General features: G+C 42.0%; 2 protein-coding genes and 1 pseudogene across 2 annotated transcripts; all 3 read left to right on the forward strand.

Annotated features, from left to right (window-relative positions):
• Window positions 1-3633: 3633 nt before the first annotated feature.
• LOC119736620 lies at window positions 3634-48567 on the forward strand (annotated as a pseudogene).
• Window positions 48568-70693: 22126 nt separating this feature from the next.
• Window positions 70694-73751, forward strand: LOC119736621 (angiopoietin-1 receptor-like). The gene is made up of 4 exons (XM_038210634.1): window positions 70694-71274; window positions 72683-72952; window positions 73277-73411; window positions 73735-73751. Exons 1-4 carry the CDS (start codon window positions 70974-70976, stop codon window positions 73749-73751), a joined length of 723 nt encoding a protein of 240 aa, XP_038066562.1. The 5' UTR covers window positions 70694-70973.
• A 9295-nt stretch (window positions 73752-83046) lies between these two features.
• On the forward strand, window positions 83047-113953 carry LOC119737970 (receptor-type tyrosine-protein phosphatase alpha-like). The gene is made up of 22 exons (XM_038212650.1): window positions 83047-83169; window positions 84220-84489; window positions 86479-86754; window positions 89597-90010; window positions 90623-90752; window positions 91455-91519; window positions 94894-95192; window positions 95925-96015; window positions 96347-96423; window positions 96751-96787; window positions 97217-97314; window positions 98139-98264; window positions 98865-99022; window positions 100219-100354; window positions 101154-101285; window positions 101717-101816; window positions 108077-108156; window positions 108833-108967; window positions 110484-110612; window positions 112336-112484; window positions 112997-113132; window positions 113752-113953. Exons 2-22 carry the CDS (start codon window positions 84399-84401, stop codon window positions 113932-113934), a joined length of 3042 nt encoding a protein of 1013 aa, XP_038068578.1. The 5' UTR covers window positions 83047-83169; window positions 84220-84398; the 3' UTR covers window positions 113935-113953.
• The last annotated feature ends 1806 nt before the right edge of the window (window positions 113954-115759 follow it).

The following is a 115759-nucleotide window of genomic DNA, read 5'->3' on the forward strand; positions in this document are numbered from 1 at the left end:
GACTATACGCTTAGTTTGTTAACGTTATATTTTCTGAAAATTGCGCTGTTTAGATGGACTAAGCCTGCGAATGCTTTACAAATTGAACTGTTATCCTTGTAAATGAATCTTAAGACTTTGAAATTGATTTTTAAAAGTATAGTGAACGAATTATTAGTTAGCTGCACGATTCTCACGATCGAGGGTCCTGGAAACCTCACTTTACAGTTACAACAAAATTAATGAGTATCGTCGGAAGTCGATGTCTTGTTGATGAACATGAAAGAATGATTTTTTTCAGTGACTAGAAAATTCAAGCCTTTACATTTCGTCACCGACACCACGAACTGACACCCTCTGCATCACATGTGTACAAAAAAAAATAAAAAATCAAATTTTCTTTTTTTGCACATATTAGCAGTTTGTATCATGAAGTTTAACATGACGAGGTTAAAATTGCTGAAATCATCTAAAATAAGCGAATTTTGCTAATGAATTTTCAAGAAATTGGTCAATTCTGGTATTTTTGGTTACCACGAAGTGACACTGCACAGGGTGTCAGTTCGTGAAAACCAAAATGTACGTGTTTTCGGAGAGTGCGCGCATGCAATAGCGTTAGTGAGTGTCAGTTCGTGAAAACCAAAATTGACGCGTTTTGGGAGAGTGCGCGCACGCATGCGCAGTGTGTGCGCGCACTCTCCCAAAACGGGTCAATTTTGGTTTTCACGAACTGACACTCTCTAACGCTATTGAATGCGCGCACTCTCCGAAAACACGTACATTTTGGTTTTCACGAACTGACACCCATCTTAATCATTTAATTGCTAATAAACTAAGCAGATTTTTACAATATAACGTTTATAATTGAGTAGTGAAAGCATTTTTACGTTGAGTGATACTAAAACCTCTAAGAGAAATGGAATATTTTACTGAGTAAATTCGTGTCAAACCTTTAAAAGCGTTTTTCTCCGATTTGTATTTCTGCAACGCTGACCACCGGGTGTCAGTTCGTGGTGTCGTTGACGATTTGTTTCAATTTTTTTCATTTAAGGTAAACTTTGGTTCATCTTTGGTAGTGCTCCGTTACTGAGTATTGTGAGGCTTTTTTTTAGCCAAGCTGCACGCTCACATCAATAATGTCATAGCACTGCGCAAGGGAAGATACCCTTTTCGCTCATATTCCTCTGTTGCACACGATTGTCAACAATACACGAAAACTATCTTTACTGAAATAAAGGCAATTTCAGTTCGGTAAATAAGTCAATACCGGCTGATAATCTTGTCATAAATTGTGTTCAGTAAAATCTTGAACCTTCGAGACATATGCCATTGGGGGCGCTGTTTATGATACAAATTGATGTACATGTATCAAACAGTGCATTTAAAGCTTTTATGCTGTTCGTTCTTTGTTTTTTAGTGCTATATTTGGGCTGTTGGACAGTTGTAAAATTACCTTAAAATTTTTGTTTATTACAACTAAGATGGGAGGGGGTGATCCAATGGGACCTCGGACCAATGGGACTTCGGACCAATGGGGACTTCGGACCAATGGGACTTCGGACCAATGGGGACTTCGGACCAATGGGGACTTCGGACCAATGGGACTTCGGACCAATGGGGACTTCGGACCAATGGGGACTTCGGACCAATGGGACTTCGGACCAATGGGACTTCGGACCAATGGGACTTCGGACCAATGGGACTTCGGACCAATGGGACTTCGGACCAATGGGACTTCGGACCAATGGGGACTTCGGACCAATGGGACGTCCGACCAATGGGACATCCGAACAATTGGACGTTATACCAATGGAGAGCAATGGGACGTCGGACCAATGGTACTTCGGACTATAGAGACGTCCCCGATCCCGGGTGGTCCATTCCCTGGTCAAATAGTGGGGGGATAAATCCTCCCCATCCCCTAGCCCCGGGCTTTACGCTTTTGTCAGTGCGGTGTTCTGTCAAAACTCTTCTGTGCAGTTTCAAGAATTTGTGTGCATTTAAATATTGGATAAATCTATATCTTTCCAATAAAATCATAAAATGTCGTAATTTTAAAATAAAATGCCAAGAATTATTCACAAAGGCTTCAACAAAGTAACTTCCTTTTAGTTGTTTAAATTTTAAACTGCACTTTCCTTTTTAAAATTACCTTAAGATGCCAAATAGTCTGTGAAATTTACAAAGGCCTATTGAAAACACTTAGGATCTCAACTTCTAAGTTAAAAAAGTAAAAAAAAAAAACACCCGTAATTATTGAAAAAGAAAAGAAATATATACTTCCTATTTTGTGGTCTATTTCCATTACAAGATTAGCCTAAAAACATCCTGTTTAATCTTTAATGGTTCCTATTCCTCGTGAGCCTTTTAATAGGTTTGCAGCTAGAGTAAAAAAACAATCCAATGACACCGAAGTCTTAGGGTCTGTTGCAGTATGGGGATTAACTTGCAATTGCAGTGATATTACTGAGCGAATGTGCGTTCAGATCATTAATAATTTTTTAATTCGCATGTAATATTATACGCCAAATCCAGTGGACGCCTTATATTCCCTAAAGCAAGTAGTTACAAGTTTGTGATCTAAATTAACGTTGAAGTAAAATACAAAGAGTAGAAATTTAAAGTTGGTATATAGGCCTAGGTACTCTTTCAAACTTTCGATTTTCTTTTCCGAAAGAAATTAAAGGAATATAATGCCCTGTATACAAATAAATTTGCTTGTTTGTTTTTGCAGGCCTGTGTACAGTTTTATTAATCAGAAATTGCGCACACTATTCAGAACGAATTAAAGGAGCGTCCCGCTCTTAATTCTAAAGTTGAAATTAATTAATTGATTGCTTGTCACAGGCTGATTTTTGTTCGTGCGATGTCATTGGAAAGCTCATAAGTAATGTAATGCTAGAAAATTATCAATTCAAGGTTCCTAACCAAAAAGCACATATACACAAACTTTAACAATTTTGTTTTTACTCGTTCGTTTTTTTTTTCTTTTCAAGATCGTTTTAAAATCAAAGGACCAACTTTGGCTAAATGGTAGGGGCCTATTCGTCGGTGGAAGATTTAAATGCGTGCCTAGAATGACTAAGGTCAATTTGTTTTTAATTTGTGTTTAAGTTTTTGCCAAAGTGAAATGTGGTCTGCTAAAGCAAAGCCATTTTGATCTCTTCATAGTGTCAACTGGGGTAGAAAATACCTTTAGAAGCAAAGCTGAAATCATTTTGACTTGTTTTTCTTTATTGGGGTTGCGTCAGATTCTTTATAACAATGATAGTGCAGCAAAAAAAATATGGGGGACACATAAAAGTGTTTTGCGTTGACTACCCCGGTCCCGAATAAGCACCAAACGGCTGGCCTCCAAGTGAATGGCCTCGCAACTTCGCAAGGGAAAGTAAGCCATGTACGAATCGCATAATTCATGGCTACGGCTTCGTTTCTTGTAGTGTTTACCGTATTTTGAGAATCCGAAGCCGCAGACGAAAAATACAAGTTTCATTGAATACGGCTAAAGTTATGATCAGTCTTGCACCTGTCTCGTTTCCGCATAGTGTGTGACGACAATGTTTCGTGCACCAGTCCTGAATGACGGTCACGCATCAGTGACCACGACTAGCAAGTTGACGTGTTGAACATTTCGACTGCAAAATTTGCAGTTGTTCCTTTCTAATGTTTTGGAAATTGTAAGGGTTTTCTGTTCAAATTGTTGGATGTGAGTTACAGCCAGGTTCCGTTTCACGAAACTGTATCGCTGTTGGGTGACACAATCGCCTTATCTTCTTCCAAACCTCTCGGAAACAAGTTGCGGTCTTGCGGAAGTTGTCAACCGGTGCTTGTGGACGTGGGCGCAATGGCGCAGTCGGCGGGTCCATCGGGGAATTTCATGCCCGCTAACTTCCGGGTTCGAGGACATCTTGCCATGGAGCATTTTACTCGCTCGCTTCTGATTATCCTGTCCGTGGTATTCGGTGTAACAGGCAAGTTTAATAAGGCATCATTTACAATACGAAAAGTCTCAGTATTGTATTGAGGAAAGATTCCCATCTTGCCATCACTTGTCACCCACCCTGTGCACAAACCGTATCGAGACTAGCTGGAGTTACCGCAGCCCTATATTTTATCGTTGGGTTGTCATAGGACAACCCAACGATAAAATATAGGGCTGAGCATGGAGGAGTAACTCCAGCTAGGTCACTATTAAAGGGAAAAATTAGTGATGGCCAGATATGGGAATCTTTTCGATCTGGATTGTGCTCAAGACACTGTTGTCGTGTTGTACAAAATTGGAAATGTTTTTCAATCCCAGATTCATGTCTTTTTAACATTTTTGCAATGTCTGACCTTCACTGAGATAATGAGGAAAAAATGTGGCGTCGGGATGCAACATTTTCCCCCAAAACATCCTAATTCAGTAACTGCCAAATTACATTTGTATCAAGATTTATCCATAGATTGTTACAGGAGAATTTCCTTAGAAAATATTGCGTCATGGTGTAATTAATTAAAGTCATATGGTCGTATCACGACTAGGAGCCTGAACGTTCAAGCTAATACCTCTTATATGCAAAATGCTGTGTTTGTTCAAAAACATATCTCAAAAGTCACCGAAATTAATTTTCTTGTAATGATGTGACATTAATTTTTCTATTTTCTATAAGGAATTGTATATTTAGCCGGCCAGTTTAGGGTTCTTTCAGTAAACAATATTTTGCCTGTTAGATTGTACAGCGCATTATAAAAGGTATTTAATTACCTCCACTGTTGTGCAGCACCCGATGGCCTAGTGGATAAGGGCATACCGGTTATCTGTACATGTAGTTCGTGAGTGAGAGATCCCTGGTTCAAATCCCTACTGGTGATATTTACACACCAAAAATCATTTCAAAAAATTAAGAATATTGTTATTTCTTATTTTATATTGACTCCAACATTTAATTACAGAGTACATGTATCACATTTTCTTTTTGTGATTTGTGACTCTGGAGGAGTTTTTATTTAATTAAAGAAAAATAAAGTCCGAAATTGTGAAAAGGTATTCCCCAATGGCACGTTATTGTTCATGCAACAAGTCATACCTACATGTAGATGAGTTAGGACGTGTTGACAAAATATCGTCTCAAGCTAAAATTTTGCATGATGATCTCATTCGTTTAAAGTTCTTTTATCTTAAATCGGGCAAATTAAACATGTTTCTTAATATGTTACAATATATCTTCCTAAAATCACTTAATCTTTTTATTTGATAAAACGAAAACATTTAGCGAGCCACCCAAACCTATTTCTGCGTTTTTCTCAAAGCAACTCAAAACTGAGATGCAACCTATTTACACTGACACGACGATGTCAAGTTTTGTGTTTAAAAGTTTATTTAGGATCCCTCTATTTTTCTGGTTTCACTCAGTTTTGCTTTACTTCTTGCAAGGCATTTTTTAATTTCAAAATTTTTATTTGCAATCTCAAGCTGTCATTTTCGTTGAGATTGGCACTGTGTAAAGTACTGTTTTTACATCATTTTGAGTTTTAACAGAATTTAAGGGAAAAATGTGACAAAATAATACCAGGTTTGGCAGTGGACGATGTGCAACGAATAACATTCCATGGTTGTCGGACCGCTGTTTTAGCTGTCCATTCAAGTACATGTATAACCCCAATAGAGCAAAAGTTCCATATACCTGGCCACCATACTTTCACTGCCAAACATTTCACCTCAGTGACCTCAGCTTGTTCATTGAAGACAGATCCCTTAAACTTGCTTTAGTAAGGAAAACTAAATTCGTCTGAGAAAAAGTTGTTATACATGTACATGTAAGGCCATATGTTCGGACTTCCAATTGTATAGGCAGCCAAACTCGGGAAGCCGGGAAGTGTAGCGGTGTGCACATGCGATTGTGGCTGGATACGGATAGTTCATGTGTAACATAGTTGCATTGGCATTTCAGGACATTTTTCTGCAAGTGGCTCAAACTATAAAATATAATGAAGGAACATGAAGCATATGACTGAGTTTAATAGTTCTCTTCATGACTGACATGACTACAAACAATGCAGTTTTACTGTTAGTAATAACCATTTTGGACACATCGCAAGTTATTGCATCATGGCGTGTTAACTGCATTATGTGGTATTTTTACTCCATAAGAAATGTGTACACTTCGATTCAGTTTAATACAAAAGGCCAAATAAAACAAAATACTGCTGCTTCTGATTGCGTGGCATTTAAAGATACATTGTAGGGTAGGTAGGTGGAAAAAAATGTTTGGGGGGGGGCAATTTTTTTGTGTACGATCATATGGAGGTGTCTGTGTGTAGTCAAGGGTATAAGGTATTAATTGATGATTTTCAGGGTTTTCCCCTCATTTTTCCTCCAAAAAAATAGGGTAGAGGCTGTCAAATATATTAAATAGGGTAACCGGAAGCAGGTCTATAATTTGTTTTGGCCCAATTCTCTGTTTTAAACTTTGCAAATTTAATGATATAGTGCACCAATTGACAAACACCTTTTACTTTATATATATATACATTGGGTATATTCATCCAGCAAAATTAGATTTTCATATTAATATTCAGTGTGTACTGTATGTGTTACAACTAAAGTAAAAGAAAATTACAAGACACCAGGCGCGGATCGGGGGGGGGGGGGGTGGTTCAAGGAGAAAACCCAAAACCAGCTCTGTCAAAAGTAATTTTGATGCCCCGCGGCGAAGCCGAAAGGGCATACTGTTTCTGCCTTGTCCTTCCGTGGGTGGGTGGGTGGGTGGGTGGGTGGGTGTGTGTGTCCGGACAAATCTTGTCAGTGCGATAACTTGAGAAATACTTTACATATGAACTTCAAATTTGGTTTGTGGATTGTTCTTGGTAATCCTAAGAAGCCTTTTGCATTTGGGGCCGAAAGGTCAAGCGTCAAGGTCACAGTGACTAAAATAAAAGAAATTTTGTCAGCGCGATAACTTGAGAAATACTTTACATATGAACTTCAAATTTGGTTTGTGTATTGTTCTTGGTAATCCTAAGAAGCCTATTGCATTTGGGGCCGAAAGGTCAAGGGTCAAGGTCACAGTAGCTGAAACAATAGAAATTTTGTCAGCGCGATAACTTGAGAAATACTTAATAAGAACTTCAAATTTGGTTTGTGGATTGTCCTTGGCAATCCTAAGAAGCCTTTTGCATTTGGGGCCGAAAGGTCAAGGGTCAAGGTCACAGTGGCAAAAATAAAAGAAATTTTGTCAGCACGATAACTTGAGATATACTTTACATATGAACTTCAAATTTGGTTTGTGGATTGTCCTTGGCAATCCTAAGAAGCCTATCGCATTGGGGGTCGAAAGGTCAAGGGTCAAGGTCACAGTGGCTAAAACAATAGAAATCTTGTATTTACATGTATTCTGAGATCATAGGGATTAGGGATTAATTCATATAAAACCTACAGAAGACACTAATGCTGTCAATGAACGTTCCATGTGACCAAGGTACATGTAAGTTGATGTTAGAGTGGTGTTATGTCATGGAAACAGTCACGGTTGCGGGGCATTTGTGTTTGTAAACACACCTGACTTGTTTTTAATAGAAATTCATTAAAAATAATGCAAACATCCCACCCCCCTGCTCTGACACGCAAACAAATTATAGGGGGCCTACTGGTAATAATGTCTGCTTGTGCAAAAAAAAAAAATGGTTAGAGCCAGCTTCCGGAAGCAGAACTTTAATTTTTTTTGTGCATAATCTCTGTTTTAAACTTTGCAAATTTAATTCAAATAGTGCACCAATGAACAAACACTTTTTACTTTATACATTGGGTATATTCATCCAGCAAAATCAGATAAATTTCCATATTAATATTATTTTTATTTGACCAGGACATGTCATACAAACAATATTACCAAAAAACAAGTACATGAACATAAAGAAAAGCGAAGCAAAACAAGTAAATAAGCAAATAAGTAAATAATTGTTTTATCCACACAGTAACACTAACAACAATAGACCTATGAAAACATGCATTCTGAGCCATGCTCTTACTTGGGTCAATATTGGTCAAGTGACCCATTGGTTTGTTAAAAGTATACCAGTGAAAGTGGAAGGAAATTTTGACCATTTGTGACCATTTAAACAGCAGGAGGGTTAAAGTTTCAAAGGCAGATATTCAAATGAATGCACGCAGAAGGTGACTGTTCAGTGTGTGTACTGTATGTGTAACAACTAAAGTAAAAGAAAACTACAAGACACCAGGCGCGGATCCGGGGAGGGGGGGTCAAGAAAAAAACCCAAACCAGCTCTGTCAAAAGGTTTTTCTTTATAGAAATTCGTTAAAAAATAATGCAAACACCCCCCCCCCCCCATCCTGCTCTGACACCGAAACAAATTATACTGGCAATAATGTCTGCTTGTACAAATAATAATGGTTAGAGCCAGCTTGGTTAAGGGGTAATTGTACATTATTCCGGTAGTGTTAATAATCGTCAGATTTGAACAGCGCTCCCATTGAAATTATGGTACAAGCCCCCCCCCCCCCCCTTATTGCTTTTACATTTGAGAATTATTTGCTGATGAACCCCCCAGCTGCAAAAAAATCCTGCATCCCCCTGGACACTAAATATCTTTTGTGTTTTTGGCTTTGTACCTTCAGCAGGTGACACAGTTCACCTGACAATGGTCACGCCCATACCGTATGGGGCAGGGTCACAGCCCTCAGGAAGCATCAGCTGTTTCCGTAGCAGTCCTGATAATGACGTCACATTGAGCTTTGGCAGACCATTCCAGATAGGTGTGGGAGGATCTTCCATACAAACATCTACCGCCCTCCCAACTGGCAGTAGTCAATCAATGGATGGACAAAATTTAGTCACACAGGATCTGACCACCAGTAATGATGCCACTGGGTTGTTTTATTGTGAAGGTTCCAATAGAAGCTTAACAACGAGGGTATACAGCATCATCCACAGTGTGAATAGTAAGTAAATTCGTGGACATCACAGTGCTAAGATGAAGCAAGAACCAAATGATGTCTGTGAAATATCGAATTAGTCGATATTTTTAAATGGTCCATGACATATACAGGGTGAGTCAAAAAAAAGGCAAAAACCAAATATCGGGACCATTGTTTTAGCGAAGTTCTGCATGTAGCACTTTCAAAATCCAGGATATGAAAGCCCAGTTCATAACCTTTTTCTTAGTACAAAAATCATTCAGATCACTCAGAAATGTACTTTTTAAGTTACGTAATTTTTTTAACACAACCACTGTTTTAAAGTTTTGTCCACAGTGTGTTCTTTCAGCAAAACAAAAACAAATCACATTGTTTTCATTTTGCTGAAAGAAAGCACACATTTTCTTGTGATCCTAGGACAGAACTTTAAAACGCTGGTTGTGTTTAAAATTCCGTAACTTGAAAAGTACGTAAGTGATTTGAATGATTCTTGTACTAAAGAAAGCTTATGAATTGGGCTTTTATATCCTAGATTTTGAAAGTGCTACAAAATGTACATGCAGAACTTCACTAAAATAATAGTCCCGACATTTGGATTTCGCTTTTGTTACTCGCCCTGTATTGTACTTTGGAACATATTTTGCGTATCTTTCTACTCCTCTTAAACTACGTGTCATCCCTTTTTGGTAACTCTTAGTGAAAAGTACACTTCTTTAAACATTAAATAAAAAACCTTGCTTTTCCTGAAAACTGAGGACGCTGTTGCTGTGATGTCATTTTAGGAACATACTGTTTAGTTTAGGGGGTTTCTGTTAAAATTGGAACCCAAAATTGCTCATTGTAAACATTTTGGAGAAAACTTTGCTTTGAGACAATGAATCACCAAAAAACAATTTAGGACAGCAAAATATCAAAAATGTTGGTAAAGTTTTGTGCTAAAACAGCTGTAACATGGAGGTTTTTGCGTGAAATGACCAAAAAGGCACCAAAAGCCAAGCACCGTCGATATTAGAATTTTCAATAATCGATATATCAGAAATCCAATATTGAGTATATTCGATATATATATCGATTATCCCATGAACGAGTTCAGTAAAAAAAAATATTAAAGATATAAAAAAAAATTAGGAAATGTCGCACCTGTTTTTAATTTTTGTAGCCCCCCTCGGTACTTTAATATCGTACGGGGATGATAGAGTGACTCCTTGTTTGCAGGGGACATATTAAGTCGTGAACCCCAAACATGACGGGTGGCGTCTGCCAGAGGTAACTGTCCGACCCTTAACTTGCATTAGGAATTGAGTATGACTTTTGGGGTGGATTTGTTGACTCAATGAATACAGTGCACTCTCTAGTCACAGTGTTGAAGAAAGAAATTCACTTTCTGATACTGTCGAGATATTAATCCTCAAAATCAGAAGGTACGATATTTCGATATAATGATTAAAAAAATGATATCGGCGATATCAATATCAAAATGATATTGAATAATTAAGTAATATCAATATATCGATGGTGTTTACAAAATGCCCTTAAAAATGACAAAATGAAAATTGAAAATATGGTTACATGGGACACAAAGATGCATTTACAAGGACTGCTTAAAAAAAATTACATTACATGGACCCTCTAATATATGCATCGTAGATGTCTGTCAATTTTATAGACAGTTCGTACATTGCATATTTTATCACTTTTGTGAAATTGCTCAGAAAAAATACAATACAACAAAGGCCCAGGGCTTTTATGACTTTCAACAAAATTAAAACAGTTTTGTTCTCTTTAAAGGGAATGTACAACATTTGCTTTTGCTCTAATTTTCAGAAATAAATGGATTTGCAAAAAATAAATGTTACAGCAAATATTGTTAAACTGACTTGTTTCACGTTTTAGGCTTGTAGATGCTGGAAAAATCAAGACAACCAATCATTTACTTGTAGTCTTTTTTCCTGACCCCACTTAAGATGAAATGGAGCAATTTGTGGACTTTGGAGAATTGTAAGGTCAGAGAATCAGTCTCGCAGGCTTGTATACATGTATGATCTCTTCACAGGTGTGTAATCAATTGCAAAGAAAGTGCGGAATGATTAAATATGAAAAATTAGGAGCAGTTTTGAAAATAAGCCAGATTTCTCCAACGCTGGTCGGCCGACCAGCGTTGGAAAAATACCATTTTTCTTGCAAATGTCAGCACACCAGGAGTCACAATTTTACAGGATGCTTTAGACTGTCATTCCCTAATAATCCAGTAAGGTATTTCGTGATAATTTGATCATTTCGTTTTTTGATGTTTGCAAATGTTGTATCGTCCCTTTAAAATATGAAACATGTATTTACTTTTTTAAGAAATCAACATGTGCTTTGTGTAAAGAAGCTTAAAAAAAAGGAACAAATTGCTGGGTAGAACATACAGACCCTTTAAAAAACAATTACTGTCATATATTTTGTTTTAATTCCCTTTTCATATTGCTGTCAATATTGCAGGAAAGTTTGAGCCACATAATGGACTGGTGACAAAGACTATCGATGCAGAAGAAGGTGTCACTCTCGTGATTAACTCTTACAATTCTGGTCATACTCCTCTGTGGCGTAGAATTAGCGATGGAACTTCGACAGATTTAGATCAATACAATGGATTGTACAATGTCACGGTTCCTTCCTCCATGGTCAGTGATGGAGATTTGTTTGCCACAATACAGAGTTCGCTGTCAGTTGGTGATAATCACTTTAGTGTGATTAGAGTCATAGTCAGAGGTAAGCAAAAAAAAAGCATTGCAAGTATCCATGGACATGATCATTTGTAGGAATTTGCACGAGGGTGATGTAAATTACAGTAGATTTGCACTTCACCGATAATTTTTGTCAACACTTTGTACTTGGTAATGTCCAAGGGCTTGCAGAAAAAATTTCACAAACTTACTCGGGTGGGAATTGATCCCACAACCTCCTGGTAAGACATCTGCTGTAGTAAACAAGAGTTCGTGGGTTCAAGTCCACCCTAGTTATAATGCTTATTTTTGGACAATTCTGTGTATAAAGTGTTTATCAAAATATACGGCCCAATCTTGATTGAACAAGATTATCCATAGAAAAAATGCCCCGAGAAGAAACCTTTGTTTATCGAAACCTTTTTACCTTAATGAACATCTTATTTTTGTAAGTTTAAGTATGGATAATATTGGATATGATACGGGATGTGGAACATAGCATTTGAAATGTTTCTCTTGTGCCTAGCTGTAGAATTGAGGTCAATTATAGAATTGTATGTAACAATGGTAGTGGTATCATACATATATACATGTGTTTACTGCTCTAGACAAAGTTGACATGATGAGGGAATGAAAGACAAGTGTTGGCCGCTTTTCTGTGATCAATGCAGTGGTGAAAATGGTATGAGTACCACTGGCATACAATTTTCACAAATGTACAGTTAAAGTTCTTTGTGTGTGGGTGGCAGCTTGTGTGGGATATTTCTAACCTTCAAATTGATGTCAAATCTTTGTTTGACCTGACTGATATGCAAGATGTTACAGGACTTCATAGTGCCAACTACCATACTGGTACATTGAATTTTAGCGTGGCATGATATACATGCAGTGTTCTAGCCAGGCATCAAATAGCGCTAGCACCCGCTACGCTTTCGGAAATAAGCGCTACGCTTAAATCGCGCCGCTACGCTACCACTACGCTATCCGGTTCGTTAGTGTGACGTCACCTCCAGCACTTTCTGCACGATTGGAACCGGAAGTTAACGCAGCCCGAGCGTTTGCAGCCAATGGGCGCTAGTAATCAGGGGTGTGCGCGTGTGTATGACGATTCTACTAACGAACCGGATAAATTTTGGTTGCGAAAAAAAAATATCTGCCGTTTGTTCGTATACAAGCGCAGCGACTTTGAGCATTGCGCACTTGCCGTACGACACAGCGAAAAATAAACAACGATCCCACCGCACGTACCCCGTACGATACCCCTACCGTGATGCTGCGCAACACGCATTCGCTATGATAGCAATAAGCACATGCTGTTTTGTGCTGCGTAGATACAGCGCTCCGTACGGACGTACGTGGACCACACCATTTTGCGCTATCGGGTGTGCTTTCCTAAGGTCAATATTTACAAGCATTTCAACTGTTTTAAAATTATAAATAATACTTTTTATCAAGTTCGAAACATATAACTGTTTGAAAATAAGTCCTTCAACGTCGGAACATAATTTTCGTAAAGGATTTATTCGAGAAACGATGTCCAAAGAAAGGTTAAGCACCCCTACGATATCAATGGATCCGTCCCCAAAGATGGCCGCACGTGAAGAATTCTTCTCGAAGAATGTCGCTGTCGAAAATTTGGATTTTTGACTACACTACTCGTTGCTGATAATAACAGTTCAATAAGTTTGGTAGTAAAAACGGATCTGTTTGTTCTTAGGACAAAACCAATCAGCAAGTATTGCAACAAAACAAGTTTTTTTAGCGCTCCACGAATGCGTAGCTTTCTCAAATGCTGAGGGAAATTTGGTCGCGTAGTTCGCCGGCGTAGCCGGTGTGGGCTGGCCCGCGCCGCGCCCGCACGCCGGGCCGGCCGGGGCCGGCCGCGGCCGGGATAGGAAGCAATTCCCGGTGATTATTTCTCATTGTCATTATCTACAATTATATTTTTTTACATAACAAGGATTTCTCCTTCACATTGTGTTGTAGCATATTGAAATTGCAATCGCCGACGACTTTTTATGTCTGAGACCTCCATGGTTTTACAATTTCTCTCCCTGCCGATCGGATGGTTTTATTTACAAATTTAAAATCGGAACTACTGCTACTACGGCAGCGCTACACAACACAAGGCTTCTTGAAATATGAAATGTTCATGCGATTTGTTCTCACACTTAATATTGACAAAGTAAATCCCAATTTTTTATAAAACATTGAGGAACTACTAATATTGGTTAAACATCAGAAAGCATCGATCTTGGAACAACTTGTACATTGTAAACGTAATCTAAAATTTGAAAACAGAAGAAACTTTACACAAGCAAGAGTATTAATCATTGAAACAATAAAACAAAATTTCTTATAATTTTAAACACTTCTGCTAAAAAAAAATCAGGGGAAAGTGGCAGGGAATCGCCTCAGATTGCACCACAGACCATCTAGAGTCCAAATTTTCCGGGCCCCTTAAGCGGGCCCCGGACCCCACGCCGTAAGGGCTTCGCGCTCCGCGCTCGCATTAGTCGCCGAACCAAATTACCCCTATGCTATAATTTCACCCTGGCTAGAACACTGTATACATGTATTGTGGATTGGCCAAAATATGACATGTCAGCTACATTTAATATTTCACAATGAATATATCATCTATCACACTCTGATAAACTTTACAATAAAATATACTTGTTTTCAGAAATATGATTGTAATAGTATTGAGCATAGCTACAGAATTAAAACATTTTATGAGAATAGTTGCCTTTTCCATTACAATTTTGTTTTCCAGGTTGTGTTGCAGACAAATGGGGTACTACTGGCTGTGCAGGCGTATGTGATCCATGCTACAATGGAGGAGTGTGTGATGATGAGACAGGAGATTGCATCTGCCCACCAGGATTCAGTGGACCAAACTGCCTCACAGGTAAGCTCATTGCCTGGTCTGTCTGTCTGTCGGGTGGGCTGTCGGTCTGAGTGTGTGACATGTGCTACAATGGAGGAGTGTGTGATGATGAGACAGGAGATTGCATCTGCAAACCAGGATTCAATATTTTAATGACTAGTATACATGTATGTAGTAATAAAGTTGATTTGTAGCTTGTGATGGTGTTAAGCACAGTTATATAGGACAACTTGGTCATCGCTGTTTTAGGTAATTACAATTAAATGGTGATTTTTCAGAGTTATTGTTAAGTTATCACAGGGAATTGTTGGTCATTAAAACTTGAGCTGTTGGAATGGTCACCCTTTTTTCTTACAATACATGTACTGGATATCAAATAAACCATCACAGTATGAGAAAATACACACTATTGTGTCCATTTAAAGCATGCAGAATTACTTTGAGGCCAAAGTGAAGACATGCAATTTGAGACTTTTCCTAGAATTGTTAAAGGTTTATGGTGTTGCAACAAGTCACTTTATTGTGTGACTTGAGTCAAGCCAATCCATCAGGTTCAAAGATCGAGTCGACTTGTTTTGGGTGTCATTCTTGCTCATTCAGTTCAAGTCACTGACATTGTAACGCCATCTTATTTAAAATCACAAACTGAGACTGGGCTGTTGCGTAGTTTTGGCTTTTTAAAAACAAAATCGTCGTCAAGACTGTGATGATTAATTTTTGCACTGATTGCATATTTGCATTCATGTTGCTACCGGTAGTGTAAACCAGCTTACCATACTTAGTAGGGCAGTGCTGAAGATATGGAATATTCAATCGGTCATCCACTGAATATTTGAATAGCATTTTTCTGTTTTCAATGTTTGGAAACTGTGAGGGGTCTTTAGAAGATGAAATTAGAAGTGCCTGTGATGTCATTTTAATCTTATAAGTTTGCATGTTTCAAATCTTTAGGGTATCAACTAGTCGGCTTTATAAAAAAAAAATATAGCGATAAACACACGATGATCTTAATATTTAGTGGGCTATTTAATTCCTGATCAGTGCAGGCAAGTTTCAACCAGGGCTTGCTCATGCACTTCCCTGCTGCTTGCTGGCAAGTGCAATTTCTAACTGGTGTGCACAGTTAGGCTGACATACATGTATATGTATGTGCACTTTGTATCTAAAACTTGTTTGGTGTGTTCGGATGTTCCAATATTCCATTGAATCCCAACATATATCCAAATTTGAATAATCAAATACTAAAATACTTGTGTTTGATAGCAGTCACTACAATTGTTTTCAACATTTTGAGCGGTGATGAGCTTTTGACTCTTGCAAACAGATACTTGAGTTAAGTTATTTGCTCACAGTGACTCAAGTAAACTCTAGTCTTTAGCTCTAATGACACCAAAATAAGAGCTTGATTCAGACTCGAGTTGAATAATGGAATCCAGTTATTATATCGGATGTACAGTCCATTCTTTTTTCTTGTTTCACTCTGGAGATGAGTTTTATATTAAAATTGCTTTATTTCAAGCAGTACAGATTGGTACATAAAGTTACGATTCACCTTTGTATCAGACATTGATAAAAAAAAAAAAAATTCCTTTTTTGGCAAAACAAAAAGATTGTTTAGTGACATTGATTTGATGTGTATATTTTTTAACTGCCAAACACTTTTCTTTCATTGCAGCATGTGGCAGGCACATATTTGGCTGGAATTGTGAGTTCAACTGTGAGTCAGCTCCAGCCAACATTTGTCAAGGCCAGTTTGGTCTACCAGATCCTTATGGGAACAGCTGCATCTCGGGATATACAGGCACATACTGCAATATGCGTAAGTGTTGCCTGGAAATTGTCATACATGTAGTCATACAATGTAGGCTTTGAAATATGTTCCATGTACTTCTAGTACAACATGCTTAACCCTAACTCCCTGCTGTATTTTATTACATGTTAGGCCAAAAAAAAAATATTCGGTCTCTGGTCAGACCAAAGTTCCGGAATTGACGCGGCCACGCGGCTTCTTTTTTTCTTTCTTTTTTTCAAGCTTGGATTGTACAGACAAGGTGGGTACTATTTTGCTTTTTTGGTGTCCTCATGTACATTGGTGTCCTCCATAATTTGCCTTGGTGCTTTCAATCATTTGCCTTGGTGCAATTTCCCATTCCTTGGTGCTCTTTGGTAACAAAAAATTGAGAAGGTGCGGAAATAGAGGGCACTGTTGGAGCTACCGCGGAACATTTTGAACAAAAAAGATCGACGCGCATGATTAAAATCGACGCGCGCGCTGACCAGAGACCGACTTATTGTTTTTTTTGGCCTTAAGTACTTGACTAAGTCCCCCAAAATCCATCAATTACACTGCTTCCAATGCATGCTTTGCTTTATAGGCCTCGAGGCCCAAGTCCATCATACTCCATCAATATTTAGTCACACCAGGCCTGCAGGACCAAGTCCCCCAAAATCCACCAAAATGGGAGGATGTATGTTGGTGGTTGGGGAGGTTAGGGTTAATGATTCTTTAATTAAAGTTCAGGTTTCCTAGATTAAGTTTCAGTGTAAGAAAAAAAGAAGCTCTTTCGCAAACAATTGACAACACAAACTGGCTCTAAAACAGTAGTTTCAAAAGCAGTTTTAGTTGCCCAATAAAAGGAAAATGAACATTTTTTTTCTTAGATATTATTGTTTAAGGCACATGTGGTTTACAAAGCTGTTTTTAACAAAGATCAACTGTACATTTGACATCACAGCAGGTAAGGAAAAACTGCATTAAAGTTTTTTAGGACAACATCCTTTTTATAATGTGACATTACCGGTAGGTGGAAATCTATGATTAATTATAACTTATAGTCCTACATATATACCGGTAGGTACTTCCAACTTCATTTGTTGGTCTTGAATAATTTTGCAGGTTGTTGTACATGTACCGGTATAGCAAAACCAAAATAAATGGCTTCTTGCCCTAAAAATTTGATTGTGCTATTGAGTTCCTACACAATGGAAAATTTTCGAAGATTTAAGGAGATCAACAGCAAAAATCAATTCATAACTATGGCTGTAGGGCATAGATCTATATTAAACTACTACAGCCCACACTCACTGTTCAAAGTGAAACCCACTGGGCACATCCATACTTGTTTATGCCCAAACCTATGGAAAACATGAAATTAAGTATGGCTTAAGTAGGGTTATTTGCATATACTGTATGCATTTGCATTCTATACTGGTGCATTATCGAAGTTGATACGCCCAAAAATCGAAATGCACAATCAGGAACTGAGCGTTTCATTTTGCTCTGCGCAAATAACACAAACGTGCATCCTGCTCATATAGAACGTGCTTGTGTTTTTCGGTGTGTGTTGAACCTGTACGTTGCATTTACAGTACCAGCCGGTACATTATTCGAAATCCATAACATGTGCTTTTATATATGTTCCACAGACATTCAAAATGCCTGCATTCAGGACGGCATCAATTTGTATCTCCATGGAGAATGAGGAGTTAAGGCTCTAGTAATTTAATATACATGTAGCTCTATCTATGCCTTAGGGTCAGTGTTGTACCGGTAGTTACGTACAATTCCATGAGTGCAAGTGCAATGCAATCTGTTTCCATGGGTCCAAATAAATTTCCATGAGCACTAATTAGTACAAGTACGAGTATCACTTGAGTACAAGTATGAGCATGAGTACTTTCCTTATATGAGCACATTCCAATGTGTACACGTTTTCTCAAGGGCCTTTCCATCGGACCAGGCATTGCAAAAGCAGAAGCCTCTCAAACAATAGAAATTGCTTTCTTTTTTGTAGAACTTTACATGTACATGTACCTCTCATACATGTAAAATTCTACATGGGAACATGTGCTATGAGTATGGGCAAGATATGAATATTTATGGCATCACAAATCTTTTCAATATCCGTAGTTAGTCTGAAGGAATTCATGACAACTGTTTAATACATAAACAGCACAGGACAATTTCTGAGAAAATTAGTTTAGAGCGAATAGGATTTTGAGGTAATTGGCTACCTGAATCATTTCAGTCATCATTAATGTAAAACACATAGTGTTAGTTTATTGTTCGCTTAAGTACATGTATGCCTTAATTGATTGCAGTTTGTCCCTCTGGATCATTTGGTGCTGGATGTACCCAGACCTGCCGCTGTCAGGCAGGCGATGCAGTTTGTGATAGATTCACTGGAGCATGTACACCAAGTGGATGTCAAGCTGGTTGGTCTGGCACAAGCTGCCAAAGTAAGTATGTCAGACAATGTTGCCTTCCTCATATTGCTATCTGGTTTGTTTAGTGTGACGTCACTTCAGTTTAAACCACGCCCACTGCACATTAAGTAGCGCTGGAACAATTGAACTGGAAGTTAACGCAACTCGAGTGTTTATCCAATTGGGCGCTTGTAATCAGTGATGGGTGCGTGTGTATGACGAAGTCACTAACGAACCAGATGAGTAGATGTGCACGGACTTGTCAAATACATCATTTTTCTCTTATCAAGTAGACCTGATTGTGTGATATGTATCTTAGTTTACGAGAAACATAGAACTATGTTTTATTTATTTCTGCTCACTAAGGAATAGAGAATAACGTTTTTAAGCTATACTGCATAATGTATGAATACTTTAGGTTCCTGTATCTTAATTCTGATACAATGTGCAGCAGTTCATAGTCTTGTCACAAACTCTTTCTTACTTTCTACGTACAAATTATTACAGCTGACCTGCTTGAGTACATTAGATATTTGCTCTTTTTCCTTACAATTTATTGCAGCATATATTTCACTTTAGACATAATTACACATGATGTGATAGGGCATGATGCACAGCATAAGCCTGAAAGCAAAATGTACAAGTAGTCAAGTGGCTTAGATCCAGTTTTTGACAACATTGTGATCAACTGGTCCCAAAAATTTAAACTTGTTGGTAAGACTATACTTGACGTTTTTACGTTTGGCAAGACTGTACTTGATGATATCTAGCGAAAGGTAAATGCAGGCAATGGTAGCCATTTTGAATCTTCCATATGACATGATAACTATCAGCTATATGCTTCTGAAAATGTTATTTAAATAAGGATATGTAAATAGAATCCCCCCAAAAAGAATTTTCCAAAAATATAAATAATTAAAATATACCATGAAGTATGGGAATAAATATATTAAGTGGCAGCTATTTATGATTCATACAAATTAGGCACCCTTACCAAAAGTATTTTAGGTGTCACCTCTTCTAAATATCTTCTCTAGGGCTGTAAGCATGGTAAGAATCTATCTGCCAAGTTTGGTGCTTTGGACCAGTTGGTCACGATTCCTACCATAAGCCACCTGACTAATGTGAGGTTGTTGATGCAAAACGATGTCTCTCTGGGACAGCATTGAGAATGTTGAGTAAAATGCACAGCCAAAACATGATAGGGAAAGAAAGGCAGGTGATGTTTATGTCGTAACATTTTCCATTATTTTAAATATTACCCGTGCAGTATCAGGTACATGTCTGCCTGGCTACTTTGGACTGGATTGTTCTGATGATTGTCACTGTGCTACCAACGCTGCCTGCGTGAGAGACAGTGGCTACTGCAGTGGATCGAATGGAGTCTGTGCTGATGAATTCAAGTCAGATATGAATGCAAACAACTGTCAGACGGGTAAATGACTACTTTGTACAGCCATGCAATGTTATAAATATTTTGAATATTGTGGATGAGGATGATCACAGCTTTAAAATGGCTATTTATGTTCGATTTCATATCAGTCACACAACACAGTCATTTTAAGTAGCTTTATAAAAGCTGTTTGGTCTAACTCAAACTTCTGTCACAGGTCAAATAGCATTTTATTACCTCACAAACAATGATGCGAGTTTCTTATACAGTGTATTAACATTTTTATAAATTGGACAATGATTGGCTCAACAATGATCATATCAGTCACCGCAAACTTACAGTTTCAATTAGTGAGCCATTATGCCACCAGCAATTGGTTGTGTAAGTTATTCGAAAATTAGTTGCATTGAGAAACAGACTTATATGTATCGATGATATTAACATTGTAAAAATGCTTCATAACTTATTGTGCAACTCCATTCATGTTTGGTCGTTTCAATTCAGATTAATTCCAACAACCCTAAATGTATTATAAAAATATGCTCCTAGTTATCGCACTATTTTGATGTACATATGAACTCAGTGTACAAGTACCTCCTCAAAAGTCACAAAGGGAAAGTTAGGGGGAAACCATTAGGAGTGAGATTCGAACGCATTGTTGATGGCACCTGACTCAAAGACGTTATCAGTTTGTGAATAGACGCGTGTACTTCATGCGCAAACCAGTACACACATGTGATATGTCCCTCCCAATGGGGCTTTCAAAAGGGGTCTTAAGTGCCATCTACCATTTATAGACAAATCCGGCGGCAGCCATTTTCTGCCTTGGTGTAAGGCTCGCCTTAGTCACGCACAGGTACTACATGTGCACACACACAGTGTCTTATAAATGTTTATTCTCAAAGGGGTATCAAGGTTGTGTAAAATCTGATAAATGTACTCAAAGTTTTGCTTCCTGCATTTAGAACACTCATTAGTATTTACTTCAATTGTATTTGTTATCAAATCACAGTGAAATGTGCTGCATTATGTAGTTCATATTAGCTTATTTAATTGGTTTAGCAGCATTCAAGGGACCATCACAAGTGTTCGTTTTAGTGACTCATCTGACTGGGCAATATGCGATTTCGGACTTGCGCTTGTAAAATTGACAATTTGCAGGAGATCAATCGTTTACACTTTGCATTTAACCAACATGTGGATATCGAGCCCAATATATGTCCTGGTAGGAGTGTGCAATGATAATCAAGAATTCACCAGTGTACATGAATAACAACAAAGTGTGTCTTTTCTTTTAAAAGGTATCATTGAATTCCAAATGTTGACGATGCCCAACCAAGGCCAAGATGTGACATTCAGTTGTGCAGCTACGTCAGGGGACGTTCTTTCGGCAGACTCAATTTCCGTGGTAGCTATAAGCTCATCAATCTCACAAACAGGGACTGTGACTGAAGGCATGGTGCTCAACAACACTTTTATTGCATCTGGACTGAGTATCAACCAAATGGTCATCTGCTATCTTACTCATAACAGTCAAAGTGTATCGACAACTCTGAGGGCATCCTTTTTTGGTAAGCCAGCTGAAAATCAGTTTTTGTTTTTAAATTGTGCCGTACTAAATTCGGTACTGGAAACGTGCCAAGTGCATCATCAGTTGTTCAACTACCGGGTATTAATCCAGTGCTATAGAGAAATCACTTGCACATGCTGTAATCTTTGCCCTGTGTAACAAAGTATTTTGTTAAATGTATGCTTTTGTTTATTAACATTTTAACAGAACATTTAAGTAAGCTGTTAGACTTAGGCCTTAACATGAGGCGATGCATGTAAAGCCTGCTGCACACGAGAGCTACAAATGTACATGTACGTGCTGAGCAAAAAGTCATTTGAGGTCGTTTGCTCAGCTCGTAGTTCACAAAATATCACTCTGTGCTGTCAATTTGTGCTGAGTTTTCTGTCTCATGAGGTCATGAGGAAAATATCTATCCTGCTTGATTTTGCGAGACAAAAAACTCACCGTGTGCAGTCAACCTGAGCTACATGCTGAGCTACAAAATTAACTAGCCATTGGAAGCACATACCCTGGTCACGTGATTCAGCAGCCCCATCAAAATTGTCAACGACTTTGTCAGCGACTAAATTTGAGAGGACAAGCTGGTTGAGCTGTGGCTAGATTGTTGTTGTTTTGTCGGTCGCATGATTTTAAAAATGGGGACAAAATACCTGCAGGCTTTAGAAGAAATTGCAAAACAATATCAAGAAATACCGTGAACACAGTATGCGCTTTCATTGGCTAGTTAATTTTGTAGCTCAGCACGTAGCTCAGGTTGACCGCACACAGTGAGTTTTTCGCCTCGCGAGACGAAAAAAATTAAGCATGATACATGATTGCCTCATGACCTCGCGAGGCAGAAAACTCAGCAAAAATATACCGCACACGGTGATATTTTGTGAGCTATGTGCTGAGCAAACGACTTCGAATGACTTTTTGCTCAGCACGTAGCTCTCGTGTGCGGCGGGCTTAACTCACGTTATAGTATTTGGTTGGGTGAGGGAAGGGTTGGTACTGGCGCCAAAGAAGCCAAATGATGCATGAATTAATCGTACCAAAACTCCACAAGACCCTGAAACATTTACCTATTTGATGGGCCTGATTGCCTGCCATATTAACATTTGTTTAGCTGATAGCTGAAGGTGTATGATTTTGTCACAGATACGTAGCCTTCCATAGGCAATATGATTGTACTTTTTTTAATTTTTTTTTTTACATGCATTGGGTTTATTCTTTTTAAGTGCCAACAAAGGGTAGCTTTATTTGTAGAGTGATGTTTGGGAAGCTACAGGTTCACATCCAACTCCTGTCAAAATCCAAGTGTAGTGATCGAACTACAGTGGAGTATTTGATAAATACTGATGTACATGTTGAAAAAAAGATTGTATTTAAGTTACTGACTTTTCCTTGTGGTTGTGTTACAGGTCCCCCATATCTAAGCCAGGCTCCTGTAGTCGTTGCTGGGCCAGGATCGGTGACTGTCAGCTGGCAGGCATGGGGATCACACAACCTGGACTCTGGAGATGGACCAATCATCAAATACATCATTTACTACTTGCTTTCACCTAGTACATGGTCAATGGCTGGTGAGATACCAGTCACAAGCCAGTCACAGGCTGCATATAGCTTTGTAGTCCAACCGCTGGAACCAAGCACTCAATACCAGTTTAGAGTGGCTGCTGTAAGAGATGGACTAGGAGGTCAAGGGTCTTTCAGTCCCGTATCACAGTCGATTTCTCCTCTAACGACACCCCCTCCAGCTACTGAAGGTCCTACCGTGGTAGAATCAACAACAATCCCAGCACCATCCATCACTACCTTACCTGCAATCACTGCTCCAGTAGAACCAGTAGTTACAGGAAGTTCACGTGAGCACTACAGTGTATACTCTTTTTTCAGAATAATTTGGAACCAGTTTTGTATTTCAACTGTTTTCACTTTGGGACAAACAGAGCATATAATTTTGTATTGGTGTATGGGTGGAATGAAAACTAGATCTGTCATATGGAGTACAGAAGTGTGACGTCATTTAGAACCAGAAAGTGTAGTGCAAATGAACATGTTGGTTCGCGGTCTGAATCACTCGCTAATGTCCTTCACACACATTTTGTGTGCCTGACGTATTCACTTCTGTACTCCATACAGTCTCTGATGTATTAAGGTTGAAATATTGTACTTGGCACATACATTATATGTCAGAGTTGAACATGCATTTTGAACACTACACTGAAAGAAACTGTTTGATCATCAGTTGATTTTTCTTCTTCTGAAAATGTATTAAGGGTTCACATACTGAATTTTGCTCTGGAGCTTATATTTATAGCAAGTATCCATTCCTCTGACATGCGTAAGAAGTATGAGACATGCCTTTTTGGTAAAAATCTTTGCAAGTGCACATTTACAATGTTTCATGCTTTTCTTGGCAACTGAGGGCGCTGTTGCTGTGATGTCACTGGTTGGATAGGGTTTGCTCTTCAAATTGAAAACCCAAAATTCTGCTTATTGTAAACATTTGTGCGTAAAATGATCTGATCTTTCTGTCATATACTCAAACAACAATGAACAACTGAAAGAAGGAAAGTAACCACAGAAACCCTGCTTAACAGCTAAAATTCCAGTGACTTTATGCTGAAGCAGATGTGAAAACTTAATTTTCTGCCTTAAATGACATCACAGTTTTTGTTCATGAATTTTGTTCATAGACATTTTCAAAGCATAAAAACCCCAAAAGGCACTAAAAGTTCTGTAAAATGCCACCATGAAGATTACAAATAACCTAAATGGAACACAAGGGTACCTGGTAAATTTCAAGGATCGCATTAAAACAAATTCTTTTACATGGCCCCTTAAAAACTCCGGGAGCATGGCACCGGCTCAGTAATGGCTCCAAATTCTGTATACTAGATTAGTGTACATACATTTGTCTTTCCTCCATTTTTTCTTTATTAGCTCCCAAAGCGAGTATCACAGTTGCATCAGGTTCCACACCTCCACCTCCACCTACCGGTATGAATGATAACATAGTGACCATTGCCGTGGTTGCTGTGCTAGCCATTCTGGTGATTGTAGTGTTGATTCTGGTCACACTGCTGGTCAGACACTATCGGTGAGTACAATCTGCTCTCCTTGGTCAAACAAAAGCCTACCCCCAAAATGAAAAAGAAAGGTTTTGGATGTCATTTGTGGGGAATTTTCAAAATGAAAACCAGGCCACATGGGAAAACAAAACATATGTCACGTTTATAACACTGGCGGAAGTTGCAGTTTACACCATAAAGCCACGAAGCTCACTATACGTATGTGTATCTTGACGCACCGATGTACATGTAGTAGTATTATCGTATGGATCTTTATAAACAATCTGCACAGCAACTTCTGAGATTTGAATTTTGGGGTTGGGTTTCTTTATTGGGTACCTTTAATAGTACCCCCATTTTTCTTAATTGGGTACGCGGTTGCTTTACTAACCGTAAATGCACACCACTAGATGAGTTGTGACTGATTTGTCATAAAGTTGTGAGGACTAACTCGTATGATGGGGTGGACTACAACACTGGCTGATTATGGAGAGAGAAAGAAGCAAAAATGGAACAGCAGCATGCTTTACTGCTGCACCTGCAACTTTATATAACATCTTCCTTCTGGGTTATTGGTAACTTTTGTGTGACTGTACATGGGCTAGGAGCAATCTGAGTTTCTCCTGCCCTACAAAGAATCATTACTTTTAGTGATCTTGACACTAGAGCATCTCAATAAAGAGGTGCCCCTTTTTATCTTCTGTAATGAAACCAAAACAAGGAGAGCAATTTCACCTACATACTGTACTCTCTAAGCTTTAATTCCTGGCAAAAGTCAGTATTAGTGCAAAGATTTAGAGGGGACACCTTGAAAAAGAGGGAGCATAAAGGTTCTGGACTATTTTTGAATAGTTTTTAATATTGCAATGATTATATTTTCTGTTGTCCATGTGATTGCAGAAGAAGACGGTCTAAAGAAGTTTCCGTAGATGGCTTACAAGGGAAGTTTGGAAGCAGTGATCACCGTGAGTTTTATTATTTGTTGGTTCATTTAAAAATAATAAACTTTATATCCCCGGGTGAAATGTTGTAATTTTTCTTTAGCGAAACACAATACAAAATTTGTTGTCAATGCACTATTACAAGAGGATTTTGAAGGATTCAGGGTGGTTAGGGTTAAATTTCTCATGTATCGGTATATTTTCTCATGTATCGGTAACATTTTTGGCTACATTTAATAGTTTGCATCGAAACTGTCTAAGAGAAAACTGCTAATTTTCAGTCTGGTTCACCATAAATGACAACTAATTATTAGAAACGTTCACATTTCTTTCAAAGGAACAGTGCCACAGACTGTTATATAATTCCCCTTATTCAAAACACAACACCACAGTCTAAAGCAGGAATTAAAACCCCGAAAAATGTCTGGTACATCAAAATCGAGGAAAAATAAAGGAAACTGGATGGCTGTATTGACCCTGAATGCACATGTATTCATCTAAGTTCACTTTCATGGTGTGTTGGTGTGCGTTAACTCTGTTTGAATTCCACCCTTTTGCCAAATTCTTTCTTTTGTTGCATAAATTCCGGCAGACTTCCTCTTTGTGACACACTGAATGGACCATGTGGATGACTAATTCTGGATTGTGACTGTACTCCTACAATTTACAATACAGGTTCTATCTTTGTCAACCAAATATCCAAAGAAATATACCCACCTGCAAGACCCAGAAAGGTTAATTCTATTTTCAGACACTGTAAGCATTCAACAATTGAAAAAAAATGTCAATGTGTTTGTGCATTGATTCACTCACACCTTTTGGTGTTTTTTTTTTTTAAGATATAGTCCATCATTTGTAATTTGTGCATTTTGTTCGTTTGAAGCAACAAAAGTTTTCAAAATCTAATGAAGGATACTGAACAACTAACCTGATGAAGTTTCAGCTCAGCTTCAGCTGTATATTCTGAGAAAAACAGCATTCTAGGATCTCAATTCAAATCAAAAAATGCTGAATCATGTTTTGAATTGGGCCAGAATTCAGCATCCGAGACGCGTTCTCACTGAGCCGATTGCAGCTATACGCGATGTCGCGCACTGATCCGACGAATTATAGCAACCACGCACGTGTGTGCATCGTGCCAATGCTTGCGCGCTCTTCGCTGAATAACAAAGCGAACTACTAATTTAAATTAAGGCGCACCGTTGGAAAGGCCTTCTTTCGTTGAGTACTTCAAAATGATAGCTTGCTAGAAAGAATAATTTCACAGGGAGTTTAGTCCCCTTACTATCTTTCAACCAAGTATGTTTTTCAACAATAATTACGCCAGTTACTTTTCGAATGGCTGCAAATGATGGACTATAGCTTTAAGCCATTGTATAACTTACAAGTATACGTTGAGTGAGTCACATACACTGCATTGCAGTCAATGAGTGCATGTACGCAAATTGCTTGTTCACATTCAGACATGTTTGTTAAAAGTGTCAAAGGTTTTCTGCCAGAGAAGTTTGATTTGAAGTGGGTTGTTAAAAATGTTCATTCTGGTCCTTGGCCAAACTGCAGAACACTCTACAGTCATTGAAAATGCATCCTAAAACATTTCATTACAAGTGATCATTGTGCCACAGAGAAACGCTTCCTTTCTCTGAAAATAGTTCACTTTAATAAAATAGACCACCCAACATTATCAATAACATAAAATTACATAAACACTTAAACTAGCGAACAAGACATGTCAACATTACTTCTTTTTTAAGTCCTATTTCCTGAAAAGAAAATTAACTGAGTAATAGTTTCTTTCCAAATATCTGACTTCTTTGCCAAAAGTCTCAGTTCTGCAAAATATGCACGCACTCTCCATTTGAATATATGTCTAGCAGAGATAATTATGTATAACATCAAATAATCAATGTCTGCTTAATTCCAGTTTAAAAATACCATGTTGATGCAGATATAATGTTTGTTGTGATTGGGATTCACATGTTTTCATTTCCTTGTTATTTGGGCTGATATAGTTCCCTATTGCACAAAAGAACAGGAAACTTGTGTTTTTCAGAGTTTAGTCGTTTCTTGCTCCCTGAAACTCCACAATGTTATTTCAGGTCAAGCTACCTAAATTATATGCACATTGAAAACTCTGTTGAATAATTAAAGATATTGTAAAGCCATATTTTGTATGTCCATATAGACACTACCTCCATGCTTGTATTAACCCTGATCTAATTCCCAACTCCATCAAAATCCAATCCCCCCCCCCCCCCCCTCCATTTAGGGGATTTTGGTAGTCAAGCCATGAGTACCAAGTGGTGGATTTCGACAGATTTGGTCCTGAAGCATTATGTGAAGCAGGTTCAGTGATGGATTTTGGTGGACTTGATAGTGTTTTTTAGTAAACTCAATAGGGAATTAAGGTTCAGGAAAGACTTGTTTATAAGAGGGTTTTAAAGGAATTAGAAGGATGTAGGATGCTCAAACAAAAAGGCTTTGGGGTTAGCATTACATAAAATTGAACCGAAGTTGTACCGGTACTTAGTTATTTTAACAAATTCTGTTATCAGTATCCAGTCTGGAGGCTATAGACAACCCAGTCTCCATCCCCTTGGAGGATGTCAACTCCAATGGCGACGTGTCCCCAGAACCCACCGCCACTACCACCACACCCACCACCACCGATAAGGCACGGCCAAAGTCTGGCACCAGTCTGATCTCCATGCTAGACAGCAGCTCAGCGTTTGCTGGCCTGCCTCTCTACCCTCCCCCTGAGAGGGAACTGAAGAAAGAACCCATCCCGTTGAAGGAGTTCGTGGCATATATGCGCCGGGCCATGCAGGGTCCGCAATTTGGAGAGGAATGGAGTGTAAGTTGGCAGTTTATCTTTGCCACATCCCTAGTAAGATAGACATTTGCCGATCTTGATGTTCTCCCAGATCCTTCAAGATTTTGCATGATCAAGGGAGATAAAACCCAGTAACTACCCCTCAATGGTTACAAAGGAGAAGATGGGGGGGGGGGACCACTGGGAGGGACTTTTGAATGCGTTGCTTATGGCGCCTGATGATCACGTGAAGATGCTACAGTTTGTGTAGTTCAGATAAGAACTAGTCTTGCACACTTCACACAGTGCACGTAAAACCAATATGCAGGTGCGGTGTGTTCGTCCCACTTGTGTTCTCAAAAGAGGCAAATAGTGCCATCCAATGTGTACGTACAGAGTTTGTTGCCTTACATGGGACTTGGTTCCCCTTGAAGTTTTACAAAGAGTGTGCAACAGACGTTTCTTGGGGTACGCCATCTTGAAAATCATAACGAGGCAAATAACACAAGCAATCATGGCGGTGTTAATAGTGCGTGCGGTGAACAAGTGACTCTTGCAAAGTTACAGCAGATTGACAATCTTATAAATGGAAAGTTGGCACAAATTCCCCCGAAACATCAATCTGTATTCTGGGTAGGTCTTGTCTCATTGCATTTTGAAGAAGGATATTAGATAATAAAGCCTAAAACAGTGGCCGAACTGAAGTTTCTGTGGAGTACCCGCCAGTAGTTAACGTAATTTTACCTCAATAAACGTCATGAATCAAAAAGTGAAATTAGAAAGTTGATGGAGGTGCTGCGGCGTTAACTACTGATGAGTACTACATGAAAACTTCAGGTCGGCCACTGTTTTAGGATTTATATATTCTAAGATCCTTCTTCAAAAGGCAATGAGGCATAACCTACCTAGAATATTGATTGATGTTTCGGGGGAATTTGAGCTATCCATCCGTTTATAAGATTGTCAGTCTGCTGTAACTTTACAAGAGTCACTCTTTCACCGCACACACTATTTACACTGCCATGTTTGTTTGTCTCGCTATGATTTTCAAGATGGGATACCCTGAGAATGGTGTATTGGTTCTCTGCAAAGATGTGGGTTTCGATCAAAGGGTTTGAGAATGTTCTTGAGAGAAATAAGATATTGTTATGGAGGTGGGTTTGATCAAAATTAATCAAGCTGTCTTAGTTTGTGACAGTGAGTTATTTCTTTGAAATGTCTTTAATTTGTGCCATTGACTGTCAGTCCTTCCCTGGAATAGAGGCAATATGCTCCTGTGATGTGTCCCAGCTACCAGACAACAAGCTGAAGAACCGCTATCGGAATATTCCAGCATGTAAGATACACTCATAGAAATGTTATATCTTTCCCTTCTTTCCTCAAAATCCTGGTGGCGTGCATGTACCTTCACCGTTGCTTAATTTTATTTCAAAAGGAAATGTTTTGTCATCTTTTTTGACCCTCACATGTATTGTAAATTCAGTAAAAATTCAAGACCCGGCATTGAATATTTCTTTGATGTCTTGAATATTTCAAGTTTATGTTTACATACAATTACTACATAATTTCATGTGTCTGTACTCGGTCTGTAACAGAGCACAACATTTTCATACGCAAATGACTTTAAAGTTTTTGTGGCTTTTCTTTCAACCTCCTTGTTTGATTCAGATGACCATTGTCGTGTGATCCTGGATCATGATGAAGAGGATGAGAACTTGGGATACATCAATGCATGCTACATCAAGGTCAGATTGTACAAAAAAGGTTACGTGATCAAACCGAAAGATAAATTTACTAATGCAATAAAATAGCAGCTTAAACTCACAGTTGCTTTTGAAACGTTTTTTAAAGTTGAACAAAGAAATTGACTGAATATGCAACCTCCGGATTGCCGTTCCAGTGCTACCAAAATGGCAATCTGGAGGTACAGCACCCGATTTCGTGAAACTCATCCTAACTTACGATGCCTCGCAAGGCTGTGAATAATTAAGAAATAGCCTGATTTGAAGGAATGTGTGAATTTGGGTAAAACTGTGAGATTGGTTTTTCTTTCCTTTCCCTCTCACTAACAGGGCTACAAGAATGACAAAGCCTACATAGCTACTCAAGGTATAGCTAATTTGAAATGTAGGAAGAAATAATAACAGGTCTATATTTTTATGATGTCGAATAGGTGTAGAAATACTTTTGCAGACCCCTTCAAAAAAGTGAACATCTCACAAGATCATAATTAAATTTGATCATAAAATGTTAATGTCTGGTGTAGCCTTATAACTCCTTCTTGTATCCTACATATACCTTTTCCTCGAATCTGCTGATTTCCTTGTTTTTTTTACTTCTCATGAATGCCATTGCAAATTGAAAAACACTGTACAAAGTCTTGGGTGGTTTGGAATTTCCTTTGTTTTTTTTTCTAAATTCCCAGTTGCATGCCTGATCCTATGATGGTTCAGGGACACATTTTGTCATTCTAAGTATTCGTCTTCATCAATGCTTGTTATTAATATTCCCAATTCTTTTCAATCCCCCAGGGCCCAATCAGGCCACCTCTCAAGACTTCTGGAAGATGGTCTGGCAGGAGAATGTGCGCATCATTGTCAACGGCACAAACCTTGTGGAGGATGGAAAGGTGAGTTCTTACTGTCATTAGTATTTCAACCAATCATGGGGAATAGTTGGCATTATTACCAAGTGTGCAGGGATTAGTTTGACAAGAGCCTCACTCTACCTCAGTGGCGTAGCCAGGAGTTTTTCAGTGGGGGGGGCTGGAACATTTCATTGGGGGGCGTCATGTAGGGGCGTCAATCTCTTCTCAAAAGTGGGGGGGGGGACATACCTTGATCAGAACTGATGCGAGCGCGAAGCACTCATACGGCGTGGGGGTTTGGGGCCCGCTTAAGGGCCCGCTTAAGGGCCCTGAAAAAATTGGATTGTAGATGTTTTGTGGTGTGATCTGAAGCAATTTCTTACCACTTTCCTCCATGCTTTAACTAATATTTTCTTAGCAAAAGATAATTATTTGAACATCGTTTTTGAGGTTGGAGTCATTGAATCAGCTATCGATATTCTGAGCTATAGGCGTGGGGTTCAGGGCCCGCTTAAGGGCCCCGAAAAATATTGGATTCCCGATGCTCTGTGGTGTGATCTGAGGCAATTTCTGACCACTTTAACCAATAATTATCTAAGCACAAAAGATAATAATTTAAATCTAATTTTCGAAGTTTTCTCAGCTAAAGGCTTAAGAAAATTTGTGAACATTGTTTTCGAGGTTGGAGACATTGAATCAGCTACCAGAATTCTGAGCTATAGGCGTGGGGTTCGGGGCCCGCTTAAGGGCCCCGAAAAAATTTGGATTCTTAATGCTCTGTGGTGCTATCTGAGGCAATTTCTGACCACTTTAACCAATATTTTGTAAGTAAAAGATACATTGTAGTACATAATAGGGCCCTGTAAATAAGACACGAGTTCAAAAATCTGGGGGGGGGGGACATTTGATATTGTGTCCCCCTCCCTTCAAAAAGTGGGAGGGGGGGACACCAGTCCCCCGTCCCCCCAGGATTGACGCCCATGGCGTCATGTAGATCGATGATAATTTTTTAGAAACTCAAAATCTCAGTGTGTGTGGGGGGGGGGGGGGAGGGGGGGTGACTGGGGGGGCCACAAGGTTTCATGGGGGGGCTGTTGCCCCCACCCCCCCCCCCCCCCCCCCCCACCCGTGGCTACGCCACTGATTTCAAGGAATTTTAATTGGTCTATTATTATTATTTAGCTTATATGAATGGAGGGAAAAGTGGCCGATTCGCGTGATATAGCTGACTGAAACTGTGTGACCCACGGACAACCTGTCTATAATACGTGTTCCGCGGTGTGAGCGAGCAGTGCAGTGGATGTTAATACGCATTTTAGATTATCATTATGCGCTATGTCACGCTGGTTGTCAGCTTACTGGTTCGCGGTCGCCGGTCGAAGGGTCGTTTCTCAGTGGTCATCATGTGGATCATTCGGGACTATTTAGATTTAGATCAATGATAATTTTTTTAGAAACTCAAAATCTCAGTGGGGGGGGGGGGGGGGGTGGGGGGCGACAAGGTTTCATGGGGGGCAGTTGCCCCCCCCCATGCCCCCCCCCCCCCCCCCCCGGTGGCTACACCACGTAGGAAAATTACAACTGCATGTTCAACGCCATCAGGTTCGTGTGCACGCAGTGTTCAAAATGTTCAAAACATGCGCGCATGTTGTCACAAATTTCCTTTAAAAAACGGTGCAACCGATGCGAGCCTCAAAATTTGTCTCCCATAATGCTGATGCAGATGACAATCTGTAGGCAGTGACGTCATTTGAGAGAGACCTATTCTACCTGATTTGTTGTACGTTTTGAACAGAAACGTGTACATGTGAATTCTCTCTTTTGTAAAGCCCCGTTTAGGCAGGGCTGCGAACTTTGTACCACCTACGAGCGACCAAAAAATGTCCAGGATGCTCAATGGACACCTAAACCCAGAAAAACCTGTTTCTATGTAACTGCTCCCGCGATCCATGTGCCTCCCTTGAACCACAAAAACTGCAATTTTCGGGCATTTTCATGTCGAGCTACAAGCGACCTGTGCATCCACTGAGCCACTTGCCTGCCTCCCCTGTGCTGATCCCCTGTGCTTACCCTGTGCAACCTACGGCAACCAACACCGAATGGAGGCACAGCGGTCACCACAGTCATCGTTCAATGCATGCTATTGGTCGGCCAAAGGAGGCACAAGGGAGGCAAAAGCATCACCCAGATTGAATTTGCAACAGAACGGATCTATGACGTGGCAACCATTGGCCGACCATTGTGCATCCATTCTGTAACCACGGCAATGCTTGTGCCTCCCTTCTGCCTCATTTGAGCCACCTTTGAGCAACCAACCTCCTCGGCGACCTTTGTGCGACTGTTTTGAACATGTTCAAAAATGTACGGCGACCATGGCGTCCATGGCGATGTCTGAACATCCTGTGTACCATCCTGTTGAACGACCTAGGCATCCATTCGGCCTCCTTTGAGCCTCCAACGGCGACCTGGCCAGTTTTATAGTCGCACCAGGGAGGCCCAAGGTCGCAGCCCTGTGTAAAGGGGGTCTAAGTGACAGTTTTGCTTCAAAACATAATCATTCCAGACACAATTATTCACAGTCTTTTCTCGGACATATAGTAAATAATTATCAAGTAATTTGGAGAGTTTGCAAGATACTTACAAGGGTTCATGTCTGTCTTTAAATAAGAATTTGCTCTGTGCACTAGTATCGGTTGGAAGTTATTGAGCATGTCTCAATTTTTTTGTTTTGAAATTCTTGAACCATTTTTTAAAAAATCTTTTACCTTCAGAATAAATGTGCCAAGTATTGGCCAGACGTTGGGAAGTCAGAAACCCTGGGTGGCATTTTAATCAGTGCAGTTAGTGAGGAGACTAGAGGAGAGTACACAGTCAGAAAAATGACAATTTCCAAGGTGGTAAGTTGTCAAATATCATTTGTTGTCCATCGTTGATGAACTTCATGAGCAATATATTACAAGTCCTCACAAATCTCAAGTCCTTGCAAGTCCATCACAAGATAATCACAAATCAAGTTGCAAGCCATGGGCCTTACGCCCGAGTCGGCCGTATTGAATTGAAAGTGAGGTAAAATCTTACTTTTTGGAACTTTTTGGAGAAATGAAAGCAACTTACTAATTATAATTTCAGTCTGCTTCAATGAATAATTTAAAATGCGTAGTTAAACATTCCCTAATATTTAAGGCCATATTTATTTCTTATGTGTTTATTCATTTATTGTGCCACAACCAATGTACTGTGACTGTACACGCAGTGCATTCAGAGAACTTGTAAGAAAATAAAAGCCTCACCAGCTTACCTGGGTGGTACTCAAACTCATGAAATGCTGTCTATTTGGGCAGACACCTTAAAAGGATAAAGGCTTTGCTGATGAATCGTGTCTGGCAATTGAAATCATTCTGATGCAGAAATGCCATAATACTTTTCAAGGTGTTATTGTTTCATAAGAATTTCTCTTGTTCCTATTTACATCGAAATTAAGGGTGACAAGGAGTCTTCACCCAGGAAGATCACGCAGTTTCACTACACCAACTGGCCTGACAAGGATGTCCCTAAGGATGTGACGCCGGTCTTGAAATTTGTCAAAGAGTTCTCTGAGGCAACACCCAAAGATGCTGGACCTTATCTCATCCACTGCAGGTACACAATGTCTCACTGTATCCTACTCATTTTGCAAAGTTGTAGTCTAAATCTTACAAGCAGTGTGTCAAGCAGCTGTACACCAGTAACTTTTGGTCTGAATTGTGATAGACTTGACTACAATTTGCTGGTCTAAATCCCAGCTCTGCCCCCACCCAAGAAGAGAATGCCATAGCGACTAGGAAAGTATATACAGAGGAGAGCCGCTATTCCGAACATTCAGCTATACCAAACATCATCCTTGGCTCCCTGTTTTCATGTACAAAACGTAACTAACATCATTGTTCCAAAAAGTCAACAGAATAAAAACAAATCTACCCTATTAAACGCTACTTAGGGCATTTTAAATTAATTACTTCCCGGACGTCTTGCAATACAGTCAATGCAGGAAAAAAGCATGATGTGCCTGTAGTTCAGGACGTATCATCATTAAAGGGAATGTACATCATTGGCTTTTGCTGTAATTTTCAGAAATGAACTATTTGAGGGGTTAGTATAATAGATTAAATATTGTTACACTGACATGTTTGAAGTTTAGTTTTTCGGAAATGCTGGAAAAGCCAAGAAAAACAAAACTGTTCAAGTAGTCTGGTTCCCTGACTCCACTAAAGATGAAATGGATCAATTTATAGATGCCGGAAAATTGTAAGGTAAGGGAACCAGTCTAGCTGGCCTGCATCTGTTTATGAACATGTAACCAATAGCATACAAAATTTAAACTGAAAAAATGGTAAATTTGAAGTAGTAGTTGAAAAATAGTTGGGTTTTTCAAACGGTGGTCGGCCGACCACCGTTGGAAATTTATACAAAAGTACCATTTTCAGGCGCGGATCCAGGATTTCTTTCGACGGGGGGCACACCTTTAGAGCATTTGCTCTGAGGACTAATGTAGTGAGCGCGAAGCGCGAAGCGCGAAGCGCGAAGCCCTTATGGCGTGGGGTTTTGGGCCCGCTTAAGGGCCCCGGGAAAATTTTGTATCATAGATGCTCTGTGGTGCATGCTGAGGCGATTCCTGGCCCCTTTCCTCCTGAATTATTTGAGCAAAAGTTGTTAAGCTTATAAAGATGTTTTTTTTTAAATATACTCTTGTTTTTACAAATTTTAAGCTACTGTGTACTTCAAAGTTGCAAACCATGTATTTTCGTCTGCATAATTTCAAGCATTGTATTAAAAAAAGGAATTGTATTGATTAAGAAAACTGTTGCAATGGGCGATGCGCTGGGGCATTTGCTCCAAGGACTAATGCGAACGCGGAGCAGTGTCTTACGGCGTGGGGTTTGGGGCCCACTGAAGGGCCCCGGGAAAATTTTGATTCTATAGATGCTTTGTGGTGCAATCTGAGGCGATTCCTGGCCCAATTTCAGCAAAATGTTGTGAAGATTATTAGAATTTTTTTCCATTATCGCTTCGGTTTGCGGTAACACCATGTATTTTTTAAATTTTTTGTTCATTAGTTTAAAATTTTACTCATGTATTTCTTAATACAAGCCTAGTTAAGTTTTTTCTGTTCTTCACTTGATAACCAAGTATTTTCGACTGCATAATCAGCTTCTTGCATTTTATTTTTGAAAAGGAATTTGATAGGCTGAGTAAACTGTTTTGAGGATGCGTAGGGCTAGGGAGATCTGTCCCGAGGACTAATAATGCGGAGCGCGAATGTCTTTCAGCGTGGGGTCCGGGGCCCGCTTAAGGGCCCCGGGAATTTTTTTGATAATTAGGCCTAGATGCTCTGTGGTGCAATCTGAGGCGATTCCTGGCCCCTCTTTCCCCGAGTTATTTGAGCAAAATGTTTTAAGTTAAATAAGGATTTTTTTCATTGGTTTAATATATACTCTTGCTTTAACAAGCCTTTTAAGTTTCTTTTGTTTTTCACTTGATAACCATTTTCGTCTGCATAATTGTTTTCGTGCATTTTATTTTTGAAAGGGAATTGTATAGACTTAGTTTGTAAACTTTTGCATGATGCTTTCTAATGTTTTGTATCAAGTTCAAATTTTCAGTTTATCAATAAGATAAGATTTTCAATGGAAATTTTTTACGGAAACGGACATGTTTTGGACTCCTTAAAGCGCCGAAGAAATGCTGGCAAAGTGTTCGTACGAAAACCGTACCCTTGACAAATAGTGTGGTACAAAGAGCAGCGTACAACGTGTATGTCGCGCTAAACGTGCGTGTTTTGCGTACCGGTACGCACGCTCATATGAATCGCATTTCATAAACCGATACTATGCAGGGTTACGTATGGAGTACGTACGGTGGTCAGGATCGCGGTTTATTTCGAAGCTTCTCGAGTTCCCTGTGTCATACGGCCAGTACACAATGTTTGCAGGCCGCTGATGTTTAATATCGACACCAGTATTTTTGTTAGAAGGTTGCCCTCCTCCTTCCCTCAATTTCTCTCACCTCCCCATCTTTTCCCCCCTGTTTTATTCATTTTATTTTTTTGTGGACTTAATTTGACGGGGGGCACGTGCCCCCGCGGCCAACTCCTGGATCCGCGCCTGATTTTCTTGAAAATGACTTCACACCAGGTGCCATAATTTTACAGGATGCTTTAGACTGTCGTTAACCAACATCCTAGTAATGTTTTTCGTAAAAACTTGGTAGTTTTATTTGTTGATGTTTGCAAATGTTGTATATTCCCTTTAAGTTTTCTTTATTAACAACTATTTGGTCACATAATGGCTACACAGTCACTAAACCAGTCTGTAATTCTGGAGGCTTGTGCCGCTATATGTTACAGAGTAACTACCATGATGCATTTGTTGTGTCGCCTAAACAAAGTTTTTGAGGACACTAAAACCAGTCCTAAATTCAATAAGACCATATCCCCGTATGACCCTATTTGTATTAAAGTTTAGGTTAGGTATAACTTCTACATGCTTTCATGGATTTTGATGAAACTTACATGTGGTGACCCTCTGGTTGGAAGACCTAATTCTTCATCGGATTATTAAGGTTAAAGGTCATGTAGGGGTCATCAGAGGTCGTTGTTCAAATATGCCTCAAATGAGTCTTTGTCTACAGAATGGGTGGGAGTTCATGACAGTTCATCATCCAGAGGTCATTTGAGGTCATTGTTTTAAAATGCACAACATTTGACTTGTTAGGAACACAGAACATATAGGGATCGACCGCGAAAAAAAAAGCAATACACACATGTACGATCTGCAGATCACCTTGTTTAATAACAGATTTCACAGTTCTTAGACGATTTAGGGGGAGATGTGTTAGTCCAGAGCAAATACGTTTGTTGCAAAGAGTTGGAGTACATTTAAGAACCTTTTTTTCTCTCTGTTGTTTGCAGTGCTGGTGTAGGCAGGACCGGTGTCATCATTGGCATACATGCCTCGCTGCAACGAGCCCAGGCAGAGAAAACTCTTGACGTCTACAACTTTGTGGCTGACATGAGGGATCATCGTGTCAGCATTGTGCAGACACCGGTAGGTACTTCAGGGACAACAGTGGTAGAATTGTTACATACATGACGATAAATGGTAAAAACCCAGTTTTACACACCTTTGGTTCTTGTTACCGTCACCAATGGTGTAGTTTAGTTTATCACAAGTCCAGTCACAAGTAACAGTGAGTGAACATTGAACAAAGGAATGCCTTTGTCATGATTCATTTAATTACTTTATGAGTTGACTTGGGACTGACTTATTATAATTCATTTCTGGTAATGAAACCGAAGATTCCTCAAAAGCACACTAGGCACTGTAGCTCGAGGAGAAGAAACCCGTGGAGAGAAGACGATGAGAAAAGTTACAGTTTTAGAGGTGGGAAGAAAAGCCCAGAAGAATATTCTGGGGAAACCCACGGAATCAGGCAGGGACTGAAAACCCAATCCACATATTGGCCCAGGCGGGAATCAAACCCGGGCCACAGCGGTGGAAGGCAAGGAAGGTACGCTACGCAAACCTGACTCAACTTGAGATTGACTCGACTACAGCTCTGACAATTACAAAATTACTTCATAAAAAAATGTGGAACTATATAGCTATAGATTATACGATATTCAAGATGTACAGGCAGATTTGTCAGTGTGATATCCCTGCTTTTAAAATGGATCAGTTTTTTTATTTGAAAGAGGAAGAAATACTGAATTAGAATCAGATGGTGTGTGTAGCGTAAGCATGATTACTTTCATTCTGAATTTGCTCAGTACTTAATTGTTTCTTTGTGAGCGTCAGGTCTGCCGCAGTCTTGCGTTTAAAGGTAGGGTAGAGGAGTTGTCATTTGCTCAAAATCTAAAGACGGATGCTTAAAACTAACCTGATGACGTTTTAGCTCTGTGAATGCTGTACATTCTGAGAAAACAATATTCTAAGATCTCGGTTTCAATTCAAAAGTTGCAGTGTCATGTTTTGAATTTCCCCCAAAATCAGCGTCTGGGAAACGTTTTCATTCAGCCGATTGCAGCTAAACGATGTAACACACTAAGCTGACAAATGCGAGCAAGCGCGTGGGTGTGTGCATCGTGTCAACGTTTGCGCGCACCCATACACAGATTCGCCGAATTAAAAACAAGCTACTAACGGAAATTTCTAAAATGCGTAACTAGACACATCTTTGGATTTTGCCTTCTTTTATTGTTTTCTTCAAAATGACAGCATACCAGAAGGAATAATTTCACAGGGAGTTCAGTGCCATTACTATCTTTAAACCAAGTATTGGTGGCATGGGTGGCTTGTGCGTAAAGCGCTGGCCTCTCACCAAGGTGACCACGGTTCGAATCCTGGCCGTGGATCACATGTGAGTAGAGTTATGCGTTGGTTCTCTCCTGTGCCACGAGGGTTTTTATCCGGGCCCTCCGGTTTTCCTCCCTCCGGAAAAATCAACACTTTCGATCTCAGGCTGTGCTCCTTGGTCATATATGGGTCGATATGGCAGGCACCCATAGGCGCCTTTACGTGCAAGTGGCCCGACCACGTTGTAGCCGCGTCCTTCGCAATTCAGCATCCTAGCTGCGAGTAAGGATGATAGCCTCCCATATTGTTATTATTATTATTATGCTTTTTGACAATTATTTCATCAGTTACTTTTTGGATAACTGCTAAAGATCTACTCAACCTTTAAGGGCCTGACACAGCTGTCCTTTGGAATGCTTCTGTATGAAGTCCACTACACTTGTTCCGGTCGGTTTAAAAGATGATGTGCTTTCTGGTATTGAATACCCTTCCAACTTTGGCATCCATAAAACTGATCTCTATTTTGCGTTCAGGTCCAGTATACTTTCATCCATCTTGCCTTGTTGGAAGCTCTGTTCTCAGACGACACCGCTGTGCCTGCAGCTTCACTTGGGAAGAGGGTTACCGAGCTTAAGAAGAAGAAGAAGTTGGCTGAAGAATTTGAGGTGATTTAAACAAAGTCTGATTTTGGGGCACAAGCCCTGTGTTACAATAGAATAGACATTTGATTTGAGATTGTACATGCCAACCAGCGTGTGTTTTTTTGGCTGCTTAAATCTGCTTAAATTGTGTTTTGACAACAGTGATACCACCAGTATGCATTGTTTTTGTGACACTGAAATACTTGCTTGATGATTTTAGTTGTCCTTACTATTAGTATTAGGCCAAAAAAAAAAATACTCGGTCTCTGGTCAGACCAAAGTTCCGGAATTGATGCAGCGACGCGGCTTTTTTTTTTTTCAAGCTTGGATTGTACAGACAGGGTGGGGTACTATTTTCCTTTTTTGGGGGGTCCTTTGTACATTTGTGTCCTGCATTTGTGTCCTGCATAATTTGCCTTAGTGCCCTCAATCATTTGCCTTGGTGCAATTTCCCATTCCTTGGTGCCCTTTGGTAAAAAAAAATTGAGGAGGAGCGGCAATAGAGGGCGCTGTTGGAGCTACCGCGGAACATTTTGGGGAAAAAAAGATTGACGCGCATGGTTAAAATCGACGCGCGCGCTGACCAGAGACCGACTATTTTTTTTTGGGCCTTACTGTCCTTACTATTATTTTTTTAAAGTAATAATAAAAAGATTGATTGCTAACTTATGCTGAATTCTTTACCTAAAGATGTATTCCATTGTCCACAGGGTACATTGCATCCATAGAAAAGTTTGTAAATGTACGTATGCGTCAGTGGCATTTTTACTACTACTTTGGAAATAGTTTTTCAACCGGGTGATTGTATGATTTGTTTTCAGCAACTGAACACCATCACCCCGATTCCAAGTCGAGAGAAATGTCGCAAGAGCGTGGCTCACACCAACCAGAGCAAGAACAGATTCCCACACACGCTTACTCGTAAGTCAGTCTCCTCTGCTTAGTGCAAGAAATACGGTGGTTTCCTATAAAAAATACAGGGTTTACAATATCATCAGAGAGTGTGTGTAATCTCCCTATTTACTCAGAATCTGTCACTCGGCATGATAAGCGAATAATTTTAATGCAATTTGCAGTGTTTGTGTTATTTTTCATTTTACATGTACAATCATAATTGGTAAATGTCATGATAGTTTAAAAAGATTTTCTATCGTTGATGCTTTTTCCTTCCATGCAGTTGAAGGCTGTCGGCCTTTTTTGATGACGCCCAGAGAAGATGGGATGGAGTACAACTACATCAATGCCTCATTTGTGGATGTAAGATCATATCAGTCGATTGTTATTGATACGAATTGTAAACAGTGAATTATCCACAAAAACTGCCCTGACAGAGCGGACGTTTGAGAATACACATGCAGAGCGTCCTTTTCTTTCACTATCTTAAAATTCACCTACATGAAAATTGAGTGAGAGCATCGTTGTCTGTTTGAATTAATTTGATAAACGGTCAGAAAAAGACACATTTCCAACCATAATTTCATTTTCTAGTTGCACGTAATTCCAAGGCATTATGAAGAATGTTGTCAAGTTTATATTTGGATTTGCCCTACGACTGGACAATCCCATAGGAAAGACTGAGTTTGCAGTGTTTTTCAAATACGTCGGGGAAGGGCAAAACCCACATATAAAAAACAAAATACCTTAGACAAGTCCACCGAGCCCATTACTTTTGTGACTGGAATTGTGACAAGACTTGTGATTTACTTTTGACCGGACTTGTGATGAGCCGGACTTCAGCACTAATTGGAAAATAATATGTTGCCAAGAGCCGTTAAGCCCGAAGGTGGTGAAGCGCAGAACAATTCCCAAAATTTAAACCCCACAGAAGGGATCTTTCTTTTGTCTGAAATTTCATGAAGTGTCACCACTGCTGACATTTTGCAAGGAATGAGAAAACAAATTCAACTGTGCTGATCTTTATTTATTGATTTTTTGTTCCTAGGGCTTTAAGCAGAGAGATTTTGCCGTGGTAACCCAGGCTCCACTGCCAAACACCGTGTTGGACCTGTTTCGTTTGGTTTACGACTACCAGATCTCCAGCATAATAATGCTCAATGCGCCTGACCCTGATGATACTGTAAGTTGTGAAAGTAACTTTGGAGATATTATGTCTCCAAGGGTTTTCCGGCCTGGTTTTGAGTTTCTAAAAAAATTATCATTGATCTACATGACGCCATGGGCCCTATTATGTACTACAATGTATCTTTTGATTAGAAAATATTGGTTAAAATTGGCAGAAATTGCCTCAGATAGCACCACAGAGCATTCAGAATCCAACATTTTTCGGGGCCCTTAAGCGGGCCCTGAACCCCACGCCTATAGCTCAGAATTCTGATAGCTGATTCAATGACTCCAACCTCGAAAACAATGTTCACAAAATTTTCTTATGCCTTTAGCTGAGAAAACCTCGAAAATTATGTTTAAATTATTATCTTTTGTGCTAAGATAATTATTGGTTAAAGTGGTAAGAAATTGCCTCAGATCACACCACAGAGCATCGAAAATCCAATTTTTTTGGGGGGGCCCTTAAGCGGGCCCCGAACCCCACGCCAATAGCTCAGAATACCCATAGCTGATGTCTCCAACCTCGAAAACGATGTTCAAATAATTATCATTTGCCAAGAAAATATTAGTTAAAGCATGGAGGAAAGTCGTAAGAAATTGCTTCAAATCACACCACAGAACATCTAGAATCCAATTTTTTTCGGGGCCCTTAAGCGGGCCCTGAACCCCACGCCAATAGCTCAGAATACCCATAGCTGATTCAATGTCTCCAACCTCGAAAACGATGTTCAAATAATTATCTTTTGCCAAGAAAATATTAGTTAAAGCATGGAGGAAAGTCGTAAGAAATTGCTTCAAATCACACCACAGAACATCGAGAGTCCAATTTTTTTCGGGGCCCTTAAGCGGGCCCCGAACCCCACGCCGTAAGGGCTTCACGCTTCGCGCTTGCATCAGCTATGATCAAGGTATGACCCCCCCCCCCCACACTTTTGAGAAGCGATTGACGCCCCTGCTTGACGCCCCCCCATGAAATGTTCCAGCCCCCCCACTGAAAAATTCCTGGCTATGCCACTGCATAGGGATGTGCGTGAATCGTTTTCGTTTTGCTGAAAGAACGAACACCTTTTTTTGTGATCCGTGGACACAACTTTAAAATGGTGGTTGTGTTGAAAATGTGTGATTTGAATGATTCTTGTACTAAAAGAAAGCTTATGAATTGGGCTTCGTATCCTAGATTTTCAAAGTGATACATGAAGAACTTCACTAAAACAATAGTCCCGACATTTGGGTCTCGGTCTTTTTTTTACTCACCCTGTATGTGCACATAGTCCATAGAAATACTGATATTTGTATTCTGTTTTGTTTGCAATTGACAGAGTTGTCCGCAGTACTGGCCAGACAAAGGCAGTGAGGAGTACGGTCCGTTCACCGTAACCACCACCAACACAGCGGACCTGGAGGGATACAGGATCAAGCAGATGAAGCTAGAACATCGCCGACAGAAGGTAAGGGAGAGATGGCAGGGATCTGTGAGCTAGACAGCACTAGCATGGTGATGGGTATAGCAATGTAACATTAAGACGTGGGCTGGTAAACTTGAAGCTTCAGTGTGTTTTTTTCTTTTTTTCCGGATATCATTTGAGACCGTAAATCCAGAGTATAAATTGTAAAATGTGAGCCTTGCCACAGGACTACTGCCATAGCTTTTTGCTCAGTTTGAAGGAAATGTGTTGTTGTATGCAGCAAAATTTCAGTATCTTATGCGCATGTTGGTCTTTTTTCTTCATGTCACAATTGGAAAGACATTTTACGTTATAAGGTTGGAAAGGTTTTATAATTTTTTTTTAAAAGGTTGTCATTATTATGTTGAGCTAACTCTTTTTAAATCTACTTAATACCTACCTTTCTGTTTTCTTTCATATTCCTGTCTGTTGTGTTCTTGCAGTGTGGTTTTATGCTTTTTTTGTACCAGTCGTGTTTCCTCTATTACTTTTTCGACCTAAAAATGTAGTTTGCAAAATATCTCGCCTTTGTGGTTTATTCCTTCAAACCTGTGTGTGTATGGTGTCCTACAGAGGGCCTGTCTTGTACTTCTCCTGCCAGCTGCGTGCTGTCTGCTCTCTTTCTTGGGTGAGTTTCTGACTAACATCCTCCAGAAAAAAAATAACAATGGCCTAACCCAAAGCCCAGAACCCCACTTGCTTCCTGCTAGCTATCATGTATACCCAATAGGCTCCCAGAAAAAGTTTAGAAAGCACTGCCTGGCCTACTCTCCAGCCTGTATAAATGGATATGATGCGTACATACACTGGTTTTCTGTTGGGCCAGGTGTTCTTTGTCCTACATTTAACTCATCATGTACAGTCGAACCCTGAAACGAAGAGCACTGTTAGTAACATCGTGCTTATAACAAGCAACATTTTAGGTCGCACTTCTTTGTTTTCGATTACTGTTAATACTAGGTGCCTGTTATAACAAGGTAATTTGTAAAGTCACAGGGACCTTGTTATAAAGGTGTTTGACTGTACTCTGTTGCATTGTACATATAAGGCCCCTTTTTTAAAAATTACTTCGATTACGGAATTGCCGCCAAAATTTTTGATGGAGCACTTTCGAGTCCGAATACAGTGTCCGAATACTGGGCGCACCATTATGAGTGCGCTGTAAAGGGCGCTCTTGTATGTGCGCACATACACGTGTGGAATTTTTTTATTTTTTGTTTTTTTATTTTTCACTCGCCACACGACCCAGGTAAAAAATCTGTAATTTGTACCCATCTCGCAGTTTCTCCAACCCTAAACTCCAAATCCCTTGCCCCCAAATTCTCAGCCCTCTGCTCTCCCTTGCAAGAGCTCCCTCCGCATTCATCCCAGACTTCACAATTTAACAGCACATTTCTATACTGTAACATTTAATAGGTCTTCACCCTCTTATAATAAAATTACAGCATAAAACCTTGGAAAATTTAACATTTTGTGGCATTTCTTTTGAAACATAGAACCCTAAACTTATATAAAATAATGGTTCTTTTTTCGAAATTTCTCAGTCCTTTTTTCCCCAGTTTCTTAGCGGGTTTAAACTGGTATCATCGGGTGAACCATAAAGTGACCTATTGTCTATGGACTTTGTGCGCACAATACGTCACTTCGTGGTGTAACCGACGATATAGTCAACTTTCAATAACTTTAGTCTCATCCACATTTTCTTGTGGGTGTTTTGTGTTTATCACAGAGGTCGCACTCTTTCAAGCACTACCAAGTCACTGACTGGCCGCTGGGTCAGGAGGTTCCTAAATCCCCCAGCGCCTTGCTTCGTCTCATCCAGACTGTGGACAAACACAAGCCGAAGGACAAACGCTCAGCCAGTCTTGTCCACTGCATGTAAGTTGTAGAAATGAATTTCCGCGGACTTTGATTGGGCGTGGGAATAGCAAAGTATGGTGTTCCATATGTGCCATCGGCGTTGCATTTTTGGGGGTCTCATTTTTAAGCTCTGGCAGGGATCATTTTGATGGATTTCATGCAAGACTTCTTGCAACTCGGCCAGAGCTTATTGTGCACTTGCATTTGCACTGAACAACATCTTCCTCGAACAAGGTGCACGCCATTTTGTGTAGTGGTTGGATGGTATCCAGAAGAAGGAAATTTGCCGGAAATAATAATAATAATAATAATAATAATTTGGGAGGCTAATCATCCTTACTCGCAGCTGGTATGCTGAATTGCGAAGGACGCGGCTACAACGTGGTCGGGCTGCTGGCACGTAAAGGCGCCTATGGCTGCTGGCCACATCAACCCATATATGACCACGGAGCACAGCCTGAGATCGAAAGTGTTTGATATTTCCAGAGGGAGGAAAACCGGAGGGCCCAGAGAAAAACCCTCGTGTCAGAGGAAAGAACCAACGCACAACTCTACTCACATGCGATTCGCGGCCAGGATTCGAACCGTGGTCACCTTGGTGAGAGGCGAGCACTTTACGCACAAGCCACCCATGCCACCCTGTGGACGGGTTGTGATTTTTAAGCTCTGGCAGGAGCTTCTTCATGTCACTTGATGGTCTGTCGGTCGGTCGGTCAGATGATCTGTCTGTCCCTACAAGTGACCCAAAATACGGTGGGACACATGCGCCATCGGCGTCACATTTTTCGCCAGCGATTATTGTGCACTCGCACTTGTTCCTGTGCTGGCACCCAGAAAATGGCCGATCAAAAACATGGCATATATTGGTATTTCATCACTTCCTTTTTGTTTTGTATACAGAGATGGCCTGAATCGCAGCGGCGTGTTCTGCGTACTCAAGAACTCCCTGGACAGGCTGCACGAAGAGGACGTGGTGGACATCTTGCAGACTACTAAAGTCCTGCGCTTGAATCGTCCTAACTTACTCAACAGCCTGGTGAGATGAACGTGAATGATGGCAGTCAGGAATATGGGAGTCGCACTGTTTTCAGGTTCACCTGAAAACAAAACATTGATTGACCACCCCTTCAAATGTTGGCTTTTCCTCACTGTACTGCAAAATGGCAATTTCCTAATGTACAGGGTGGTCAGTGGCGTAGCCAGGAATTTTTCAGTGGGGGGGCGCTGGGGGGCTGGAACATTTCATTGGGGGGCGTCAAGTAGGGGCGTCAATCGCTTCTCAAAAGTGGGGGGGGGGACATACCTTGATCATAACTGATGCAAGCGCGAAGCGTGAAGCCCTTACGGCGTGGGGTTCGGGGCCCGCTTAAGGGCCCCGAAAAAAAAAATTGGATTCTAGATGTTCTGTGGTGTGATTTGAAGCAATTTCTTACGACTTTCCTCCATGCTTTAACTAATATTTTCTTGGCAAAAGATTATTATTTGAACATCGTTTTCAAGGTTGGAGACATTGAATCAGCTATCGGTATTCTGAGCTTTTGGCGTGGGGTTCGGGGCCCGCTTTAGGGCCCCGAAAAAAAATTGGATTTTCGATTCTCTGTGGTGTGATCTGAGGCAATTTCTTACCACTTTAACCAATAATTATCTTAGCACAAAAGATAATAATTTAAACATAATTTTCGAGGTTTTCTCAGCTAAAAATTTTGTGAACATTGTTTTCGAGGTTGGAGTCATGAATCAGCTACCAGAATTCTGAGCTATAGGCGTGGGGTTCGGGGCCCGCTTGAGGGCCCCGAAAAATTTTGGATTCTAAATGCTCTGTGGTGCTATCTGAGGCATTTTCTGACCACTTTAACCAATATTTTCTAAGTAAAAGATACATTGTAGTACATAATAGGGCCCATTGCGTCATGTAGATCAATGATAATTTTTTTAGAAACTCAAAATCTCAGTGGGGGGGCGACTGGGGGGGCGACAAGGTTTCATGGGGGGGCGGTCGCCCCCCCTCCCACGCCCCCCCGGTGGCTACGCCACTGAGGGTGGTGCAAAAAGAAGGAAACCCACTTTTGACGGCAATTTTCACTGACTTGTTGAGCGTATCTCAAAAATTCAATTTAATGATATTAAAATATTGATCTTTAAACATAAGTGATGAAAAAATGATTGCAAATGCACATTTTGTCTCTTGAGATATGGTAGTTTAAAAATTTCATGTGCCAAACCTGTTTGTCCCCGGACGGCTTTATTCCATCCGCTTGACTGAGCTCCGGAGCTTGATACAAAACACTCCACTAGACTTACACGTGGACAACAGTGATTTTGGTGACTTGTATTCAAACATAATAACACTGTTCTTGCGATATCTTTAAAAGATTTTTTTCACCATGAAGGTTTGAAGAGCTATACTTCACTACAGTATTAAAAAAACAGTTCATTTTATATCATGACATTGACAGGTCACATATACTACTCTTCATTGAGTAAAAACACCTTCAAATGTCACCAACTCAAGTATGTTCGTCAAAATCTTTTCTTGTCCTCCCACATAGGACATGTACCGGTTCTGCTACGAGGCCATGCTGGCCTATGTGAACAACCCAGAGGAGTTCAAGGCGGAGGCGATTCCGGAACCAGTCTATGAAAACACGCCCAGGGACAACGAGAAGGACAAGCCCAAAGAGAGCATATACCAGAATCTGGAGCCGAAAAGCAGCGAGACCCCTGAAACTTGAAAGGTGCAGAGCCAGCGAGAACGAAAATGGTCTTTTGGTTGTGAGTTGGGACGGATGTTGCAGATTTAGAACAAGTAACATAAATTTCTTAATACAGACCTTTTTTTGTTTACAAATTTTGTGGACTGTTGTTTTGTAATCAACCAGTTTGCATAAATTTACACCCTAGTTGCCAAGAGCTTTTACCAGAAATTGTCAATTAATGACCTATTCATAAATACCTCGGACAGTTTACTCATTCATATTGGTTGAGAGCCCGTCATGTGGGTCGTTTTAAACCACTGTTAAAACACCGGTTGGTTTTAAACACTTTTTTTCCTGCACTGGTGCGTTCTGCACCACATCACGTACTGCGCGTGTGCCAATCTCTGTAAAAGTAGATTTTTAGCGATTTGTGCGAGGCACATAGACACTGCGAGAGGGGATTTCACAAAACATGAGATAGAATTGTTTGACAAAATCATTGAAAAAATTGTGATTTTTTTTTACTTGTTTTGACTTATTGACTGAATATGTGCTTGACTGGTATTTAAAAAAATCATGTTTAAACCCTGCTAGGGTCCTGGTCTCGGATGATGGCCCTTGCCCTCAGCTGGGGCCATTATTCGCTTCCCGGCCCCTAACCGGTTTTAAACGTGCATGTACTTGTTTAATACCGGTCAAACATATATTCATTCCCTTATTAAAAAGGGGGTTAATTCAATTAGCTTTGATGGTGTCTTTCGAGTATTCATTAATTTTCCCCGCACTTTCTGTGAGTAATTTTGTTTTTGCAATGATGGTCAACCATAGTTTCCAAACCACTGGTCGGCGAAAACTATGATTTTGATGCGGCAAAAGAAAGGTGGACAATTGTAGAATTCTTAAGTAAAGTTCTCTCCATTTTTGTGTCGCCTAAACAAAGTTTTGGGGGACACTTGCCAGTCCTAAATTCTGTATGTCCGTATGTTAAAGTTTAGGTTAACGTTTAGGTCAAATTTTGTGAAAAAAAATTGTAACTTTAATATTCGTCCATGGATTTTGATAAAACTTGGATGCAGTGACCCTTGGGTGAGGAGACACAATTCTTCATCGGATTACTGAGGTCAAAGGTCATGTAGGGGTCATTAGAGGTCGGGCTCTTGAATAATTGAACAAGAATACGAACACAAAACATATAAGGATGGACCGCGGAAAAAGGCGACACCAGTTGCGATCTGCGGATCGCTTGTTTTTCAAAAAGGACTAAGGTGCAAAAAGAAGTCTCCCATCTTGACAAACACTTTTTGTAATTATGGCCTTTGGTGCTTATACCGTACATTGCCGCTTGCAATGAAAATTGATAAATGTACTTAGTTTTATAACAGAAATAATATTTACTCAGTGTCATATATTGAAATACTTTTGGAATTTTTGAATTAATATTTAGATAAAGGTGATACATATTTTGAGATGAAAAATATATATTTTTAAGCTTTGTATGCGACATCGAATGCCAAGCATTGTTATTGTATATTTAGTGCTTTAATTGGTTCTTTTAGAGCGTTTTGTAACTTTTGTTATACAGAGCATCAGTGTCAATGCTTGTTGTTATAATTTAAGCAAACTTGGTGCACTAGTGTTGGTTTGTAATACATACACATGGCATATACCTGTCGACCATGTAGAGGCTGAGTTTATCCTAATAGAGTATGCTTAGAATTTAATAAGTAGGATGCTACAATTTGTAAGATAAGATGATTTACATAGTATTCTGGATCATTGTGGGCAGTTTCACGATATGATTTCAGTTAAGGGTATTGACAGTACACCGTTTTGTTGACTTTTATTGTGGCAATTAATGCCTGACATATATTCTTGTAATTATAATTGGAGTAGACAGAGTTTTTCAATTCAATTCAATTCAATATTTTTATTCATCATGTGACACACACATGAATTTTGTTTTCACTTGTACAGTAATAAACATTCTGTTTTGAGGTTATAGTTGTTAACACTCGGTATGAAGTTCATCTGAATCTGAAATTGAAAATATCAAATAGGCAAGGCATTCCTGATCTGTAGATTGCCCCTACGAAAATAACTGCGGTCACTATTTGAGGCTACTCCAAGTTTTAGTTAGTTAGTCTGATGATCAGGCATTCACATGTGCTGAACCACGGTCGAACGTCTGATATATCCTAACATGCAAATTTTATGCGACACCTCGCACCAGCCAATCGGATTTGATTTTAGAAACTGTGATGTCATTTCGGTCAGAATTGTGGACTTGGCTTTTGATTGGTCAATTTGGATGCCATGATTTTGTAATACAGCAACAGGTAATGGAAGACTCGATATAGAAGGCGCCCGCTGAATGGTCAGAATCTCGAGGTCAAGACGTAGTCTTGTTTTGCATAATTAATCGCTGAATCTGCTCGCATATCATAGACCCTTGCTGTGCAAGGGGATATTCCATACACTAATTTTTAGTCTGTTTGGTGATTCAGTGTCCACAATTTTGGCTTAATTGCTACATTTGGTGTGAGATTACTTTCTACTGATCCAGAACATACACAAAATGTACTTACGGTGCCATGACTAGAAAATGTATCCTCTATGAAAAAAAAAATTTTAAAAAAAGAAAAGAAGTTTTTTGTACATAATCAGTTTTATCGACTGAACGATAAAATATTTTACACGCAGCACGAATGGGTTTTATGTTTAAGGATTGATTGGAGATCATGAATAATGCATTAATGAGCGGATTGGTTAGACAGAGGCAAGGTGTGGGCTGTTGTCACGTGGAGAAGACCACTTGATGTTTTGATTGTATTCGTGTCTGAGTGTAGTAGATCGGTGCCCACGTTTTACTTTGAGATCCCTCTAAAAAAAATCCACATTTTGTAGCTTCGGCCAGTTTGTTTCTTAGAGAAACAAAACAGTAAAAAAAAGACCTTAAAATTGAGACGAAAGGCTTTTACAGTTAATGGGCAAACCAGGTGAAAGTCATACAGAATCGTACTGAATGCTTTCCCCCACTTTATAATGAAATAGAAAGGACCTATTCCCAAATAAACTGTGCTGCAATTATTCCCCAAAGTGGTACTTAAACACATTTCGAATAAAAGTTAATGTCTGGCACGTGCATATACCGGTAGGTAACAAAAATAATATTTTCTTTATGAAACTTTACTACACTGTAGACAGTTTCGGACATTAGCTGCTCTACATGACATCAAAAGCCTACAAAGAACCTGCATATGCGAAATTTTCACCTTTATTTTATGCCAAGGACACTCAGTAAAGTGTAATATCTATGTACCAGCGGCATGTACATGTCCAATACGTGACGCGCGCTCACGACAGTGCAATCGGATCAGAAAGTGAATTCCCCTCTTCATGGCTTGTCAACAGAGGGCGCTGTTTTTCTTGCTCAGCCGCCGTATTCCGATCACCGGGCCGGCGAAAATGATCGATTTTCGGAATGAAGGCGATTTTGTGGGATTTTTGTGCTATTTTATTTTCACAGCCAGATAGTTGGTCTAACGATTTATGAAGAAAAAAGTGGAAAATACTTGGCCGTTGGTGGCCGATTGCAAAAATGTGTCAAGTTTTGGTTTTGTAAATATTTTTCTTAAATTAGCGATTTACTCTTTATGTCTACCCTCATTTACTGACCTCTTGCTATAGCTATCGATATAAATTTTATATCAAACGAAAGACTAATAAAGTGGCTTAAGAAAAAATGGGTTACAGAAAACAACAAGTTAAGGCCCTGGACACGACAACTTCTTAAATCTCATGAAGCCAAATTATAATCTGCCATTATTGAATAAAAGAGGCATGGTAATAAAATGGACATTTCGAAGTGAATTACACCTCAAAATAACTTTTTGGTAATTTGAATTATATCTTTAGACATGTCGGGTAAAAACAAAAACTGGAGAAAAAAATTGGGGTGAAATGTCTGGGTCTTAAACAACTGTGCAGGGCCTATTCGTCACCATTAGAACATTTTTGGGGGGGGGGGGTGAATGCGTACTGTGGCGGTGTACACCGATATGCGAATGTGGCATACGGGAGGAACTCATCCCAGTCCCGTTGTCGTCTCTTCGGATCAATCAACACCGAAACGATGTTCACAAGCGTTTTGTTAAAACGCTTGACCAACCCGTCAGACTTCAGATTGTAGGCATGGTACGAGTCTTAGTGATGCCTAAGATCCGCAACACCTCGCCAAAAACCTCCGACTCAAAGTTACTGCCTTGGTCCGAGTGCAGTTCCTGAGGAACCCCAAACCTGCAGATAAACTCGTTAATCAACTTGAGGGCAACTGTAGTGGCAGTGGCATCCGGAAGCGGATAGGCCTCCATCCATTTTGTACAGTAGTCAGCGACTACAAGGATACACCGATTCCCACTATCGCTCTTGGGCAGTGGCTAGAGCAAATCGATTGCCACCCTCTCCATGGGCACACCAACCCTATATTGCTGTAAGGGTGCCTCACCCTTCTTGGCTGGCGATTTTCGCCTAGCACACATGTCACAGCTACGAATAAACGACCTGATATCGGCCGCTACGCCTGGCCAGTAGTACCTCAGCCTCACCTTGGCCTCGGTCTTTCTAACCCCAAGGTGGCCGCTGAGCAGCCCTCCATGCATCTCTGACAAGACTTCTTTCTGATGGTCTACTGGCAGCACCAACCGCCATCGTACCACCTTCCCATCATCAGACTCCCATCTCCGATAGAGAAGTCCATTTCTCACAACCAACTGGTCCCATAATGACCAAAGTGTCTTACTACCTGCTTGGGTGTGGGACACTTCGTGCCAAGCTGGGCGACTGTCACAACTCTCTTTGGCTCTGATGAGCCAACCCATGCAATTGTCGGCCAACTGGGCCTCCCTTAGCACTTCATTTGTCAAAGTCGACTGAGCCTCTATGCCCCTAGCCAGTGCTTCCTCTGGCTTAGCCTGGCTCCCAGAATCCTCATTGACCTCAGTTTTCTCAGCAGAGTCCTCACTTAGGCCACACTGCCTACAGGGCCGTCAAGACAGCCCATCAGCATTACCGTGTTTCTTTCCCGGCCTATGCTGAATCTCTACGTCGTACGCAGAAATAAGCTGGATCCATCGTGCCACCTGACCTTCGGGGTTCTTAAAGTTGAGCAACCACCGAAGTGCGGCAAGTCCTCAACGTCACTTTTCGGCTGTACAATTACTGCAGAAAGTGCTTAAGGTACACGACAACTGCCAACAACTCTCGTCGTGTCACACAATAATTGCGCTCAGCCTTGCTCAGCTTACGGCTAACGTAAGCTAGGACTTTTTCCTCTCCATCTTGTACTTGGGACAAGACCCCACCTATGCCGTCTCCACTGGCATCTGTGTCCAAGAGAAAATCGCCCTCCAGAATTGGATAGGACAATATCGGGGCAGACTGGAGCTTAGCCTTAAGCTCATCAAATGCCACCTGTCACGCCTCGCTCCAAACAAACTCCCTCGCCTTCTCTGTAAGGGCGTGGAGCGGACTCGCAATTTCTGCGAAACCCTGGATGTACTTCCTGTAATAGGATGTGAGGCCCAAGAAACTGCTCACATTCCTTACACATCGACGGACTGGCCAATCGGCAACGGCTTGGACCTTCTTGGGGTCTGTTGCCACCCCGTATGCTGAGACAATATGGCCCAAATAACTCACTGACCGTTGAAATAAATGGCATTTGCTGGGCTTCAACTTGAGCTAACTTGACGCTAAATCTAAGGTACAGAGCCATTTCGCCCCATGAAATGCATCAAATGTCTCATCAATGCGTGGCACTGGGTAAGCGTCCTTGATGGTGACAGCGTTAAGCTTCCGGTAGTCCACACAGAACCGCTTTGTCCCATCCTTCTTACCAACCAGGACAACGTTCGCAGCCCAGGGGCTGTCAGAAGGCTCTATGATGCCTCTCTCCCGGAGGTCAACAACTTGCCTCTAAATCTCCTCCTGGTAACTATATGGGTGACACCTTGGCTGTTCCTTTACCGGCCTTGCATCTCCGGTATTGATGTGGTGTCGAACCACATCAGTCCGGCCAATGTCAAACTCACCCCTCGAAAAGACATCTTGAAATTCTCTAAAACACCCTTGGACCAACCCATCGTGTTCTACGTCAACGTTGGCTTGACACCGTTCGAATAAATCGACTAAGTGCTCGGGTAACTCACGCTCTGCGGCACAAGTAGCCACTTTGCCTATCTGAATTGCACTAGACTCGACCACAGAGATAACTCCTGCGGTTGTCCCCTTTCTAGCTGTCCTGGTCTCACGACCAGGATTGAAAACTCTCAGCGGAACGTACTTAGTCCCTGCTTCTACCAATGATCGCCCTAGCGCTAAGCCTTTCGTGGCTATAACTTGCCTCCTCCCTCAGGAAGAGGTTCAACAATTGCTGGCCCAACCAGCCTGTGACGTTTCTCAGCCTCTACTCCGGGCACGACAGCTTCGTGACCAGACGGTATCTCTGTGGTCTCTGCAACCAACACTCTACCGATGAACGGTTCACCTCCACCATCGGTACATTGGATGTTCTCACCGTTGAGCATCCACCTCTTGCTTAGGAAGTCCAAGTTCCCACCTGTAGTCAACAAAAAATCCATACCTAAGATGCCAGCGCATCTTATCACTGCAAAAACTGCCTTCACCGGGGAAATAGTACGACCAATCTGAATGTCTACCCGTGCCGCTCCCAGCACTTCCAGTGGTTTACTATCAACCTGCTGGACGCTAACCTCATGTGCGAGCAAGGCAGGCCTTTGATCTTTTGGCATCTGGTAGTAGATCCTACTACCAATCAATGTATCAGTCGACCCAGTGTCTACTAAAAATCTGCATTTTGTCTTCCTGACAATTCCTTCCACAAATAAGCCATGCAAATCTCTTGTCGCAGCTTGTCGCCTGCGAACCATTTTCCCCACCAAGCTTGGGGTGCTTTACTGTTGAGGACCCTTCGGAGTCTCCAGCCTGCCCGCGGGTCCTCCGTTTGGCTGGTCTCAGTTTCCCTGCTGGAAATTTGTTTCCTTGGGTGGCTTCTTGCAACTTCTTGCAAAATGGCCTTTCCCACCACAATTGAAACACGTCAACAATTTGGGATCCTTAGGAGGTACCTGCACCGGGGTACTTCCCCTTCTTCCTACATCTGACAATCTGGCCAAGATGGCATCCAACTTTTGGCCCTGTTCACTGAGCTCAGATTGTAACTTTCCAACTTCCGACTCGACTTTACCAAAAGCCTCAGACTGTTCACCCACGGTGACTTCGAGTTTCCCAAATCGGTCATCGGTTGCTGATTCGAGAGCTCTGACTAACTTGACTGGCTTTCCCTCAAGTGCCCTCTGTCTCTCGACCTTCTCGTAATTCTCAGTCTCTAATGCGGCCTGTATGGCCTCGTCCAAGTTCTTTGGACGCGCCCTATGAATCCCTTCACGCACCGTCTGACTCATGACGGCATCGTGGAAATGATTCTTGGCAAGTCGATCTCGTGCATCCTCCTTTAACTCAGGATATGCCTTTACTGTAAGCTCACGCACTGCTTGCCCTAACTCTTGCAAGGACTCCTTCGGCCCTTGCCGACGATGTCCCAATTCGACTAAGTAATTCTCAGCCTGCAAGCCGGAATCAAACCTCCTCTTCAACAACTTCACCATTTCCGCGTAACTATACTCATGTCCACCTGCGGATCCTTCTCCCAGTACTCTGAGAGCATTTCCCTGAAGGCTTGCAGCGAGGAATGTAGCGGCTTCCTCATCATCCCAGTGGTTAGCCTTCTTACAAGACTCAAAATGTCTGTGATACTCTCTCCACAAGACCTTGCCACTATACCTACTACACCGAGAATGATGTTTGGACGGTGCCGCTTCCGTTCCAACTGCTTCTTCAACTCACTCTCATTACATACCCTTGGCTCACTTTTTAATGGCCAAGGGCCAACCGACGGGACAACTTCAACCTTTCCCGATCGGTCACCACTATCGCCTACTCGGGTAGCAAAACTCATTAGTTCTGCCCTCAACTTCTCAGGGGTCAAAACCTCCTGTCCCTCTGCAAAGGGATTATTCCGTGTCGAATCACTTCGACCTGGTCTTATGTTACTCAAACCATCTTCTTTATACGCACCAGGCATCTTAGCCACAGGTGTTTTACCCTCTACCGATAAGTCCAATGCAGGTTTCCTAAAGGGTGTGCTCTCCCTAAAGCTCACCTCTTTCCTGCCCTCATGGACTATCTCGGGCGACATGGCCACACTCGGCATCATCGCCTTTGCCCTGAACGACTCATAGCCAGTTTCGCTTGGGACTCGAAACTCAATTTCTGGGTCAACCCGAAACCAACACTTCTCTAGCTCAGCCTCTTTTGCAGACTTTTCTAGCTGCAACAACTGATGCTCCATCCGCAGGCGACTCAATTCATCTTCGAGTGCCTGTACTTTGCTCTCACCTGGTGAGGCAACCGCACCATGCTGCTGCTCATGGCAACGATATCCGACAACAGACTCTCTTTAACAACACCAAACAATTTTGTAAGCTCTCCAAAGCTTTCGACTTATTGGCGAATTTTACTCAATCAATTCCAATCCCACTTCTGACACCATTTTGTGACGGTTTGCTCCCGAACCCAGTTACTTCCTCGGACCGGAGACTAACGAGCAGCCTCAAGGCAAAGGGATACAAGTTCGTTTTGGTGGAAATATACCGCCTAAGGAATTGATTGGCTAACTCTGCTCAATAAGTCAAATAAACACAACAGGACACCTGATTTCGGACCACAATGATTTAAATATGGTTTATTGAATCAACAATTGTCTTATGAATGATTGATAATTAAATGACCCGATTAAACTTCTTGGACTTGGGGAAACCTTTTATTATTAATTAAACTTGCTGTATGGCTTACTACCTGATGTGCAAGGCTGACTACCTCGCTGTTTGGCTTACTACAAGGCTTACAAACTACAACAGTCGTTAAGTTTATTATAGAGGTTCCGAGGTAACAACTTAAGCTGCAGACGATCAACGTGGCTTACAATAGCTGCTGGGGTCGCTAGTCAGCCACACAGGGAATGCAGCCGTATGAAAGCAAGGTCAGTACATGTTCACCGCTATTCACCGTAAAGGTGTACACCACAGCAGGAACACCGACACCTCTTCCGATACTTGGCACGCTCAACCACCTTGGCTGATGCTACTCCCAACGCACGGCTTACTTATGACATGTTCTCCGCTACAACGGAGAACTAAACGCTAACGGGCTAAGTGCACACAGCTCGCCGGCAACAACCTAGTGATCTCGGCTCCCTAGTAAGCGCTACCCACGGCACAAAGCCGATCCTAGTAAACCACACACACAAACCACAAACTCTACAAAGTTTGTGCTTACCTACGAAAGCCCTGTAGTGCCATCAAGTATATATCTTGTCCAAGTTCGTTTTTATGAGATACATTTTCTCGAAGTTCGTTTTTATGAGATATATTTTGTCAAAGTTCGTTTTTATGAGATACATTTTCTCGAAGTTCGTTTTTATGAGATACATTTTGTCAAAGTTCGTTTTTATGAGATACATTTTGTCGAAGTTCGTTTTTATGAGATACAGTTTCTCGAAGTTCGTTTTTATGAGATATATTTTCTCGAAGTTCGTTTTTATGAGATATATTTTCTCGAAGTTCGTTTTTATGAGATATATTTTCTCGAAGTTCGTTTTTATGAGATACATTTTGTCGAAGTTCGTTTTTATGAGATATATTTTACGGAGTTACGGAGTTTTATGAAGTTACGGAGCCCCTAAAGGGACTTCCAAAATTTTTTTTTTTATCTCGTGCGCACGACATAATTATCTCGTGCGCACGACATATATCTCATGCGCACGAGATAATTATGTCATGCGCACGAGATATATGTCGTGCGCACGAGATATTATGTCGTGCACGAGATAAAAAAAATAATTTTGGATGTTCCTTTAGGGGCTCTGTACCTGACACGCTGCTTTCGTTAAACACAAACTCGTCCGCTGCACGTGCAGCAAGCTCCGTTGATACTTATAATTATCTCGTGCTCACGAGATACGTTGTGCGCACGAGATATATGTCGTGCGCACGTGATAATTATCTCGTGCGCACGAGATATTATGTCGTGCGCACGAGATAAGGAAATAATTTTGGATGTCCCTTTAGGGGCTCCGTAACTTCATAAAACTCCGTAACTCTGTAAAATATATCTCATAAAAATGAACTTCGACAAAATGTATCTCATAAAAACGAACTTCGAGAAAATATATCTCATAAAAACGAACTTCGAGAAAATATATCTCGTAAAAACGAACTTTGACAAAATGTATCTCATAAAAACGAACTTCGAGAAAATGTATCTCATAAAAACGAACTTTGGGAAAAATATATCTCATAAAAACGAACTTGGACAAAATATATACTTGATGGCACTACAGGGTTTTCGTACTTACCTCTTCACCACACGTTTCACCCACACAGACGACTGACTGTTGACCCACGAACTGCCATTAACGCACTGACCGTTTAATTAACCACGTGTGTACGTCTCCACAGCACACAGAACAATGCTGGGCGACGTGCAGCCAATCACATCTCTGCGCGCAGTCACGTACACTAATGCTCCACCCCGTGACATTGCTCACTGGGGGGAAATCCCTAATTGTCCTAGTCTCCTAACCAGCCTACATGTTTAGAACACTTTCGCCACAGTACTCATAATGACTGAAGGACGATTTATTTGTTTAGTCAATTTGTTTAAGGGTTTGCCAAAGTAAAATGTGGCCTGCTTGAGTAATACCATTTCGATCTCATACTGGGGTAGAAAGAAAATACCTTTGGAAGCAAAGCTGAAATCAATTTGACTTGCTTTTCTTAGTTGGGGTTGCGCCAACGCAACAAAAAAATATGGGGGTACATTATAGCGGGTCAATGTAGAAGCACGGTGAATATTATTGTACAAAGAACCATGGAGCTATAAAACACAAACGCACGGTGAATGGCCTCGCAAGGGAAAGTAAGCCGTGTACGAAACGAGTTATTCATGGCTACGGCTTCGCTATTTGTCATTTTTTTGTTATTGTGGGAATCCGTAGCCTTAGACCAAAATACCAGTCTCGCATCTGTCTCGTTCCATAGTGCGAAACGACAAAGTTTCGTGCACCAGTCTGGATTGACGTTCACGCATCGTCGATCAGTGCAGTGACCACAACTGCTAGATAGTTGATGGGCTGAGCATGGAGGAATGGGCTGAGCGCTTCGACTGAAACCGAAATTGTTCCTTTGTAATATTTTGGAAAATGTAAGGGTTTTCTGTTCGATTTGTAAGATGTGAGTTACAACCAGATCCCGTTTTGCGAAACTATCCCGCTGTTGGGCGACAAAATCAAGGTTATCTGCTTCCATACTTCTCGGAAACAAGTTACGGAATTCGGAAGTTATCAACCGGTGCGTGTGGGCGCAATGGTGCAGTCGGCGGGTACATATCGGGGAATTTGATGCCCGCTAACTTCCGGGTTCGCGGACATCTTGCCATGGAGCATTTTACTCGCTCGCTTCTGATTGTCCTTTCAGTGGTATTCGGCGTATCAGGCAAGTTTAACATGGCATTATTTACAAAAGGTCTCAGTATCGTAAAGGTGTAAAGATCTGGATTTTGCTGAAGACATCGTCGTGTCGGTACAAAATTGGAAATGTTTTCTCACTCCCAATGTCTTTTCAACATATCTGCCATGACTGACCTTCATTGAGATGATATATGATGAACAAAAGTGGCGTCAGTATGCAACATTCTTTCCCCAAAACATCCTAATTCAGTAACTGCCAAATAAAAAAAAAATCAGCATTTTGGGTATCTTGAGTAACTCCAGCTCTCAAGAGTTGGAATTACTCAAGCTACATTTTTGGTAGGCCTAGGCCTACTTGATTTTCCCAAAGATTGCCGCCCAGGAGAATTTTCTTTGAAAAGCATTGCGTCAGTATGACATTATTTAAAGTCATATTGTCGTATCGTGATTACGAGCCTGAACATTCAAGCTAAAACGTCTTATTTGCAAAATGCCGTGTTTGTGCAAAAACGTATGTAACCTATGTAACTTGGAGTCACTAGATAGCAGAAGAGTAGGACATTGCTTAAAATTTGCTAAAGCACTCGGTACTAATTCAAGAACAACACTCTTACTTATCCCTACGAGTAAGAGGCTAGCAAGTCACGGTAGGAACCTACATGTAAGGAATTAGTAACCACATAACTCAACTCCCTATTAGAACCAAGCGCAAAGTCCCATCCCTTACTTCATTAACATTTTAAATGCCGGCTCTGTGTGATTTTGTTGTGGGTAATGTTTTTTTAGGGGGGGGGGCTGCATGTTGTACCTCCTTTCTTGAATAGTTCTGTCTCTCTGGTTATGTGGTGTTTGTTTACGTATACTTTTAATGTATTGTCCACCTAGTATTTTACTCTCTTTTTTGTATTAAGCAAGTTTTAATTTTTTTTTTAGAATTAATTGTTTATAATGTAATTGTCTTTTGGAATTTGGCCCCCGGCCCACGATCTGAGACAAATAAAAGAAATGAAAATGAAAAATGAAAATATCTCAAAAGTCATCGAAATTCATATTCTTGAAGTGATGTGACATCAATGATGTTTATATTGATCACAATTAGAAAATATGACGAAATCATTGTTATGAAAAGTATGAGGATGAAAAGGAAGTACATGTATTGCACTATGCACCGCTCAAATTCTGAGTGACCAGTCACTGTACACCGGCGCACATAGAGACAACCACACACAGTACTTACAGTTTCAACGAAACACCACACACAACGAAACTCACTAAACACTTCAATGTACATCGTACATATTGTAGCGCGACAGACCGCTGCCACCATTTAGCGAAATAACCCGAGTCCGTTTGGCTGAAATATACCGCCGACTTCCAAGGTAGTAGCTCACAAATCAGATGTGGGAAGGGATAATTAAATAATAGACAAGGACAAAGGAATTATATTGGACACTGACAACTGGGTTTCATGTGCTGTAATAAAAGATATAAGATTTATTCAATACTCAATGGGCCTGTAATAAAGGGGGTGTGTATATGTGAATTAATGTGCCTCTTATTTGCTATGTGGGAGCCTCAAACCTGTGGGGGCTTATTGCGCACCGCGCCTCCCAGGCCGGTTGCAGCCGCTTGTAACGAGCGCCTCTAATGCACCCAACTCTCCTCTGGCCACGACTGCTCATGCAGCCTCCAGTGAATCCTAGTGAGATCCAGTCAGCCTCCTGTAGCTCTGTGTGATCCCGGTCCCAGTGAAGGACCAGCGGTACCCAGATCGTGAGTCAGCCTCCCGATCCTGTCCCGATGGACATGCGTAGCCCAGATCCTGATAAGCCTCCTGTAGCTCCTGTGAATCCCGGTTAGATCCAGTCAGCCTCCAGTATAGTAGCTCGCTGTGATCTCGATCCCAGTGAGGGACCAGCGGTACCCAGATCGTGAGTCAGCCTCCCGATCCTGTCCCGATGGACATGCGTAGCCCAGATATGTGAGTCAGCCTCCCGATCCCGATCCTGTCCCGATGGACATGCGTAGCCCAGATCCTGATAAGCCTCCTGTAGCTCCTGTGAATCCCGGTTAGATCCAGTCAGCCTCCAGTATAGTAGCTCGCTGTGATCTCGATCCCAGTGAGGGACCAGCGGTACCCAGATCGTGAGTCAGCCTCCCGATCCTGTCCCGATGGACATGCGTAGCCCAGATCCTGAGTAAGCCTCCTGTAGCTCCCCCTCGCGCCGTGCACGACTGGAGTCCCGCTTCCGCAGTTCAGCTAACCATGCAGCTATACTCACCAAGTCAACTTGCCCGGCGAGTCCCACCAGAGAGAGAGAGAGAGAGAGCGCATGCGATACACTCGGCTTTTATAGCCGCGCCGCGGACGTAGTAGCAAGTCCTACATTGTGGACGTGGAAGAACCACGACTGTGCGGCGCGCCTTGCGCGCGGCGATAGCGCCCTCTTTTGACGCCTTTATACAGCGCAGAGCTGATTTCGCTACACAGCTTCCTTCTTTGCTTAGCCATCCCGGCTATATCAGCTAAACTTAAATTCAATACAAGAAATCAGATATGCAGGCCTCACACTTGGCCCAATTTAATAAAAATTACCGTTACATATGGCGCCTCTTTAGTAGCCCCTCATAAGGGGTGCCTACCATTTAGTAGACCTGCCTCTGTCGCCTCATAATTAAGAGCAACAGCACGTTTTAATAATTCACTTAACTTTACAATAACATAGGCAGGTCTTGTGCCTAAGTGTAAATTTAACTTTATTAAACTCTTATAAACTTTATAAACACCTTATTGCAAAACGCTTCAAAACTTTTATGAATGTGAACAAACTCTAATTGAAACTTTCGTCAACACTTTAAACTTGCTCGAACAATATCGAAACTTTTGGCTAACAATTAGGGCAAGCACGCAGGGCCTACACGACGAGGTCGTACACCCGTTCCTCCTTCTTCTCGCACAGTAGTACGCCCTTTTCGTAAGTAGTGGTGGTTTCTTTAATCTGCCTGATCTTGCCCTCCAGCAGCTTTCCTAGGGGTTGCATGACGGTGTAATGGCTGGTCCTTGGCCTGAGCCTTCAGTGGCGCCTCCTCATCGTCGTCGTCGCTGGAAATTGTCAAGTCTTCCTCCAGTTGGTCGAGACTAGCCTTGGAAAGTTGGGGCCTCTTTTCTTGTGGGATTAGGCTGCAAGAAGCAGCCGGCGACAGGCACGCATCGTCCTCTGGGCCAGGGCGATGCGCGATGCTGAGGTCCATTGGTGCGTTGTCCTCCTGTACCCAGCCTGTGGGTCTCTTCGGGGCTTTTGGGCTATCCTGAGGCGGTTCCCAGCCGGCCATCTCATTTTCTAGGAGTTGTTTCGCCTCCAGCCACGATGTGGCATATCCTCCAGGCTGCGCCTAACTTCAACTTTCCTGCAAGCGGCCTCCTGAGTCAGCCTCTTCCGGGGAGGCAGACTGTCGCCTCTCCTGCGACTACTTCCTTCACCAACCTCCTAGGTCAATCGCACTTCCACCCATCGGCGGGGCTCCTCAGCTGTTGGCCTCTTCCGCTCAGGTACCGTTTCATCCTGGCTGCTGGTTGCCGCTCGTTCCCCTGCTCCCTAGCTGTTCTCTCCTCCTCCGTCTCCAAGGCAATCCCATCCACCTCGTCGAATCTTTCCCCAAGTGGTTCGCCGAGGTAGGGCTTGAGGCGGTCAGCATGCACCACCTGTTTCTTCCCCCTTGGCGATCGTTGTATTCTGAACGTTACATCGGACAACTGGTCAAGGATCAGAAAGGGTCCCTCCCAATGGGACATGAGTTTAGGAGTGACTTCTTTCTTTTTAGCAGGGTTGAACATGTATACAAACTTCCCCGCCTGATAGGCAGCCTCCTCGGTGCCCCTATCGTAAGTCCGCTTCTGGTGGCGGGCGCTTTTGCCCAGCCGTCCCCTCGCTTTGTCATGAGCGACTTGCATTCTCCCTCTCAAATCTTCCGCATAGTCTGTGGTTGTCCCCTCATCTGCTGGCCTGGTAAAGTAGTCCCCCACTACCAATATCCTTTTGTTTCCCCCTTCGGTTTTGGGCAGTGGACCAATGAGGTCTAGGGCCACGCGCTCAATTGGGCCTCCCAACCGGTACTGTTGAAGTGGTGCCCGCCTCTTCTTTTTAGGAGGCGACTTGCGCCTCGCGCAAGGACTACACTTCCGGCACACGGCCCTCACATCCACGGCCATACGCCACCAATAATACCACGTTTTAGCCTTTGTGAGCGTGCGAGCGACTCCAAAGTGGCTGCTCGTTTCACCTCCGTGCAGCTTCTCCAAGAGAGAGTTCCTGTACGTTTCCGGTAAAACCACGTGCCAATGGGTTCGTTTCCCATCATTAGACTCCCACTGACGGTACAGCACGGTTTGCCGAACCTCCAGTTGTTCCCATAGAGTCCAGTATGCCTCCGTCGCTGTGCTAAGCGATGAAACCTCCTTGAACTCGGGACGAGTTCCAGCTTCTTTTGCTCGCAAGATGATTCCAATGGATGGATCTTCGTCTTGGGCTCGGTGCATATCCTCCAGTGTAATGTCGGGGGAGATTGTCACCATTCTTGATTCCTTCTTCTCGTCATCACTCCCCATTATTTGGTCCGCAATCAGCTCGTCAACGTCTGTCCGTCCGCACTGGCCGCAAGGCCTGCAGGAGAGCGCGTCAGCATTCCCATGCTTTCGGCCAGGTCGATGTTCAATGACGTAGCCGTATTCCCCTATCGCCTCAAGCCATCTCGCTATTTGGCCTTCTGGGTTTTTGAAGTTGGTGAGCCATCGGAGCGAGGCGTGGTCAGTTCGAACAGTTATTCCCCTCCCATACAGGTACTGCCGGAAGTGCTTTAAGTAAGCCACAACGGCCAGCAGCTCCCGCTGGGTAGCGCAGTAGTTCCGCTCCGGCTTAGAGAGCGTCCTACTTGCATACGCAATAACTCTTTCCTCCCCTTGTTGAATCTGAGAAAGGACTGCTCCGAGGCCTTCTCCACTCGCGTCAGTGTCCAACACGAACTCGCCATCCGGCTGTGGGTATGCCAGAATTGGAGCCTCTTGTAGCCGAATCTGGAGTTCGTGAAAAGCGGAATCGCATTCTTCATCCCAATTGAATTCCTTCGCTTTCTCCGTGAGGCGATGGAGTGGCCGAGCGATTTCGGCGAAGCCTCTTATAAACCTCCTGTAATACGTGGCGAGCCCCAGGAAGCTCCTTACTCCCTTCACGTCCGTCGGCGTTGGCCACGTTTGGACCGTCTTGATCTTATCGGCATCAGTGGACACTCCATTTTCCGATACCACATGTCCAAGGTACTTCACTGCCTTTTGGAACAGGAAGCATTGCCCTGGCTTCAGCTTTAGCCCCGCAGAGCGTAATCGCTGGAACACCTCCCGCAAGCGGCATATCTCCTCCGTCACACTCCTCCCGTACACAATCACATCATCCAAATACACCAACAGTGTGTCCCATTGAAGTCCTGTTACCACACGCTCCATAAGCCTCTCGAAGGTCGCAGGGGCGTTGCACAGGCCCAAGGGCATCACCTTCCAGCTGTACAACCCCCCACGAACCATGAGAGAACCAACGAGATTTCAGAACATCACGAGGTAGGTCGCAGTCAAGCAGTCTGGCGAGCTATTGACAAGATCACCGGCAGGAAAACACGACCGAACACCATTGTTTCTGCAGAGTCCGTAGATGATCGGTTAATGAAGATAGCTAGCTACTTTCACAGGCTCCTGAACACACAGCCTCTTGACCTGGATCTACCACCGCTCGGTCCTCTACCGTTGGCACCTGACATAAATGTCGGTGCTATTACAATCGAAGAACTCCACAAGGCCGCCCAACAAACTCCTCCAGGAAAGGCTGCAGGTCCCGATGAGCTGCCATCCGATATTGTTGGCATTTTGCCGCTGCTGGAGTGTGTGCTGCCCATCATGAACGACGTGCTTGCTGGCAACGATCCTCCTCCGGAATGGCGCCAGTCCATCATTGTCGCGATCCCCAAAAAAGGCAATAGTATGAAACTTAACAACCTGCGTGGACTGAGCCTTTTGTCAGTTCATGCAAAACTCTTCAATCGTGTGCTACTGATCCGCCTTCACGAGCGGCTAGAAACGCTCATTCTACCACTGCAGGCTGGTTTCCGACCTAATCGTAACACCGTGGAACAAATCGCATGCCTCCGAATAGCAATTGATGCGTGTCGCTCCAGAAAGCGGAGTCTAGTGGTAACCTTTGTTGACTTCTGCAAGGCTTTTGACTGTGTCGATCGCGGGGCACTCAGAGATATTCTGGCATTCTATGGGATACCCACATCTTTCATCAATGCAATAATGTCACTCTACACCAACACAGCCGCATGTGTACGCACATCTTCGGGATGCACTGACGAATTCAAAACAACATCTGGTGTACTTCAAGGTGATACTTTGGCACCATATCTTTTCATCATCGTCATGGATTACATCCTGCGCACATCACTTACCCTTGTGGATGGCTACACTGTGAGAAGACGCTTGTTGGCGCGATGGACAGCCGTAAAAATTCCTGCACTCGCATATGCCGATGACGCTGCGCTGATGTCTGATGACGTGGATACAGCTCAACGCCAACTGCTTCGCTTTGAGGCAGCATCAGCCAAAGTTGGTTTGCGCCTGAATGCCACCAAGACAAAAGTCATGTATGTTGGAGACGTTCCGCAGACTATCATCAGCACAACGGATGGCATCCCTCTTGAAGCATGCGACGACTTCTGCTACCTAGGATGCAATGTGGCAGATAGCAGAAGTGCCATCCAGTGCCGACAACAGCTTGCATGGGTCGCAGCACGAAAACTCACTCCTGTGTGGGATGGGGTAGCTAGTGACAATGCCAAAATGCAGCTATTCCATTCCACAGTAGAGTCAGTGCTCCTGTACAGCTGTGATGTCCTAGCGATCACCGAAACCATGGCCAGGCATCTAGATGCTTCACACCGTGCTCTCATCCGTTTTTGTCTTGGTGTCCACTATCCAGAACGACTTTCCAACGACAGTCTGTACGCTCGAACTTCCGCAGCACCAGCCACAACCACCCTGCTGATACGTCGCCTTCGCCTCCTTGGTCATGCACTGCGAAGACCTCAGGTGCCTCTGGCCATCTTCATGAACCCACAAAACCAACCATCAGAACCCTTTCGACAGGGCGGGGGACTACGTCACACCTACATGGCACAAATCATTGACGACCTAAATGCCATCGGCCTCAGTCATGGTCAGGCTGCTCGAGCTGCCCAGGATCGGGCTGGATGGCAAAGACGACTTTCGAGCATTGGAAAAGCCACCGGTCACAACGCCTCGAGCCGACTTCGACTCCAGTAGCGTCAACTCAACGAACCATGAAAGCCGATTTTTGTTTCGCCTCCTCATCCAGTTCTATCTACCAATAACCGGAGGCGAGGTCTAGGGTAGAAAACCACCTCGCTCCGGTTAGTGCATCAAGTGTGTCGTCTATGCGGGGAACCGGGTAAGCATCTTTTACTGTCACTGGGTTGAGTTTCCTATAGTCCACACAAAAGCGGCGGCTGTCCCAGTCGTTCTCCAAGAAGACATCAGCGAAATCAGTGAGGAGGCTGGCTACCGCCTCGTGATGTTGGGGTTGTAAGTCACCTGTGCTTCACTTCCACAGATCCAGGAGATGAGGGGGAACACTAACGGACTGTGCGCCTCCTGCCGATGAGGCTTCAAGTGGCGCTTCATCTACATCTTCCTCTTGAACCTGTGAGAGGCGACCTGCCATGGTCCCGCTCCGAAGAAGGCATTCCCTTTGTCCGGGGTTGAGAACACGCAAGGCCATAGTTTCCTCCTTCCCCGTCTTCACAAGCGTCCTTGCCAGAATTAATCCCTTATTTGCCTGCTCCTCATTATCCGCCACTGATTCGATGATTCCCAGTTTGTCAGCCTCCAATGTGTGAGTGGACTAGTGCCTCATGGCCAGGAGGTATTACGGTATCTTCCGCTTCAACCACCCGGGCGCAAAATGGTGTTCCCCAACGGGTGGTACACTGAAAGTGTTCCCCGTTGAGAATTAGTTCCCACCGTTTGAAGTCCAGCATGCCTCCAGTCGGTAGCAGGAAATCCATGCCAAGAACTCCCTGTGCGCTCACTTTAGCAAAAACTGCTCTAACCTGGCTGGTATAGTCTTCCCGATTTTTAAGTCTACATTGGCCACACCTAACGTTTCCATAACTGTCCCATCGGCCTGATACACTTTGATGCCATCTTGCACCAGCTGGGGGCACGTCTCAGGAGACATCCTGTAGTATACCTCGTCCGATATAATGGCTGATGTTTTGTTGATTTTTCATGTGCGGGGCCCAGGTCCGATTCATTATCAAGCTGGGATCCTAAACCACGTGGTAGCTGACCATAGCTCCTCCTTCATTGAAAGGCTGACGTTTTGTTCATTTTTCATGTACGGGGCCCTGGTCCGATTCATTATCAAGCGTGGGATCCAAAACCAAGTGGTAGCTCCTCCTCTCTTGAAAGGCTGACGTTTTGTTCATTTTTCATGTGCGGGGGCCCTGGTCCGATTCATTATCAAGCTGGGATCCTAAATCACGTGGTAGTTCTTCCTTGAAAGGCTGACGTTTTGTTCATTTTTCATGTGCGGGGCCCTGGTCCGATTCATCATCAAGTATGGGGATTTTTTTTTTCTATTTCACAATGTACATGTTTGTAAAATAAAATACGATGTTTTGTTTTATGTAATATAATTGATATATGGTGATTCAAACAATATTTTATTTGTTATAAATCTGTTTCGACTTTATTTTAAACAACAATCATGTAACCGTATTAAATAAATTTAAAACTCTCCTTAACGAAAATGGAAGTATCTTACTATGTACTAAGTGTCACGTGATCGTGACTGACTGCGTCTTCTGAATCTTCTCATGCATTATGCATCTCAGCGGGGCCATTTTGTTTATGTGAACAACTCAGTGATCTCTAGAAATCATCTGAAACCACAACCCTGGAAAGACACAAAGTGCGACGCACTGTGCATGCAGTTCATTCATGTACAAAACATGTTGCTGGCACACCGGATGCGTGCGGCATGCCTCACACAATCCGTCTAAATTCTTGTTCTAAAAGTGTTAATTATTCAAGAATGGATTTGTAGAATTAATTGCAATTGATGATCAAGGAATTATTTGACTAATAACAACCACTTCATGTTACAAAAGTGCTAGGAAAGTGCGTCATAATTCATAATACGTAAAAAAAAAAAATGAAACTCCACCGACTACATGTAGTTTGTGGAGAAATGCTGTGTGGAGCCAGCGTGTGGTAAGCCTAGTGTGTGGGTATCCTTTTGTGTTATGCAAACGCAGATCCACGACGCCTTATCAGTGGTTTTAATGGATAAATAAACAATGCAATTAGTCGTGACTAGTCGACTATAGTCGCGACTATTTATTGATGGTCGCCGCGACTATTGAAATTTGATAGTCGCCCAGGCTTAGTGTCAAAAATATCCGTTGTCTCAAGCTAAAATATCGTATGATGATCTCATTCGCTTAAAAGTTCTTTTATCGAAATATCATGTGGGATAACAAAAAGTTCAACGCATTGAACATGTTTCTGAATAAATAATCTTCCTGAACTTACTTTATCTTTTCATTTAATAAAACACAAACATTTAACGAGCCACCACAAACCTATTAATTTTTTTCTTAAAACGACTTTAAAAAATGAGGTACAACTTTTTTCACTGCCACGATCGACGCTGTGAAGGTTTGTGGTAATAGCTTTTTTACTCTAGAATCCTTATAAAAAAAACTTTTATTTCACTCATTTTATAAAAACTGTTTGCAAGGCATTTATCATTTCAAAATTATATTTGAAATATCAAGCAGTCTTTTTCATTTACATGTAGATTGGCACTGTGTACTGTTTTCATACATAACAGTTTTAATTTGAACAGAAATTCAGGAGAAAATGTGACATTCTTACCAGCTTTGGCAGTGGAAGATATGCAAACTGTTACGTTCCCTAATTTTCAGCCCGTGGTTTTGGATGTACATTCTAGTATTACCCCAATAGAGCAAGAGTTCCATATCTGGCCACTACACATTCACTGCCAAACATGTCACCTTGCCTTGTTCATTGAAGACACATTTTCAAACTTGCTTAAGGAAAACTGAACTCATCGGGGGAAAGGTTGTTTTTAGGCCATATTTTGGATACACGTATCATTCACACAAGTTTCCTATCGTGTAGGCAGCCAAATTCAGGAGTCAGGAAGTGTAGCAATGTGCACATGCGGTGGTGGCCAAATACGGAACTCTGTCCATAAATGGTGAAAAATAATAGTTAATTAATGGGCAGTAGGCCCTGTAGAACTTGGCATTTCATGACATTTTTCTGCAAGTGGCTCAAACTATAAATAATATAATGAAGGAACAACTCTCATTCTGATATGACTGTTAGTTTATTACAATGTACTGTAGGTCTCCTCCTGACTGACCTGACTAGAGAAAGGATATGTCAGTCCTTAATAATACAGTTTTACTGTTAGTGTTAGTAATTACCATCAGGCCCGGATTATCCAATAGGCACAGTAGGCACTGTGCCTTGGGCCTACCAAAAAATTGAGGGCCTACAAAAGAATTAAGGGTCTTTGAAAATACCACAGTGTGCGAACAGGATTTTAATAGAGCTACCAGTTTGGCCTGGCTTGCTAACTACAGCTTATATCATCAACGTAAATTTGTGCTGGTGTTTAGTGCGGAGTAGGGCCTACGGAACACTTGATCTGGCTCTGAATACCATTTTGGACACATCACAAATTATTGCATGGCGTGTTAATTAAACACTTTGATTCAGTTTTATGCCAACATAACTTTTGTTCTTATGTGACCATCAACTGAACAGTTCTTGTGTAATCCATAATCCTCTGTTATTAACTTAACAAATAATGATATACATGTAGTCCATTAATGAACACACACTTTTTACTTGCATTGAGTATATTCATCCCGCAAAATGTGGATCAGATTTCCGTATTTGATTCATACACATAATAAGATTTTACAAAATTGAAGTTTCATACATGTAGCTAGATGTTCAAATGAATACACGTAGAATGTGACTGTTCATTGTACATGTGTACCGTATGGGTTACATCTCAAGTAAAAGAAAACTACAAGACATTAAACACATTGTATCATAATGTGCTTTTTGCTTTGTGCTCTCAACAGGTGATACAGTGCACCTGACAATGGTCACGCCCACACCTTATGGGGCGGGGTCTTCACAGCCCTCAGCAAGCATCAGCTGTTTCCGTAGCAATCCTGATAATGATGTCACACTGAGCTTTGGCAGACCATTCCAGATAGGTCTGGTAGGAACTACAGTGCAGACATCTACCACCCTCCCTACTGGCAGTAGTCAATCAGTGAATGGACAAATAGTCACACAGGATCTGACCACCAGTAACGATGCCACTGGGTTGTTTTATTGTGAAGGTTCCAGTAGAGACTTAACAACCAGAGTATACAGCATCATCCACAGTGAGAACAGTAAGTGTTTATTTTTTACAGGGCAAGACAAAGTCTCAAGGATTTCCCTTACCTGACTTTTTTTTTAGTAATTTCTTGGAATTTAAGACAAATTTAAAATGTATTGCAAACTTGCAAACATTGGACTAAGAATGTATTCGAACTATAAACTGTCAGAGAAGATTTGAATATATATAGAATATTGTGGCGATTTCTCCTCAGTTAATGAACCCCTGACTCATTGGGACTATTTCACCCAGCAGAAATCACGTCACTCGTGCGCAAATACAGCCACAGACCGGATCCGTTTGGGTGGAAATATACCGCCTGTTACACTAAAACAAAGACTACTGATAAACGGCACAACACAGAGTATTATTATATTTCTAGTTATGGCTAGCTAATTTATTTGACTCCACTTCTACATCCGCTTTGAGCAAAAATTACATCATCTCACTAACTACGAAACATGACACATCAACAGTAACTCTAAACTCAGGTTACACTGACAGTGCATTGTATTAAATCGAGGTGCATTGGTTGCATACACAACATATATCATCCCCCCCCCCTACAGCACCTGTATGACTATTGCTACACATCACTGTACTCTATATCTGCAATACTATCTAAACACAACGCCTGACTCCTCAACAACCCACCTCCTCAACTACAGTAGCCCCCTGACCACTGGGCTCTGCCTTTTATACCCAGTCTTAGTTGCTGTTATTTTCTAATAAGCTACCAGTACTTGAACAAGGCAATATGGACTCCACCCCAACCCCTGTTTTGAAAGTCCCTATACAAACAGAATTTGATCACAAAACAATGGTCTCACTATAGCCATTGTTTTCCATTCCACTCAGATTAATTAAATCCGTAGCAAATGCCAAAAGTGCTCAATACATAGTACATGTGCCTGTTTTCCCCTATCTAGTTACGTTTTTTTTAAAACATTTTATGCTGTCCACAACATCATCTCAAAACACCCTGTCAGCCCACTGACAGCTACACATGTATTTCTTAACTTATTCCATATGCTTGATGCACTTGACGTCCCTTGGGTTGCCAAACTTCCAGTTCCAAACCACCAGACTATTTAGTTACGAGAATTTCCCAAACACCAGTTGTATACACATTGAACCATTACCATGTGCTCACCCTGCCCTCTCTCTGTGGTTCAAAGATCCGGACCTATTTTCCCTATGATATCAATGGGCAAAGATGTTTTAAAGTATGTCTTTGTATTTGTAGATCAAGTAAGACTTGAAGGTTTGCCTGGTGGAAAGTTAACATGTTTGGGGTTTTCAAAAGCACCATATTTTAATTTCTTTTGTATATATTCATGGTTTTAAAAAAGAACCGGTTTGGTAAGTTGACTTTTGAGATTTGAAATTCCTATTAAACATTGTATTCCTTTCTTTTGTAGGGAGGTTTGAGCCTGTTGATGGCCTGGTAACGAAAACGGTCAACAAAGGAGAGGATGTGACTCTCTCAGTCATCACAGTTAATTCCGGTGGCTCTCCTCTGTGGCGGCGTACAAGAAATGGAGCTGTTAATGCAACCTTGCCTATTGCCAATCAGGCTAGTTTCACACTGCCCACTACTGATGTTGATGATGGGGATCTATACACTGTCATCGGATCTGCTGTTACTCTGGCTGACAATCATTTCAGTATGATCAGACTCATCGTCAGAGGTACAGTTTGTCATGCTGCATTTTTTGTGTCTCTGTACAAACTAGTTTGTTGATATTAGTGACAAAATATTTTTGCACAAAGAGAGAGATGCAAAACTGTTTTATTCATAGCAATGTACTTCACAGGCTTTCCAAACAGTTTAAGCACCTCTACATTAGTAATTTCATGCTCCATTTGGAAATTTACATTTCAGCCAGGGTGAGCACCAGTTTTATGTTATAAAATAATTTACAGGTATCTGTGCAATGAATGCATGTTGTATAACTCATACCTTCAAAAGTTAAACATGAGTATTAAAGCCTCTTGCATTTCATTCCATGTAGACTGTGATGCTGGTAAGTGGAATCCGACTGACTGTGAAGGGGTGTGTAATCTGTGCTACAATGGAGGAGTGTGTAATGATGAGACAGGAGATTGCATCTGCCCACCAGGATTCAGTGGACTAAACTGCCTCACAGGTAAGCTCATTTCCTGGTCTGTCTGTCCTTTCGTGCGGGCTGTCGGTCTGAGTGTGTGATCTGTGCTTCAATGGAGGAGTGTGTTATGATGAGACAAGAGATTGCATCTGCCCACCAGGATTCAGTGGACTAAACTGCCTCACAGTTAAGCTCATTTCCTGGTCTGTCTGTCCTTTCGTGCGGGCTGTCGGTCTGAGTGTGTGATCTGTGCTTCAATGGCGGAGTGTGTGATGATGAGACAGGAGATTGCATCTGCCCACCAGGATTCAGTGGACTAAACTGCCTCACAGGTAAGCTCATTGCCTGGTCTGTCTGTCTGTCAGGCGGGCTGTCGGTCTGAGTGTGTGATCTGTGCTACAATGGAGGAGTGTGTGATGATGATGAGACAGGAGATTGCATCTGCCCACCAGGATTCAGTGGACCAAACTGCCTCACAGGTAAGCTCATTGCCTGGTCTGTCTGTCTGTCAGGCGGGCTGTCGGTCTGAGTGTGTGATATGTGCTACAATGGAGGAGTGTGTGATGATGAGACAGGAGATTGCATCTGCCCACCAGGATTCAGTGGACCAAACTGCCTTACAGGTAAGCTCATTTCCTGGTCTGTCTGTCTGTCGGGCCGGCTGTCGGTCTGAGTGTGTGATCTGTGCTACAATGGAGGAGTGTGTGATGATGAGACAGGAGATTGCATCTGCTCACCAGTGTATTCATGTGTATTCCAGCCCATTCACAAGTGTTGGCTGTTTCCTTCAGTTTGCTGAGGTGGCTCACGTAGCTGACAGCACGGTACTACTAGAAAACTTTCAGAAGACCAACAATGATGCAGTAATTTGATCAATTTACAAACAGTAGTGGGTGTTTTTTTTATATATAATTTAGGCCATTGTAACCAGCAAACATCTTAAAGTAATGAACACACACAATTTTGTTTTATTGAACCTTTTTGGAGGAAAATTTGTGGCTGGAATTGTGACTAGCTTGATTTAAAATTTTGATCCCAAAAGTCATTTTTGTTTTGAAGGTATGGATGCTTTCCAACAAATATCTTATAATCCAATTTGGCACATTGTCCCTTGAAAGGTACAGTCTATCATTTGCAGCTGTCTTAATAGGGCTCACTCAATGACGGCCATCTCTGTAGGACACTGCCACAAGGGCGGATCCGGGGGGGGGGGGGCAAACGAAACCATTTTTTTTTTTTTTTTATGTGACATCGCAATAAAGGCAGGCAATGAGTACACCACCATCTTTTCCTCAAAAAACATTGGTTAAAGTGATCAGAAATTGCCTCAGATCGCACCACAGAGCATCTAGAATCAAAAAAAATTTCGGGGCCCTTAAGCGGTCCCTGAACCCCACACCGTAATTTTTTTGACCCACTTTTTGGGGGGACCAAAAAATTTTTTGGGCCCCCCCAAAAAATTGTGTTCTGGATCCGCCCTTGAACTGCCACTGTGTATTTTACGCTATCAGGCATGCATTGCGCAGTGTTGAAAATGTTCCAAACACGCGCGCTTGTTGCTCGAAATGTGTTCGAAATACGACGCAGCCGATGTGTGTTCTGCAAGTTGATGCTCAAAATGCTGATGCACGTGGCTGGTCTGTAGGAAATGACCTCATTTGAACGAGACCTACATGTATAGTAACTGTCATTTTGATGAAATCAGTGAAAAAGGCCTTTCCAACTATGCAGCTCTATATTTAAAGACTCATCGTTGGAAATTTCCGTAAGTATTTTTTTTTTTTATCCCCCTGGCTGTAAGCCAGAGGGGGATAATGCGATGGCGTATTTCTTCTGTGTGTATACATGTCTGTCTGTATGTATGTCTGTATGTTATGTTTTGGTTAGATTAACTCTTGTCAGCACGATAACTTGAGAAATACTTTACTTAGGAACTTTAAATTAGGTTTGTGGGTTGCTCTTGGCCGTCTTAAGAAGCATATTGCTTTTGGGGCCGACAGGTCTGAAGGCCAAGGTCACTATTGCTAAAACAATAGAAATCTTGTCAACACGATAACTTAAGAAATACTTTACTTAAGAACTTGAAACTTGGTTTGTGGGTTGTTCTTGATAGTCTTAAGAAGACTATTGATTTTGGGGCTGACAGGTCAAAGGTCAAGGTCACTATTGCTAAAACAATAGATATCTTGTCTCAAGTCTCACTTGCAGTATATTTTTATTTGGTGAAATGCGCACAAGCATTGACACGAGGCACACGCGCACGTGGTTGCTATAATCTGTTGGTTCAATGCGCGACATCTCGTAGCTGCAAACGGCTCAGTGAGAACGTGTCTCGGATGCTGAATTCAGGAACAATTCAAAACATGATTCAGCAACTTTTGATATGAAATCGGATCCTAGAATATTGTTTTCTCAGAATATACAGCATTTACTGAGCTGAAACTTCATCAGGTTAGTTGTTCAGCACCCTTTTTTAGATTTTGAGCACTTTCATTGCCTTAAACGAACATGATGGACGCTACCTTGAAGGTTTATGGTCACAGCCTAAGAATGCCTTGCAAATTAAAGATGGAATTAGACTTTGTCTTTTTTAAACTGAACCAACTATTCCTGACAAGTCTCACTTTGGGTCACCAGAGCTACCACCAGGATCACAGAATGCTTCTTGATTTTTGTTTACCTGTGAAAACAATAACTTAATTAACAGATGAATTCCCTGCACTGTATCTATTAGTCATGTAAATACGTGTTTTATTGCATTTTTCATATTTTGTGAAAATGTGCATTATATTTCCAGTGAAATGCTTGATAATCTCTTTTGTTTTTAACCAAACCAATCTTTTGATGATCACTTTCTACAGCGTGTAGTAAGCACAGATTTGGTTGGTACTGCGAGTTTCAGTGTGGATCTGGTAACGTGATTCAGAGTTGTACAGGGAGCCAGTTTGGTCTGCCAGACCCTTACGGGAACAGCTGCATCTCAGGATATAAAGGCACACACTGCAACATACGTATGTAAAGAAGACATAAGTCATGGCCTCTTTGACAAAGTTTGCTTGCATTCCTTAGATCCACAGTGTTCGTAATTGCTAAGTTTTACCTTTGTTTTTTTAATTGATTTTGACATAAATACGTGTGTATATTAATTTTGATTGACTTTGAACTCTTTTATTCTGCTTTTAAAGCCTGTACTTTAGGAACGTTCGGTGCTGGTTGTAGCCAGTCATGTCATTGTCAATCAGGAACATGTAATGTGTACACCGGTGCATGTACAGATAACCTTGGTTGTGCAGTAGGCTGGTCTGGAACAAACTGTCAAAGTAAGTGGCAGTTTCATTCTGTATACAAATCTTATCATACGATGTCCTGTTTGACTTTTATGTATTTTCACTTTGTATAGGATGTATATGTTTTTCAGTTACACTTTTGTCTCCATAAGGAAGCCTTGGTATCAACATGTTCTGCCCCTCAGTCTAAACATAGGACTGGCCATCACAGCCAAATTTGTAGAACTTCTACAGGTGCATACTTAGGCCTAAATTACTTTTTCGTCTGAGAGGTTTTTAGTAACTGTCCTTCAGAGTCAAAGTTTCAAAAGCAACTTTTTGTTTTACATTGGGTTTGTTAAAGGGAATATACATCATTTGCTTTTGCTGTAATTTTCAGAAATGGTTGGAATTGGGGGGTTGGAAATATAAAGCAAATATAGTTACACTGACTTTTTGGAGGTTTTGGGTTCGAAAATGCTATAAAAACCAAGAAAAACGATCATTTTCCTGTAGTCTGGTTCCCTGACTCCATATAAGAAGAAACAGAGCAGTTTTACATACATTGGGGAATTGTAAGGTTAGGGAACCAGTCTAGCTGGCTCGTACCCGTTCATAGGTTTGTAATCGATTGTAAACAAGTGCGATGGTCAATTGGGGCCAGTATTTGAAAAAAAAAAGCCAGTTGTTTCCAACGCTGATCGGCCGATCAGCGTTGGAAATTGATACAAAAATACCACTTTTCTTGAAAATGACAGTATACCAGGTGCCATGATTTTACAGGATGCTTTAGACTGTCATTTACCAACATCCTATTAAGGTATTTCGCAAAAACTTGGTAGTTTTATTTTTCGATGTTTGCAAATGTTGTATATTCCCTTTAACTGGGAATAGGAATGTAATTGTTCTTGTAAATTTACACTAAATAATAGCTACATGTAATATTCCGAAATATGGTTCGAGCTGACAGATTTTAAAACAAATTTATTTTTTCATCTGACTTGCTTTTACCAGAATCTAGAAAGCGACAAAGTGCTTGTACTTACTCTACATATTGACTATTTTCCAATTTTTAGTTCCAGACATATGTCCTGTTGGTTACTACGGAGTGAATTGTCACAGCCAATGCACATGCCCCGATAATGCAGCCTGTGACAAGAACTCTGGTGGCTGTTTACCAAGTAAGCAGTAGCGTTAGTGTGCACTTATCTTACAGTTCATTCTATCAATGCTGGGTACACTTTTTTCCTGCTCTGTAACATCTGACATCTACGATTTTACAATTCTTGATGCACTTCTGATGTATTTTTCCGCCAATGGTGCTTATGTGAAGCAAATTACCTACCCAACAAATTAAAATTAGTTTGAAGTCATTTGAAAGACACTTGAATGGTAAATTACAAAGTTCAAAGGTATAACAGGGACAGGAAAATGTCATACCTGGAACCTAAATTTGTAATAATCCAAAACCTTTTCAGATTCAACATGGGTGCGCATGTATGTTTTAGCATATTATTGAGTGGTCGGGCACAACCCGACCACTGTCTAGAATTGTTCGATTAATCTTCCTTCCTTCCTTCCTTCCTTCCTTCCTTCCTTCCTTCCTTCCTTCCTTCCTTCCTTCTTCCTCCCTTCCTTCCTTCCTTCCTTCCTTCCTTCCTTCCTTCCTTCCTCCCTTCCTTCCTTCCTTCCTTCCTCCCTCCCTCCCTTCCTCCCTCCCTCCCTCCCTCCCTCCCTCCCTCCCTCCCCTCCCTCCTCCCTCCCTCCCTCCCTTCCTTCCTTTCCTTCCTTCCTTCCTTCCTCCCTTCCTTCCTTCCTTCCTTCCTCCCTCCCTCCCTCCTTCCTCCTCCCTCCCTCCCTTCCTCCCTCCCTCCCTCCCTCCCTCCCTCCCTCCTCCCTCCCTCCCTCCCTCCCTCCCTCCCTCCCTCCCTCCCTCCTCCCTCCCTCCCTCCCTCCCTCCCTCCCTCCCTCCCTCCCTCCCTCCCTCCCTCCCTCCCTCCCTCCCTCCTCCCCCCTCCCTCCCTCCCTCCCTCCCTCCTCCCTCCCTCCCTCCCTCCCTCCCTCCCTCCCTCCCTCCCTCCCTCCCTCCCTCCCTCCCTCCCTCCCTCCCTCCCTCCCTCCCTCCCTCCCTCCCTCCCTCCCTCCCTCCCTCCCTCCCTCCCTCCCTCCCTCCCTCCCTCCCTCCCTCCCTCCCTCCCTCCCTCCCTCCCTCCCTCCCTCCCTCCCTCCCTCCCTCCCTCCCTCCCTCCCTCCCTCCCTCCCTCCCTCCCTCCCTCCCTCCCTCCCTCCCTCCCTCCCTCCCTCCCTCCCTCCCTCCCTCCCTCCCTCCCTCCCTCCCTCCCTCCCTCCCTCCCTCCCTCCCTCCCTCCCTCCCTCCCTCCCTCCCTCCCTCCCTCCCTCCCTCCCTCCCCCCTTCCTTCCTTCCTTCCTTCCTTCCTTCCTCCCTTCCTTCCTTTCCTTCCTCCCTCCCTCCCTTCCTTCCTCCCTCCCTCCCTCCCTTCCTCCTCCCTCCCTCCCTCCCTCCCTCCCTCCCTCCCTCCCTCCCTCCCTCCCTCCCTCCCTCCCTCCCTCCCTCCCTCCCTCCCTCCCTCCCTCCCTCCCTCCCTCCCTCCCTCCCTCCCTCCCTCCCTCCCTCCCTCCCTCCCTCCTCCCTCCCTCCCTCCCTCCCTCCCTCCCGGACAATAATTCTCCACGGCTTTACTCCTTAACCGTTCCAGATATAAACGTGTACCTTCGAACACATATCGACCCTGATCCCGAGTAGTGCATATTGTCCTGACGTCATGATGACGTCATCAGGTATCAAATTACAAGCAATTTAGTGATTCTATTTTTGAATCATTACAATTCAATATAAAATCAACCGTGAGAGACCGGAACTTGTTTTTAACGGCAGTCAATAGAATAATACTGGGTCTTCAATTTACTTTGTGGGTGTCAAATCATACGACTCTTACTTCTGGTCGAAACCAGTCGAACCCGGAAGTGCCTTGTAATTTTAAAATGGTAAAAGATATGAACGTGCTTTCAACGATGTTAGTCTTCGGCAAGAAAGTACTTTTCGAAACTGTAACCGATGACGTCATGGAATATTAGAGCGCCCTCTAGCGGCAGGTTGAAAAATGTCCAAAATGCATTTTGAATAGATGTCTGTGGCGAAGTTTGCTGTAATCTTTTGAAAATTGGTATATATGATGACCTTTATGCAAACAACACGTGTGAAGTTTGAAGCCGATGACGTCATCAGACCGGAAGTTACAACGAAAAGACCTTCTATTCTTCAAAAATAAATCAATCCTGGGAGATATAATCGTGAATTGTCCATTGAATGATAGCTTAAACATTGGCGTCAATTGTGCCAGGTTCGTGGCTTATCTAATTGTTCACACACGTGACCCGCCGCCGACAAAAATACCCTTATAGTAGTCCGTCGCTCAAAAATTCAATGAAAGCATAGCGCGTCGCCGTTCGGCCACGGCATAGGGCGCGCACGCCCGCTGAACGTACCGGTAGCCTGGCTTTTCGTTTGCTTTTCGCGGGCGTACATGTACATGTACATGTCCAGTTATAAGTACGTAGACTCTGAGAAAGTCTGAGGAGAAGTACTGTTGTCACGCGTGTACGACTAAAATAGATCGCTGCGCGCGTCTTCGTCTTGAAAAAAGGCAAGACAGAAGAGCGCGCATGCGCAGTTAATGTATCGTAACCGGGGTTAAGCTTGTACACTGCATGCACACTGTGATTCGGAAAGTAGAATGTGTGCACTTACGCTGTTCGTGGCGCGGCCCGGAAAGGCATCCTCGTTCGAACTCTGAGCGGCGATTTGGCAAATATAAATGTTTGTTTCTGTTTATAAATTTACCTTCGGATAGTAAGTATTATTTCGGGTTTTTTTTTCAAGCAAATGGTATTGGGAGTTCATGCTGAAAACAGCTTACCATTTAAAATGGCTCCAGTTATGATCGGACACATGAATACATGCAAATCAATGAACATGCATCCTCTCCAAATAACATCAGTATTCACTACCCATATTCACTTTTTCTACGTTTAAAAAAAATAAATACATACTGACATTGATCACTACCCAAAAGAAACATTTGTTAAACAAAATGATTAATTTTATCAGACAGTTTAAATTTCGTTATCCTTTGTACATTTTCTTACATAAAAAAATATTCATAACTTAACTGGACAGTGTTTCATAAAATAGTTGTCTACCCGACCACTCTGCGTTTGTAACAACAAACACGAACCTCTAGTTTATTTAGATTTTGTATCATATGCATGTCATATATGTTTTATCAATTTGTCCTTGTCAGGTCCGTGTTCTTCATCACCATGTGCCTTTGGAGTGACTTGTCTGGATACTGGTTCATCATTTACTTGTCTGTGCCCAGACGGAAGATCTGGACTTACTTGTCAATATACCAATGGTATGTATGTCATAAATCAGCCAATTTACAATGCAGGCACTTGCCAGGTTCATGGTTCTGCATTCACGTGTCAGTGCTTAGATGGATTTTCTGGAATTATTTGTGAATATCCAAAATGGTAGTTAATCAGTCGGTGCTTTGTATACAAGGCATCAAAATATGATTTCTTTTGTTTTACTACATCAAGTTTAATTGTGGCAATAGTCATGTAATTTTACAGATTAGAGGGTTTTTTGGGTTATTGTAATGCTTTTCCTTAAAAAACAAGGGTCTTTCCCTGTCATACCATTCCCTATCGTCTTCTGTCCTCCGGCCCCTTTCAGTATATGTCACCTTGCCCTTCCCTTTCCTATCCCCATCTCCCAGTCTCCATCATGTATCAGATAACAGTGAAGGAACTTATTGTTCATAAACCATTTATTTTATCTCCAAAATTAACAAAAGCGTTCATAACAGTCAGAGTAAAGGTAAAGAGAAGAACAAAATACTTAATAATTTATGATGATAATTTTAATCTTTGTTATCTGGTGACGTGGAATTTACAGAAGCATTAATTGAAAAGGTAATCAGTTTTGTGATGAAAATCTGTATTACTCACTGTGGTGAAATACTTGTATAAGCCAAAACAAATATTCATCTCCTTGCAGCATTGGTGTAAATCAGTGCCGGCGAGGGGGGGGGGTGGGGGATGACCAAAATCTTAAAATTGCTCGGCCATGGAAATTTGAAAAGCATAACACATGGGGAAACAGTTCATGATATACAGGTGCACTTCTCATGTATGTAGTGGTGTTCCAAAGTGTGGTGCACTTCGCCATTTCCCCGACTTTCCTCATGCAGTGTTGCCAGAGCTCTTTGTTGTCAAACTTGAGATTCTTTCAGTTAAATACTGGTACTTTTACCTCCATAAGTCGTCTTGTTGAACCTTTGTGAACAATTTTAGTGTTGTGAAACTGAGTCGGAAATTCAAAAATGGTAGTTTTTTTTTCGGAAATTGGGCCCAAAATTGTCTTGAATGTTCTCTAATGTGGTGCACTGTAACAAGAATTAGAATATCCAAAGATAACATTTAGGAATTTCTTTAAAGTTTAACATTATCTTTATTATCTCTACTGAAATTCACAGCTTACATAACACAGCACCGAAATTGATTTACGGCATGGAACTTGGTCACAGTGTCCAAAAATGTTGTTGCGCTTAATTGACAATTATGCAGTGACGCGTGACTGAAATTAAATGAAACTCATAGGGGTTGAGGCCAAGGTTTAGGAGTATCAAAATTGACTTAATAGTTTTTTACTCATTTTTAAAACAGTCAGATGGACACTTTTTTGGGACATACTGTATAATGTGTTTCTGTCGTCATCCTTGTTGAATACATGTACATGTATATGGTTACTTTTGTTGATTCTGGAGTCTTTTACCCTTTAAAAGGCAAAATTAAACATTCATAGGAGTGATATTTAACCAAAATGTTAATATCCCCGTGAATTAACAATTTGCATCTTGCTTCACAACTTGCTGGTGAGTGGTCTGTATTTGCATTATGCTATTAATGTGCAGGTCATGTAGCAACCACGAGTTGACCAATGTTCCTGGATGAAATGCATTGATGATAGCCAATTGGCAAACTTCAGTTACTTGGTTCAATTAATGGCTGGCATAACTAAGGGTCACATTACGTATGTGTATTTCATGTTGACAGTTCAATATTGCACTGTACAAACTAATCAAATCTTGACGCAATTTCATTAGTGTCAAGATTAGCTGAGTTGCACTTTAAATCTTCATTCTAATGGTCTTGTGTATTTGTCTTTGTTGGCAGACTTTCCCATCATTTGTACCAGTGGTGTTCATGTGATTGACACTCCTGGTTCCACTATAGATGTGACAATACCAGAGCCAACTGTTTCTGATGGGACCACTGGTGTCACATTCAGCATGAGGATTCTACCATCGAATACTTACACAGCTTTTCAAAGCCAACAGCAAATAGTTGTTCCATCATCTGGATCAGCTACTGTCGATATTGAAGTGGCTGCATACACCCAATCCCCAAACCAATACTCATATTGTGCTATTCGTATCACAGTCACAGGTAAGAATATTGTGAAGTGTATGCAACCTACTATATAATGTTTTTTTTCCCCCTTTTTTTGGTAAAGTTGTTAATGGATTTACTTTTGAAGGGGCATGTTTAAACACCACTTTAAATACCTGACTTGTTTGTATATTTAGTAGCATCTCATGTATTATAAATTCCCTGATTTCACAAGATAATCTTGCATAAATATAACCTATTTGCCTATGGTTATAATTAATGAACTTTGTGCCTGTGCTCGATGGATTCTGACGTAAAATCATAAAAAAGCAATGAAGTCAGAAGTCAACTTGTGATGTCCTTTTTACTGAAAATATTTGTGATAACATTTTTACTTAAATAGTTCTTTTTTTATTTCTATTGATTGAACACTTGAGGGGCGCATACTTCGCCTCAGATGCTATGCGCCCCTCAGGTATGCAAACATTATCGCCTCAGGTGCTATGTGCCTCCTGGGTGTTCAAAACGTCATACCCCACATCACAGCATATCAATAATTGCTTTGTTATACCTATGTCTTGGATTCTTTGGATATTGATGTAAAAATCACGAAAGCAAACATCAGTAAACACAGCAATCATGACAATCAAACGACAACTCACGTGCATGTTGTGAGCTTGAAACAGCTGATCATCTACTAATTTGCTGCTCCCACTCATGTGTAAAAACATGGGGAAAATAGCGTGGGTACCAACAATATCTTATAAGCCTTTCACACCGTATGTGTACCGTACAAAGTCATAGCACACTCCCTGTGGGACTTCACGTACGTGATATCCCACAGGGAGTGTGGCATGACTTTTTATAAACTTAACACGTATCCCTCTAGGCCAATGAAAATGCAGTATTCAAGACAGAGGTATAACAAATACAAATGATGTGTGAGTTCATTCATTCTGTGTGACAATATTTCGATATGGGGGCAGGTCAATCATCTATTTTTTGTTCATGGTTGGAATGGAACGGATGAGGGAAACAGCTAAATACACATATGACCTGTTGTTTTGTAATTGTATTGTGATCATTGTCTTGTATCTGCCTTTTCAGCTTTCCAGATAGCATGTGCCAACAATGTCCCTGTGTATGGTACGCCTGGTTCTATTGTCTCAGTGACTTTACCACAACCAACCATTTCTGAGGGGATCACTGATGTGGCATTCTACTTTCTGGATCAAGACGATCAGCAAAAATCTATCAGTAACGACCATTACCAAGTAACAGCGCCTATGGCTGGATCCCAGACTGTGGATGTCAACGTGATCACAAATGCACCTATGATCCCACAACGCAGTTGCACTGTTCCTATCACAATCACCGGTAATTGTTCTCAGTAACTTTGCATCTGATTTTCCTCTGCTTTATAGTTGACTATCCAAATGCTCTATAAAGTTATCTGGGGCCTCTTTTGGTAACAAGTCATCCAAGTTAAATCCATCATTTATAGGATAACAAATGAAGTATACATATGTATGTGGACGTCACCATTGATTTTGAATTTCAAGGGTATTTTTTAGGTGATGAATGTCAAGTGGGGCAATATCTCATAACATGGGTCTTAAGAACACATCGTCACTTGTTAGATTTCACATGCATAAGGAGCACATAACTTGTTACTCATTGCCAGCTTGACAAGTAAACATGTAAAGCTGAGGGTTCACCTGCCTGCTTTGCCACCTGATGATGAACTTGAGAACACGATCAAATCGTAAACACACATGTACATACATACACCTTCTCTGCTCTGTGTATAGCAATGATACAATATGGTTAAAAAAAAAGTTGATTTCTTTTTTTGGTGGCCATTGTGTAAGATTCCGTGAATATGTAGGACTTATTTGTTACCTTATGGTAAACCTTTAAATTCTAACTCAATGTTAGTATCAACCACTATGTTCTTCCCCTTTATCAAGCGTGCTGTCGCCCCAAAAAATGAAAGGATTTGACATTTTCACAATTTAAATGTCTAAACGGAATATACAACATTTGCTTTTGCTGTAGGTTTCAGAAATGGATGGATTCGGGGGGTTAGTATTTTATAGCAAATATTATTAGACGAACTTGTTTGTATTTTTGTGTTCTTAGTTGCTGGAAAAACCTAGAAAAACAATCATTTTCCTTTTGTCTGGTTCCCTGGCCCCACTTACATGTAAGATGAAATAGAGCAATTTTATAGACAGGTCAGGGAACCTGTCTACCTTGCTTGTACCCTTTCAAAGCATGGGCGTCGCGAAGGGGGCAAGGGGGGGGGCACTTGCTCCCCCCTGGAAAAAAAAAAAGAAGAGAGAAAAAAAAAAGAGGCGTGAAGTCATAGTGGTGTAAATTTAATGGGGTGGGGGGATGTCCCTATCCCCCTCTAAAACGGATGAATCGAGAATATGTTGAGAAATACAGGCATTTTTTTGCAAAAATATGTTTTGCCCCCCTCTAGAAAAAATCCTGGCGACGCCCATGTTGCAAAGGTGTGTAATCGATGGGGAAAAAGTGTGGACTAACTAAATGGAGAAGTATTTGAAAAAGCCATTTTTTTCCAACACTGGTCAGCCGACCAGCATTGGAAATTGATACGAAATTATCACTTTTCTTGAAAAGGACAGCACAGCAGGTGCCATGGTTTTACAGGATGCTTTAGACTATCATTCGCTAAAAGTCCAGTAAGGTTTTTCATAATAATTGGGTAGTTTTGTGCTTTGATGTTTGCTAATGTTGTATATTCCCAAACAAACAAAAATCAGAATCCGTTTACAAATTTTTCAAAACGTGTAAACGAAAACTGAATTATAAAAAGGGGACCTACGCTCATGTAAAATTTACATTTTAAAACCTATTTAATTTACGAAACATTTTAAGTACCGCACTGAATACTTGATTACATTCGAGGTAAATGTAGTTAGGTTTTTCACTCTTCAATGACTGCTATCTATTTATTATGTCAATCACTGTTGATTTATCATATAAGTCACCCCGATCTGCAGACATAATGGGAACACATCAGCCTTTATGAAATCGCTAAATGTTTAAACGGTTCTTAAAATATTTGCTAAACATTTTCAAAGTTAAATGCAAAGTTACATCCTTAGTCTAAAGTATAAAACTCTTGTAATTGGCTGGCTCAATATCAGATAGTTCATTAAGATAATACTGTTAAAACAGTTAAAAGTGTTTGTGCTTCATAACTATTCATAATTGAATGCAAATTCCTGATAAAAAAAATCATCAAAATTTTGACTTTTCAAGGAGGTTTTGTTGTACTGTATAGTTTTTTCCTCAACTCTCCTTACATTGTTGTGGTTTATTTTCTCCCATCAGCTTTTGAGATCACATGTGTCACTAATGATCCTGTGGTTGATACGCCTGGTTCTGATGTATCTGTGCCCATATCACTACCAACCATTCCTGCTGGAGTCACTGATGTGACATTCAACTTCAGGGATCCTGAGAATAACAGTTTGAAGCCACTTACATCAAGCACCCAGTACCAAGCAACCATTCCTATGTCTGGATCAACTACTGTAAACATTCCAGTGTTTGCCTATAGACCTTCAAGCCAACAACTAGCTTGCACCATTCCCATCACACTCAGAGGTATGTTATTGCATGCCTGTCAATTATCTTGTGATGCAAGATAGTATATAATGTTAACATGTTTTGTTTGTACAATGTTTAGTCAATCCCCAACACTGCTCAAAGCAAGTTTATTCAGTGGGAAATTATGACAGCCTTTTGTTATTGAAGTAAATTCAATTCTGAGTACTTTCACACTTGAGTTTCAGCACAAATTCCACAAATGCATCTTTTTAGTCATTAACGCAATGGAGTGATCCTTTTTTGTCGGGATGTAAATGTGGACAAGTGTAACATGGAAAAGCCTTTTTAAAGTTAGGCCAATCAAAGGAGCTGTAAGATGGTTCTCAAAAGTTAAGGCTTGTTTATTCTGAGTGCGGAAGCAAATATTAATGCAAGTTTTGACATCACAGCAAGTTTTCAGGTAGTCTGAGCATCACCTGTTGTCCAACGGAGACCTCTTCGTATATCCAATGTCTGATATTATTTGATTAAAGCAAATTTTATGCGACCCCGTGCGCCAGCCAATGGGAGTCGACTTAAGAAATTGTAACGTCAACAACGAAATACCTGATACAAGGCACCCACTGAATGTTCAGAATCTCGAGGTCAAGACGCAGTCTTTTTTTGAATTACTGGTATTAATCACCGAATCTGCTGGCATATTACCACAGACCCTTGCTGTGCAAAGGTCTATTCCATAGACTAATTTTCAGGCCTTGAATTTGCAAAAGTTGAACATCTTTCCACTGCATCAAAGTTGTTGTAGTAAATTTTTTTAACATAATATTTGCTACATATTTATTTTGAATAATGAACCCGCCTGTAGACTCAGGCCCATTCTGGACACCGTGCTATTTCTGCGCCGAACTTTATTGAAATGAGTACGGCAGTTACTCAAAAGGCTGAACTTAATGGTATACGAATATTGAGTAGCTCAGAGTGAAATGGGATATTTATTTCGATAAAAAAATGGTGGAAAATATGTTTTTCTCTTCCAAACCACCCCTTCGCGAAAATGTTTGAACCCAACTCTGTAGCGCTGGCTCTTTGGAACAATACACGCTACGCGCAACGCTGATAGCGCACACCAGCTTGAATTTGCACACAAATACCGCGTCATGGAACAAGGATGATCCTAACTGTTCAATAGTATTTTTGATATAACCGACATACAGATCCTTGTCATTTGATTGGTGGAACTCACATCACGTGGCATTCGTTATTGCTCCCATTCATGCCGCGGCTCAAAAAGTACTATCCGCCCATGGGGAATGGGAAATACTATTCAACAGTTGGGATCATGACGCTGTATTTGTGTGCAAATGCATGCTGGTGTGCGCGTTCAGCGTTGCGTGTAGCGCGTATTGTTCCAAAGAGCCAGCGCTACAGCGTTGGGTTCAAACATTTTCGTGAAAGGGTGGTTTGGAAGAGAGAAATACATTTTCCTACAGTTTTGTATTGAAAAAAGTTCAAATATATCAAATGACAAGGATCTATATGTCGGTTATATAAAACAAATATTGAGTGGCTTTAAATTGTGAAATGGGAGGAATATTATCGCTCGGGAAATCCGGGCTTTTCCAGTTCACTCGGCTTCGCCTCGTGAAATGGAAAAGTCCAGATTTTACCTTGCGATAATATTCCTCCCATACCACGCTGAGCCACTCAATATTTGTATACCATTCCCCATGAGCAAATGGGACTTTTTGAGCCCCGGCGTGAATGGGAGTAATAACGAATGTCATGTGATGTGAGTTTCCCCCCCCCCCCCAGTCAAATGACAAGGATCTGTATGTCGGTTATATAATAAAAAAAAAAATGATTAGCATCTGAAGTTATGGACCAGGTTAAAGCAATGCAAGCGGTTTAATGAATTCTCAGTGTTATCAAACTGTTCGCGCCAATTTCACTCCCCATGATGCGGACAAAAGAGAGGGTATTGTGAGCATGCACATTTCTAAAATGTTTGCCCAAACTTCAAATTGAATGGAGTTCGGCACGGCAATAACATGGCAAGATCATGGCATTTAGAACACTGCTGTGCCACTGCCATTCAGAGCGATGATAGGGCGGCAGCATTGTCGCCCTAAAGGATGGTGCCACAAACTCAATTTGCTGAACCAAATGGTTCTCAACGGTGTGCTTGTGCCATCTCCGTGCCGAATGAAAAAGTCCAAATGATTCCAGCACGGCAGTAGCTTGGCGTCTAAAATGGGCTTTAGGGACTCCAGTGTCTTTCGACACATGAAACAGTGAAAGATATTGGGTGAGATGCCACAGGAATTTTCAGGATTTTACCAATTTTGTCAGGATTTTCCCCCAATTCATGATGTTTAAAGAGTCTGCTATGAAATCTGGAAATTTTTAGGTTTTACCATAAAGATATCTTCACCACTAATGCTATAACAAGAGAAGTTGGTATTTTAAGGGGTGCTTGTTACAAAGGCAAATACAAACATACCAAAGACCTTACGTTGCTCCAGGACAGTTGGTGACCTTCAAACCCTCTGACAGTTATTTTGTGGATTTTTCATTTTCCCCAAATCCAGTTTGTCTTTCAGTCCACCTGCCCACCTCAGGTTAATGCCTGTAGGTGTTGTTGAGATATTTTCCTTCTGGAATCTCTAGCAATACCAACATATTAACCCATCTTAATGTTGGTTGTAAAGTCTTTTTTTTTTATTAAATCAACTACCTTAGTACATGTTACATATACATGTAATTGTTGAATATGGCAACATGGTCAGACCACATTAGCCTTTTGAAACCACTGGCTATCCTATGCATCAGGTTTTGTGTCTCCCACATATATTATTGGAGGTTGTAAGCCATCTTGATTTACCCTCTCCATTTATTGTAGGTCTGCCATATTTAAGCCAGAAACCCAGTGTAACAGTTTCATCTACGTCAGCTACCATCAGCTGGCAGGCATGGGGTTCCAACGCTATGGATAGAGGAGACGGGCCAGTCATTGCATACAAAGTCTACTACTCCCTTGCATCCTCAGTGTCATGGACTGTTGCTGAGACCGTGTCTGTGACAAACTCATCACAGGCTCTGTATAGCTCCACTGTTCAACCATTGAACCGAAATACTGAATACATGTTCAGTGTGGCGGCCGTGTTACAGGAGCAAGGAGGAGAAGGGCCAATGAGTCCAGTAACAATTAATGTGACTTCAAATGAACCTGAACCAACTACCCTGAGTCCTACAACCACAGCATCAACGATCGCTGAATCAGGCTCACCAGTAGAACCATCCAGAAGTACCAGAGGTAAAGTAAAAAGAGCATCCTAACACATTTCAATCTTCTCACAACATTAAAAAGCTTGAGAGTGACTGTTAAACAACTTTTTGGTTGAAATGGTATCAATCAATATCAGTTTTTAATCTTTGAATTTACATCATCCCAGTGCAAATTCCATCCTTTCCATACACTTTAAATAGTGTATTTTTTCGTATCAAATTCTAGTTTTATAGAAATTGGGAACAGTTTTCTAGGAGAATTAAAGTACACCGCTTTATGCTTGATTCCAGCTTGCCACCTGGCATATATATATATATATGACGTCATTTTAGAGACATATATATATGACGTCATTTTAGGTTGCCAAAATGCTCAAGCGCCTCAACTTTAAAATCACAGGAACATGAGAACGCCTCAGTTATGGCTACAAATTATGTTCACCAAATTAGTATATGGGATCTGTGCACTGACAAGTACCTACTCAACGGTAAGAAAGGGAGACGCTTTGGGTTTGTGCACGTACTTCTTACTATGGTTTGTGAACCAGTATGCGTATGTCCTGTCCATTGGGCTCTCAAAAGTAGTCCGTAAATGATTTGGTCTTTCAACAATTCATTTTTTTTCTTTGCTCACTCAAAGCGAGTTCAACAGTTGCACCAAATCCCACACCTGCATCTGATAGCATAGTGACCATTGTCGTGGTTGCTGTGCTAGCCATTCTGGTGATTGTAGTGTTGATTCTGGTCGTACTGCTGGTCAGACACTATCGGTGAGTACAATCTGCTCTCCTTGGCCAAACAAAATCCTACCCCCAAAATGAGTGTAGTTTGAAATGGCAGTGTTGCAGTCGAGTATATCACAAGTCCAATCACAAGGACATCACAAGTCATTTTACATGTCAAATCATAAGTTAGGGGATGAATAACAGCAAAGGAATGCCTTTGTCACAGTTCATATGATTAGCTTGTGATTTGTCTTAACACGTGATGAGTTGCGACTGATTTGCCATAAAATTACGAGGACATACTTGTATGGTGGACTTAACGACAACATTGGCAGATCATGGTGGGAGGAAGAAGGGAAAATCGAACCGCAAAGTGCTTATTGCTGCACCGGCAACTTTGTATGCAATCTTCCTTCTGGTTTATTGGTAAATGTTGTGTGACTTAACATGGGCTAGGAACAATCTTATTTTTTCCAGCCCAACAAAGAATCATTACTTTTAGTGAACTTCACACTTAGTGTCTCAATAAAGGGGGCCCCCTTTCCTTCATCTTTTGTAATGAGTCCAAAAACAGAGAGCAATTTCACCTACATATTCTCTAAGCTTTAATTCCTGGCAAAAGTCAGTATTAGTGCAAAGATTTAGAGGGGACACCTTGAAAAAGAGGGAGCATAAAGGTTCTGGACTATTTTTGAATAATTTTTAATATTGCAATGATTATATTTTCTGTTGTCCATTTGATTGCAGAAGAAGACGGTCTAGAGAAGTTTCCGTAGATGGCTTAAAAGGGAAGTTTGGAAGCAGTGATCACCGTGAGTTTTATTATTTGTTGGTTCATTTAAAAATAATAAACTTTATATCCCCGGGTGAAATGTTGTAATTTTTCTTAGCGAAACACTATACGAATTTTGTGGTCAATGCACTATTACAAGAGGATTTTGAAGGATTCAGGATGGTTAGGGTTAAATTTCTCATGTATCGGTAACATTTTCGGCTACATTTAAAGGGAATATACATCATTTGCTTTTGCTGTAATTTTCAGAAATGGATGGAATTGGGGGATTGGAAATATATAGCAAATATATTTACACTTACTTTTTTGAGGTTTTGGGTTCGAAAATGCTATAAAAACCAAGAAAAACAATCATTTTCCTGTAGTCTAGTTCCCTGACTCCATATAAGAAGAAACAGAGCAGTTTACATACATTGGGGAATTGTAAGGTCAGGGAACCAGTCTAGCTGGCTCGTACCCGTTCATAGGTTTGTAATCGATTCCAAACAAGTGCGAGGGTCAATTGGGGCCAGTATTTGAAAAAAAAGCCAGTATTTTCCAACGCTGATCGGCCGATCAGCGTTGGAAATTGATACAAAAATACCATTTTTCTTGAAAATGACAGTATACCAGGTGCCATGATTTTACATGATGCTTTACACTGTCATTTACTAACAGTCCAGCAAGGTATTTAAAAATGATTTGGTATTTTTATTTTTTGATGTTTGCAAATGTTGTATTTTCCCTTTAATAGTTTGCATCGAAACTGTCTTAGAGGAAACTGCAAATTTCCGTCTGGTTCACCATAAATGACAACTAAACAGTGCCACAGACTGTTATATAATTCCCCTATTTCAAAACACAACACCACCGTCTAAAGCAGGAATTGAAATCCCCAAAAATGTCTGGTACATCAAAATTGAGGAAAAATGAAGAAAACTGATGGCTGTATTGACCCTGAATGCACATGTATTCATCTAAGTTCACATTCATGGTGTGTGGGTGTGTGTTAACTCTGTTTGAATTCCACCCTTTTGCCAAATTCTTTCTTTTGTTGCATAAATTCCGGCAGACTTCCTCTTTGTGACACACTGAATGGACCGTGTGGTGCCATGTATGGATGACTAATTCTGGATTGTGACTGTACTTGTACAATTTACAATACAGGTTCTAACTTTGTCAACCAAATATCCAAAGAAATATACCCACCTGCAAGACCCAGAAAGGTTAAATTCTATTTTCAGACATTAAAGCATTCAACAATTGAAAAAATGTCAATGTGTTTGTGCATTGATTCACTCACACCTTTTGGTGTTTTTTTTTTTAGATATAGTCCATCATTTGTAATTTCTGCATTTTGTTCGTTTGAAGCAACAAAAGTGTTCAAAATCTAATGAAGGATACTGAACAACTAACCTGATGAAGTTTCAGCTCAGCTTCAGCTGTATATTCCGAGAAAAACAGCATTCTAGGATCTCAATTTCAAATCAAAAAATGCTGAATCATGTTTTGAATTGGGCCTGAATTCAGCGTCCGAGACGCGTTCTCACTGAGCCGATTGCAGCTATACGCGATGTCGCGCACTGATCCGACGAATTATAGCAACCACGCACATGTGTGCGTCGTGCCAATGCTTGCGCGCGCTTCGCCGAATAACAAAACGAACTACTAATTTAAATTTTCCTACGGTGCGTTTTAAGGCGCACCGTTGGCAAGGCCTTCTTTCGTTGAGTACTTCAAAATGACAGCTTCCCAGGAAGAATGATTTCACAGGGAGTTTAGTTCCCTTACTATCTTTCAACCAAGTATTTTTTTCAACAATAATTACACCAGTTACTTTTCAGATGGCTGCAAATGATGGACTATAGCTTTAAGCCATTGTATAACATACAAGTATACGTTGAGTGAGTCACATACAGCTGCAGTCAATGAGTGCATGTATGCAAATTACTTATTCACATTCAGACATTTTTGTTAAAAGTATCGAAGGTTTTCTGACAGACAATTTTAATTTGAAGTGGGTTGTTAAAAATGTTTAACACTTTACAGTCATTGAAAATACATCATAAAACATTTCATTACAAGTGATCATTGTGCCACAGAGAAACGCTTCCTTTCTCTGAAAATAGTTTTTTCAAGAGTACACTTTATTGCAAAGCTAAAAAAAAACCAACATTATCAATAACATAAATTGACATAAACACTTAAACTAGCGAACAAGACATGTCAACATTATTTCTTTTTTAAGTCCTATTTCCTGAAAAGAAAATTAACTGAGTAATAGCTTCTTTCCAAATATCTGACTTCTTTGCCAAAAGTCTCATTTCTTCAAAATGTGCATGCACTCTCCATTTGAATATATGTCTAGCAGAGATAATTATGTCTTACATCAAATAATCACTGTTTGCTTAATTCCAGTTTAAATATACCATGTTGATGCAGATATAATGTTTGTTGTGATTGTGATTTCACATGTTTTCATTTCCTTGTTATTTGGGCTGATATAGTTCCCTATTGCACAGAAGAACAGGAAACTCATGCTTTTTCAGATTGTCGTCGTTTATTGCTCACTGAAACTCCACAAATTGATTTCAGGTCAAGCTAACTTAAGGCCCCCAAAAAGTCTCCGGTTTCTGGTATGTGTGCGCGTCGCCGTAGCCATGCGCGTCGGCAAAATGAAAAAGTTTTTTTTTTCAATGAAAGATGATGTCTCAAAACCGCCAACCTCACTGGTTTGACTGGAATCCTGCTGCTGCACAATTTTAACATGTTTTTAGATGGGGTTATGATCGAGATTAAGTTTTATGTGGCCTCTCTGGACTCCCATATATTTGCACTAAGTCGGGCACCATTTGCAGTCATCAGCTGACATTTGAAGCAAAAAAAAAGGGAAAAAAAAGTCGCGTCGCCGCACCACTTTTTGGGCAAGCTCCATACCAGAAACCAGAGATTTTTTGGGGGGCCTAATTATATGCACATTAAAAACTCTGTTGAATAATTTAAGAAATTGTAAAGCCATATAGACACAACCTCCATGCTTGTATTAACCCTAATCTAATTCCCAACTCCATCAAAATCCAACCCCCCCCCCTCCATTTTTGGTGGGCAAGCCATGAGTACCAAGTCCAACAAAATCCACCTACATTGTATGGCAGTGGTGGATTTATGGTGGATTTCGGCAGATTTGGTCCTGAAGCATTATGTGAAGCAGAGTCAGTGATGGATTTTGGTGGACTTGGTACTGTTCTTGGGAAAACTCAGTAGAGAGTTAAGGTTAAGGAAAGACTTGTTTATAAGAGGGTTTTAAAGGAATTAGAAGGATGTACAATGCTCAAACAAAGAGGCTTTGGGGTTAACGTTACATAAAACTGAACGCAAGTTGTACTTAGTTATTTTAACAAATTTTGTTATCAGTATCCAGTCTGGAGGCTATAGACAACCCAGTCTCCATCCCCTTGGAGGATGTCAACTCCAATGGCGACGTGTCCCCAGAACCCACCGCCACTACCACCACACCCACCACCATCGATAAGGCACGGCCAAAGTCTGGCACCAGTCTGATCTCCATGCTGGACAGCAGCTCTGCGTTTGCTGGCCTGCCTCTCTACCCTCCCCCTGAGAGGGAACTGAAGAAAGATCCCATCCCGTTGAAGGAGTTCGTGGCATATATGCGCCGGGCCATGCAGGGTCCGCAACTTGGAGAGGAATGGAGTGTAAGTTGGCAGTTTATCTTTGCCACATCCCTAGTAAGATAGGCATTTGCCGATCTTGATGTTCTCCCAGATCCTTCAAGATTTTGCATGATCAAGGGAGATAAAACCCAGCAACTATAGTGTTCATTTATAAGCACCCCTCAGTGGTTACAAAGGAGAAGATGGGGGGGGGGACCACTGGGAGGGACATTTGAATGCGTTGCTTATGGCGCCTGATGATCACGTGAAGATGGTACGGTTTGTGAAGTTCAGATTAGAACTAGTCTTGCACACTTCACACAGTGCATGTAAAACCAATACGCACGTGCGGTGTGTTCGTTCCACTTGTGTTCTCAAAAGAGGTAAATAGTGCCATCCCATATTTACGTACAGAGTTTGTTGCCTTACATGGGACTTGGTTCCCCTTGAAGTTTTACAAAGAATTTGAGCTATCCATCCATTATAAGATTGTCAATCTGCTGTAACTTTACAACAGTCACTCGTTCACCGCACACACTATTTACGCTGTCATGTTTGTTTGTCTCGCTATGATTTTCAAGATGGGATACCCTGAGAATGGTGTATTGGTTCTCTGCAAAGATGTGGGTTTCGATCAAAGGGTTTGAGAATGTTCTTGAGAAAAATAAGATATTGTTATGGAGTTGGGTTTGATCAAAATTAATCAAGCTGTCTTAGTTTGTGACAATGAGTTATTTCTTTGAAATGTCTTTAATTTGTCCTTTTGTTGGTCAGTCCTTCCCTGGAATAGAGGCAATATGCTCCTGTGATGTGTCCCAGCTACCAGACAACAAGCTGAAGAACCGCTATCGGAATATTCCAGCATGTAAGATACACTCAGACAAATTTTATATCTTTCCCTTCTTTCCTCAAAATCCTGGTGGCGTGCATGTACCTTCACCGTTGCTTAATTGTATTTCAAAAGGAAATGTTTTGTCATCTTTTTGACCCTCACATGTATTGTAATTTCAGTAAACATTCAAGGCCCGGCATTGGATATTTCTTTGATGTCTTGAATATTTCAAGTTTATGTTTACATACAATTACTACATAATTTCATGTGTCTGTACTCGGTCTGTAGCAGAGCACAACATTTTCATACGCAAATGACTTTAAAGTTTTTGTGGCTTTTCTTTCAACCTCCTTGTTTGATTCAGATGACCATTGTCGTGTGATCCTGGATCATGATGAAGACGATGAGAACTTGGGATACATCAATGCATGCTACATCAAGGTCAGATTGTACAAAAAAGGTTACGTGATCAAACCGAAAGATAAATTTACTAATGCAATAAAATAGCAGCTTAAACTCACAGTTGCTTATTGAAACGTTTTTAAAGTTGAAAAAAGAAATTGACTGAATATGCAACCTCCGGATTGCCGTTCCAGTGCTACCAAAATGGCAATCTGGAGGTACAGCACCCGATTTCGTGAAACTCATCTTTACTTACGATGCATCGCAACGCTGTGAATAATTAAGAAATAGCCTGATTTGAAGGAATGTGTGAATTTGAGTAAAACTGTGAGATTGGTTTTTCTTTCCTTTCCCTCTCACTAACAGGGCTACAAGAATGACAAAGCCTACATAGCTACTCAAGGTCAGTATAGCTAATTTGAAATGTAGGAATAAATAATAACAGGTCTATATTTTTATGATGTCGAATAGGTGTAGAAGTACTTTTGCCGACCTCTTCAAAAAAAGTGAACATCTTCTCACAAGATCATAATTAAATTTGATCATGAAATGTTAATGTCTGGTGTAGCCCTATAACTCCTTCTTGCATCCTACATATACCTTTTCCTCGAATCTGCTGATTTCCTTGTTTTTTTTATTTCTCATGAATGCCATTGCAAATTGAAAAACACTGTACAAAGTCATGTGTGGTTTGGAATTTCCTTTGTTTTTTCCTTCTAAATTCCCAGTTGCATGCCTGATCCTATGATGTTCAGGGACACATTTTGTCATTCTAAGTATTCGTCTTCATCAATGCTTGTTATTAATATTCCCAATTCTTTTCAATCCCCAGGGCCCAATCAGGCCACCTCTCATGACTTCTGGAAGATGGCCTGGCAGGAGAATGTGCGCATCATTGTCAATGGTACAAACCTGGTGGAGGATGGAAAGGTAAGTTCTTTTTGTCATTAGTATTTCAGCCAATCATGGGGAAAAAGTTGGCACTATTACCAAGTGCACAGGGATTATTTTGACAAGAGCCTCACTCGACCTCAAGCCAGGCGGGTTGAAGCCATCACCCTCAGAAATTCCAGCCTCGCTTGTTGCTAGCGGGTCGCTAACAGATATTTCCGACCTGATCCCTGCGTGTATAAATCTGTCATGTGTTCTGAATATCGCAAAACGTTGGCGTGTATACACTGCCTCTGGATCGAACTGCTGAAATGAGTTTTTGCTCTTAAAAAAGAAATAGACCCCTCTCATAGACAGCCATCTTCGTGGGCAAATTACAACTGCTTATTCAATGCCATGTGCACACAGTGTGCAAAATGTTCTGAGCACGCGGGCATGTTGTTCGAATTATATTCTGAAAAACGTTGCAGCTGATGCGCGCAACAAAAATTTGACTCCCAAAATGCTGATGCACATGACTATCTGTAGGCAGTGATGTCATTTGAGAGAGACCTATTCTACCTGATTTGTTGTACATTTTGAACAGAAACGTGTACATATGAATTCTCTCTTTTGTAAAGTGACAGATAGTGTTGCTTCAAAACAGAATCATTCCAGATGCAATTATTCAGAGTCTTTTTCTTGGATATTTTAGTGAATAATTATCCAGTAATTTAGAGAGTTTGCTGCAAGATGATTACAAGTGTTCCTGTCTGTCTGTATTTGCTCTGTGCACTAGTATCGGTTGAAAGTTATTGAGCATGTCTCGATTTTTTTTGTTTTGAAATTCTTGAACCATTTGTTAAAAAATCTTTTTCTTTCAGAATAAATGTGCCAAGTATTGGCCAGATGTTGGGAAGGCAGAAACTCTGGGTGGCATTTTAATCAGTGCAGTTAGTGAGGAGACTAGAGGAGAGTACACAGTCAGAAAAATGACAATTTCCAAGGTGGTAAGTTGTCAAATATCATTTTTTGTCCATCTTTGATGAACTTCATGAGCAATATATTACAAGTCCTCACAAATCTCAAGTCCTTACAAGTCCATCACAAGTTAATCACAAATCATCCACTCCAGAGTAAAGTTGCAAGCCATAGGCCTTACGCCCGAGTCGGCCATATTGAATTGAAAGTGAGGTAAAATCTTACGCTTTGGAACTTGCGAAGAGAAATGAAAGCAAGTTACTAATTATAATTTCAGTCTGCTTCAATGAATAATTTAAAATGCGTAGTTAAACATTCCCTAATATTTAAAGCCATATTTATTTCTTATGTGTTTATTCAGTTATTGTGCCACAACCAATGTACTTTGACTGTACACGCAGTGCATTCAGAGAACTTGTAAGAAAATAAAAGCCTCACCAGCTTACCTGGGTGGTACTCAAACTCATGAAATGCTGTCTATTTGGGCAGACACCTTAAAAGGATAAAGGCTTTGCTGATGAATCGTGTCTGGCAATTGAAATCATTCTGATGCAGAAATGCCATAATACTTTTCAAGGTGTTATTGTTTCATAAGAATTTCTCTTGTTCCTATTTACATTGAAATTAAGGGTGACAAGGAGTCTTCACCCAGGAAGATCACGCAGTTTCACTACACCAACTGGCCTGACAAGGATGTCCCTAAGGATGTGACGCCGGTCTTGAAGTTTGTCAAAGAGTTCTCTGAGGCAACGCCCAAAGATGCTGGACCTTATCTCATCCACTGCAGGTACACAATGTCTCACTGTATCCTACTCATTTTGCATAGTTGTAGTCTAAATCTTTCAAGCAGTGTGTCAAGCAGCTGTACACCAGTAACTTGTGGTCTGAATTGTGATAGACTTGACTACAATTTGCTGGTCTAAATCCCAGCTCTGCCCCCACCAAAGAAGAGAATGCCATAGCAACTAGGAAAGTATATACAGAGGAGAGCCGCTATACCGAACATTCGGCTATACCAAACATCATCCTTGGCTCCCTGTTTTCATGTACAAAGCGTAACTAACATTGTTGTTCCAAAAAGTCATCAGAATAAAAAAAAAAATTACCCGTTATATGACACACTACTTAGGCCATTTTAAATTAATTAATTCCCGGACATCTTGCAATACAGTCAATGCAGGAAATGCATGGCCACATAATGGCTACACAGTCACTGAAGCACCTTGTAGTGCTAGAGGTTTGCGTTGCTATATGTTACAGAATAACTACCTTGATGCATTTGTTTAAAGGGAATATACAACATTTGCAAACATCGAAAAATAAAACTACCAAGTTTTTACGAAATACCTTACTAGGATGTTGGTAAATGACAGTCTCAAGCATCTTGTAAAATTATGGCACCTGGTGTGAAGTCATTTTCAAGAAAATGTTTTTTTTTGTAAACATTTCCAACGGTGGTCGGCCGACCAGCGTTGGGAAAACCTAACTATTTTTCAACTACTGCTCCAAATTTACCAATTTTTTCAGTCCAAATTTTGTTTGCTATTTTTTGTATGTTCATGAACGGGTGCAGGCCAGCTAGACTGGTTCCCTTTCCTTACAATTGTCCATCATCTATAAATTGATCCATTTTATCTTTTGTGGAGTCGGGGAACCAGACTACGTGAACATTTTTGTTTTTCTGGGTTTTTTTTTTTCAACCTTTTCGAACACAAAACTTAAAAAATGTCAGTGTAACAATATTTGATCTATTATACTAACATCTCAAATAGTTCATTTCTGAAAATTACAGCAAAAGCCAATGATGTACATTGCCTTTAATAACAGATTTCACAGTTCTTTAACGATTTTGGGTATCTGTATGTGACTTTATTGTGTGTTCATCACGTCGACAGCAAATACGTGCCTAAAGGGAGATCCATATGTTGTTTATTGCAAAGAGTTGGAGTACATGTTAGAACCTTTTTTCTCTGTTGTTTGCAGTGCTGGAGTTGGCAGGACCGGTGTTATCATTGGCATACATGCCTCGCTGCAACGAGCCCGGGCAGAGAAAACTCTGGACGTCTACAACTTTGTGGCTGACATGAGGGATCATCGGGTCAGCATTGTGCAGACACCGGTAGGTACTTCAGGGACAACGGTGGTAGAATTGTACGATACATGATGAAAAATGGTAACAACCCCAGTTTTACACACCTTTGGTTCTTGTTACAGTCACCAATGGTGTAGTTTAGTTTATCACAAGTCCAGTCACAAGTAACAGTGAGTGAACATTAACAAAGGAGTGCCTTTGTCATAATTCATTTAAGTACTTTGTAAGTTGACTTGGGACTGACTTGTTATTATTATTATTAATCATTTCTGATAATGAAACCAAGGATTCCTCAAAAGCGCCCAAAACACCATAGTTCGCATGCCTGAAGAAACCTGTGGACAGAAGACAATGAGAAGAAGTTACTGTTTTAGAGGTGGGAGGAAAAGCCCAGAAGAATATGTAGAACGCCATGGTCCAGTGGTTACAGTGTTTGACTCATGTACGGAGGTGCGTGGGTTCGAACCCTGCCATGAACATGGTGTTTGTGCCCTTGGGCAACACACTTCACTACAATTGCCTCTCTCCACCCAGGAGTATGAATGGGTACCTGTGAGGGTAGAGGACCGATTGAGTGCTGATATCGGCTGCCGCGTGGTCCCATGGCCTGATGAACGGGGTAATAATTGTAAAGTGCTTTGAGATCGTTGATAGGATGGAAAGTGCTATATAAGCACAATTATCATTATATTCTGAGGAAACCCACGGAATCAGGCAGGGACTGAAAACCCAATCCACACATTGGCTCAGGCGGGACTCGAACCCAGGTCACAGTGGTGGAAGGCAACTTTGGCATCCATAAAACTGATCTCTATTTTGTTTTCAGGTCCAGTATACGTTCATCCATCTTGCCTTGTTGGAAGCTCTGTTCTCAGACGACACCGCTGTGCCTGCAGCTTTACTTGGGAAGAGGGTAACCGAGCTTAAGAAGAAGAAGAAGTTGGCTGAAGAATTTGAGGTGATTTAAACAAAGACTGATTTTGGGGCACAAGCCTTGTGTTACAGTAGATTAGACATTTGATTTGAGATTGTACATGCCAACCAGCCTGTGTCTCTTTGTTGGCTTAAATCTGCGTAAATTGTGTTTTGACAACAGTGATACTAGCAGTATGCATTGTTTTTGTGACACTGAAATGCTTGCTTGATGATTTTGGCTGTCCTTACTACATGTATTAGTATTACTGTCCTTACCATTACTTTTAAAAAGTAATAATCAAAAGATTGATTGCTAACTTATGCTGAATTCTTAACCTAAATATATATTCCATTGTCCACAGGGTACATTGCATCCATAGAAAAGTGTGTAAATGTACGTATGCGTCAGTGGCATTTTTACTACTACTTTGGAAATAGTTTTGTCAACCGGGTGATTGTATGATTTGTTTTCAGCAACTGAACACCATCACCCCGATTCCAAGTCGAGAAAAATGTCGCAAGAGCATGGCTCACACCAACCAGAGCAAGAACAGATTCCCACACACGCTTACTCGTAAGTCAGTCTCCTCTGCTTAATGCAAGAAATACAGTGGTTTCCTATAGAAAATACAGGGTCTACATCACTCTACTTACCTGTAGAGCGAATACTACATATGCATTGTTCCCTATGCCGCCGGCAGGCAATTTGCTAAGAGTTTTACACAATAGCGCCCTCACGTGTCCTACCCACGACGCCCTGTGACATGCGCACTACGTTAGCGTCCTCTTTTTCTCTTAGCCGCAGGCGAGGTATAACGTGGAATTTCAATTGACCTGAATTTCACTGTTTTATTTGTACCTCTTTTGCTGGGAGAAAGCTATTTAGAAGAAATAAAGAGAAAGTGTTTATTGTAGAGTAGTTCTAGTGAAGTTTTTGGAGTGAAAGTGAAGTAGAAATGAGTAAATCTAGGAAGTTGGGGAGGACTGGGTGTGTCGATAATGGAGGGACGTACATCCCACAAGCCCGAGTTCTCGGGGGACTGCACCGGTGATGGTACGTCACCGCGGCAGCAGTCCCCTAGTCGGCCCCTTCAGCCACTGCCGGCTGTCGGAGCTGACGGACCCATTGACCAAGCGGGGGGCCGTACAACCCCACCGTCTTTGGTCAATATTTACGGGTCCGCCCAACTGGAGGGGAAACGCACCGGCAAGACAAAGAAGTTGTCTGAAGCAGGGGCAGTACCCAAAAAGGGACGTACGGCAAAAGGTGGCTCCACTACGTGGCGCACCGTGCCCGTCCCTGGCCCGTCTACGGGGCACACGCAGCCGGAGGAAGTACTCCTCCATGGCTCAGTGCACCCAGGCCCACCCAGTCCCGTGATTACCACGATGCCTGGGGATGGGCTGTTATATGGCCGGCTAATCGACCGTACAGCACCCGCCTATGTTACCGGCATGGGGGCGCTGTCGGCCGCCCGGGCTATTGATAGCGTAGAGCCGAATCCCTGGGATTCCCCCAGAGCATTAACGCTACGCTCGGAGGGCCATGCCTCTACATCGGATTTTATTCGTTGTTCGGGCATCCTCGTGTCCCCGCAATCCTCGGCAACTACTCGGATTCGTTCTTCAAAAAAGAAAAAATCGAAAAAGAACCGCCGTTCCCGCCGTTCTTCGACGAGTTCTAGCGGGTCATCCGGTCGATCACACCGTGGGAAACGCCACAAGGGTGGCGACCCGATTTCACGCGGTGATTTTTTTGAGGCTTTTCACTCCCTCGCGGCCTCATTGTCGGGCCGGCAGGGAGACTACGGTCACAGCTGGATGACTCCGGGCCAAAGGGACATACCGCACACGGCTAGCCGTGCGCCAGAGTCCCCTCCAGAATTACAGCCCCCACCCGCCAGTCATCACGGCCGTGGTGGGGTGACTACAGACCAGCGGACAATGCCGTGCACGGAGAGCCGTGCACCGGCGTCACCGCCCGGTATTAGTTTACACCCATCGGTGTCACTACAGTCCGAGCGGGGCTCGATACTGGGACACTGGTTCCCATTCCCCGGTGACAACTCGGCCCCCGTGCTCTGACAACTCGGCGGACGAGAGCGAGCTGACCCGCACCATGCAACACCTATCGGTGGCTGAGACCGAAATCTGCTTGGTCCAACGGGATATGATCAGAGTTCTGAATCTTCCTGCTGGTACCGAACCTCCTCCTCCTGAACGTCAGTCGTTCAAGAATAGATCGGGACCGACGGCGGAACTGGTCCGGGCTTTTCCCACAATGCCCCTGGACTGCGTGTGCAGTGACCACATCGACGGGATAATGCACGCAAAGACATGGAGTGCCTATGCTAAACGCGTAGACTCGTATTATCATTCCCCCCCAGGGGATTTTGAGAAATATTTCTCAACTCCAGTCCTGCCGGGCTCGGCCATTGACAAACTCGCCGCTGACCGAGGGACGGCTTCATCCAAAGTTCCTTTTACGGACAAGACCCGTGGAAAGCTGGAGGATGTCACCCGTTGAATGGACTCGGCGGCACGCATGGGTATGCGTGCGACGTCCTTTCTTATTCTTCTATCCGAGTACCTGGCCTTGGGGTATGAAGAAGATTCGGTGATACCAGCCGACATGATGGTGGCTGCTCTCCATTGCCTCGATCGTGGCCTCTGCTCCACTCTCGACCAGTTTGCTAGAGTGTCGACCTTGGCAACATCGTCACGCGGCGCCAATGTGGTAGATGCACTTTTCCTCCCTTAACCTGGAGCACAACAGCGTCTCGACGATCTCCCGCTCTCAGGCCCGGACTTATTTTCTGGTAAGTTCCAGGAGGCCATGGAGGCCATGGAGGCCGAGGCAAAGCGCCTCAAGGCCACAGAGAAAATAAATCTCAAGAAACCGGCCGAGCCGAAAACCGCGGACAAGACAAAGAAACAGCCATCTTTTGTCATTCCCCGGTGCCGCCCTCCGGTCACAGCGGCCCGTGGTGGATTTCGTGGGCGCGCCGATAAGACGGTCGGCCCGCGTTATTCACAACCACATACCGGACAACAGCGTCCCCAGTCGGGATGCGGTTTCCGTGCGCCCACTCCCCGTTACCCTGGGGCGTGGCGCAAGTGACTTATGCGTCTCCAGGCGGCCTCCCGCCGGTGGACCCGTGGGAGGCCGCCTTCAGGAGTACGTGGGGTCCTGGGTGCAGGTGACTTCCGACCGGTGGGTCCTCGAAACGATCAGCAGCGGTTACGCGCTCGAGTTTACGAGGACCCCCCGTCGGACATGCTTATTCGGACAACGCCCGTACCGCCCGACACAGCAAAACGCCACTCCCTCGAGGGGGAGATCGACGCCCTCCTTCTAAAGAGAGCAGTTCGTGTTGTCCCCCAAGGGGGGACCCGCGCAGGTTTCATGTCAACCTTCTTCAAGAAGGAGACCGGTGTGTGGCGTCCAATACTGAACTTAAAACCCCTCAACAAGTTCATACGTCCGAAACGTTTCCGCATGGAAACGTTACGTACCATTTTCGCATCGATCATAGCGCCAGCGTGGGCGGCCAGTATAGACTTGAAAGACGCGTACTTTCACGTACCGATCAGGCCGGAGCACCGCAAATTCCTTTTCCAATACAAAAATATACTGTACGAATTTGTGGTGCTCCCGTTCGGGCTATCCACTTCTCCGCGGGTGTTCACCCGGATCATGAAGACGATCGGGGCGGCACTGCTGCGACGAGGGATCATGATATTCATGTACCTTGACGATTGGCTAGTAGTGGGTAGTTCTCGGGGGGAGACGGAAGCGGCGCTCCAACTAACGTGGCACCTTGCTTCCGACCTGGGATTTCTTATCAACACCAAGAAATCCCATCAAGTCCCCTCACAGGTTCCCACCTTTCTAGGTGCATCCCTCGATCTTCGCAGGGGACTGGCCCGTCCATCGGAGGACCGCCTGCTGAACCTTCGGCAGTGCGTGTCCCTCTTCCTCCCGACGGTAGTGGCTCCGGCCCGAGCCTGGCTCAGGCTGTTGGGCCTTATGGCCAGTCTGGTGGACTTAGTGGAATTTTGCAGGCTGAGGATGAGGCCAATTCAACTTCACCTGCTTTCTTTCTACAGACCCCGCTGGCACCCGATCGACCATCCGGTGCCCACTACGTCTTGGCTAGTCCCCCACCTTCGTTGGTGGCTAGTCGAGGCCAATATAACGCAGGGACGCGTTTTCCGCCCGTCGGTACTTATCACGACCGACGCGTCAGGGTACGGCTCGGGGGCTACCCTCCACCCGCGACAGGTCGCGGGCGTATGGGGCCCCGCACATCAATCATCCCACATCAACGTCCTGGAAATGCTGGCAGTCACCAACGCACCAAAACATTTCCAGTCGGACGTCAGAGGACAAGCAGTCCTGGTACGATGCGACAACGCCACAGTGGTGGCATACATCAATCACCAGGGTGGCACTCGATCTGTGTGCACTAACGTGGGATCTCACCCTCTGGTGCATACATCACGGGATAGCACTGTCGGCAGTCCACATCCCGGGGGAAGAGAACGTCACAGCCGACGCTCTCTCCAGAGGCTCGATCGCCCCGACAGAGTGGTCACTGCTCCCACAGGTTGCTCAGTCTATCTTCCGACTAATCGACCGGCCGCATGTGGACCTATTCGCGTCGCGAATGAACAATCAGCTACCGATCTACTGCGCGGGGGGCCCAGATCCCAACGCGTGGCAGACCGATGCGCTGTCGGTGCGGTGGGACGGCCTACTGGCCTACGCCTTCCCACCCATCTCCCTCGTTTCTCGAGTGCTGACGAAGATCGAGCAGGAGGATTGCCGAATTCTCCTCATAGCCCCGTTCTGGCCCCGCCAGCCGCTCGTCCGACTCTTGGTTCACCGCCCGGTAATTCTACTGAGGAGGGCCGATCTCCTTTATCAGCCCAGCTCGGGAATCAGTCACCAGGCTCCGGGGGATCTTCACCTGACGTGCTGGGTATTGTCACCCGATCCCTCTGCTCAGCAGGCCTTTCGCGACGAGCTGCAACAATTGCAGCCAAGTCCCGTAGAGCCTCAACCAGAAAGGTGTACGATAGCCGACTACGCCATTTCTTTAAATGGTGTAGACGGCAATCCATTCATCCCCCCAATACTTCTGTAGGTGAAGTGGGGAGCTTCCTCCTATACCTTTTTAACAGTGGGCTCACGACGGCCACGGTAAAAAATTATCGATCAGCCGTTGCCGCGATCCATCAGGGATTTCCGGACGGTTCTTCCGTTTCCGGCAACCCTGCAATTAGCCAACTGATCAAGGGGATGTTTAATACTCGTCCCCCAGTACGCACATTAATCCCATCTTGGGACCTCTTCAGTGTACTATCCACACTGGCGAGGGCTCCTTTTGAACCAATGAATAGCTCAACTTTGTTACAACTTTCCATCATAGTAGCTTTTCAGTTGGCTGTCGCTACGTCCCGACGACGTAGCGAACTACACTCATTATCGATGCAGACAGGACACATCTGGTGGGAACCGGGGGGTGTCCGCCTGATCCCTACGGCCGGTTTTCTCGCAAAGAACCAGTCAGAGACCTTTACGCCCCTGGACATCTTTGTCCCGGACATCAAGTCTTTTTCGAACGAGACAAACGACAAACTTTGGTGCCCAGTTCGAGCACTTAAGTGGTATGTCAACCGTACGAAGTCACTTCGTACGGGACACGACAAATTGTTCATAACAACGACCCCGCCCTATGGGCCGGCGTCTCGCGATACAATTACTCGCTGGATCGTGACAGCTATCCGTTCCGTACCGGGCAGCTGGCCAGCGACCCAGGGACCCATTCGAGTGCATGAGGTCAGGGGAGTGTCCACCTCGTTGGCCTTTTTTAAGGGTGTCCCCCTAGGTGACATCGTCCAGGCAGCCTGCTGGAAGAACCCTAACACGTTCTCCGAATGCTACCTGAAGGATGTCCTCCAGGCAGATGGCAAGGCTGGAAGAGAAGTGCTGCTGGCGGCCAGTCGAGCCTCACGGAAGCACTAACGGGTGAGCATATCAATATATATATTTCTATGGGCATGAAGTCTAATGATGTGTACCTATCATGTGTTCATGCCCATAATGGTTACACCCCCCTGACCTTTTGCGCACGAGCTTTTTGGGTTCCACTTATGAGGTGAAGCCCTAGAGCGTCTGGGGTGTTTGCCTTTGGACACGCCTCATGTCCTACACCCCTGTAGACATACGGTAATTCGCGTACACCCACCGCCTTACTCGGTGTGAGTCTATGCATATGTAGTATTCACTCTACAGGTAAGTAGAGTGATGTAGACCCCCCCCCCCCCCCCACAGTAGTGTGGTTGGGGTCTACGAGCGAATACTTACCTGTAGAGCACCCCTCCCTCCTTCCCCACTATACTCGATTCCTTGAGTGCTTACGCAGGTAACGCTTGAGAAAAAGAGGACGCTAACGTAGTGCGCATGTCACAGGGCGTCGTGGGTAGGACACGTGAGGGCGCTATTGTGTAAAACTCTTAGCAAATTGCCTGCCGGCATAGGGAACAATGCATATGTAGTATTCGCTCTACAGGTAAGTATTCGCTCGTAGACCCCAACCACACTACTGTGGGGGGGGGGGGGGAGTTTACAATATCATCAGAGAGTGTGTGTAATCTCCCTATTAGCAGGTTTACTCAGAATCTTTCACTTGGCATGATAAGCGAATAATTTTAATGCAATTTGCAGTGTTTGTGTTCTTTTTCATTTTACATGTACAATCATAATTGGTAAATGTCATGATAGTTTAAAAAGATTTTCTATCGTTGATGCTTTTTCCTTCCGTGCAGTTGAAGGCTGTCGGCCTTTTTTGATGACGCCCAGAGAAGATGGGATGGAGTACAACTACATCAATGCCTCATCTGTGGATGTAAGATCATATCAGTCGATTGTTATTGATACGAATTGTAAACAGTGAATTATCCACAAAAACTGCCCTGACAGAGCGGACGTTTGAGAATACACATGCAGAGCATCCTTTTCTTTCACTATCTTAAAATTCACCTACATGAAAATTGAGTGAGAGCATCGTCGTCGGTTTGAATAAATTTGATAAAGGGTCAGAAAGTGACACATTTCCAACCATAATTTCATTTTCTAGTTGCACGTAATTCATGAAGAATGTTGTAAAGTTAATATTTGGATTTGCCCTACGACTGGACAAGCCCATAGGAAAGACTGAGTGTGCAGTGTTTTTCCAAATACGTTGGCGAAGGGCAAAACCCACATATAAAAAACAAAATACCGTAGACAAGTCCACCGAGCCCATTACTTTTGTGACTGGAATTGTGACAAGACTTGTGATTTACTTTTGACCGGACTTGTGATGAACTGGACTTCAGCACTAATTGGAAAATAATATGTTGCCAAGAGCCGTCAAGCCCGAAGGTGGTGAAGCGCAGAACAATTCCCAAAATTTAAACCCCACAGAATGGATCTTTCTTTTGTCTGGAATTTCATGAAGTGTCACCACTGCTGACATTTTGCAAGGAATGAGAAAACAATTCAACTGTGCTGATCTTTATTTATTTATTTTTTGTTCCTAGGGCTTTAAGCAGAGTGATTTTGCCGTGGTAACCCAGGCTCCACTGCCAAACACCGTATTGGACCTGTGGCGATTGGTTTACGACTACCAGATCTCCAGCATAATAATGCTCAATGCGCCTGACCCTGATGATACTGTAAGTTGTGAAAGTAACTTTGGAGAAATTATGTCTCCGAGGGTTTTCCGGCCTAGTTTTGGGCCAGGCCGTACATCCAAACTGTTTCGACCGCTTTGTGGCTGTGACTTTGGTTCCTCTGTTTTTGGCCAAACTCCTGTGACTTCAGCTGAAATCAAATCACACAGGGACAGTGGCGGGGGGGGGGGGGGGGGGGGGGGGGGGACCGCCCCCCCATGAAACCTTGTCGCCCCCCCAGTTGTGCCCCCCCCCCCCCCACTGAGATTTTGAGTTTCTAAAAAAATTATCATTGATCTACATGACGCTATGGGCCCTATTATGTACTACAATGTATCTTTTGCTTAGAAAATATTGGTTAAAGTGGTCAGAAATTGCCTCAGATAGCACCACAGAGCATTCAGAATCCAACATTTTTCGGGGCCCTTAAGCGGGCCCTGAACCCCACGCCTATAGCTCAGAATTCTGGTAGCTGATTCAATGACTCCAACCTCGAAAACAATGTTCACAAAATGTTCTTATGCCTTTAGCTGAGAAAACCTCGAAAATTATGTTTAAATTATTATCTTTTGTGCTAAGATAATTATTGGTTAAAGTGGTAAGAAATTGCCTCAGATCACTCCACAGAGCATCGAAAATCCAATTTTTTTCGGGGCCCTTAAGCGGGCCCCGAACCCCACGCCAATAGCTCAGAATACCCATAGCTGATTCAATGTCTCCAACCTCGAAAACGATGTTCAAATAATTATCTTTTGCCAAGAAAATATTAGTTAAAGCATGGAGGAAAGTCGTAAGAAATTGCTTCAAATCACACCACAGAACATCTAGAATCCATTTTTTTTTTCGGGGCCCTTAATCGGGACCCAAACCCCACGCCAATAGCTCAGAATACCCATAGCTGATTCAATGTCTCCAACCTCAAAAACGATGTTCAAATAATTATCTTTTGCCAAGAAAATATTAGTTAAAGCATAGAGGAAAGTCGTAAGAAATTGCTTCAAATCACACCACAGAACATCTAGAATCCAATTTTTTTTTCGGGGCCATTAAGCGGGCCACGAACCCCACGCCGTAAGGGCTTCGCGCTTTGCGCTTGCATCACCTATGATCAAGGTATGACCCCCCCCACACTTTTGAGAAGCGATTGACGCCCCTGCTTGACGCCCCCCCATGAAATGTTCCAGCGCCCCCCCACTGAAAAATTCCTGGCTACGCCACTGCATAGGGATGTGCATGAATTATTTTCGTTTTGCTGAAAGAACGAACACCTTTTTTGGTGATCCGTGGACACAACTTTGAAATGGTGGTTGTGTTTAAAATGTGTGATTTGAATGATTCTTGTACTAAAAGAAAGCTTATGAATTGGGCTTCGTATCCTAGATTTTCAGAGTGATACATGAAGAACTTCACTAAAACAATAGTCCCGACATTTGGGTTTCGTTTTTTTTTTACTCACCCTGTATGTGCACGTAGTCCATAGAAATACTGATGTTTGTAATCTGCTTTGTTTGATTGACAGAGTTGTCCGCAGTACTGGCCAGACAAAGGCAGTGATGAGTACGGTCCGTTCACCGTAACCACCACCAACACAGCAGACCTGGAGGGATACAGGATCAAGCAGATGAAGCTGGAACATCGCCGACAGAAGGTAGGGGAAAGATCACAGGGATCTGTGAGCTAGACAACACTAGCATGGTGATGGGTATAACAATGTAACATTAAGACGTGGGCCGGTAAACTTGAAGCTTAAGTGTGTTTTTTTCATTTTTTTCCGGATATCATTTGAGACCATAAATCCAGAGTATAAATTGTAAAATGTGAGCCTTGCCACAGGACTACTGGCATAGCTTTTTGCTCAGTTTGAAGGAAATTTGTTGTTGTATGCAGCAAAATTTCAGTATCTTATGCGCATGTTGGTCTTTTTTTTTTCATGTCACAATTGGAAAGACATTTTACGTTATAAGGTTGGAAAGGCTTTATAATTTTTTTTTAAAAGGTTGTCATTATTATGTTGAGCTAACTCTTTTTAAATCTACTTTGTACCTACCTTTCTTTCATATTCCTGTCTGTTGTGTTCTTGCAGTGTGGTTTTATGCTTTTTTTGTACCAGTCGTGTTTCCTCTATTACTTTTTCGACCTAAAAATGTAGTTTGCAAAATATCTCGCCTTTGTGGTTTATTCCTTCAAACCTGTGTGTGTATGGTGTCCTACAGAGGGCCTGTCTTGTACTTCTCCTGCCAGCTGCGTGCTGTCTGCTCTCTTTCTTGGGTGAGTTTCTGACTAACATCCTCCCGGAAAAAATAACTATTATCAAACCCAAAGCCCAGAACCCCACTTGCTTCCTGCTAGCTATCATGTATACCCAATAGGCTCCCAGAAAAAAAAGTTTGGAAAGCACTGCCTGGCCTACTCTCCAGCCTGTATGTATTAAATGGATATGATGCGTGCATACACTGGTTTTCTGTTGGGCCAGGTGTTCTTTGTTCTACATGTACATTTAACTCATCATGTACAGTCGAACCCTGAAAAGAAGAGCACTGTTAATATAACATCCTGCTTATAGCCTAACAAGCAACATTTTAGGTCGCACTTCTTTGTTTTTTTTGTTTTGATTACTGTTCATACAAGGTGCCTGTTATAACAAGGTAATTTGTAAAGGTGTTCGACTGTACTCTGTTGCATTGTACATATAAGGCCCCTTTTTTAAAAATTACTTTGATTACGGAATTGCCGCCGACATTTTTGATGGAGCACTTTCGTGTCCGAATACAGTGTCCGAATACTGGGCGCACCATTATGGGTGCGCTGTAAAGGGCGCACATACACGTGTAGAATTTTTTTATTTTTTTATTTTTTTTCCACTCGCCGCACGACCCGGGTAACAAAAAAATCCGTAATTTGTATCCATCTCGCAGTTTCTCCAACCCTAAACTCCAAATCCCTTGCCCCCAAATTCTCAGCCCTCTGCTCTCCCTTGCAAGAGCTCCCTCCGCATTCATCCCAGACTTCACAATTTAACAGCACATTTCTATACTGTAACATTTAGGTCTTCACCCTCTTATAATAAAATTACAGCATAAAACTTTGGAAAATTTAACATTTTGTGGCATTTCTTTTGAAACAGAGAACCCTAAACTTGTGTAAAATAATGGATCTTTTTTCGAAATTTCTCAGTCCTTTTTTCCCCAGTTTCTTGGAGGGTTTAAACTGGTACTGACGTGTACATATCGTCGGGTGCACCATAAAGTGATCTATTGTCTATAGACTTTGTGCGCACAATACGTCACTTCGTGGTGTAACCGACGATATAGCCAACTTTCAATAACTTTAGTCTCATCCACATTTTCTTGTGGGTGTTTGTTTTATCACAGAGGTCACACTATTTCAAGCACTACCAAGTCACTGACTGGCCGCTGGGTCAGGAGGTACCTAAATCCCCCAGCGCCTTGCTTCGTCTCATCCAGACTGTGGACAAACACAAGCCAAAGGACAAACGCTCAGCCAGTCTTGTCCACTGCATGTAAGTTGTAAAAATGAATTTCCGGGGACTTTGATTGGCCGTGGGAATAGCAAAGTATGGTGTTCCATATGTACCATCGGCGTTGCATTTTGGGCGTCACATTTGTCAGCTCTGGCAGGGATCATTTTGATGGATTTCATGCAAGACTTCTTGCAACTCGGCCAGAGCTTATTGTGCACTTGAATTTGAGCTGTACAACATCTTCTTCGAACAAGGTGCACGCCATTTTGTGTAGTGATTGGATGGTATCCAGAAAGAGGAAATGTGATTTTTCAGCTCTGGCAGGAGCTTCTACATGTCACTTGATGGTCTGTTGGTCGGTCGGTCAGATGGTCTGTCTGTCCCTAAAAGTGACCAAAAATACGGTGGGACATATGTGCCATCGGCGTCACATTTTTCGCCAGCGATTATTGTGCACTCGCACTTGTTCCTGTGCTGGCACCCAGAAAATGGCCGATCAAAAATTTGGCATATATTGGTATTTCATCACTTCCTTTTTGTTTTGTATACAGAGATGGCCTGAATCGCAGCGGCGTGTTCTGCGTACTCAAGAACTCCCTGGACAGGCTGCACGAAGAGGACGTGGTGGACATCTTACAGACTACTAAAGTCCTGCGCTTGAATCGTCCTAACTTACTCAATAGCCTGGTAAGATGAACATGAATGATAGCAGTCAGGAATATGGGAGTCACACTGTTTTCAGGTTCACCTGAAAACAAAAAATTGATTGACCACCCCTTCAAATGTTGGCTTTTCCTCACTGTACTGCAAAACGGCAATTTCCTAATGTATAGGGTGGTGCAAAAAGAAGGAAACCCACTTTTGACGGCAATTTTCACCGACTTGTTGAGCATATCTCAAAAATTCAATTTAATGATATTAAAGTATTGATCTTTAAACATAAGTGATGGAAAAATGATTGCAAATGCATATTTTGTCTCTTGAGATGTGGTAGTTTAAAAATTTCTTGTGCCAAACCTGTTTGTCCACGGACGGCTTTATTCCATCCGCTTGACTGAGCTCCGGAGCTTGATACAAAACACTCCACTAGACTTACACGTGGACAACAGTGATTTTGGTGACTTGTATTCAAACATAATAACACTGTTCTTGCGATATTTTTAAAAGGTTTTTTTCACCATGAAGGTTTGAAGAGCTATACTTCACTACATTATTTAAAAAACAGTTCATTTCATCATGACAGGTCACATATACTACTCTTCATTTAAGTATGTTCGTCAAAATCTTTTCTTGTCCTCCCACAAAGGACATGTACCGGTTCTGCTACGAGGCCATGCTGGCCTATGTGAACAACCCAGAGGAGTTCAAGGCGGAGGCGATTCCGGAACCAGTCTATGAAAACACGCCCAGGGACATGGAGAAGGACAAGCCCAAAGAGAGCATATACCAGAATCTGGAGCCGAAAAGCAGCGAGACCCCTGAAACTTGAAAGGTGCAGAGCCAGCGGGTACAAAAATGGTCTTTTGGTTGTGAGTTGGGAGGGATGTTGCAGATTTAGAACAAGTAATATAAATTTCTTAATACAGACCTTTTTTGTTTACAAATATTGTGGACCGTTGTTTTGTAATCAACCAGTTTGCATAAATTTACACCCTGGTTGGCAAAAGCTTTTGCCAGAAATTGTCAATTTGTGACGTATTCATAAATACCTCAGACAGTTTGCCCATTCATATTGGTTGAGAGCCCGTCATGTTGGTCATTTTAAACCACTGTTAAAACACCGGCTGGTTTTAAACACTTCTTTCCTGTACTGGTGTGTTCTGCACCACATTGCGTACTGCACGTGCGCCAATCTCCGTAAAAGTAGATTATTTGGTGATTTGCGCGAGGCACATAGACACTGCGAGAGGGGTGTTTCACAAAACATGAGGTAAAATTGTTTAACAAAATTGTTTAGAAAATTGTGAATTTTTGACTTGTTTTGACTTATTGACCAAACGTGCTTGATTGGTATTTAAAAAAGGCATGTTTAAACCCTGCTAGGGGCTTGGTCTTGGAAAATGGTCCTGGCCTTCAGCTGGGGCCATTATTCGCTTCCCGGCCCCTAACCGGTTTTAAACGTGCATGTACTTGTTTAATACCGGTCAAGCACATATTCATTCCCTTATTAAAAAGGGAGATGACTTTAATTAGCTTTGATGGTGTCTTTTGAGTATTCAGTACTTTTTCCTGTTCTTTCTTTAATTTTGTTTTTGCAATGATGGTCAACCATAGTTTCCAAACCACTGGGCAAAGAAAGCTGGACAATTGTAGGATTCTTAAGTAAAGTTCTCTCCATTTTTGTGTCGCCTAAACAAAGATTTGGGGGACACGTGCCAGTCCTTAATTCTGTATGTCCGTATGTTAAAGTTTAGGTTAAAAAATTGTAACTTTAATATGCTTCCATGGATTTTGATAAAACTTGGATGCAGTGACCCTTGGGTGGGAAGACACAATTCTTCATCGGATTACTGAGGTCAAAAGTCATGTAGGGGTCATTAGAGGTTGGGCTCTTGAAACAAGAATACGAACACAAAACATACCTAAGGGTGGTCCGCGGAAAAAGGCGACACCGGTTGCGATCTGCGGATCACTTGTTTTGCAAAAAGACAAAGGTGCAAAAAAGAAGTCTCCCATCTTGACAAATGCTTTTTTTGTAATTATTGCCTTTGGTGCTTATACATTGCCGCTTGCAATGAAAACTGATAAAATGTACTTAGTTTTATAACAGAAATAATATTTACTCAGTGTCATATATTGAAATACTTTTGGAATTTTTGAATTAATATTTAGATAAAGGTGATACATATTTTGAGATGGAAAATATATATTTTTAAGCTTTGTATGCAACATCGAATGCCAAGCAATTGTTATTGTATATTTAGTGCTTTACATGGTTCTTTTAGAGCGTTATGTAACTTTTGTTATACGGAGCATCAGTGTCTATGCTTGTTGTTATAATTTAAGCAAACTTGGTGCACTAGTGTTGGTTTGTAACATGGCATATACCTGTCCACCATGTAGAGGCTGAGTTTATCCTAATAACGTATGCTTAGAATGTGGCTTGAATGATTTTAATAAATAGGATGCTACAATTTGTAAGATGATTTACATAGTATTCTGGATCATTGTGGGCAGTTTCACGATATGTTTTCAGTTATAAAGGGTATTGACAGTACACAGTTTTGTTGACTTTTATTGTGGCAATTAATGCCCGACATGTATTCTTGTAATTATAATTGGAGTTGACAGAGTTTTTCAATTCAATTCAATTC

The sequence above is a fragment of the Patiria miniata genome, unplaced genomic scaffold (genome assembly GCF_015706575.1).
Source record: "Patiria miniata isolate m_02_andy unplaced genomic scaffold, ASM1570657v1 HiC_scaffold_3, whole genome shotgun sequence".
In the NCBI taxonomy this organism is placed as follows: Eukaryota; Metazoa; Echinodermata; class Asteroidea; order Valvatida; family Asterinidae; genus Patiria; species Patiria miniata.

What these genes read in the sequence shown, in the direction of transcription:
- LOC119736621 (XM_038210634.1), top strand. Translation starts at nt 70,974, where the DNA reads ATGGTCACGCCCACACCTTATGGGGCGGGGTCTTCACAGCCCTCAGCA. An exon ending in CATCATCCACAGTGAGAACA is followed by an intron (nt 71,275 to 72,682) that starts GTAAGTGTTTAT and finishes TTTCTTTTGTAG; the next exon opens with GGAGGTTTGAGCCTGTTGAT. An exon ending in GATCAGACTCATCGTCAGAG is followed by an intron (nt 72,953 to 73,276) that starts GTACAGTTTGTC and finishes CATTCCATGTAG; the next exon opens with ACTGTGATGCTGGTAAGTGG.
- LOC119737970 (XM_038212650.1), top strand. Translation starts at nt 84,399, where the DNA reads ATGGCTGGATCCCAGACTGTGGATGTCAACGTGATCACAAATGCACCT. An exon ending in ACCATCCAGAAGTACCAGAG is followed by an intron (nt 90,011 to 90,622) that starts GTAAAGTAAAAA and finishes GCTCACTCAAAG; the next exon opens with CGAGTTCAACAGTTGCACCA. An exon ending in TCAGCATTGTGCAGACACCG is followed by an intron (nt 100,355 to 101,153) that starts GTAGGTACTTCA and finishes TTTTGTTTTCAG; the next exon opens with GTCCAGTATACGTTCATCCA.